This window comes from Ochotona princeps, chromosome 17 (assembly GCF_030435755.1).
Source record: "Ochotona princeps isolate mOchPri1 chromosome 17, mOchPri1.hap1, whole genome shotgun sequence".
Lineage (NCBI taxonomy): Eukaryota > Metazoa > Chordata > Mammalia > Lagomorpha > Ochotonidae > Ochotona > Ochotona princeps.
The window spans coordinates 38,508,314-38,630,209 of NC_080848.1; the positions used below are offsets into that span (position 1 = coordinate 38,508,314).

The window sequence follows — 121,896 nt, forward strand, 5'->3', positions numbered from 1 at the left end:
AGCATCTGGGGAGTAAACCACAGGAAGGAAGATCTCTGCCTCTCTGCCTCTCTGCCTTGCAAATAAGAAATAGTAAGTCAATAATAAAATAAATAAATCAATAAATTTATATAAAAATGACTGGCACCACACCCTGTCTTGCACTTCCAAGTGTCCCAACTCTCACTTACACTCTGTTTCTCAAATGATCTTTTTAAAGATTTTATTTGAAAGACAGATTGGGGCCCGGCGGCGTGGTCTAGCGGCTAAAGTCCTCGCCTTGAAAGCCCCGGGATCCCATATGGGCGCCGGTTCTAATCCCGGCAGCTCCACTTCCCATCCAGCTCCCTGCTTGTGGCCTGGGAAAGCAGTTGAGGACTGCCCAATGCTTTGGGACACTGCACCCGTGTGGGAGACCCGGAAGAGGTTCCAGGTTCCCGGCTTCGGATCGGCGCGCATCGGCCCGTTGCGGCTCACTTGGGGAGTGAATCATCGGACGGAAGATCTTCCTCTCTGTCTCTCCTCCTCTGTGTATATCTGGCTGTAATAAAATGAATAAATCTTAAAAAAAAAAAAAAAAAAAAGAAAGACAGATTGATAGAGAAAGAGAGACAGAGAGATCTTCCACTCACTCCCAAATGGCCTCAATGGCTGTAATTGGGCCAGACCAAAACCAGGAGCCAGGAGCTTCTTCTGGGTCTCCCGCATGGATGTCAGGGGCCCAAGCACTTGGGTCATCATCTGCTGTTTTCCCAGACACATGAGCAGGAGGCTGGATGGCAAGTGGAACAGCTGAGACTTGAACTAATGCCCATATGGGGTGCTGGCTCTGCAAACAAACAAAACTTGTATATCTCTATATCTATTATCTCTCTCTCTCTCTCTCTCTCTCTCTCTCTCTAAGGGGATTTGCAGATGGAGAAGCAAAGGGCTCCCAGGATGAAGCTAGTGATACCGGCAGTGTAAATGTGGTATGTGGGGAAAGAGAAAACCAGAAGGATGTGGGCACCATGGCTTCCAGAAAGATCCTGCCTGCTGCCAAGGAGGGTGTCCACTTTGGTCACCGTGAGGTCACCAGTGACCATGGCAACTGCAGTGTCCGGAGGGAAGCAGGCTCTGAAGCAAGTCTGGGCTTGGGGCATGATGGGTGCCAGCCAGTGTAGACTCAGAGCAAATGGCTTTTCCCAGCATGGCTGTGAGAGACAACTGAGAACTGGGTAATGGCTTTAAGGGACGTGGCATCGAGGAGGAACTTTTTAAAAACATTTTATTTTATTGGAAAGTCAGATATACAGAGAGGAGAAGAGACAGAGAGGAAAGAGCTTCAGTTGGCTGATTCACTCCCCAGGTGGCCGCAACAGCCAGAGCTGAGCCAATCTGAAGCCAAGAGCCAGGAGCTTCTTCCGGGTCTCCCATACGGGTGAACGGTCCCAAGCACTTGGGCCGTTCTCAACTGCTTTTCCAGGCCACAAGCAGGGAGCTGGATGGGAAGTGGAACAGCCGGGACACAAACCAGTGCCCATATGGGATTCCCAGTGCTCAGCTGTGGAAGATTACCCAGTTGAGTCCTGCCATGTGACATCTTAGTTACTATGCCAAGTGTCCACTTTAAGGAGGTGTGATTTAAAGGGAAGAGCGACTGGCTTTTTTTTTTTCTTCTTTGAAAGGCACAGTCACAGAGACGGTACACCAGCCAGGGCTAGGCCCAAGTCAGGAGCTTCATCCTGCGCTCCCCCAAGAATGGCAGAGACTCAAGCACTTCATTTGTTTCCGGGTAGGCATTACCAGGAAGCTGGATCGAAGCAGAGCAGCTAGGACTTGAACCAGCCCTTGGCTTCCTAATAGCAGGTACCTGCCAGGCCGTAAGCATGAGGGTGCACTTCCACTTTGTGATGAAGGGGTTGAACTTGGACTGCTGACCCATTCTTTCTGTTCTAAAGGTGACCCTGACTAGCCCAAGACCCTCAGTCTGCTCTGTGCCTTTTCTCTTGCTTGAGCTAAGCATTCCAGAACACTTTCTTACTCTCTAGTCTCTCTTCCTCTGAATGATCTCTGGGCTCTCTCAGCCAGAACTCAGACCTGCTTAGAACAGCAGATGTTGAGGCAGGTCAGGTCAGGCTGCTGTTTGGGATGTCTGCGTCTCATATAGGAGTGTGCATTCCAGTCCTGCTGTTCTGCTTCTGACTTGGATCCCTGCTCCATGAGTCTGGGAGGCAGCAGGTGGTAGTTCGAGTGCCTGCTCTGCCACCCATCTGGGAGCCCTGGGTGAAGTTGCAGGCTCCAAGCTACTACTTGGTCCAACACTGGTTGTTGCCACCATTTGGGGAGTAAATCAGAGAATGGAAGATCTCACTCACTCACTTGCTCAGGCTTTCAAATAAAAACATTGCAATCTTAGAGTTCACAGAATTTCTGAGCTGAGAAATCATAGATACCCCCAGTTCATCTCTTCATTTTTTAGTTAGAGCCAAGGGTGAGTTATCTTGTCCCCAAACCCAGGGAAGCCCAGAGCCTAGGGCCAGGGAGTGCCCCCTGTGCCAACCTGGGCCGGTGCTGGCTTCCCTCGCTTCCTCCTGTGGGGTCAGCCTGCTTGCTCCCAGGGAGTCCAGCGGGCAGCCAGGACGGCCGGGACTCTGCAGGGAGATCCTGCAGCAGGCAGAGGAGGGTGCGCACACATGTATGTCTCGGGGGGCATGGGGTGACGGCAATGCACAATGATGCAATCTTAGGATGCAAATTGAGTGCAGGTCGCTTTAAGAAAGGAATAGCTGTAATCTGAAGCCTGTTGGACGCTGCATTGGGAGGCGGCAAAAAAAAAAAAAAAAAAAAAAGCTCCTGGGCTTGCTGGAGCCCCTCAGTGTGCAGGCTTGGAGGCAGCTGGCTTGAGTGGAGCTGCAGCGGACCCACAGGTAAAGCAGTGCCCTGGCCAGCCTGCGGGCCAGGCCAACATGGGGGAGGCTCCCCTGGTTGGTGCTGGGTGGGGGGCGCTGTGAGGGAAGCAAAGAGGGGTACACGGGAGGAGGTGGCTCCTGCCACTTGCACATGCAGTCGGGGGACAGGTCAGGACCCCATGAACTCCAAACCCCACTGCATCGTACAAGAGACTGGGAGGATTTGTGAAGGAAGTGAGTGGGACATGAGTGGGACAGTGGTGAGGAAGAAGCAAGTGGGGAGCCAATGGCTGGGTCAGGGCTGAGCAGTAGGGGTGCTGGAGCCCCCAGGGCAGGAGGCTCCTGGAGAGCTGCTGTCCCCAGGGGCGCTGGGGAAGCCTTGTCTCTCCCACCTCCAGCCTTGGTTCGCACTCCCCCCGCCCACCCGTGGGAGCCGTGTCCAGGGGCCGGGACGGGTGACAGCTGGACCCGTCTCTCAGCCCCCACCCAGATAGATGCTTGGCCAACGCAGCTGAGAGGAGAGTGGGGAGGGTCCTTCAAAGCTGTGGCCTGTCACCAACAATGACCACTACTGAGCCCAGCCGGCTGCTGGAGGAGGGGGTGACCCTTTGCTGCCCTTCCTGCCATTCCAGACAAGGAGTGGGTCTGAGCCAAAGAAAAGCTCCGGACTTCTCAGAAACCCCACCACTGTCTGACCCAACCCTGGCCACCTGGAGTTCAACCCCTGGGAGCAGCAGGGGATCTGGGGAGCTCTATTCCCAGCCTGGTCCTCCTTGGGTGTGGGGAGGGGTAACTGAGACGGTCACCATAGGAGATGCCCTTTCCTGCACTGCCCACTGCCATATGGCCCCAGGCTGTGATTGTGGGAGAGGGAGGAAGAAGGGGAGGAGGAAAAGGAGGATGGTGTTTGTCTCACAGCTGGCTTTAATCTGAAACACATGTACTGGCTTGCCATTGCACTCCCAGCCTTGAGGCGACATCATAAAATCCCGGGGCCTGGGCAAAGTGACAGAAAATGAGGCCTGGCCTTGGCAGAGGGGATGTCCACCTCTGCCCCATGCCCTTCCCGACCTGGCAGACTGAGGATCTGGCTTGCACACAGTCCTGTGTCCCTCTGTGCCCTTGGCCAGCCAGAGGGGGCTGGCGCCAGCCTACACCAGGACTGTCCTGGGCAGGTGTTCTGCTCTGGAGGTCCCAGGCTGACCGTGGCCGCGTGCCCTTCCTGGATCCCCATGGCCTGAGGCAGGTGATGCAAAGACGGCCTGTCAGCACTGCTGGTGCCTCATCCAGCTCTCGGCCAGCTTCTCCTGCTGCGTCCCTCACCTCATCTTTTTTTTAAAGATTTATTTTCTTTCTTTCTTTTAAATTATTTTTAAAAAGATTTATTTTTATTGGAAAGGAAAATTTACAGAGAGGAGCGACAGAAAGATCTATCTGCTGATTTACTCCCCAAATGGTTACAAAGGCCAGAGCTGAGTTGATCCAAAGCCAGAAGCCAGGAGTTTCTTCCTGGTCTCCCACTTGGATTCAGGGTTGCAAGGTTTTGGGTTGTCCTCTACCGCTTTCCCAGGCCACAGTAGGGAGCTGGATGGGAAGTGGAGTGGCCACTAGGACATGAGCTTGCATCCTTATGGGATCCTGGCGCTTGAAGGCAGAGGATCAGTCAGGCGAGCCATCATGCTGGGTGCCCTCACCTCATCTTCAGTCCTCAGCTACATCAACCACGTGACCTAAGACTTGGCTTTAGAGTCCCCCTTTGAATGTCTTTGAACTGTGTACTTGCCTTGCTTAAACCCTATGCCATGGTCAGCTTCCACCTGGCTCCTCTCTCAGTTCCACAGGGTCTGGAGCCTCACCCGCTGCGAGTCTCACCGCTTTTACAGTCACTGGGAAACTGCTCTGCTGTACTCAGTTCAGACTTTCCAGCTTGGGTGTGGCTGGGTGTGGCGCAGCTGCAAGGTGGGATAGCACTGAGGCCACTGTCCCGGCACGCCAGAAAGCTTTTTCTGCTGTGTCTCCTGGGCAGCCAGGCAGCCACGTAGAAGAACAGTTAGCTGACTGAGGACAGAGGAGTGGGTGGAACTCTCGCTGGGACACCCAAACTCAGGGCAGGATTTAGCAGGCCTGGCTGGCTCCCGCCGGCTGATCCTGCTTGCCTTAGCTGAACAAACTTGGAGGCTGTCTATTCCTTGTGCTGCTGGTCACACCCATGTTGGCCAATGGATTAGTGGACTTAAAGGCTAAGGACCGTGGTCAACATGACATGCTGGACTCCCAATGTTTCTGATCTGATTTGCTTTGGGAAGTTGGAGGGTGTGTGTGTGTGTGTGTGTGTGTGTGTGTGTGTGTGTTGGGGTGGGGGCTGGCGCTAAGTCCAGGGGGATCCCTGTGGTGATGTGCCCCCTCCCAGATCTGATGCTAGGGTGACCTCAGGGCTGAAGGACATGCAGGAATAGAGATGGGGGTTGTCCAGGATACCCTAGATCTATATTTCAGCATTTTCCTTTGTGTTCGAGAGACCAGACCAGAGCCTGCTTGGAGGGGCTGTTGCTGGGGAGGGTAAAGAGATGTGGTAGTCTAAGGTGGGGGTTGAGGGGCCCAGCATGGTAGCCTAATGGCTAAAGTCCTCACCTTACACAGTTTTGGCTTTTGCGGTCACTTGGGGAGTGAATCAGCAGACTGCAGATCTTGCTCTCTGTCTCTCCTCCTCTGTATATCTGACTTTCTGATAAAAAATAAGTAAATCTTAAAAAAAAAAGAAGAAGAAGGGGGTTTGGGTCTTCAACCTGAGGAGGCTGCGGGCCTAGGAGGCTGTTTGTGAGGGGGAAGAGGACAGGGCTTTGTGGCAGAGAAGTGGCCCTGCCGGGGTCTGACTGAGGGGTGGGCAACATGTGAGCATTTTGGCATCAGGAAGTCAGGAATCTTTGGTGAGTTAGCCATTCTTTGCACAGTTAAGCACTGCTGAGGCATTAGCTGATTAAATCTCCCTAACAATAGGTAGGTACTACCTTATTTAGAAGGCGGGAAAATTGCCATCGGAGAGCTACTGAGATGTGGAATGCAGAACTGGACCCAGGGCTGCCTGACCCTGGAGCTGGAGAGGGCAAGGGCCTCACTGGGTGCTCCCTTCCTGGCATGCTGCAATTCTGCACATGGGCATGGGGTTCTGCCTCCGTTCTCATCACCAATCAAAGCAGAGGAGTTGGCCCGGTGCCGCCAGCTTCAGTGTGCCCATGTGCTGGGCCAGACCCCACACAGAGAAACCCTGGGCTGAGTCTTCCCTGCTCTACAGCTTTAGGGTCAAGAGCAGGGATGGGGGTATTCCCTGACAACGGGCTGAGAGCCCCAGTTACGGTGTTGACTGTGGGTCATAGAAGGGTGGGAAGTCATGACTGGGAGGGGATGGTCCTTCCAGGCTGGGGAGGCAGGTGGGAAGGTGCCCTTCGTCCTGCCCAGCCCCTGCTCCCTGTACATGGTGGGCGGGATAGGGCGGCTGCTGAGAGAAGTGGTCCTGCTGCCCTTCCTTCCTTCCTTCCAGGCCCGGGATGCAGGCCCTGGTGCTACTCCTCTGGACTGGAGCCCTCCTTGGGCATAGCAGCTGCCAGGACACCGCAGGCGGTCAGGAGGAGGTCAGTAGGGGGCAGGCGATCCCAGCCCCTCCTCAGCAGGCAGCCTGGAAGGTGGGAGTGGGTGCTGCATGTTTTATTTCTCTTGGACGTTTCAAAACAGAAAAACTTCTGCCTTTACCTTTCAGGGACTGAATGGGATCATAAGAAAGATCCAAAAATGGAAAAGGGGCGTGAACAAGTCCAGGGCTGTGTGGCCTGTGGGGGCTCAGTGGGCAGATGGAGTTTTTGAGCACTTGTTCACATGCCGAGCAGGAGTGCTGTAGGGGAGGGCGTGGCCAGATCGCACAGTGGGGTTACAGTGGCAGATACAGCCAGATGCTAGAGAAGTGGTGCCCTGATGGTGAGGGGAAGGGTGCCCCGGGGGTGGGGAGGTGGGACAAGGTCAGCTGGGCATCACAGCTGGAGCTCTGGAGCCCTGGGCTTTGTGGAGTTCTGAGCTTGATGCCTGGCTCCATCCCTCACTAGATCTGTGATCTTAGAGAAGTTTCCTGATGTATCAAATGGGATAAAAACCACCCCCTCCTGGGGCAGCTGTTCAGTGGGTTCCAGCCCGGCTCCAGCTAATGCAGACCCTGGGAGCTGGTGATGGTGGTTCAAAGAGCTGTTTTCCTGCCACCCACTTGAGAGGCTGGATTGTGTTTCTGGTTCTGGCTCAGGCTCTGTCCTGAGCGGTTTGGGCGTTTGGGGAGGAGATTGGAGGATGGGATCGCTCTCTCTGCCCTCAAACAAAACGCAAAGCCATTCTTACAGGGCCGTGGGAATCACTCATTCATTTCTCAACTACCGAACTCTTAGCTAAGGAGGCTGGGGATGAGGGGTACATCTGCGACTTGCTTCTTGCCTTTCAGGGTTTTGAGGTTGTAGTCCCTGCGGGCATTTCACCCACCAAACACACCAGCAAGGACGAGATGAAGTAATCCAAATGCAAAGAATTAGCAGAGGGCCCGGGGTGTGGCAGGTAGCTGATACTGAAAAAAAAAAAAAAAAAAAACAGAAAACTTAAAAAGGTCCCCTTGGGTCAGGATGGTTAGGGAACATCTACAATGCAGGAAGCATGGAGGGGGCGGGAGAGGCCGGGAGAGAGCCCCTTGGGGGCGTAGAGAGTTCCTTGCCAATTTTATTTTTCAGACTTTTTTATGTTAAAAATTTGCTATTATTATCATTTTCCATAATAGTTTTGTGGTGTAGTGACTTCCCCCCCTCCCTTCTCATTTCCTCCTCACACAGCTACCCTCCTCTGTTATTACAAATAGTATAGTGCTTTAGTGACAGTTACAAATTTAACTCTTCTTATTTAATTGAAAGAGAGTGTGTCAGTTTTCCTTTAGCCGCCTCACTCTGTCAATGGCCTCAATGGCTAGAGCTGGACCGATCCGAAGTGGGAGCCAGGCGCATCTCTGAGTGTCTGTATGGTATTGCCAGCACTGCAGGTCCACCACACAACATCAAGCTGCCTCCAATTTAAAGAATCTTTTTTTTTTTTTTTTGGTGGGGAGTGTTCCGAGTGTGTGAGCCTGGCCAGCTGCCTCTCCCTAGTGGACAGGCTCTGTGCTATCAGGGGCACAGACAGACTTGGCCAGGCTAAGTGGTAAGGCCAAGCCGAGCTAGGGCAGTGCGGCGGGGCTAGCACCACCTCAGCCCCGCGAAGCTGCGAGGCCCCTGGAACTCAAAGCCCAGGCCTTCTTGTCTCCTGGCAGGACTCCCCAGCCCCTGAAGGCACAGGGGCGCCGCTGGAGGAGGAGGACCCCTTCTTCAAGGTTCCAGTGAACAAGCTGGCAGCGGCAGTTTCCAATTTTGGCTATGACCTGTACCGCCAGAGGTCCAGCGCAAGCCCTGAGGCCAACGTGCTCCTGTCCCCGCTCAGCGTGGCCACGGCGCTCTCCGCCCTCTCACTGGGTGAGTGCAGAGAGCGCCACCGGGGTGGGCATGTGGGCCTGTGTGCACCTGCAGCAGAGCAGCGGGGCATGAAGGAGGACAGGGCCTCAAGTGTGTGAGCCCATGGCTACCACGCTCTAACTCCTGGGAAAGATATTCAGGGTTCTGGGCACTTAGAATGGGCACATTCGTTCGAGCTTCCACTACGGGCCAGTTGGCCCTGGGTTCTGGGAATATGACCATACCTTAAGTACCCCTGAGGTCACAGTTGCCTTCAGAAGGGACATGAATAGGTACTAACTGGGAAATAGTCATGAAATACTATTAGGGGCAAGTACAGGGCCCTGTGCGCCTGAGCTCAGGCACTATTTCTTCCATGACCTTCTAATTCCTTGTGTGTGCCTCGCTGGCTGTTGGCGTTAGCCTGCACAGGCTGTCCGCAGGTATGGAGCAGGTTGTGGTGTCACAGGATGCCACATCCTGTGGTGCCACATCCTTATCTGTGTGGCAGGAGCGGAACAGCGAACTGAATCCCTCATTCGGCGGGCGCTCTATTATGACCTCATCAGCAACCCAGACATCCACAGCACCTACAAGGACCTCCTGGCCGCAGTCACTGCCCCGCAAAAGAACTTCAAGAGTGCCTCGCGGATTGTCTTTGAAAGGAGTGAGTGGCCCTCCTGCTCTGGGGTTCAGTGTGCCCTGCCAGGGGGCCCACTTTCCAAACAGTAGTCCATGTGTGCTTGGGGCCAAGCCTGGCACTGGTGGGCAGGAAGGGGCTGGGGAGAGGAAGTGGGCTGCTGCGTGAGAGGGCAAGGCCATGAAGAGAAGCGGCAGTGAGTGAAATGCGTTGTTCCCTGTCCAAGGCCTGGCGAATCCCGGGAATGAAGCCGACAGGAAGTGGGGGACCTGTGGAGAGAGGCAGACCAGGACCCAAGCTGGGCATGCTCCCAGAGAGTCAGGATGCTGCCATGGCTCTCTTGCACGCTAACCTCTGCTCTGCCCCCCCTTCCAGAGCTGCGGATAAAGTCCAGCTTTGTGGTACCGCTGGAGAAGTCGTATGGGACTAGGCCCAGGGTTCTGACTGGCAACCCTCGGCTGGACCTTCAGGAAATTAACAACTGGGTACAGACCCAGATGAAAGGCAAGATCGCCAGATCCGCCAGGGAGATGCCCAGTGACCTCAGCATTCTCCTCCTCGGAGTGGCTTATTTCAAGGGTGAGAGCTTCTCTGCTGCTCTTTTGGCTCTGGGGGTGGCTGGCCAGGACAGGCAGCAAGTCATGCTGAACTTGAACCTGGAGCACAGCCAGAGGAGGAAGTGAGAACTGCACTTGGCAGTGTGCATCTCTGCGGATGCCCTGAGTGTCTACGCAGCACAGGCCTGAGGGGAGGAAAAAGCAGACTCCTGCGTTTAGTCAGCCCAGGTTTATGTTGTTGCTTTTTTTTTTTTTTTAAGAGATTTATTTGAAAGTTAGAATGACACAGAAAGACATCTTTCATCCACCAGTTTGCTTTCCAAATGTCTGCAATAGCTGGGGCTGGGTCAGGCCAGAGCCAGGAGGCAGGAACTTTACCCACTCCAAGTGGGTGACAGGGGCCCAAGCACTTGGGCTATCCGCTGCTGCTTTCCCTGGCACAATTGCAGGGATCTGGATTGGAGGCAGAGCTGCAAGGACTCAGCTTAACAACACCACTGTGGTCTGCTGGGTGATGGTGGAGCAGCCAGGACTTGAACTAACGTTCTGAAGTGCTGGTGTTACAGGTATAAGCTTAACCTGCTCTACCACAATGCTGGCTCCTAGACAGAATCTAAATGCCTTTGTTTTTTCCTAAACATGATGTTTTTTTCTGGCATGATGGCCTAGTGACTAAATCCCCTTGCCTTGCACGGGCCGGATCCCATATGGGCACTGGTTTGGGTCCCGCCTGCTCCATTTCCTTTCCAGCTCCTCGCTTGTGCCCTGAGAGAGCAATGGAGGGCGGCACAAAGCCTTGGAACCCTGCACCTGTGTGGGAGACCTGGAAGAAGCTCCTGGCTAAAAAAAAAAAAAAAAGAAGAAGAGATTTATATTTCATTTGTTTGAAAGGCAGAGAGACAAGGAATGACAAAGAAGCCTTCCGTTCACTCGTTCAAATGGCTACAACAGCCAGGGCTGGGCCAGGTTGAAGGGCCAAGAGTTTCTTCTGGATCTCCTACATGGGCTCAGGGGTCCAAGAACGTCAACCATACTCTACTATTTTCCCAGGCATGCATATTAGCAGGGTGCTGGATTGGAAGTGAAGCATTTCGATCTTGAACTGGTACCTATTTGGTATGCAGGCAGGATCTGCTGCAGGTGGCAGCTTAACTCACAACACCACAACCCCGGCCTCCCAGATTTCAATTCTGACTCTGTCTTTACCCTTCAAATTTCATAACCTATTTTCTCAGTAATGATGAGGATTGTACGACTGCTTTATAGACACTTTGCACTGTCCCCAGGACACCTGGGACTTGGCAGGTGCTCAGTGCCCTGGTGTTGGTTACCCATGTGCTTTTTGGTCCATGCTGTGCTCATGTGCCCAGAGACCACTCAGAGAAGGCCTGGCAGTGGTGTTAGGGCAACTTCCCCCTTCAAATTTATCAAGTAGCAAGAGGGGATCTCTCCCCTCCAAGGGGAGCGCCCGATGGCATCCCACCCCTAGCACTGCCATGTCTGGTTAGTCCCAGGCCATTACAGGCCACAGTACACTGAGGGATTTTGGATGTGGGCTCTCTCAGGATGTGGTGGGGGGCTTTGGCACCCCACTTCGCAGTCAACAGATGTGGGATGATCTGCTGATCTTGAAGGTGCCTTCCAGCTCTGCCTCTTTCGATTCCGTGCCCGGGAAACGCTGCGGTGATGCACACACCAGGGGACTTTCTCTGTGGGCTGTCGCGGACCTCATGGATTCAGAGTGAACTCAACACAGTCCACTCATTTCCATCTGAACTGGCCAGGGGGAGGCTTTGAGGCTCCTGGAAGCCATGTGGGCATTCTTGGGGCATCAGGCTCGATGACCCCTGATAGCCCTTGCAGGCAGTCTTGTCTTTGCCATGCCTGGGAGACACAGCATGGCCCCACTCACTGGCTCTCTGTTCCTGGGACTCAGAACCCTCCATTCTCTCATTGCAGGGCAGTGGGCGACAAAGTTTGACTCCAGAAAGACTTCCCTGCAGGACTTCCACCTGGATGAGGAGAGGACCGTGACGGTGCCCATGATGTCAGACCCCAAGGCCGTGTTACGCTACGGCCTTGATTCGGATCTCAACTGCAAGGTCTGTGGGGTGCAGGTGGGGAGAGGCAAGGCAGAGGCGACAGCATAGAGGGGCGGCTGGCTGTTGCCGAGATCACACCTTGGCCTCCATGCCACCTGCTGTGTGCCTCCAGTGAGTTAGTGTGACACTGAGCTGTTTCTTTCTTTAAAATGGGGGCATGGAGGTTACCAAACACCTTTCCTCTCCAGGTTTGTAGTGAAGGCCAGGGAAGTGAGTGGAAGTGGGCAAGTGCATGCAAGACTGGTTACTCTGGTGTTGCTGCCTTCAGTGCAAAGCCAGCTTCTGAGAAAATGGTCAGATGCCAAGTCACGGGCGGCCAGGGGGACCTGGCTTCTTTAGCCCCAAGTAGGCCATGGTTCTGGACTTATTCTGGGCTGTGAATCTGAGGATCTGTTGAGAGCCTGGGACATGGGCTAGACATGCCATGTGAGGGTCTGAACCCGCTGGTCTCTGATTTCAGGGCACTCTTGGCACTGGAACACCATTGGTTGCATAGATTGTAGGTTAGTAACTTTTTTTCTAAAAAAAGGTCCAGTTATTCATTTGAATGGCAGAGTGACAGACAGGGAGGGAGAGATCTTTTAGTTGCTGGGTTCACTTCAAATACCCCCCACACCTAAGGTTAAGCCAAGACTGTGCCAGAAGCTGGGAGCTCCAGCCAGCTTTCCTGTGGGCGGCAGGACATTATCTCGTGCCTCCCAGGTGCCCGAGCAGGAAGCTTGGTTAGGAGTGGAGCAGCAGGGCCTTGACCCAACATTCTTTTTTTTTTTTTTTAAGATTTATTTTTTATTACAAAGTCAAATATACAGAGAGGAGGAGAGACAGAGAGGAAGATCTTCCGTCTAATGATTCACTCCCCAAGTTACCTCAATGGCTGGTGCTGTGCTGAACTGAAGCCGGGAACCAGGAACTTCTTCCGGGTCTCCCACGCGGGTGCAGGGTCCCAAGGCTTTGGGCCATCCTCCACTGCTTTCCCAGGCCACAAGCAAGGAGCTGGATGGGAAGTGGAGCCGCCAGGATTAGAACTGGCGCCTATATGGGATCCTGGTGCGTTCAGGGCAAGGACTTCAGCTGCTAGGCCACACCGCCATGCCCCCCTTGACCCCAACATTCTGCTGATATAGGAATGCAAGGGTCCCAAGCAGCAGCTTCGACTGCTACACTGTAACACCTGCCATTGGGTTACTAACCTTGTCACCCCTATTTCTAATCAAGTGCTGCATCAGAGACTGTGATGAATGGCCAGTGAGTTGTGATGGATGGCCAATGAGTGAGCAGATGGACTCATGCATGAGTACAGGCTCTGGTTCCTTCAAAGCACGGGAGGAAGTTCTTTGAACAACAGACTGTTGTGCTTGGGATTAGGCTCAGGGGGCTGCTGGGATGCAGGGAGAAGGTAGCGGCCTCCCTCTTGAAGGAAAGCATTAGGAAGTGACATGCGAGAGGAGCAACAGTTGTAGGATCAGGCTGAGGGTGGCAGGGCCAGGGTTGTACTGTAGCAGCAGGGAAGCAAGTCCCAGTTGTGTGTCCGTCCCGGGCTCCTGGGCCCGAAGACACTAACCTGTGTGCTTCCTCTCTGGTTTCAGATCGCCCAGCTGCCCCTGACTGGAAGCATGACCATCATCTTCTTCCTGCCCCTGAGAGCAACCCAGAACTTGACCTTGATAGAAGAGAGCCTCACCTCTGAGTTCATCCATGACATAGACCGGGAACTGAAGACCATCCAGGCAGTCCTGAGCATGCCCAAGCTGAAGCTGAGCTATGAAGGCGAGGTTACTAAGGCCCTGCAGGAGATGAGTAGGTTGAACACCAAGCCCTCTGCTCTTAGGGGGCGACCCGGGGGTGGGGGATCCAGTGGGGAGGCCACAGGTGGTTCCTCCATTGCAGTACTGCCGGCGACAGAGAGGGGGTGGTGTGTTTGAGGGACCTGAGCAGCCTTGCTCACTGGTGCACTCCTCAGCTCCAGGAGTGCACCTGCCAGGACATGTCTTGGGATCTTGTCAGGCTGGTGACCTGGTTTCTGATCTAAACCTCAGTGAGGTGCTCTTGGGCAAGGCTTGTCTCGCTGTGCCCACCTGGGTGTTAGGGAGGAGGGCAGGTGTTTATGGGACATCTCTCTCCATCTCCGCAGAGCTGCAGCCTTTGCTGGAGTCACCTGACTTCACCAAGATCACAGGCAAACCTATCAAGCTCACGCAAGTGGAACACCGGGCAAGCTTTGAGTGGAATGAGGATGGGGCAGGAACTGGCCCCAGTCCGGAACTGCAGCCCACCCGCCTCACCTTCCCCCTGGACTACCACCTGAACCGGCCTTTCATCTTCGTACTGCGGGACACGGACACAGGGGCCCTGCTCTTCATAGGCAAGATCCTGGACCCCAGGGGCACTTAAAGTTCCAGTACCTAGGAAACCCCAGAAGGATGGCACATTATATATTACATTAGGGCTGCCCTGGTGATGTTTCAATGTATACGTGCCAATAAAAGAGCTTTATCTTTCACTTTTGTTACTTTGTTCCTAAATTTAGCTATGCCAAGCTTAATATGAAGATAACTTGCCCTCTGGGAGTTTGCTTGTCCTAAACTTACAGCCCATCACTGTTGGTTATCTGCACTGTGTGCTGCAAGGGCTGCTTTTCTTTCTCTCCTTTTTTTCAAAGATTTATTTTATCTGAAAGAGACTCTTCCATCCACTGGTTCACTCCCCAGATGAATACAATGAATAGGGTTGGGCCACTTGGGAAGTGAATCATTGGACAGAGGATCTTTCTCTGCAACTCTTTCCAATAAAAATAAATAAATCTTCAAAAAAAAAAAAAAGAGAGAGAGAGCATACCCTTTTCACTAAGTAACAGGGTCCTTCTCAGATGCATGAAACATGCCACATTTTGAGACAGAGTGACTACAAAAATGACTGCAGGATTCAAGTTCCTCTTTCTCTCTTTTTAAAAATATTCATGTTTATTGGAAAGGCACATTACATTTATGGAGAGGAGAGACAGAGCAAACTTTCATTTGCTGGTTCACTCCCCAAATGGTTGGAATGGCTAGAGCTGAGTCAATTCAAAGCCAGGAGCCTCCTCCAGGTCTCCCACATGGGTACAGGGTCCCAAGGCCTTGGGTCGTCCTATACTGCTTTCCCAGGCCACAAGCAGGGAACTGGATGGGAAGTGAGGTAGCCAGAACATGAACCAGTCTCCATACGGCATGCTGGCACTTGCAAAGTGAGGATTTAGCCACTTAGCCATTGTGCTGGGCCCAAAGTTTCTCCTTTCTTGCACAGGCTCTATCAGAAATCTCCCTGGCCACTCCTGTGCCACAGTGAGTTATGAGAAAGGAGACAGGTAATGCTGCCCCTTCTGGTCCCACTAGTGCTGGGACACTAAGTGCATTTCAAACACGTGGTTTCTGGAAATGCCCCTGCCAGCTCTCTTTAGGGCTATCCATTTCCCAATTATGATGCCATAGCAACCACTGGGCACTTCTTGGTCTTGGGCTGAGCAGGCAGGCAAGCTCTCCAAGGCAGTGTGGACCTGGCAATCTTTTCCCATGACTTATCTGAACCTCCTGTTCAGCAGTAGTGGTGACACCGTCACCCCAGGTTGGACCCACAGCACCAAGCGGCCATCGTCACCGCCGCCTGCCTCTGGAGTTGGAAACTGCAGCAGCGACGCCCACACGCTGGCTGTCTGGGAAGAACCTCACTGCCCTTTCCCGTCCTCCTGCAGTCTGGTCTGGATCTCATCTGCCTCGTGAGGGAGGAGGGGGGCGTCTGGTGGAAGTGACAGACTCTTGCTAATCAATAGGATTCAGACAGAGGCGGATGTGTTATAAGATAGTTCCTACGGGTTGGACTGCGTTGGCACTTGGCCGGGCAGCCTGCCAGGCAGACAGAATCAAAGCCAGAGGACCAGTGAAGCGACTGAAAACAACGTTAGGAGTTGCCATCCCCAGAGGACACTGTCCCAACAGTAAGAGCCTCGTTTGTGTTTCTCCGTCCACAACATCTACTCGGGGGGTTTCAACAAAGGGTTGGGAGAAAGCAGAGACTCCGAGTGGAGATGTACATCCCAAGAGGTAAAAAGCCTGGTGGAGTCTCACTTCATTTGTAAATTACCATACAACTGCCGAGGCTTTAGTTCCCACTGGAGGGGTGCGCAATACTTCATGACTGTTAGAAGCTCCTGGAATGTTCCAGAACAGTTATCATTGAGTGAAATGGAGTCTGGCCAAAACCCTAGGCTTGCATCCAGATGCCTGTAGGCAAAATCCTTTTCTAAGCCTTACTTGGGAACTGGGGCTTTTACTGGAGGACTGTTAAATATGTCTATAGTCATTAGAGGCTGGCATTGTGGCATACAGCTTAAACTTTTTTTTTTAAAGATTTATTTATTTTTATTGGAAAGTCAGATGTAAAGAAAGGAAGAGAGACAGAGAGAAAGATGTTCTGTCCAATGATTCACTCCCCAAATGATTGCAACGGCTGGTGCTGCGCTGATCCAAAGGCAGGAGCCAGGAACCTCATCCAGGTCTCCCATGCGGGTGCAGCGTCTACAAGGCTTTGGGCCATCCTGGAATGCTTTCCCAGGCCACAAGCAGGGAGCTGGATGGGAAGTGGAGCTGCGCTGGGATTAGAACCGGTGCCCACATGGGATCCTGGCACGTTCAAAGGGAGGACTTTAGTCACTAGGCCACAGTGCTGGGCCCAGCTTATACTTCTGTTTATAACACTGGCATCCTGTATGAGTGCTCGTTGGACCTGGCTGCTCAGCTTCCAATCCAGCTCCTTGCTAAGGTGCCTGGGGAGGCAGTGTAAGATGGCCCAGTGCAGTGGCCTAATGGCTAAATCCTTACCTTGCAAACGTTGGGATCCCATATGGGTCCCAGTTCATGGTTTGGCTGCTCCACTTCCCATCCAGTTCCCTGCTTGTGGCCTGGGAAAAGCAGAAAAGGATGGCCCAAAGTCTTGGGAGCCTGTACCCACATGGGAGACCCAGAGAAGCTCCTGGCTTCTGGCTTTGGATTGTCTCGGCTCTGGCTGCTGTGGCCACTTGGGGAGTGAACCAGCAGATGGATAATCTTTCTCTATTTCTCCCTCTCTCTGTAAATCTGCCCTTCCAATAAAAATAAATCCTATAAAAAAGGAAAGGAAAGAAAAAGTAAGTGCTTAAGCCCCTGAACGCAGGTGGGAGGCCTGGAAGAAACTCCTGGCTCCAAGCTTCAGCCTGGTGTGACCTGGCCTGTTGCCACCATTTGGGGAGTGAGCCAGTGGATGGAATATCTCATTTTTTCTCCTGTAATTCTTCCTTTCAAATGAATACAAAACACCTTTTTAAAAAATTGATTTAAAAAAAGTCCCTCCCCCAAAATTTCTTTTTCATATATATATATTTATTTTGAAGTTTTGAGTTATGTGGTACAATTTTGTATAGACTGGGATTTCCCCCAAAATACATCTTAAAAAAAAAAAAAGATGCAAAAATAAAATAGGTGAGTGCCTTGCCCTGCAGTACTATGTACTGGATTTGGGGCTGCCAGGTGAGTCCTGTCTTTCCTGGCTGGGCTTGGTGGCCCCAGAACCTCTTTAACTTGCCTTCCTTTGGCTGGGACCCTACACTGAAGGCCCCATGGGGCCGGGCAGCAAGTTCAGTAAGCAGGAGCGCATTTGGCGGAGCTCCAGGACCTCGTCACTGCAGGGGCCGCAGTGCACCAACAGGACCCCCTCTGCCTTCTGGATTGTGCTCAGCGCTTCATGGATTTCCATCCTAAACAAGGGAGACAAGAGGGAGAATTCACTTACTCATCCTGCCTGCTCCATTTCCCACCCAGCTGCCAGCTAATGCATCTGAGAAGAGCAGCAGAAGAGGCTCAGCGCTGTAGTGGCTAAAGTCCTTGCCTTGCATGTGTCAAGATCCCATATGGGTGCCGGTTCTAAGCCTGGCTGCCCCACTTCCCATGCAGTCTAGGGCAGCTCAAAACCTTGGGACCCTGCAACTGTGTGGGAGAACTGGAAGAAGCTCCTGGCTTCAGATTGGTGCGGCTGCAGACCTTGTGGCCACTTGGGGAGTGAATCATTGGTCAGAAGATCTTCCTCTCTGTCTTTCCTCCTCTCTGTATATCTACTTCCCAATTAAGATAAATAAATAAATCTTAAAAAATGTGAAAAAAAAAGACTTCACACTAATCTTTAGAAAATTTATGAGAGATCTTCATCTGCTGGTTCACTCCTTGAATGGCTCTGACGGTGGGGGCCTGCACAGGCTGATACTATGAGCTAATAACTACAGGTGACGTTCCCACACCACTGAGGAACCCCAGTCCTGGTGCTGCTTCTCAGTGAGTTAGCAGGGAGCTGGATCAGAAGCAGAGCAGCTGGGAGGTGAACTGGTGCTCCTGTGCAGGCTGCCAATGCCCCAAGGGGTACCTTACTCCGCACTGCCATGCTGCCCCTCTCCGGCTCCTCCCTGGTAGCCATGCTGCCCCTCTCCGGCTCCTCCCTGGTATACCTGAGGCTTAGGGTTACCAAGTCGAGTTGACCCAGCTCTGCAAGCTTTTTCTCTGTCCCCAACCCAGTGGGGCCATTTTCATCTTGGTATCAGGCACACTTGCCATTCATAACCGTAAACTTAAGCTTCAAGCACCTACTCAAACCAGTGCATACCAGTGACAGTTTTTGCTAAAATGGGGGGGAGAGGGTTTTGAGACTTCCACCCTAGCTCCTCATTCCTGTCATCTCTCTTTTCTCCTTTAAAGCAGCACCTTCCACCTTGGCAAGGTGGACACTTTGTACTTGCCCATTCCTTGCCTGGGGGTGGGAGGTGGCGGGTGGGGCTGCAGCCTGAGCACTGTGGGCTGTTGAGGAGCCTCCCTCTGGCTTCTCCTGCCACATGCATTGCCCTCCTCTGTCTCCTCCCCAAACCCTCTTCCGACAGTGCCAGACGTTGTCTGGCAGCAACAATCACTCCCAGTGGAAAACAACTGCTTAAAAAGGACTAGGATGCTGTCTGGGGAGAGGGCAGGGACCCTGGAGATGACGGTGCTGGGAAGTGAGGGCCCCAGGGGGCAGAATGAGTAAATGGAAAGGAATGAGAAGGCGGGCCATAGGGAGGGCTCCCAGGGAACCCTGCTTCAGATCCCAGAATATGAGCTAAACCAGCAAGGGCTGTGAGGCCTCCCAAAGAGGGAAGGCTCAAGTGTCACCACGTTTAAGGGCTCGCATGTGAAGGGGGTGCTCGGGCTCACCCGTTGAACAGGATCTGGGCTAGTTTGAAGAGTTCGTGGCCCATTTCAATGCTGGATGTGCCGTAGTGGGCCTCAACCACCGCAAGACTCTTCCGAAGGTGGGCGGCTGCTTTCTGCCAGTCCCCTGTGGGAGAGAACCATGGGTAACTGACCGTCAGGGGGTGCAGTGCAGGCGTCAGCCTGAGCGGGAACCAAGAGGAGAAATCAAGCACCCAGGGCGCCCCGGACACAGTGCCTACCTAAGGTTGCGTAGGCCTGGGCTAGGTAGTCTGCGATCTCTCCCAGCAGGCTGTGCTCCACCCACAGGAAGCTCTCCGCGGTGCGCTGGCATCCCTGTAGCTGCTGAATGGCTCCCCCTATGTCAGAGAGAAAGCACAGATCCTGTCCTGGGCAGAAGAGCCCAAAGGCTGGGGCGGCACTGTCAGCACCCCTTTGCTTGGCTGGGTTTCAACAAGACCCTGTGGTACCTAGGCTGGCAAGGCCGCTGGGTGTGGGGAAGGTGTTTAACCTAGGGGTTGACATGCTGGTTAAGTATCCCATGGCAGAGTACCTGGGTTTAATACCTGGCTCTGGCTTTTAAAATTTTTTCATTTAAAAAAAAAAGAGATTTATTTAAAAGGCAGAGATACAGAGAGGGGGAGAGAGAGAGAGGAGAGATTTTTTCCAACTGCTGGTTCGCTCTCCAAATGGCCACAAATGAGCAGGGCTGGGCCAAATTAAAACCAGGAACCAGGAGCTTCTTCTGGGTCTCCCACGTGGTGGCAGGGGCCCAAGGACTTGGGCCATCTTCTGTTGCTTTTCCAGGCATGTACTAGTTAATGTGCCCACATGAGGGGAGTGGTAATGACTCAAATGATCGGGTTTCTTCACTCATGTGGAAGATCTGGATTGAGTCTGTGACTCCCCACTTCAGGCCCAGCTAGTCAGGGCATTTAGCGAAGGAACAGTGAATGAAAGCTCTTTCTCAGCCTCAAAAAAAACACAAAAACAAACAAACAAAAAACCCTGGTATTTTCCCTGTGTTTCCAACATCTGCTTTCCAAACCAACCAACGCTACATTCCATCGAAGGTCATTATTTCTCTTCACTCTGAGAACTAAGCTAAAGGTCAACTTTCATCCAGTGGAACAAATAACTTCCACAATGTGGAGCTCCAAGGCGGGGTTTCCAAGGGCAACAAGGTGTCCCCTTGGTACCAAAGAAACCAGGAGACTTACAAGGGGACTCCAAAAAACCCACAGGAAAATGCACCAGGCACAGATTTCAATTTTTACCCCCTCGGGCACCTGCCCACTGGCCTCTGGAGGAGGCTGGCCCTGAAGGAGAACGGTGCAGTCTTTCCAGGAAGTGACATCACTAGGCCTTCAAACAAAACTCAGTGACCGTGAACTTCTGGAAGTCTCTGGAACTCCAGGGTGTGAGAACTAACCCCTTTGTCCTCAGGGATCATTTAAGTTTGCAATGGGATGCCTAACAAGACAACTACTCCCTAATTCCTCTGGGCTCTTTTCTAGGGACGCCAGGCTGAAGGGGCAGGTCAGCGCCTGTTCTCATTGGCCTGCAGAGCCATCTGGTGGCGAGGAGGGGAATGACCACTACCCAGCCCTCTGCAGTGCAAGGCGGTATGGGAATGGATGGTTCAGAAGGCTGGGAGAGCAATGATGGGAGCTCACTCACTTAGTTTACCACTTCCGAGAAGCTCCAGAGCCGCGGCAATCTGCCGTTTCAGGTCCCGCAGCCGCGAGGCCAGACGATCCCTGCTGACGGCTTCCGGACAGGACCCACTGCCACAGTGCAGCACGGCATCACCCTGCGGAAGGCAGTGTTGGCCTGTTTGGAGCAGGGGACCTCATTCGCCCACCTCAGGCGTGTGCTTCCAAGGCGGATTCTGAGCCCACGGGAGAAGGCCATCCACCCAGGCCTGGGGGCATCTGCCCTGACAACTGGGATCCTCAGGAAATAGGCGGCTTGATTTGTACAAAACAGAACTGGTAGAGCCCACGCTTGCTTGCCTCTTGGGGGGCTGTAAAACTTCAGCTTTGACACAGCCAGCTGTGCACTAGGCTGCGGTTCTGGGAGGGAACCTCCCCTCCCCAGGACCCTCTCTCAGGGTGCCCTGGCCGACATCCCATAGCCCGGGCGTGGTCGCATGGCTCCTCTGCCCTGGCTGCTGTCCTCCTGGGCAGAGAGGATGGGAGCTGCTGGCCGTGGCCTTCCCACCCTGATGGGGGGGCTGTCTTGGGATGAGGCTAACACGGGGAATGGGGAGTGAGGTGAGACGGAGCACATGGGACCTGGTGACATCATCAACTGTACCCCAGGGTAGCCCTACTCTAGGGGACTTTCAACGACTTACTTAACTAACGAATTCTGCCTATATTCTCACCCCTTGACCACTGGGGTGGGATTTCCTGTCAGTTGTAAGAGAAATATGACTAATATTACTAAACCCAATCTCTGCCTGCGATTCTCTGGCAGGAGTGACCGATGTGTGGGGTAATGAGTTAGGGTGGGAGCAGTGTCGCTGCTGTCAGCAGCAGTGAGCCTGCGAGGCGGGAGGACTGGGCACCAGGGGCCTGTAGGTGGAGCAGGGGAAGCGCCGCATACCTGCAGGAGCGCTCTGCAACTGCTGCAGCAGAAGCCTGCCCACCTGGGCCCTGCAGTGGTGGGCTGTGCCTCGGAGCAGCAAGCTGGACAGCTGCAGTCAAAGAAATACTGTGACTTCAACTTCTGTTGCCTCACAGCGACGTCCAAGTGGCTCACATGAGGCCCTGGGGAGAGAGTGTCCCTGGCTAGCACGGAAGGGCGGAGACGGTCAAACAGAACCCTAGCACCTTCAGCCGAGCCGAGCGCCTGCGTGATTCGGGCGACAGGTGGCCCTCACTTCAATACGTGTGGAACTAAACAGTGACCTGAGTTTCCAGGTAGCTGGGACAGGAAGCCGAAGAAACCAATACATTTCAGAAAGGAAGTCTATAGGACTGAAGCTGTGATAGATAGGACAGCTTAGCCACAACAGGGCCTCCTATTAGAGTGAGAAGGTGGTTTCTTTGGCTTACCTCTTACAGGAACTTGCTCAATGTATTGTACCGCCCCCCACCATCCCTCCTTTTAAGATTACTTATTTGGGGGGGCTGAAACTGTAACACAGAGGGTTAAGTTGTTGCCTGTGACACAGTGATCCTCAAGTCTCAGCTGTTTCACTTCTGATCCAGGTCCCTGCCACCCATATGGGAGATCCGCGTGGAGTCCTTGGTCCCTGGCCTCAGCCTGGCTCAGCTCAGGTCACTATGGCCATGGGGGACAGTGAACCAGCAGGTGGAAGAGTTCTCTAACTCTTGCTCTCTTTCTCTCTTACTCTTAAATAAATAAAATTTTAATAAAGATTATTTATTTATTTGAAAGGCAGAATGACAGAGAGGTCAAGACTGAGAGAGATACTGATCTCAGATACACTGGTTCACTCAACCAATACCCACAACAGCCAGGGCTGGGCCAGGCTGAAGACAGGAGTCAGAAACTCCATCCCAGGCTTCCACTTGGGGAGCAGAAGCCCTAGTAACTTGAGCCTCCCAGGAGCATCAGCAGGGAACTAGACCAGAAGTGGAGGATCCACGACTCAAGCAGGTACTCTGATGAGGAGTGTGGACATCCCAAGAGGCATGCCCACCGCTTCCTCTGGTGCTTGGGGAAGGGCAGGCCAGGGGTGCGAGGACACAGCTCACCGTAGCAGTGCAGAATCTCTTGCCCTTGGCTGATATGCTGTGATGCCCGGACAGTGGCAACAGTGCCAACAAAGGACACACTGGTGTTGGGGCTGCAGGAGTGGTTCAGGAGGCTGAGCACGGGGAAGACACCTGTGGCAAGGCGCACTTGCCTGCTGCTGGTGATGAGGGACTCCTTCGAGTCTGAAAGCACAAGAGGCAGAAAGGACACTTGAGTCGGGCTGTGGGCCTGGGCCCCGCCCGCCACCCTTCAAAGGCCGAGACCAAAGCCCGCCTGGATCACGGCGCCACAGCCAGATCCCGGACAGTGAGCGAATGAACGCGTGTGTCCACCGTAATCCTGGGACCCGATGACGGTGTTCCTATATACCACGGCAAGTCCGAGGATTAAAATTCATTAGAAAATAATAAAAAGGGAATTATCAGCAGGAAGCTTTCCAGACCGAGAGCTTTGTAATGCTCGTGAGGGCCCTGAGAGCAGAGCACCTACGCACACGGGCTGGTGTTAAGCCAGGGTTAAGCTGGGCAGATTGTACTGCCTGTGATGTGGCCCCCTGCTGCTCCGACCCAGGTCTTACTAACCAGCGGCCAGCTTAAGCTCTGCAGAGCACTCAGCTCCTCTTCTGCCACCTGCGTGGGAGACCACCCCCAGGTGAAGTTCTGGGTGCCTGGCTTCATCCTGGCCCAGCCCCAGCTGTGGCCACCATTTGGAAAGGGAACCAGTGGATGGAAGATTTTCTGTCTCTCTTTCAAACAAATAAAAAAAGCAAACAAAATTTTAAAGAAAGAAACTTGAGTACCTGTTGGGAGTATTTTCCAAAAGCTTTTCTAAGTCTTAGATGCCTTGGTGTTTTATTTTTGAAGATTTTAGTTATGTGTCTAAAAAGCAGAGATGGAGAGAGAGAGAGAGAGGTGGCCATATGGAATGCTGGTGTCATTACCCTGGGGCACTACGACACCAGCCCCTAAGTGCTTGCGCCTAACTGGGCTTTGACTCAAGAACAGCTGACCAAGTTAAGATCCCAGAGGTCATATGCACAGAGTCAAGGTCACTTAAGCTCGTCTGCCTACTCTATCCTTCATCTGCCTTTACAGGTAAGCACTCCATAGAGGCGGTCACCGAGGAGGTTTCTCTGGAGAATTTGAGAGGCTGGCTTTTCTGACCAGGACAAAAGGAACAGGCAACAGGCGGAATGCTTGTGTAAAAGCCTGAGGGGGCCTAAGAACAGTCAGTAGGGTTCCCGTTCCACTACACCAGAGTCCCGAGATGGATGGTGACCCCGTGGGGTCCGGCTGTCCTTGCCAGACAGATGGCTGGAAGGGCTTCAGTTAACTTCAGTAGCTCCGGTTTGAGCATGGGGAAAACCATGTTTCCCCCAAACAGGCTGAAATACTGGTACTTAAAGGGAGAAACTCCAGCTTTCTAAAACAAAACAAAACAAAACAAAAACAAAACAGCAGATAACTGCAGTATCACCATAGAGCAAGATCTCTTAGCAAACCATTCACCATGGAGATCCACAGTCTAGGTACAGAGGTACCAAAGTGGCGAACCAAGGAGGTACCGCCAACCTGATCACGCTCTACCAAGGAAAACACTGGCTAAGGGAAGAAAGGCCCCTCTGGATAATCCTATTATCTGTTGCCATGGAGGACAAGGGAAAGAGTGCCAGGGTCTAATATGCAGGGAATCTAAATGACTCAGTTCTACAACCTCTCCGGAAATCTTGCATCAGAGCCTCTCTCTTGACTTCCTAGTCCCTCTCCCGGCCGAGGCCCACCTCCTGTTAACTCTAATGAGTGGTGAAAACCCTGACAGGTAGGCAGCAGGAAGGAGCTGTGCTCTGAATAATCACTTCGCATAATTAAAAAGTTGACTTGCGTTAACTGGCAATCTGTGTTAGAACAGTTGCTAAATTTTTCCAGAAAAAAAAAAAAAAGTCACAATCCAATGAGTGATGTTAGCTTGGGGAGTTATTTATAGCTCACCCACCAACAGCAGCAAGCCCAGGAACTGAGTGGGGAGTTTGTGTCAGAGTTGAATCGCTCTCTAATTATTTCTCCAAGATGAACTATGGATTTTTGAAAATTACTCAATATTTTGCATTAGTCATTTGTTAGGAGAGATAGTAGAAGATGAAAATAGGCATGTGCTTTGTTAACCAAATTGAGTATGTGACATTTTTGTGTGTTTTTTTTTTTTTTTTAAAGAGAATGATTCTTTACTTCACCAAAAGGGTACCCGGCTAATACTACTCCTGCAATTACAACAGAATTGGAAGAATGTCGCTGAGGTATGTGTGGGTGTTTGTATCGTGGCTCAGTGGGTGAAGCTGCCACTGGGACTCCTTCGGAGCGTGGGATCGAGTCTCGGCAGCTGTGCTGCCAATCCCTCTTAATACACCTGGGAACACAGCAAAAGCTGGGCCAAGTGCTTGGGCCCTTGCCGCTCCCGTGGGAGGCCCAGATGGGGCTCCTGGTACCTGGCGTCAGCCTGGCTGAGCCTGGGCTGTTGCTGCCAGCTGGGGAGTAAGCCAGAGGATGGAGAGCTCTCCTTGGTACTCTCCCACATAAATAAATCTTGGTCTTTCTTTTTAAAAGAAAAAGATCCACATATGTGCAAAATATACACGCTATGCTACATATTTTGCAAAATGAGAAAATTATGTGTCAATCAAGAACTCAAACTAAAGATGGATTTCTTGGTTGCTGAAGAGTGAAAAGCAGGGACAGCACATTGGTCTGAAACTAGAGAACCCTGTTTGTTCAAAGATTTATTTATTTATTTATTTATTTTTATTTATTTATTTTTATTGGAAAAGTAGATCAGATTTATGGAGAGGAGAAAGAGAAAGGTCTTCTCTCCGCTGATTCACTCTATGAATGACCACAACGGCTGCAGCTGAGCCGATCTGAAGCCAGGAGCCAGGAGCCTGCTCTGGGTCTCCCACATGGGTGCAGGTTCCAAGGCTTTGGGCCGTCTTCGACTGCTTTCCCAGGCCACAAGCAGGGAGCTGGATGGGAAGCAGAGCAGCTGGGACACAAATTGGCACCCATATGGGGTCCTGGTGCTTGCAAGGTGAGGATTTAGCCATTGAACCATCGTGCTGGGCCCAAGAACCTTGTTAAGCTTTGCTGTGACAGATGGAGATCTGGCAGGAGCCATTCCCACCAAGATGGCCCTCACGGCAGGCTCACTGGTGGCCAGTCTGTTCCCTTAAAACAAGCACCAGAGAGGGGTTTCTCAGGAAGTCTGATTAAGTAGGATTTATGCAAAGATAATAACATACATTTTTATAGGGTTTTTGCCAAAGTCTATCCTAGTTAACACTTTAATCCTTCTTTTGTGTTACTAATGAAACAGCTGCTAATGAAATTCAATGAGAACACTAAATTGGGAGCTGTTGGAACCCCAAAGAAATAATAAAAAGGGATATAACAAGATTAGAAACATGAGCAGACTAAAACAAAATAAGACAGAATTTAAAAATGAGAGTGAATGTGGCTGACGGGTGGGAAACGGGCACAACTTACCCCAAGGGCAATGGTGGACTACGTGCTGCCTGCCCTGTCCGTGTCCCCTGGGGGGCTGGCATGTGGCATGGCAGTTAAGAAAATTCAGCACACCAGCATAGAAAGAAGACAGAAAACAAAATACACAAGAGGGTTATACCTGAATGACAGGTGAGGGGAAGCTGCTCTCCAGAATCCCAATGTTCCTTTCATTATCTTTGCTTTTTAGATAGTAAAAATAACTCCAAGGATGATTTTTTAATATTAGCACTTAAAAATGCATAGTCTTGGGCCCGGCGCTGTGGCCAAGTGGCTAAAGTCCTCGCCTTGAAAGCACTGGGATCCCATATGGGCGCCAGTTCTAATCCCAGCTGCTCCACTTCCCATCCAGCTCCCTGCTTGTGGCCTGGGAGGGCAGTCGAGGACGGCCCAATGCATTGGGACCCTGCACCCGCATGGGAAACCCGGAAAAGTTCCTAGCTCCTGGCTTCGGATTGGCGCAGCATCAACCGTTGAGGTAACTTGGGGAGTGAATCATCAGATGGAAGATCTTCCTTTCTGACTCTCCTCCTCTGTATATCTGCCTTTCCATAAATAAATCTTTTTTTTAAATGGCATAATCATTTATTTACCATATTCATTAGAAAGGAATAAAGATTCGGCCCAGTGCGGTAGCCTAGTGCCTAAAATTCTCATCTTACATGAGCCAGGATCCCCTATGGCTTTGGTTCTAATCCCGGAGGCCCCACCTTCCATCCAGCTCCCTGCTTGTGGCCTGGGAAAGCAGTCGAGGACGACCCAAAGCCTTGGGATCCTGCACCCACGTGGGAGACCAAGAAGAAGCTCCTGGTTCCTGGCTCGGCGACTCTGGCCATTGTGGCTGCTTGGGGAGTGAATCAGCGGATGGAAGATTGTTTTTGTCTCTCCTTCTCTCTGCATATACTGCCTTTCCAATAATAATAAATACATCTTAAAAAAAAAAAAGGAAGACAGACAGAAATGAGAGGGACCACCTATGTGCTAATTCATTACTGCTGAGTCAGGTTGAAGCCTTGAGCCTAGAACTTTCTCCAGACCTCGCCCCACAGATGGGAGAAGCTGCTGTGGTGGTCCCTGCAGGCCCAGTCAGCCTCCCATCCTGCCCACGGCTCGGCAGTCCACGTTTCTGCCTCCCACACTGACGCTCTGCTTCCTTCTAGGATCTCTTGGCCCACATCCTTCATGTTTTTATCCAGATGGTGTTTCTGGTATTTGGTAGTTAATGCTAGTTATCTCCCTTCTCTCTCTCTCTCTTTTTTTTAAAGATTTATTTATTTTATTACAAAGTCAGATATACAGAGAGGAAGATCTTCTGTCCAATGATTCACTCTCCAAGTGAGCAGCAACGGGCCGGTGCGCGCCAATCCGATGCCGGGAACCTGGAACCTCTTCCGGGTCTCCCACGCGGGTGCAGGGTCCCAATGTATTGAGCCGTCCTCAGCTGCTTTCCCAGGCCACAAGCAGGGAGCTGGATGGGAAGTGGAGCTGCCGGGATTAGAACCGGCGCCCATATGGGATCCTGGGGCGTTCAAGGCGAGGACTTTAGCCACTAGGCCATGACGCCGGGCCCTGCCTTCTCTTTTTAAAAGATTTATTTTCATTGGAAAGGTACATTTTACAGAGAGCTGGAGTAGAGACAGAGAGGAAGCGGTTCCGTTCGCTGATTCACTCCCCAAGTGGCTGCAACAGCTGGAGCTAAGCCAATCTGAAGCCAGGAGCTCTTCTGGGTCTCCCACACGGGTGCAGGGTCCCAAGGCTTTGGGCCGTCTTCGATTGCTTTCCCAGGCCACAAGCAGAGAGTTGAATGGAAAATGGGGCCACTGGGATTAGAACTGGCACCCACATGGGATCCCAGCCCTTGTAAGGTGAGGACTTCAGTCACTAGGCTACCACGCTGGGCCCAATATTAGTTAACTTTTAATTACCTAAATTTGGTATTATATATTTTAAGGGGTGAGTTTCAGTTTGTAGTTAGACACCAGTTAGAAGGCCCTGTCTTATACACGGAGTATCCGTCTCTGGCTTACATTGAGTCTTAGCCCTGGCTCTTGGCCCCAAATTCCTGCTCATGTGTACCCCGGTTCCTGCCACCATATAGGAGGCTTGGTTGAGTTCTGGATCCTGCCTTCAGCCCTGACCCAGTCCCAACTTCTGCAGGCATTTGGGGAGGGAACCAGTGTATGGAAACTCATTTTGTCAAAAATAAATAAAGATAGCATGAAAAATCTCTCATACCCTAAGACTATAAAAATGCTTGGGACCTGGCATGATAGCATAGTGGCTAAATTCTCATCTTTTATGTGCTGGAGTCCCATATGGGCACCGGTTTGTGTCTCGGCTGCTCTGCTTCCCTCCAGCTCCCTGCTTGTGGCCTGGGAAAGCAGTTGAGGGCGGCCCAAAGCTTTGGGACCCTGTACCCGTGTGGGAGACCTGGAAGAAGCTCCAGGCTCCTGGCTTCAGACAGGCACAGTTCCAGCCCTTGCAGTCACTTGGGGAGTGATTCAATGGACGGAAGATCTTCCCCTGTCTCTCCTTCTCTCTGTAATGCTGATTTTCCAATAAAAAAAATCTTTGAAAAAAAAGTTTGCTTACCTTTTTTCTAGATACTTTATAGCTTGATTTAAACATATTTAACATTCAACACTAACTCTTTGGGAGGCTGTCATGAGTTTCATGCCTGCCATGGTTGTGGCTTTCAGCAGGTATGACACCTGACAGTACCAAGGCCAGTCAGGACTCCAGAAAGGTTATTCTCTCCCACTGACTCACGGTGACCTCGAGGATGCTATCAAATCCCAAGAAAAACCCAACTGTGCCTTTCTTTGAGTCTGTATCAACGTGATTAGAGCATAATGTGGGACGACGCATTCTTCGGGTTCAGTGTTTCCACCTGACCTAGCGTGTCCCTGTGGGACTCCCATGTTGGGTTGTTAAGTTTAAATCTCTCCAATGGAAAGAGCCATGCACCCCCGGGGGAGACCCTGCTTGGCACACATCACTCCCCCTTTAACCCTGCTGCACGGGACTCGGCGGAGTCCGAGCCAAAGTGTCCCCCCTCCACATTCACCCATGAGGCCGGGCTGCTGCTCTATTCTTGGTGTTGCAGAATGAGTAAGAAAGAACCGAGGGTTCTCCTTGCTCTGGGACAGGCTATAAAGCACAGGATCAGTCTGGCCCTTACACACACACACACACACACTTTAAATTAAAAGTAAAGAAAAAGCCTTTAAATTTTGAAAGAACTCACGGAAAAGAGTGGTTCTAGGCCCAGTGTGATGACTTAATCCTCCACTGCAAGTGCTGAGATCCCATATTAACATTTTAAACTTACAAGTAAATTTATATTTGTAATTTTGGTTCTGTCCTCTTAATTCTTCCTAATTTTGTGAGTTTTTTTCTGAGTATACACATTTTAAAAGATTTACTTATTTATATGAAAGGCAGAGAATTACAAAGAGGGAAGGACAGAGACAGAGAACTTCTACCTTCCATCTGCTGGTCTCTCCCTAAACGGCCACAATGGCTGAAGCTGGGCCAAGCCAGGCTGAAGCCAGGAGCCTGGAACTCTGGGTCTCCCACGTGGGTGGCGTCTCCCAGGCACGTAAGCAGGGAGTTGGATTTGAGGAGGAGCAGCTGGGATTTGAAATCATGTCCATAGGCGAGGCCAGTGTCACGGCAGGTGGCAGCTTAACTGGATGCACCACACGCAGGCCCTGAGCTGGGGTATTGTCAGTTGATGGTGGGTTCCCATGATAAGTTGAAGAGCATCAGTGTTTATGGGAAACAGTTTTCTTTCACAATCAAAACCTACAGTAACATGAATTTTAATTTTGTAAAGAGTCTAATTTTGCAAAGAGTCTAAATAAATACCCACTTTGTAAGTTAGGTGGGATGAAACAACCTATTTTATTTGTAAAGAAACTGAGGCTGAGTGGCTCAAATAACCGTATAATACAAGATCTGCTGTGATACAAGATCTAGTGTGTCTTAGTGCTATTACTTTCCTTTATAATTCTTTTTGAAAAAGATTTACTTATTTGAAAGGTAGAGAAACAGAGAAAGCGAGATGGAGGGATGGAGGTCTCCTGCATGTGTGACAGGGACCCAAGACCCTGGGCCACCGCCTGTGTCCACTCAGGGCATGCATTAGCAGAAAACTGGAACTGGCAACGGGGCCAGCCTGCAGCCCACGCACTTGGAGACGGGATGTGGGTACCTGCGTGGCAAGGGCCCTTCCTGGTGGTTCTCTCTGCTGAAGGGCATGTGCCACCTTACCTGTCTGCTGGATGGCAGTTATGGCCTGGGCATTGCATTGCAGCTGGAGCATGTGCCGCAGCATGGCCACGCCCCAAATGTGCCAATCTGGGCATGGCTCCTGAGGGGCTGCTGCCGTTGTCTGTAGGGACATCAGGTCTCCCGGGAACAGGGCCTGCGAGCCAGCTGCCTGGAGCTGCCTGCACAGCGCAGCCACACTGAGCGCACACAGGAACTTGTGTTCGGGGCTGTGGCTGTGCGTGTGGGGCAAGAGGCTGAAGATGGCGTTGTAATTGTTTTCATACTTCCCGTGAACATCGCACCCTGGAATGGGGTTCTCAATTGCGGTGCCCTCTTTTTCACGCTCTCCCGGGCCGCAACTGAACGATTTGATGGGAGGCTTGCTTTCAGACACACTAATCTCGTGGCTAAGTTTCTTTGAGATCTGGCCAGCGTCCTGGAATCTGGCCACCAGTGTCAGTCTCAGGGCGGTGTGGCAGAAGATGCCAAGCGTGTGCAGCAGCGCCCCGAGAGGACACTCGGTGCTGTGGTGTTGCTCCCAGGCTTGCTGCAGGCACCTGGGGCTGCAATACTTGGCATAGCTGCACCTAGGGCAGGGCACTGTGGCCAGAGTGGGCTTCAAGCATTGGTGACAGTACAGGTCCCCATTGGAAATGCCGGCATCCCACCTGCTCCCCAGGCCGCAGCGTAGGGGTGGCTCTTCTCCGGGAATCAAGACACTAACAAAGGCGTCCTCCTTCACCAGGAGCTCTCCTGGCAGGATGTCTCTTGTGGCCACCAAGCAGCGGCCTTTCACAGGGTCTGTGTCTAGGCGGACGGATGACGATGCGCTGGGCACCTGCTTGCTCTTTTCCAGGATCTCTGTGTCTTCCACAGTGTGGGACGGGGCTGCTGGGGAGGTTTCTGGGAAGGTCTCCTGGTTTCGGACCTTCAGTTTCAGACCATCCAGACTGCTCTGCAGAGCCCGAAGGCGGGAAGGCGCCAGGTTTGGCTGGGCAGCGAGGTGACCTTCAAGGGCAGCGACAGTCAGGCTCGCCTCTTGTGGTCTCCCCAGGGCCAGCAGACACTCGGCCTTACGCAGCAGCATCTTGGGCAGCAGTCTCTCTGGGTATCTGTGCAGCTCTGCTCTGCTGATGTCTTCAAGACATGCCTGAGAGCAGAAAGGAGAGAACCAGAATGGCCTCTGGTTTGCAGAGCGAAAGAAGAGCAGATTTTCCAGTCTCTGGTTCACTCTCCAGCTGGGCCTAGGCCTGGCCAAAGTCAGGAGGCAGGAATCTCACCCAGGTCTCCCACGTGGGTAACAGGGGGCCAAGCACTAGGACTAACTTTTACTGCCTTCCAGGTGCACGAACAAGAAGTAGAATAAATAGGACTTGAAGTGATGCTTATACAGGACACAATCATTGCAAGCAGAAGCTCAACCCACTGCACCACAAAGCCAGACTCGTAAGTTAGGGATCATTAAAAACGGGACAACTGAGGCGGGACCTGGCTGTGGTGGCCTTCTGGGGAGTGAGCCAGCAGAGGAGTGATCACACCCTCTCCTCTCTGTCACTCCATATTTAAAACAGGTAAATAATTTTTCTTTTAAAATGTGACAAAACCACAGGTTTATTTTCTTTACATCACTGCCCATTTTCTGACCTTGCAGTTGAGTGATCAGGAATACTTAAGATCTTAGGTTTCGGGCCCGGCGTGATAGCATTGTGGTTAAAGTCCTCGCCTTACATGCCCGGGATCCCATATGGTTGCCAGTTTTAATCCTGGCAGCTCCACTTCCCATCCAGCTCCCTGCTTGTGGCCTGGGAAAGCTGTCGAGGATGGCCCAAAGCCTTGGGACCCTGCACCCGTGTGGGAGACCCGGAGGAGCTCCTGGCTCCTGGCTTCGGATGGGCTCAGCTCTGGCCATTGTGGTCACTTGGGGGGTTAACCATTGGACGGAAGATCTTCTCTGTCTCTCCTTCTCCATGTATATCTGCCTTTCAATAAAAACAAATAAATCTTAAAAAAAAAATCTTAGGTTTCACTGTTCTTACCAAACACCTCTACTTTTAGGGAGAAAGTCTTAGATACAGAAGTACTATGGCATGGCGCCTGAGAGGCCAGCCTTGGAAGCCGAAGGCTGCCTGCCTGTTACACTAGCACGGCCACAAGCAGGCAGTTTGATTTCTCAGTATCTTAGTTTCCTCATTTGAGAAACAAGGATGATAATATTCATGGGGGTGTTTTAAGAACAAAATTTACGTAGAGTGCTGAACATACTAGGCTCTCAATAAATGATAATCATTGTTATAACAAGGAAAACAACTAATATAGGAAAGCTAGACAAGGATAAATATATATTTTTAAGGATTTACTTATTTTTACTGTAAAATCAGATATATAGAGAGAAGGAGAGACAGAGAAGATCTTCGTCTGATGATTCACTCATGAAGTGGCTGCAATATCCAGAATTAAGCTGATTTGAAGCCAGGAGCCAGGAGCCTCTTCCTGGTCTCCCACATGGGTACAGGGTCCCAAGTTTTGGGCTGTCCTCGACTGCTTTCCCAGGACACAGGCAGGGAGCTGGATGGGAAGCGGGGCCGTTTGGATTAGAACTGGCACCAATTGAGGTGGGGTTAAGGGAAATCCCAAGGCTTATGGAACTGTATCATAAAATGATAATAAAAACAATAATAAAAAAAAAAGAACCAGCGCCCATATGGGATCCCACTGTGTACAAGATGAGGATTTTAGCCACAAGGCTATTGCACTGGATCCAACAAGGATAAATATTTTACCGATTCTTTTAATCATTGCCCTTATTAGTCTGGGATTTCCTGGTTATATCGGCCTATGGTTAATTTCCCATAATTCCTTTAAAATATTTATTTATTTGAGAGAAAGAAAGGGAGAGACAGAGACAATTTCCAACTGCTGATTCATTTCCCAAATGCCTGCAGTGGTTGGGGCTGGCTCAGGCCAAAGCCTGGTGTCAGGTTTCAGGAAGTGGGTGGACACAGCACTGACCCAAGTCAGAGACCTGGCATGCCCCAAAGGCAGCCAAGGCCATGTATGGGCCAATGATGGACAGGGCCGATGGCAGCGCCCAAGTGAAGGGGTATAAACGCTTTGTCTCGGCCACCCAGCCTGTCTTTCCCATTTGTGGTCCCCTCCTCTCCTGTCTGTTCCTCTGCTGTGTCGGGAAAGGCCCAGGAATGGACTGCTCTTTGCTTAACAGAGGCCTGTTCGTACTTGGCCGGTGCTTTTCTTTCACAGGTGGTCGATAAATCTAAGTCTCCACGCAGATGGCAAGGATTCAAGTACTTGAGCCATCACCTGTTGTTTTCCAGGGTGCGTATCAGTGGTGATGGGACTTGAACCCATGGATGCTGGCATAGGACCGGTGTCTTCACCAACGTGGGCAGAGTGGCACCTTACAGCTTGTACTCAGGCGTACAAGTCTGATTTTGGTCACTGACACAATGCTTGATGTTTTTCCTGCTGTCACAGCTGGGGGACGAGAAGGAAGCCCATGCCCAGGCGTACACCCCAGCACAGCTTCACTCTCCTGCTGACAGTGTTCGCTGAGGGCCAGCCATGAGGACTACAGGTCTAATTCTCAACAGGCTATATATCGTGAAGATGAGCTACGTGTCAATGTTTTACCAATATAAGGTACCCAAAGGAGCAGCCAGGTGACAGCTGATCTCCAGACGCTGTCCAGGCCCCTGGGGACCGTGCCACAGCCCCGGTTGCTGGCCACCACTGCTGCCATGGTCAGTGAGACACGGGAAACGAATGAGAGGAGCAAGCCCACAGGGGGTGGACCTCAGGGCGCTCTCAGTTCTTCTGGTTGCAGCTCAGCTGCACTGCGGGGCTCTGGGCAAGCAGGGTTAACACCGCCTCTCCTGGCACAGCGGGCATTCGATACTCACTTCAAACTGACCCAGGTGGAAGAGGGCTGCAGAGCGATTGCCATAGCACAGTGACATGTCCTCAGTGTTGGGTCCTGCATGAGACACTCCCTGCAAAACAACAAGAAGAAGGGCTGGGAGCCTGCGATTCCAGAGCACTCCTCCTTCCAGACAACAGCAGCCCCTAGGCCTCCCATCCGCTGCAGCAGCCTCCTCGTGAGCTGTTTAGAGCAAAGCTGTGATAACGAGGTGAGCGCTCTGCAGGCAGCGGTCAAGTGAGAAGAAGCAGACATTGGCCAAAGGGCGGAACACAAAACCAGACGCTCACAAAACAGAAAACACAAGTTATTATCAATAATAAAAGAAACAGTAAATTTATACATGGGGTACACACAGATGTGACAATGAAAGCAAAGTAAGACAATTAAAAAAAAAATTACTTAACCATAAAATCGGCATGTGTGGCCTAGCGACTAAAGGTCTCGCCTTGAATGCACTGGGATCCCATATGGGCGCCAGTTCTAATCCCGGCTGCTCCACTTCCCATCCAGCTCCCTGCTTGTGGCCTGGGAAAGCAGTCGAGGATGGCCCAAGGCCTTGGGACTCTGCGCCCATGTGGGAGACCTGGAAGAAGTTCCTGGCTCCTGGTTTTGGACCGGCACAGCACCGGCCGTTGCGGTCACTTGGGGAGTGAATCATCGGAAGGATGCTCTTACTCTCTGTCTTTCCTCCTCTCTGTATATCTGACATTCCAATAAAAATAAAATTAAATTAAAAAAAAAAAAATCGGCGGGCCCGGAGGCGTGGCCTAGTGGCTAAAGCCCTCTCCTTGAACACCCCGGGATCCCATATGGGCGCCGGTTCTAATCCTGGCAGCTCCACTTCCCATCCAGCTCCCTGCTTGTGGCCTGGGAAAGCAGTCGAGGACAGCCCAATGCCTTGGGACACTGCACCCGTGTGGGAGACCTGGAAGAGGTTCCTGGTTCCCAGCATCGGATTGGCGCGCACCGGTCTGTTGCGGCTCACTTGGGGAGTGAATCATCGGACGGAAGATCTTCCTCTCTGTCTCTCCTCCTCTCTGTGTATCTGACTTTGTAATAAAATAAATAAATCTTTAAAAAAAAAAATCGGCAAGGGTTAGAAATAACCTTAAAGGTGGAATATCAAATCTCTGGAGAAAAGATGGGAAGTATTCAACACACTACTTTGACAAACAGATGGCCATGAGGAAAAAAAAAAAAAAACAACGCAGTTGGCTCTATAAACCTTTCATTGGATAAATTCCAAAAAAATAGTTGAATTCTTTTCTTTTGGAGACATTTAATTTATTTTTATTGGAAAGTCAGATTTAAAGAGAGAAGGAGAGACAGATCTTTCATCCACTGATTCACTCTCTAAGTGGACACTATGGTCAGAGCTGAGTTGAGCTGAAGCCAGGAGCCTCTTCTGGGTCTCTCACGTGGGTGCAGGGTCCTAAGGCTTTGGGCCATCCTCGACTGCTTTCCCAGGCCACTGGCAGGGAGCTGGATGGGAATTGGAGCAGCTGGAACTAGAACCAGAACCCATATGGAATCCTGACATGTGCAAGGTGAGAACTTTAGCCACTAGGCTAAAGTACCCTTTTTGATCCACACTGTACATGCTGCTGTTAGTCACCTGCGAACTACTGTGGCTCTGATGAACTGTACCACTATGAGTGTGTGTGGGTTACTTAACGGTGGCCCCAAAGTGCAAGAGTAGGGATGCCAGGCCCACAAGCTGAACTCTTAACAGTAGGAAATGAAACTGTAGAAAAGAGAGAGAGCAAGAAATGAAACTATAGGACCCGTCTAAAGTAATGTTGCAGGGATCCGTTTCTCAGCATGACACAAAATCTGGAAGCTACAAGAATAAAAAGTAAAAATGATCACATAAAAAAAATATAAAAAAATGATCACATAAAAAAATATTGTGAGCATTTGGCCTAGCGGTTAGGATGCCTGCCTCCCACACTGGAGTGTCTGTGTTCGAGTCCGGGCTGTACTCCTCAGTCCCTTCTGATGGGTACCCTAGGAGGCACCCAGCGGCAGCCCGGGTTCTAGGTGCCTGTTACACGTGAGGGACACTTGGACTGAGCTCCTGCCTGCTGGCTTTGGCCTGGCGCAGCCCCAGCTCTTGTGGGCATCTGGAAATGGAACAAGTGGGTGAAACGTGCTTATCTCTCTTTTTCTTTATCTGCGTTTCAAATAGAATAAATAAAAATGTATTCATAGTTGAAAAAAAAAAAAAAAAAGCAGTAGCAAAGGTAAAGATTGAACCAGAAAAAGATCTTTGCAACCCATATTACAGGCCAAGAGCTGCTTTGTTTACTTTACCAAAAGTTCCTGGAACTGAACAGGACAGCAGCGAATAATTCAACAGGAAAATATGCAAATGATATTGATGGTTTTTAAGGGAATTGCAAATAGTGCTTAAACAGATGAGGAAATGTTCAAACTCAGTTACAATCAGCCAAGAGCGAACTAAAATTGTACTGGGTGGTTGTCATGATGGCACAAGTTAAGCCTCCATCTAAGATGCCAGAATGCCACATGGGTGCTTGTTTGAGGATTGGGCTGCTCCACCTCTGACCCAACTCCCTACCAATGTGCCTGGGAAAACACAGCCTTTCTTTCTCCCTGAACCACATGGGAGACCTGGAAGAAGCTCCTGGTTCCTGGTTTCAGTCTGACCCAGCTCCGGCTGTTGTAGACATTTGGGGAATGAACCAGCAGACAGAAGGTTCCCATTTCTTTTTCTCCTCTCTCTGTAATCTTTATTTAAAGATTTGTCTATTTTTACTGGAAATTCAGACACACAGAGAGGAGGAGACATACAGGAAGATCTTCTGTCCGTTAATTCACTCCTCAAGTGACCGTAATGGCCGGAGGTGAGACAATCCGAAGACGTGAGCCAATTTGGAGCCAGGAGCATCTTCTGGGTCTCTCACACGAGCGCAGGGTACCAAAGCCCTGGGTTGTCTTCGACTGCTTTCCCTGGTCACAAGGAGGGAGCTGGATGGGAAGCTGGGACACGAACTAGAGCCCATATGGGATCCTAGTGCACGCAAGGCAAGGAATCTAGCCACTAAGCCACTGCTCCAGCCCAAATAAATAAATCTTAAAAAGAAAGAAGCAAACAAAACCAACTGTATTAAGATGTTATTTCCTTAACCTGTCAAACTGTCAAACAGAAATTTTTAAAACACTTACTTTTATTTCTTTCAAGTACTTGAAAAGCAGAGCGTAGGAGAGAGGGGGAGAGATTTTTCCTAACAAGTGGTTCACTCCCAAAATGCCCACAACAGCACAACAATCAGGGCTGGGCCAGGCCAAAACTAGGAAACTAGGACTCCAACTCGGTCTCCCAAGTGGATAGCAATGGCCTAAACACGTGATCTTTCACCTGCTCCTTCCTTCGATGCGTTAGCAGGAAGCTGGATGGAAGTGAAATAGCCAGGATTGGAACCAGCACTCTGGTATGGACACAGAATTCCCAAATAGCGACTTAACCTACTGCATTGCAATGGCCATCCTAGAAAAATACAATTCACAGCAAACTGAGTTGGCAAAGGGGTGGGAAAATGGACATTCTCATTATGTTACTAGTAGCAGTGTAATTAAAAAATTTTTTTTTTTATTTTCCAAGTTTGTTCCCACTTGCTGGTTCACTACACAAATGTCTGCAATAGCTAGGACTGGGCTAGGCTGCGGGCAAGAGCCACAACTGGACCCCAGGCACTCGGATGTGGGATATGGATGCTTTCACTACTAAGCTGTTGCCATAGAATTACTTGAAACAGCAAAATTTAGAGAACAACTTAAATGTTGATCTATAGGAGTATGTAGAAGAATGAATACGTGAGGGAATATCCCAGTCAGAAATGAGGAAGTTCTTTGTGTACCTCCATGGGACAACCTTGAAATGACTCTCATTGAGTGAAGAGGGCATGGTGGTGGACCATGTTTGGAATGTGTGGGGAATTATTTATATTCCTTTGCATCAGCCTCAAGTACTCTGGAAAGGCCTAATGAACAGGACAAGCTCATTGGGCTAGGAGTCAGGGTGGCTGGGGGCATGGAAAGTGAATGGCACGGAATCCTCTTATAACTTCTAAAATATGACCATGTGAACACATGTCCAATGAAAAAAGAAGCAGATATACAAATACAAGTCCTGAAACAGGCTGATGCTGTGACAAAGTGGTAAAGCTGCCACTTGCAATGCCAGTTCCACACCTGGCTGCCCTACTTCCAATGCAGCTCCCTGCTAATACGCCTGGAAAAGCAGTAGAGGCTGGCCCAACTGCTTGGGCACCTGTATTCCTGTGGGAGACCTGGATGAAGCTTCTGGTTCCTGGTTTCAGACCAGCCCAGCTTTGGCTGTTGTGGCCGCATGGGGGAGTGAGCCAGTGGATGACAGATCTCTTCCTAGTTCTCCTCTCTCTGTAACTCTGCCTTTCAAATAAATATATAAATCTTAAGAAGAAAAAAGGTCCTAACATAAGTAGTCTGCTTCAGATATGCAGAAACAAACATGCTCACACTTTGCCTCAAGGGAGGTTAGTTAGTTCTTTCCTAGAAAATCCAGCATCAATACCAAAGGCCTTAAGAAGAATTTGTTCCCTTTGACCCAGAAGTTCATGGTAGGAATTCATCCTATGGAAGGAATCAGGTATCCCAATATTTACATGGAGAGATGCTTGTGTTAGCATCATGACACCAAGCGACTTGCCAACAGTAGATGTGAAACCAAAACACAGTGCCTTCGGTAATGGAACACCGAGCCAGTGTTGGAAAATCATGTTCTTGTGGAAAATTTAATAACGTGAGCAAATGGGCACGATAAATTGTTGAGGAGGGAAAAAGTAGGCTACAAAACAGTAAGTGCAGCATTATCCCTATTTTGTAAAACTGAAAACACATTTTCAGAGGCAAAAAAAAAAAAAAGAGCCTGGCTGGTACGTACAAGCAAAAATGTTAACAGTGCCTATCACAGGTTATGAGATTTTTTTTCACTCTTTATGTTTTCTGTATTTTCCCAAGTAACATATGACTTTCCAAATCAGTTAAACATAACAAATTTTTTTTAAAGGAAATGGCAGCTTTGCAGAAAATTACAGAGAATCATAATTATCAAAATACCAGCAGCATGAAATAGGGAGGCTCATCTGCCTCCAAATCCAGAGAAAACTCTCAAAGCGATTTCTTTATTTGAAAGGCAGTGTTGTACAGACAACGACAGTGAAAGATCTCCTAGACCCTGATTCACTCCCCAGAGGCCAGGAGCCAGGAGCCCTGGGTGCCAGCCCTCACTGTGGCCTCCCAGGGTGCCTGGGAGCAGGAGGCTGCTGGAAAAGCAAAACTAGCACTTGAACCCAGGCACTGTGAAATGAGAAGCAGGTGCTACAAGCAGCAGTAACAACCGTTGTCATAGCACCCACCCCAGTAGATATTTTTTTTCCTGCAATTTTATTTCACTTATTTGAAAAGCACAGTTAGAGAGAGAGATCTTCAATCTGTTGACTGACTCTCCAAATGGCCACAATGGACAGGAATGTACCAAGCCTGAACAAGGAGCTCCTTTTGAGTCTCCCACGTGGGTGTAAAGAGCCCAACTACTTGGGCCATCTTCTGCTGCTGTCCCAGGCATATTAACAGGGAAATGGATCAGAAGTGGAGCAGCTGGGATACAAACAGGTGTTTTCAGGGAATATAGGCAGCAGCTAAACTTACTATACTACACACTGGTCCCCAGGACACAAATCTTAATTTCTTCATCTGACTTTACTTTTTATTGCGCTTGTTTTCCTTGAACAACATCTCATGTGATCACATTTATGATGTGCATGCATAAAGTTGAAGAGATTAGCTCTGAGAAAATAACTATTAAGCCATTTATCACTGGATCATTACATTTAATGGATTTTAATCCTTCAGCAATCACTAAAGCTTATACTATTTAGCTAAATACTTGGTTGTAATACCACAAAGCAGGGATTTTATCAGTTGCAAAAGCTGCTGTTGTTAGATCTGTGAGGTTTTGAAAAATTCACTCCAAAAATTTGAGCACAGGCCTGTTTAAGATACTCTTCAAGATCACATCCTTGGCTTGAAGACCACATCCGTTTCTTGAAGGTCTTGGGATGAAGTCTCTTGAAGAGATATTATTCTACTTTCTAATGGCAGTTGGAGAGTCAGAGTCAAAGGCTGTCTTACTTTTCCTTTGGAAAGATATCTTTTTAAAAAAGAAAACGTTATTTGCTTGTTTGAAAGGCAGAGGTTCAGAGACAGACCTTCCATTTTCTAGTTCAAATGCCCTCAACCCAGAGCTGAGCCAAGACAAAGCCAGGGGCTTGGAGCTCCATCCAGGTCTCCTGTATGCGTGGCAGGGTCCAGGACGTGGGCCATGACCTGCTGCCCCACAGTGTGTGTTAGCAGAAAGCGGAATTGGAAGTGGAGTGAAGCACTGCTCCCAGGTACTCTGATGTGGAATGTGTATATCGCAAGTGGTAAATTAAGCTGCTATGCCAAGCATCTGCTCCAACACGTTCTTTAAAGCCATGATTCCTGTCCAAGACCTAGCTCAGAGATTATTAGCACAATTTAAAAACATTTATGGATTGTCTTTCATGGGGCAGGTGCTGTGGTGTAATGGGCAAAGCCACTGCCACGATGCTGGCATCCCATATGCTGTCAGTTTAAGTCTTGGCTATTCCACCTTCAATTCAGCTCCCTGCTGGTGTACCTGGGAAAGCAGTGCAAGATGGTCCAAGTGCTTAGAAGCCTACACCCATATGGGAGACCTGGAAGAAGCTTTTGGCTCTTGGCTCCTGGCTTTAGCCTGGCCCTGCCCCAGCCATTGCGACCATTTGGGGAATAAACCAGGGATGGAAGATCTCTGTCTCTCTGTAATTTTGTCTCCATTGACAATCTTCAAACTGTAGTTTGCCCAAGCAATGGTCAACAAGCTCATTTTCCTTTCTGATTTGATCTGAGACTCACTGAAAGCTATTACTGTGACTAACGAAAATCCAGCTGTACTGTAGATAAGGAACACCAAGCTCACAGCTTCATCAGTGAGTTAGATGAGGAGGCGCATCCTGTCATTAGAGCTGGCAGGCAGGAGCAAGGCAGTGGATAGGGGTCAGAAAAGTATTGTACAGGGTTCTTTTTCAAAATTTTTATTGCTAAGTGAGAAAATATATATATATATATACATATATATATATATATATACATATATATATACAGAGAGAGAGAGAGAGAGAGAGAGAGAGAGAGAGAAGGAGAGAGAGAAGGAGAGACAGAGAGGAAGATCTTTCATCCGATGATTCATTCCCCAAGTGACTGCTATGGCCAGAGCTATTCTGATCTGAAGCCAGGAGCCAGAAGCTCTTCTGGGTCTCCTGCACGGGTGCAGGGTCCCAAGGCTTTGGGTCATCCTTGACTGCTTTCCCAGGCTACAAGCAGGGAGCTGGATGGGAAGCGGGAGAGCTGGGACCAGAACCGGTGCCCATACGGGATCCCAGAGCGTTCAAGGCGAGGACTTTAGCCACTAGGCTACCATGCCGGGCCCCTGTACAGGGTTATGAAGGAACAGAACAGAATAGGGAGAGTTCACATCAAACACCCTGTTTCAAAATCCAACTGGGGCTGCTGCTGCTGTGGCATAGGGAATTAAGCTGTTTTCTGAAATGCTGGCATTGTATATGACACTAGTTCGAATCCTGGCTGCTCCATTTCTGATTCAGCAACCTGTTACTGTGCCTGGGAAGACAGCAAGTGATGGCCCAAGTACTTGGGCCACTGCCACCCATGTGAGACCTGAATGAGGTTTCAGGCTCTGGCTGCAGCCATTTTAGGAATGAACCAGCAGATGGGAGCTCGCTCTCTCTTTCCATCTCTCCATCTTTGCAAGTTTGTCTTTCAAATAAACAAAATACAAGTGTTGCTGAAGTACACCCCAGATCTGTTGGAGGCACTGTAGAATCCCCAAGCCGGGTCCATTTGCTTGACATGTAGAAAGCCAATCACTGAAATTGGGGTGGTGAAAGGCAGGTATTTACTGCAAAATGCAGAGCAAGGAGTGGGGCAGCTACTGCTTGATTCCTGGGCTTCCTGAGGAGTTGGGGATGAAGGCTCTCACAGATTGAAATTGGGACTGAGAGGTAAATTCCTTGAGTCCTCTGACTAGAACCTTAGAAGGTCCGTTGGATTGCTCCCTCTAACTCAGTGAATTCCTTTTGATAAAGAACAGGCAAGGACCCCATGTGCTAAGAGACAGACAGGAGGCTGGGTTCTGCTTTCGCATGTGGGGTTTCTGTTGTATAGACTGGTCATGTGGTATGGCAGAAAAGGTGCTGCCTACAATGCTGGCATCCTATAACGGGTGCTGGCTAGTGTCCCAGCTGCTCCACTTCTAATTCAGCTCCCTGTTAATGCTCCTGAGAAAAGCAGCAGAAGACAGCCCAAGTGTTTGGGTCCACACTGCACATGTGGGAGACTGAAAAACACTCCTGGCTCCTGGCTTCAGCCTGGCCCAGTCCTGGCAGTTGTAGCCATCGGGGGAGTGAACTTGTAGATGGAAGAACTCTCTCTGTAACTCTTTCAAATAAATAATATTTTTTTAAAAGAAAAAAAAATCAGTAAAATAAAAATTTTTAAAAAGCAATACAAACAAGAGAGAAATGTTGCTGTTTTTCTTTTTCAAACCCAATGCACACATTAGAGACAGAGACGATGCCAGCTCTGGAATTAGCTTCTACAGAGATGTGTTTTGTTCAATGGCTGGGCTGGGAGCCTCTTACCTTAGAGTACAGCACTGCAGCTCCGGCAAAATCTTTCTCTTCAAATTTTCTGTTTCCTTCTTCTCTATAGAAAAGAGGAGCTTTGGGATCCTTTCCCACTAAGTAATCTCCAGAAAGGCTTTTTAAAAACAGTTCATCCTCAGGTCTTTGTGGAGAAAGAAGGGGGGAAAAAAAAGCAGAAATTTGTTATCACAAGGAAAGCTTCCCACCAACAACACTGCACTGGAAACAAGAATGTGGGCCTGCAGAGAGCCCTGGGGCCCGGGAAGCTGCACCTGGGGTGCAATGCGGGGTCCCAGAGACTAGCACTTGGAACTGGCATTTAGAGCCCAGCTGCTAATGTTTATTTTTTTTTATATTTTTTAAATGATTTTTTTTTTATTCATTGATTACATTGTATTATGTGATACAGTTTCGTTGGAACTGGGAGTCGCCCCAAAGCTGCTCATGTTTAAATTCTGTCTCTCATATTCACCAGCCTATAAACCAGGCCTTAGATCACATACCATACAGGAACTGGGAGCAGGGAGGGGATCTGGTGCATCAGTTACGTCAGCGGGACATTTGCATTCCATGTCAGAGTGCCTGGTCTCCATCCTGGGTCTTTTTGACCCCCCAAACCTCTTTCTTTTAAGATCAATGTATTTGAACATCAGAGTTGGAGAGAGTGATATCTTCCATCCACTGTTCATCTCACAAATGGCCAAAATGGCCAGACTGAAGCCAGGAGCCAAGAGTTTCATCTGAATCTCCCACATGAGTGCAGGGGCCCAAGAATCTGGGCCATTCTCTGAAACGTTTCCCAGGCCATGAGCATGGAGCTGGGTCAGAGTGGAGCAGTTGACACTTGTGTCCACATGGGATGCTGGCACTGCAGGCAGTAGCTTAACCCACAGCCTCACAGTGCCAGCTCCCTGGGCCTATTTCTGGTTCCAGTTTCTGGCTGATGTGCGTGCTGGGAGGCAGCATGTGATGGTTCAAGCACATAGCTTCTTGCCTTGTGTGTGGGAGATTTGGATGAGCTCTGATTCTTGCCTTCAGCCTAGTTTTTGCATCCATTTTGGGGGTGAACCAGAAAATGAAAGATCTCTTTCTATCTCTTCTCTGATTTTCAAATGGACTAAAAATAAAAATTTCAAAAATATCTTCTACAGTGGAACTTGGTACAGTACTTCTATGTATAGATATTGAGATATTAATAAAAAATTATTTACTTTAAACAATTTAAAAATAATTTACATTAGGAAAACAAAGTTAAGATCAAATGACTTTATTAATACTAAAATATAACAAATGGGAAAAAATAATAAATGACATAATAATAAAAGTTAGGCAGCCCAGTGCGGCAGCCTAGCGGCTGAAGTCCTCACCTTGCATGCACCGGGATCTCATATGGGCGTTTGTATCCTGGCTGCTCCACTTCCCATCCAGCTCTCTGCCCGTGGCCTGGGATGCAGGCAAGGATGGCCCAAAGCCTTGGGACCCTGCACCCGCGTGGGAGACCCAGAAGATGCTCCTAGCTTTGGATTAGCTCAGCTCTGGCCATTGCACTTGGGGAGTGAATCAGAGTGCAGAAGATCTTTCCTTCTGTCTCTCCTTCTCTCTGTAAATCTGACTTTCCAATAAAAATAAATAAAATATATACATTTTTTAAAAAAATTAGGAAAGATTTTACTGGATTCTATTCTACACTCTCTCCAGGACCTGGTGTTGTGGTGTGACACGCTGAGCTGCCATCTGCAACATGGGCAACATGGGCACCCCATATGGGCACTCCTCCTCTCTGTATTGCCTTGCCAATAAAAATAAATAAATCTCTTTTTTTTTAAAAAAAAAAAAGTTTCTTGGGTAAAATAATGTTACTGTGTGATCTACAAGTCAGTGAAGGATTTGAGAAGAGAAAAAAGCTATTTGGAATAAGTAAAAATAAAAACAAAAATATCAAAAGTTATTTTAATCTTAAAAAAATTTTTGAGAGCCAATGAGGGTGCCCACCTAGTGATTCATACCCAAATGCCCACAACGGCTGGAGATGCGGGTGGGGTCCCTAGGCCAGGAGCCATGAACTCAGCATAGATCTTCTCAACACCCCAACTGGTACTTCACCTGCCAGGCCAGCTGTCTATCCCATTTTAGTAATTTTTAAGTGCACAGTTCAGTGGTGTTAAATCCATTCGTCATATTGTAGAACCTGTTTGTGAACCTTTTCATCATCCCCAAATGAAACTCTTCATTTTTCCCGTTGCGTTGCCTGGTTGCCTCTGTCCCCCTGTCTGTGTGAGTCCCTATTCCAGGCATGGTAGAGTGTAATTACACAGGTGCAATGCTCCCTTTGCACTTGGCTTTTCACCTGGTACAAACTGCTGAAGACACGTGCATGCTTGTAGCATGTATAAGAATTTCACTGCTTTTTGTGTTAGATAATTTTTATGTAAATGACATGTACATATCACAGTTTCATCCACTGATGGATTTGGGTTGCCTCTATTTCCAAATACTGAAAATAATGCGGTTATGAATACTGGTGTATAGATATCCACTCAAGTCCAGTTTTCAGTTCTTTTGGAAGCAAACCCAGAAATGAAACTGCTACACCATCTGGTATCCCTAGAGTTAATTTTTGAGTACTTGCTATGCCGTTTTGTATAATGGCTATGACATTTGACATTCCTACCAACAATGCACAAGGGTTCCAACTCATCCACAGCCTGACACTCATCTTTTTTTTTTTTTAAGATTTAAAAATTTTTATTTGAAAGGCAGATTTACAGAGAGGAGAGACAGAGAGCTTCTATCTGCAGGTTCATTGCCCAAATGACTGCAATGGCTAGAGCTGAGTCCACCCAAGGCTAGGAGCTGAGAGCCTGCTCCAGGGCTTTCAGGGGTGCAGGGCCGCCCACACACTCAGGCCACCCTCAGCTGCCTTTCCAGGCTACAAGCAGGGAGCTGGAATGGAAGTGGAGCAGCTGGGACACAAATCAGCACCCATGCGATGCTGGGAAACAGCCTACTACACCAGAGTGGGCCCCCCCTTTTTTGTTTGTTTGTTTTCTACAAGTAAATTTTTGGAAGACACAAGGTTAGGAAAATGTTTTGCCTTCTGGTTTTGTTTCGCAGTTTCCTCATAATTTTTTTTTTAAATAATCTTACTTAGTTGATTAGGGAACAAAGTGTCAAGGGCTACAGGGTGAAAGTGGGTAATACCATTGTTTCCACATCAATATCATTTTACCCTGTATCTGGGGTCAGGGAAAAAAACAAAGCGAAAAGCCCCACCCAACCTCCCACCCATCCCAGATCCCCAACGGGAGGCGCGCTCTGAGGGTCCTGCTCATACAGTTTTGATAGTTCATCAGTTCTGGATTGCTGCCAATCTCTCAGTTCCAATCGCAATGAATCCTACTCAGAATCCACTGGCTGTCAGTCTCTTCATGGTTGGGGTTCTAAGATCAGCAGTTCAATTGGAGGGATCTCCAAAGAAACTTCATCTGAGATGATCCCAGGCCTGATTCTTGCGCGAGTTTGCTAGTACAGAGTCCGACACCGTCCGTCACACCAATCAGCTTATGCTCATGCTGGTCGTTGGGATTGCTGGGTTCGTTCTGTTTCCAGCCCTGTCTTCCTCCTGAACCAACGGGTGTTGTAGTCCAGTTCGAGCCTGCCCACTTCATCCTTGGTCCTCACGCAAACCGGTTGGAGCTGCAGTCTGGTTGGGGCGACTCCCCATAACCCCCACCAGTTCTGCCCCCTACCCTGGTTCCCATGCTTGCCAGTACACACTGCAGGCTTGTCAAGTCTGTCCCACATCCTGTTTAGCTCTTGCACATGTCGATGGGCATTGAAGCCAAGCTCAACCCAACCAACCTACTATCCAGCCCACACACCTACTGGCAGGTGCCCTTCTGTACAGCCACCCCTGCCCCTGTCCTGGTGTTCGTGCTGTCCAATGAGAGGAGGCAGTGCCCACTATTTCCCTTCTAGGCCACACTCACTCTCAGATTATGCACTCTGCAGGTAGTTCTGGCATTTGACTTGATAGAATTAGCTCCAAGTGCCAGCCTCTGCCAGCTAGTACTGCAGTTAGCCCAACCAACCCTCACCCACTCTAGTTTTTGCTTGCACCAGTCGGAACAGTCAGCCCACCGTGGTCCTTCCCTTATCTAGCCCACATGAGGCCCACAGGTGTAACAGCCCTGCCTATTCTGATCTGCCCCCATCCCGACTCACGCTTTCCAATGGAAGTAGTTGTCCAGCAGGGGAGCCCACATTCCCGTCAGCTTTGCCTCCTCCCCCTGATTATCACATGTGCTGTTTGGGCGCTGCAACCACATCCGGTACAGCTCATCTCACCTTGGCATTCCTTATTGTGTACTAGTATGTGTCGCAACCGAACCTGGCTCGACCCACACTCTGTTCTGGTGCTCGGACTCACCAGCGGGTGATGTGAACAGGTTCAGCCTGGTCTGCCCCCAGTCCATGCCATGTGTATACCAGTGGGATAATTTCCATGGCCTGTTCTGGGCTGTTTCCTATTGTGCTTCTTGCACTTACCTGCAGGGACTGTGTCCTGCCAGAGGAGTTGTCCAGGCTCCTCCATCAGAAACTCCCAGTGCCAGGTTTCGCGCATACCAGTGGGTCCATGAGCCAGCCCTGTTCAGTTCACCTCCTGTCCTAGCAGGAACAGTGGTGTTTCCTGACTGTTCTTCAGCCCAATCTGGTTCTTACTGTTGGATGTTTCAACCCAGCCATGGCTCTTCCATACCCCCATACAGCTTACACATGGTTCAGTAAGGGCTGAGACCTAGCCTAGTCTGTCATACATTTCCCCTGGTCCTGCAGAGCACCAGATGGTGTTGGAGTCTGGCCCGGCTTGGTGCTTCCATTCCCAGTCCACACTTGTGCCGAGTGGGATTACACTCGTATCCTGATCGGAATGCAGCCCCATTTACAGCCCATGCGCTCATTGGTGGGAAACTCAACCCAGCTAGAGTATCCCCTTAGCTGCCCAACTGGGCCTATTCCCAGCCTTAGATCTTGTGAAGGCCAGCGGTTGCTCTGATTCAACTTGGTAGAGCCCCTCTCTTGTCCTGTCCTCTTAGATGATGTGGCTTAGCATCCCTGTCTTATGCAGATCAGTAGGTGCAAGGACCTACTTGGCATGACCTGTGCTCCAACCTGATTTCTGTTGTTTCTTGTGAGTTAAGGTTTGTTCAGCCCTGCCCATTCTGTCTCCTTCCAGTGGCAGCACAGCCCACCCCACATCCTGTTAATGGATGCACTTTCAGGTGCTGCTGCCTTTACCTGCGCTGTTTCGGGTTCCTGCACCTGTGTGTGATGGCAGGTGGCATGGTCACATCTAGCTTAGTCCGTCCCAACCCCAGCTTGCGAGCTAACCAGGGGAACTTGTATTTCCACAGGGTTGGGCCCACACAACCCCATAGAGTCTACCCCCAGACCAAGTTCTCTCGCGTGCTGGAAAGAGTCTTGACCCTGCCAGATGTGACCACTCCACCACTCCACCAAATAGTTGGGTAATGGTACCCATCACTGCCAAAGAGACCCCCATCCATAGCATTGGTGTGGGCTAGTGTGTGAAGATCAGTGATGTTCTAGGCAAACGGGCCATTTCTGTATTCCGAATTGGGTTGGTGTATCTAACTAACCGTAATTGTCTTCTGGGTACTTCCCTCCAAACCACCAGGTCTCAGTCCCCACGCCTTCCTAAAACTTCCATGACCCTGTCACCGGGAATCACCAAAGATTCACTACTCACCTACACTAAAATTGGACTTAGTCATGGGTGTCCCCAGGCAGCAAACATATCTTAAAAAACCCCAGAGTTTGCCGCCAGGCGGCCAGCAGGCAAAGCCTGGCACCACATGGTGCACTGGCCACCCTGGGTGAGGCCGAGGACTCGTTCACTGCCTTGCGGCAGTATCTTTGGCGTGAGCCCCCAGCATTGGGCACGACCTGGCAGGGGCACCCCCACAGCCGCCACACTGTGAGGAGCGGCACTTGCCCCCAAACCCAAGGCCCGAACCCCTCCCAAACTCACCCAGCCGCAAGATATTAGTAGCTGGGCGGAGCTAGGAAGTTTAACCCAGTTCCCAAGTTCCTTCATGGTGCACTTACCCTGAGGAAAGAGCTCTCTTGGGTCCTGGGGGAGGCCGAGGACTTGTTCACTGCCTTGCGGCAGTGTCTTTGGTGTGAGCCCCCAGCATTGGGCATAATTTTTTTTTGTCAAGATTATTACTACATAGTTAAATCCGTATATAGTCATTCTGGGTATCTGTGGGGCACTGGTTCTCAAATCTTTGGAGATACCAAACCCCATGACAGTCAAGCCTCTTGCATGCCTATGTGGGTCTTCAATTAGAGTGGGGAGGGTTAAGGTATGGAGGAAGGTGGCTGGGATAAATGATTCGAGTTTTCTTCTCCTGTGTCCATAGGAAGGAAGAAGAAGGGGTCAGTCATTGCTGTCAAACTGCATCAGCACCCGAGGGTAGGGGAGGGTCATTTGATGACACCTTAGAGACCCGATGTGAGGAAGAATGTTCTGGGGGTGTTACTTGAGGCTGACCAGTTCGCCTTAGTGCAGGAACATGCACTAAACATGCAAAGCTTGACCTGTCCCTTGTATGCATCTGAGTATGTTGTCCACTGCACTGGCATAGGCATGTGTGGACTGAGTTTGGGGACAGGCCAAATTGGACCAGGCTCCAGCACCTGCTGGTGTTCTTGAGAGCCAGGTCGGGGAGTGGAGAAGTGCAGGCTGGGCTAGGTCACAGCACCTGTTGGCAAGTGCTAGTACTGGGTGCGAGTTAAGTCAGACTGAAGCACAGTACCCCGGCAGGCACAAGATCCAGGGCTAGGAGCAGGCCTCGTAGAGTGCTGTAACTTGCTCAGCCAGGTCTACCTCTAGTTTGGCTCTCGCACTCTCTAGTGGGAACTTCAGCCTAGCAGGGCAGTCCCCAGGGTTCTCCTACCATGCCCATTTGCAGTCCTGGATCTCGTGTTGCTGGCAGGTGTTTCAACTCAGCCTACCACGGCCCACTTGCTGTCTCAGCTCTCACTGGCAGGTGTTGTAGCCTAGCCCAGCCAGTACCAGCGGGGCTGCAGCCTTACCTGTCCTGACCTGCCCTGAGCCCTAGCTATTGTGCTCCCCAAGGGAAGGTGTAGCCTAGAAGGAGAGAGTTCACCAAGTTCCCCTACCAGGCCCACTCCTAGCCCCAGACCTCACACGTACCAGCAGGTGCCGCAGCCCTGCTTGTCATGGTCTATATTCTGTCCCCTGCTGGTAGGTATTACAGTCTGGCCCAGCTGGCTCACTCTCAGCCCTGGATTCCACAAGTATCAGGTGAGTTCCATGGTCCAGCCTGGCTCAGAAAATCACCACCCCAAGTTTTCCACACAACTTGTGGATGCTGCAGTCCCACAAAGGCAAGCCCACAAGTCCCCTACAGAATCTGTCCCCAGATTCAGTTCTCTTGCATTCTCACAGGTGCTGCTGTCCTGCCTGACCAGGCCTATGCCCTGCCCCGACATGGGTGGGTACAGTGGCCCAGCCCAGCCAGGCTGGCCCCCTAGCCCCAGCTTCTGCATGTACCAGTGGTCAATGCTATTTAGCCCAGCTCAGGTGTCCTATGTGGATGGGTGCCTTGGCCTGACCCACAAATGCCCTCTGGTTTCCCCTCTTTAAACCAATGTGTCTCAACTCCCCCAACTACCTGAAAGTGCAGTGGTCCAGTCTGTGGCAGACCCCAGAAGTCACTCCTTCCCAATCAAGCATGCCCTCAGCCACTCCCATTCCAATACTTCCCTAGACCCTGTTCCCAGGGCAATCTGCAGCCTCCCCGCCTGGCATACCCTGCCCTTCCCAAATAGCATTTAAAAAAGACAACTATGTTGACACATTGGTATAGTTAACACAGATTTGGCATTAACCAGGCCCAGGATGCCTGCTAGCTATTGGCTGATTCTCTCCCAGCAGTGTAACACTTGCGGTACAAGGCAAACCAGGTAATAATTTTGTAAACAGTTCTTTGAGCTTTTTCTTAAAATCATCATTTTCTGGGCCCGGCGGCATGGCCTAGCGGCTAAAGTCCTCGCCTTGAAAGCCCCCCGGGATCCCATATGGGCGCCGGTTCTAATCCCGGCAGCTTCACTTCCCATCCGGCTCCCTGCTTGTGGCCTGGGAGGGCAGTCGAGGACGGCCCAAAGCTTTGGGACACTGCCTCCGCATGGGAGACCCAGAAGAGGTTCCTGGTCCCGGCATCGGATCGGCGCGCACCGGCCCGTTGCGGCTCACTTGGGGAGTGAAGCATCTGATGGAGGATCTTCCTCTCTGTCTCTCCTCCTCTCTGTATATCTGGCTTTCCAATAATAATAAAATCTTTAAAAAAAAAATCATTTTCTGTTGGTTTGAAAGGGAGAAGGAGGGAAGGAGAAGGGAAGAGTTGCCATCTGCTGGCTTGCTATCCAGATGCTCACAATGACTGGGGGACCGAAGCCAGGAACCAGGCACCCAATCGAGATTTCCCCCACGGGTGACATCACTTCCTAAGAGCCAGGAGCTGAACCCAGGTGCTCTGGCTTGGGATGCGGGTCTTAGCTGTGATCACCACTCGCCCTGGGTTAATCTGCTTTTAAATGTCGGTGTCCGGGGCTGAACTGGTCAGAGGCACACACAGCAAAAACAAAGATGCAGGTGATTGTGGACACCAGGGAAAACAACATCTATGTAAGAAAGGTAATATTATTCACAGCAACCTGCTAGGTCCATGTGAGCAATATTTACACAGACATAAGAATGTATGCACTGAATGTTGGTTTAACCCATCTAATATTCTATTGGTTGTACCATGTTATAAATTATAAAACAGAGTGATATGAGAGAGACGGTTTCACAAATAGTATGTATTTATATATAGTATATATGTACATATACATATTTATATATGTGATCTTGGGGGCAAGACAGCCAAATTTACTTCCAAAACTGAAATCTCAAGTAAATAGCTGCAGCAGCATACTTTTTAGAAATATGAGATGACACACAGTGGAAACAGAGAAACTGCTGGAATCATGTAGAATAAGCTGTCTGCACGGAACAGGAATCAGGAACAGTCAGGAGTGGGACACAGGGCTGCTGTCTTCCTGATGCCCTTTGAAGTACTGCCTAATTTGTTACACTTTTTTGCATACAGATTATTGTGGTGCAAAATCAAGTTAAGGAAGCTGCTTCCACAGAATAAAGCACTGCATCCTCATGGTCTCACAGGATTTCTCCACCTGTCTTTCAGAACTATATAGCCTGTCTGTTTCTGTCTCTCTCTCTCCCTTTGAAATAAATAAATATTTTAAAAAACAAAACAAAACCATAAAACAAGCAAGAACAAACTGAACAGGAAATGTGTAAAACTTATACAGCTTTACTTAAGGACACAGAAGCAGCTCTAAATAAATGCTAAGACACACTTTTTACTTACATGAAAAAAAATTAGCATTGTAAATATGTCAGATCTCTCCAAAGAAACCTATAAACCCAACACAATCACAACAACAACAAAAAGCATTCTTTTACAGAAACAACATTCTTTTATTTTGGACAAGACAACTCTGAAGTCTACATTGGGGGAATATACACAAGACAGCAAAACACTCTTCACAAACAACAATGAGAGGGGACAGGCATGTGGCCTAGTGGGGAAGTTGGAGGTTGGGATCCCTGGATTCTGGCTTCCTGCTAACATCTGCCCTAGCAGGCAGTAGGTGATACCTCCAGTGCTTGGTCCCTGTCGCCCACATGGGAGACCTGGCTGGAGTTGCTGGCTCCCAGCTTTAGCCTGGCCCAGTACCAGCTGTCACAGGAATTTTAGAAGTGAACCAGCAGAAGAGAGTGCTTATCTTTTTTTCAAACAAATCAATAAATAAGAAAAGATCTACTTATTTATTTGAAAAACAAACCAACAGAGGAAATAGGGAGTGAGGGGAAAGGGGAGAGATTTGGCTCATTTTCCAAACGGCATCAGTGGCTGGGGCTGGGCTATCATCTGCTGCCTTTTTGGTTACATTAGCAGGAAGCTGGATCAGAAGCAGTACAGCCAACACTCCAACCAGCACTCCAATATGAGATGGCCACATGGCAAGCAGCGGCCTTAAATAAAACACAACAGTGACCCTTAAATAAAGATTAAAAAAAAAAATAGAACAACGTGGGGTTGGTGATGTGGCACTTAAGTTAAGCCATGACCTATGAAGCCAGTATCCTGTATGGGTTAACTCCGGCACGGTTCATGTCCCAGCTGCTCTACTTCCAATCCTGCTCCCTTCCTAAGGAGTGGGAAACAAGCAGAAGATGGTACCGGGGGACTTCACTGCGATGGCTTAGTGGCTAAATCCTCATCTTGCAAGCACCAGGATCCCACATGGAAGCCAGTTCGTGTCCCAGCTTCTCCACTTCCCATCCAGCTCCCTGCTTGTGCCCTGGGAAAGCAGTCGAGCATGGCCCAAAGCCTTGGGACCCTGCACCCGTGTGGGAAACCTGGAGGAGGCTCCTGGTTCCTGGCTTCAGATTGGCTCAGCTCTGTTACTGCCACTTGGGGAGTGAACCAGCAGATGGAAGACCTTTCTTTCTGTCCTTCTCTCTGTAAATCTGACTTTCTAATAAAATAAATATATCTTAAAAGTGGAAAAGATCGTAATTGGGCCCCTGCTGCCCAATGGAAGACCTGAAAGAAACTCCAGGCTTTGGCCCATCTCAGTCCTGGCTGTGGCTACATGGGAAGTGAATTGATGGGTGGAAGAGCTCTCTTTCTGTCTTCCCTTGTTTCTCTGTAACTTTCAAATAAACAGACATCTCTCTGAGAATAACAATGTGAGGGCTAGGCCTAGAAGACAGCAATTCCACGTTTCTACCACTCCCCTCTGCTTTGGGCTGCTTCTGCCCTCCAGTTCTGGTAAATCTCTGTGGGGAAACACTCCTTGGGGTAGAAGCAGGGTTGACATGTTTCTCAAAGGTGCCTCCACGCCTTTGGTGAAAGGTGCATGCTTGCTATCAGATAAACTTGAGTAGATCTGAGCCCATTTCTACCCAGTGAAATTCTCTAGACACTGTCCCTGGGGGATGGAACAGCCAGGGTGTGCCCGTGGCTGCACATGGTCACAGTGCCCACTAGATGGAGACTGTCTGACGGATGAAGCAATGCAAAATCAGGTGACACCCCCCAGCCCCAGGAGATGAGTGGCCTGAAAATAGATCTGCTTTCAGACATTCCAGTTTCAGAGCTATAAATTCCATAATCTGAGCTGGGTTCCTGTTACTTGAAACTGGAAGAATTCTAAAATGATGCTATGAAGTCATAGTAATTAGAACTTTTTAGTTTGGGCCCAGATGTAGTAGCTATAAACAAATTTACGAATAAGTGGGGATTTAATTTTTAAGAAGCAAGGCATTTTTTAAGTGCTGGGGAAAGGATAGGACGTTCAGCAAATGTTTCGGGAAAAAAACTGTATATGGTAAAAAAAAGTCAGAATACATTATCTACAAAATGAATTAATGATTTGTATCATACCATCACATGGCACACCTTACATATGTATGTGTATATATATAAAGATTTATTTATTTTTATTGGAAAGTCAGATATACAGAGAGGAGGAGAAACAGAGAAGGAGATCTTCTGTCCACTGATTGATCCCCAAGCGGCCACAACGGCCAGAGCTGAGCTCAATCCAAAGCCAGGAGCCAGGAGCTTCTTTAGGATCTCCCACACGGGTGCAGGGTCCCAAGGTTTTGGGCCATCCTCGACTGCTTTCCCAGGTCACAGGCAAGGAGCTGGATGGGAAGCGGGGCTGCCAGGATAAGAACCAGTGCCCATATGGGACTCTGGTGCATCCAAGGTGGGGACTTTAGCCGCTAGGCCACTGCATGGGAACCTATTTTTTTTTAATTAATGTATTTGAATGGCAGAGTTACAGAGAGGGGAAGAGAAATCTTCCAACTGCTGGTTTACTCCCTAAATGGCTGCAGGGGCTGGGACTGGGCCAGACCCAACCCAGGAACCTGTAACTCCATTCTGGTCTCCCACATGGCTGCAAGGCCTATGGGTGCAGGGGCCTAGTCGTTGGGCTATCGTCTGCCACTTTCCCAGATGTATTAGCAGGGAGCTGGATCAGAAGCAGAGCACCAGGACTCCAACAGGCATCTACAAGGGATGCCACTTTCACAGGTGGGGGCCAAATCTGCCGCATCACAACGCCAGCACCTAAATAATTATACTTCCTAAAGCTAGAAAAAAAATGCTGCTAGATTAGAGAGTTAAAAGTAAAATAGAAATCTACAAAAAAAAAAAAAAAAAAACCTGTAGAAGGAAATAAAGAGTAGCTTCATCATGTTGAGGTAGAGCAGACCACCCCAAGGGAGACAGAAGCTATAAAAGCACGTGACAGCGGCCTGTGCTGTAACGGACGGTGCCGGCAGCTCGTGTTGGAGTGCTGGCTCCAGTTCTGGCTGCTGTGTTTCTGATCCAGCTGCTTGCCAACGCCCCTGTGCAGGCAGCAGATGCTGGCCCGAGTGCCTGGGTCCCTGCCACCCCTGTGGGAGGCCTGGATGGACTTACTGGCTGTTGGCTTCAGAATGGCCAAACCCCAGTCGTTGCAGCCATATAGGAAGTAAGTCAGAGGATGGAAGACTGCTTTCTGTGTCGTTCCCTCTGTTCCTCTGCCTTTCAAATAAGAGCAAAATGGCAGATGCATGAAAGTACACACACGGCTTACACAGAGTCATATTTTGGGATCAGGGAGGATTGGTTCTGTGATCCTCCATGGATACCCCAAATCCACAGATATTCAAGTCTCTTATACAAAATGGTGAACCATTTGCATAACCCATGCACATTCTCCCATATACTCTTAAGTCATCTCTGGATTACTTATAATACCGAGTACATTGTAAATGCTATGTAAATAGCTCGATGTTCTGCACTGCTTAAGAAATAATGACAAGAAAAAAGCCTGTATATGTTTTGTTCCGATGTGGTCACCACAAGCCTAACTAGATAGTTCATCTGCCAGCCGTGAGGCTCAACCAAGCGCCCCAGACGCTGGAGGTCCGTGGGACAGCAGTCATCTACAGCAGGGCACGCCCACAATGCCAGCTCATTTGCATGGATCCAGCACAGTGCTCGCTCGGCACGTGGCAAATTCAGTTCTCTTTCAACTCTCTCCAACTCTTTTTTAAAAAAGAGATTTACTTATTTATCTGAAAGGTAGAATGATAGAGGGAGAGATGGAAAGACAGAGAGACGATATAGGAAACATTCTGAGTATGTGGTTTAATCTGTGGAAGCACAACCTGTAGACACAAGAGCCTCTGTATGATGGAAGGCATGAGGATAAGATAGAAAAAAAAAATACACAGGGCCCGGCAGCATGGCCTAGCGGCTAAAGTCCTCGCCTTGAACACACCCCAGGATCCCATATAGGCGCCAGTTCTAATCCCGGCAGCCCCACTTCCCATCCAGCTCCCTGCTTTTGGCCTGGGAAAGCAGTCGAGGACGGCCCAATGCTTTGGGACCCTGCACCCGTGTGGGAGACCCAGGAGAGGTTCCTGGTTCCCGGCATCAGATTGGCGCGCACCGGCCCCTTGCGGCTCACTTGGGAAATGAAACATCGGATGGAAGATCTTCCTCTCTGTCTCTCCTCCTTTCTGTATATCTGGCTTTCCAATAAATCTTAAAAAAAAAAAAATACACAGCCAAGTGTGCTCCAGGCTGACTTCTAAAGAGCCCCTGCACATGAACAAGAGGGAGCACACCCCCCAAAATGGGCTTGTGTGTGCAAGCCACAGAAGTCAGGGCCGCAACGTATGAAAAAGAGCATAACTTCACATGTAATCAGAAAAAGTGCAACATGACAGCTGCTTTTGTTTGCTTGGTCTGTAGGCTGACAAAATTAAAGAGTGTTCCTTGCCAACACAGGTGGGGACTCGGTGAAGTGACGTCCACGCACTGTCTGTGGCGACCTGGCCAGGCCCCTCATGAAGGCAGCCTGGCAGCACTGCTCTGCTTTCAAGGCTGCTTATCACAGAGAGGGGGGCGATTCCTCGCTGTGCCTATGAATCCATTTGATTTATCAAAGTTGTGTGCAAACACATAAATATCACTCACTGCAGTATTTTTTCTAACAGTAAACACACACACACACAGCAACAGAAAGTCACTGCTCATTGGTAGGGAAAGGAACACCTAAACTGAATGATGCTATATGATACATAGCAGCATCAGGAGGCTAGATTAAAGTAGGATGTGAAACTCAACTTAATAGACTAATGCGCACAGTATAACCTAAGAGAATAAAGAAAAAGACCCAGTTACCTACAAATACATGAAAATACACACAAGGGATTATAAACTTACTCTAGGGGACTGGCATGGTGGCATGTCTGATAGAGCTGTCACCTGCAACAACAGCATTCTACACGAGTGCCCATCTGAGTCCTGGCTGCTCCACTTTTGATTCGGCTTCCTGCTAATGGCCTGGAAAGAGCAGTGGAAGTTGGTCTAGGCATTTGGGCCTCTGGAGTCCTTATGGGAGATTGAGAAATTCCTGCTTCCTGACTTTGGTCTGGCCCAGCCCTGCTTGTGTGGCTATCTGGAGAGTGAACCAGTAGATGGAGGATCTCTCTGTCACTTTCTTTCTCTGCCTCTGTAACTCTGACTTTAAGAGAAAAAAAAAAAAAATCCACAACAAATAAAGTTATCCTAGCAACCACTGTTGTAGTAACTCTGATTACCTCTATGAAAGAGATGAATCGGGGGAGAAACTCCTGTTTTATTAAATATTATTTCAACCTTTGACAATGCAAATGTGCTTGCATCTCATATGAATAAGAAAAATAATAACTAAAAATATGTATAATCCTACTTGTATTAAGTACCTGAACTAGCCCAATCTCATTGCTTTCATTCAAGTGGCTAGACACAAAGATAAAGGTGCTAACCTTGAGCTTGAACATTGTATTTCTGTGGACTTGCATACATATGAGGTTCTCATTTACATGTGTAGTTTATACCGGGCACCGAAATGTGTCAATTCCTGAACTAAGAATTTCATTTACATTACCAAACTGTCATTCAGTCAGTATTTACCGAGAATTTAGTTTTTGACACTGCACTGTTTTCATTTATAACAAGACAAATACAGACCCTGAATCACGTGGCCCTTGTCCTGAAATTTTCAATCTGGCAATAAAGACAGACATTAATTAAGTGACCACACAAATAAGGAAAGGAAACACACAGTGTTGTAAACATACGGATGGTAAGGATGAACCCAGTGAGGTGCAAGGTTTGCCTGATCCTGAAGGATGAGCAGAAGTTATCATCAGGTTCACATGCTTGGGCTGCAGGGGAGCATTTTTGGCAAAGAATTGTTGTGGGCCCAGTATGGTAGCCTAGCAGCTAAATTCTCGCCTTGTACAATCGGTATTCCATGTGGGCGCCAGTTCATGTCCTGGTGGCCCTGTTTCCCATCCAGTTCCCTGCTTGTGGCCCAAATCCTTGGGACCCTGCACCTGTATGGGAGACCCAGAAGAAGTTCCTGGAAGAAGTTCCTGGTTCCTGGGTTCAGATCGGCTCAGCTCTGGCTGTTGCAGTCGCTTGGGGAGTGAACCATCGCACAGAAGATCTTCTCCATTTGTCCTCCTCTCTGTATATCTGACTTTCCAATAAAAATAAATAAGTTAAAAAAGAAAAAAAATAACTGAAAGTAAGCAGGTTCACTCCCAGAATGCCTGGGTCCCCTACGGGTAGCAGGGGCCCAAACCTTTGGGCCATCTTCTGCTGCTTTCCCAGGCACATTAGCAAGGAACTGGATGGGAAGTGCAGCAGATGGGACTAAAACCAATGCTCCAAAATGGAATGCTGGTGTTATAAGTGGCGGTTTAACCCACTACACCACAACATTCATTTCAGGGATAACTTGTCTCTAGCCACAAGCCCTTCCTTCAGTATCTCCCAGTGCTCTATTTGTAGAAGCTGTGGTTTCCCAAATATCTTGCCTAAACAATCCTTATTTACACTTTTATTTGAGAGTTGTGTGCATGTGTATGCACACATAGAGGCCAAAACAGAACTTCCGTTTGCTACTTCAGTCTAAACGCCTGCACAAGCTGAGGCTGGCCCAGAATCAAAGAATTAGGAGCACAGAACCCAACTGCAATCTCCCCATGAGTAGTGGGGATCCAACTATTTGAATTATCACCTGCTACCTCCCAGAGCGTAGACTAACAGCAAGTGGGATTCAAAAGTGGGCCGGGACTCAAAGCCAGGCACTCTGATAAGTGTGGGAGTTCCAGGGAGTGCTTATTTATTTATTCAAAAATATTTATTTATTTTACTTGAAAGTAACAAAGATACAAAGAGATCTTCTACCCACTGGTAGAATGACCACAGCTGGGCTGATTCAAATCTGGGAGCCAGGAGCTTCTTCTAGTCTCCCACACAGGTGCAGGGCCACAAGGACCTGAACCATCCTCCGCTGCTTTCCCAGGCCACCACCAGGGAGCTGGATGGGAAGTAGAGCAGTGAGGATCTGAACAAGATCCCAGTGGGGATGCTGCACTTGAAGGAGGTGGAGGATTAGCTTGCCATGCTACAACGCTGGCCCCAATGGGTGTTTTTATGGCTAGGCAAAAACCACCTTTTCCTTGTTTTCTTTTTTATTTGAAGAGAGAAAAACAGAGAGCCCTCCCGACTGCTGACTGACTCCCTAAAATCTTACTCTTACTCCTGTAAAGGAAAGCTGTCTTCTTTTTTTCTTAGTTTTCAGAAGCTTGAATTTGACTTCCAAGGTGACATGATTTGATTATTTTTAAAAGATTTTCTTATCTTATTTTAAAGGCAGAGGTACAGAGAGGGAGAGACAGACAGACAGACACACACAGATTAGTCTTGCATTTCTGGTTCATGCCCCAGATGTTTGGAAAGGGTGGGGCTAGGCTAGGCCAAAGCCAGAAGCTTCATCCAGGTCGCCCACATGGGAGGCAGGGCCTCAAGGCTTTGGGCCATCTTCTGCTGCTTTCCCAGACACCTGAGCAGAGAGTTGGACTGGAAAGTGGAACAGCTGGGATTTGCACCAATAACCATACGAGGTGCCCCCCATGACAGGCAGCGGATCAACTTGCTATGCCACAACGCTGGCCCTGAGATATGATTTTATCTTCAGACACTGCTCAGGATTTGCTGAGTTTTTGCAATTGGTAAATTGATGTCTTTGGACAGTTTTACAAAGTCTGTCCATGTTTTTGGGATATTGATTCTGTGTCACTTTGTCCTCTGGGACTCCAATTACAAGTGTACTGGAGTACCTGATGATGCCTCACAATCTCTCACGTGCGGTGCCATGTTCTTCCCTTCTCGTCTCCTCCTCCTGCGCTCCATTTTACTTTACAGACCTGAAAGCCAATCTACTGATCCTATGTGCATTACTGAATTTGCTGTGATGCTTAGATAGAATTGATAATTTCAGTTACAGTAATTTTCAAGCTCTAGAAAATGCATCTGATTTTTTATAGACTCTATGTTGAAACCCATCTTTTATGTCTACTTTGCCCATAAGTTTCTATGTTTTTCTTAAGGTTTATTTGCTGTCATATATTAAAGAGAGAGACAGAGGGCAGACGGGTACACTACAGAGCTTCAAAGGCCAGAACAAGTCATGACGGAGGGATTGTTTGTGTTTGATTCAGGCCCCTCTCCACCCAGGGGAGTTCATTCCTCCCTCAGCATTGTAAGACAGATTTCATTCTGCCTGTTTTGTTGGCATCCTACACATCTTGAGACCTCAGTAAATGTCTGGTGAGGAAAGTCTTGGCTTTTGGGTCTCCTCCAGTTTTTTTTTTAAGATTTATCTATTTTTATTGGAAAGTCAGATTTATAGAGGGAAGCAGAGAGAGAGAAAGATCTTCCATCTTCTGGTTCACTCCCCAAATGGCCCACAATGGCCAAAGCTAAGCTAATCCAAAGTCAGGAGCCAGGAACCTCCTCCAGGTCTTCCACAGGTGCAGGGTCCCAAGGCTTTGGGCCGTCCTCGACTGCTTTCCCAGGCCACAAGCAGAGAGCTGGATGGGAAGTGGAGCAGCTGGGATACAAACCAGTGCCCGTATGGGATCCCAGCATATGCAAGATGAGGACTTTAGCCACTAGGCTATTGTGCCAGCCCTGTCCTCTAGTTTTTTTTTTTTTTTTAAGATGTATTTATTTTTATTGGGAAGGCAGATATACAGAGAGAACGAGAGACAGAGAAAGGTCTTCCATCCATGGTTCACTCCCCAAGCGGCCGCAATGGCTGGAGCAGAGCCAATCCGAAGCCAGGAGCCAGGAGCCCCTCCAGGTCTCCCACACGGGTGCAGGGTCCCAAAGCTTTGGGTCATTCTCGACTGCTTTCCCAGGCCATAAGCACGGAGCTGGATGGGAAGTGGGACTGCCAGGATTAGAACCGGCGCCCTTGTGGGATCCTGGCGCGTTCAAGGTGAGGACCTGTCCTCTAGTTTTCAACCCATCACATCAGAAACATGGCTGCCCAGAGAACTCCTGGCTGGCGTCCACCAGGACCATTCCTTCTGCAGGATTCCAGCCTGGCCCTTGGTGTGCGCTCCCAGGGGAAGAACATGGCTAATGATCACCCAGGAGGCAATCGTCCTTGTCTGGAATATGCATTTATTCATTTGAAAGGCAGAGTGACGGAGAGGGAGGGACAGAGAAGACAAGGACCTTTCATAGAATGACTCACTCATTTCCAACTGGCCTCAACAGCGGGGGCTGAACTGAGCTGGAGTTGAGAGCTGGGAACTCCATCCTGGTCTCTCGCACAGGTAACAGAGGCCCTAAGCGACCAGAACCATTTTCTGCTGCTTCCCAGGCACTTCAGTGGGAAGTTGGCTCAGAAGCAGAGCTGCCAGGATGCCAACCAGCACTCTGATATCCGATGCCAGCATTGCAAGCTGCAGCCGGACTCGCTGGGGCGTATTGACAGCTCCTTTCTTTGGAATTTTAGTTCATCTAGCCCTTTTTGCTATTCGATGTCTTTAAAAAAAACATAGACTGCAAGAGGACTCTGTACAGTGATGCCATGCTACCCAGAAGTGGAGGACCAAAGTGCAGTGTTACAGTGGAGGAGCTCTGGGGATAGATTTCACATGGGTGTGACGGAGAACAAGAACTTGGGCCTGGCTGGCTGGTATCTGGGAAGCAACGGGACAAAGGATTGCACTAAGGAGTTACAGAAAATAACCTGACACAGGCCACGGAAAGAGCACACCGGGGCTTTCAGCACATGGCTGTGAGCGGTCTGGGTTTAGGCAACCGAACGTGACATGGTGCCATTCACCAAGACAGTGACCACAGGAAAGGAATCTGGGTTTGAGGACAAGGTGGCAAGTTTGCCACTGACATGCTGAACTTAAGCATTTCTGAGACTTGCGAACAGTCAGCTGGGTTTACAGCTGTGACTCTCAGAAGACAGGTAGAATTTTAAGGAGAGTCAGCATACTGGAGACAAAGGATGTCCTGGGTGTGAACGATGCTGCTTCAACGGAAGACTCAAAGGGAACAGGAAAGGACCAGATAACGGGGCGGCAGGCTAATCCTCAGCCCTGTGGTGCTAGCTCCCTGATTATGGCTTCGAGGGGAGAGGAGAGGACTGCTCTAGTCCTTGGGACCCTGCACTCTTGTGGGAGACCTGGAAGAAGCTCTGGACTCCCGGCTGTTATATCAGCCCAACTTTGGCCTCAGTGGCCTTGCGGGGAGTGAACCAGTGGATGCAAGACCTTTTCTTTGTCTCTCCTTCTCTGTAAATTTGCTTTTGCAACAAAAATAAATCTTTAAAACAGAGAAAAGAAAACAAAAGAAACATTGAGAATGAGAAAAAGAGCCTAGGTTGGAACCAAGAGGAAATCCAACAGCGAACAGGAAGGCAAAATCCTTTCCTTCGGTTTTCATTCTCTCATTGCACCAAACATCAAGTGATTCTTGTCGATTAAACTCTACACTACTCCAAGTTCTCGTTAGCAGGTCCTCATCATGTCTGCAAATTCTGTGAAGGTAATCCAAAGACCCTGAAGAGCTTCAGGCATTATTTTTCAAATTCCAGGTCATGACTCAATGGGTCATGAAATTAATTTACTGAGCCCTGATTAGCATTTTTAAAATGAGATGAGTAGAAGGGGAAATTTCAAAGTGTACCACACGCAAAAGGGATCTACACTACCGTGCTTGATGAGCTTATCCACCCTGAACCACTCTAAAGGTCATGTGTGAGGACACGTCAAGAAGTTGGTGGAAAAACAGAATTAAAAGACGTTCATTTTTTGGGCCCAGCAGCGTGGCCTAGTGGCTAAAGTCCTTGCCTTGAACGCCCCGGGATCCCATATGGGCGCCGGTTCTAATCCCGGCAGTCCCACTTCCCATCCAGCTCCCTGCTTGTGGCCTGGGAAAGCAGTCGAGGATGGCCCAATGTTTTGGGACCCTGCACCCGTGTGGGAGACCCGGAGGAGGTTCCTGGTTCCTGGCTTCAGATCGGCGCACACCGCACGTTGCGGCTCACTTGGGGAGTGAATCATCGGATGGAAGATCTTCCTCTCTGTCTCTCCTCCTCTCTGTATATCTGACTGTAATAAAAAATAAATCTTTAAAAAAAAAAAGACGTTCATTTTTGTGCTAAAAGATTTGAAATTCATGCATAGTTTTTCATGATATGCATTTTCCATCATTTTTTAAAATTAATTTTTAGAAAAGGTTTGCTTATTTCTCTGATAGGCCCAGTGCCGAGAAAAGGAAAGACAGGGAGAATGACCTTGCTGTAGCTATCTCTAAAGGGCCTGGCTGGATCAGGCTGAACCAAGAACTCCATCCTGGTCTTCCACAGGGCTGGCAGGGACCCAAGAACTCAGGGTCCTCTCACTGCCTTTCCAGACAAATTCGCAGGAAGCTAAATCTGAAGTGAAACAGCTGGGGCTGACACTATCACTCTGATACGGAATGGCAGTATTGCAAGTAGCATTTTAACTCATTGTGCCACAATGCCAGGGTCTCTCACCACCCACCCTAACTCAACTGCTTGTTAAAGACTGGCCCATAGGTGTGGATTTCAAAAATTGTTTTGCAACAAAATAAACTTAAGTTTTAATTCCATGTCCCATGAATCTTCTGAAGTATCTTGGTACAACTGCCAAGTCTGTGTCTTTTTTTTTAAGATTTATTTGTTTTTATTGCAAAGTCAGATACACAGAACAGAGAAGAGACAGAGAAGAAGATCTTCCATCCACTGGTTCACTCTCCAAGTGGTTGCAATGGCTGAAACTGCACTGATCCAAAGGGAGGATCCAAAGCTAAAGCTTCTTCCAGGTCTCCCACAGGGGTGAAGGGTCCCAAGGCTTTGGGCTATCCTCGACTGCTTTCCCACATCACAAGCAGGGAGCTAGAGCAGTCGGAACACAAACCATATGGGATCCCGGTGCATGCCAAGGATTTAGCCACCAGGCCACCATGTCAGGGTCTCCAGACCTCTCTCTTACAGTCCAGAAACATTTAGCTGTCTCCCCTAGGGTGTGTTCGAGTCAGACATGAGCCACTGCCCTTGGTCTCAGACAGTGCCATCTGCCGCCTCCCAGCCAAGGGGCCCAGTAAGGCTTACCTCCACAGAGCCCGACCCCTTCTCACTAGTCCCACCACTTCCACCCTGCTTCATGTGACCACCGGTTCGTCTCCCTCCAGCCTAGGAGGCCTCTCAGGTGCCACCCCAGCTCCTTCGCAGGTCTGTCCTCACTGTCCACAGCCACAATTCTGCGGGAGGATCAGGAAACTTCCCTCTGCAAGGCTAGCGACTAAATGCTCACGTTTTGCAAGCCAAGAGGCCGACCCAAAACTTTCACCCACGCCTGTAAATAACAAAAGCCAAATTCCTCAACAGCTCATATCCACACATTAACAATGTAATAGAGTATAACTTTCTGTAATTCAGGTTTACGAATGAGAAAACTGGAATTTTCACTTTGCCCAACATTCGGTGTTCAAAACCAGTAATCTATATTGTCAAATCAACTGTAAAAACTTTCTCTGTAAAAGTCATTTTTAGGGGCCAGTGTTATGGCTGCCACCTGTGACGCAAGCATCAAATTCTGGCTGCTCCACTTCCATCCCAGCTCCCTGTAAATGTGCCTGGGAAAGCAGAAGATAACTCAACTGCTTGCACCCCTGCACCCATGTAGGGGACCCAGAAGAGGCTCCTGGCTTTGGTCTAGCCTAGTCCCGGCCACTGTGGACAGCTGGGGAGTGAAACAGCACATAGAAGCTCTCTCTTTCTGTCTCTCAGTCTCTCTCTCTGTAAGTTTGCCTTTCAAATACATAAAATAAACCTTAAAAGATTTTTTATTTTTTTACAGCTGTGGGCCATACAAAAGCAGGCAGCAGAACGGACTTGCTGCTCTGTCTATAATATAATCACATCACATCACTCTTCTCTCAAAGCCCTGGGAATGAGTATTCTTGTGCAACAAGGAACCACAACACAATCACTTAGACCACCTGCATATTATCCTCACGGTTCTGTAGGGTGGACTTGGCCGACTATTGACTCAAGCAATGCTAGAGCCCTTGCCCCTGGAGCACCTGGCCAAGGATCCACTCCCAGACTAAGACAGGTTGTTGGAAGAAGCCAGCTCCCTGGGATGGGAGGCCTGAGGTTCCCGTTACCCCACTGGCAGGATTTGTGCCACCCTCTCTCTTCCAGCCCCAAGATGCCCCTTTACCCCCCTGGTGGAATTTCCTGCTATTCTCCCAGTTTGTTTACACTGGGTTGCTTCTTTGGCTGGGCTCTGCCAGATCCCTGGCCCTTGAGTTCTGTGTGACCACTCCTCTCCCATCTACTGGTTAACTCCTTCCCTTCTTCAATACATGGAGCAGCACGAGCTGCACTCCTGCTCCCAGCACTATTCCCCTCCCGGTTTCACCTTTTTCTTCTACTTTTTCATTTTAGCATGTTACTTGGCTTATGTTCCACACCTGTCATTTATCCCTCCCCGCTACACTGCAGCACAAAGGGAAGGCTCCTTTCTGTTCACTGCTGCATTCTAAGCACCTGGCACAATGGCTGCCACAATACTGATCTCAATGTTGATCACCAAAATTCACTGAATGAATAATTTTGGGAAATTCTTATTCCAGTTTTCTACATACATAAGTATATATTGAGACATAAAATATTTTTTTGGTTTGTTTTTGAAGATTTATTTATTTAAAAGGTAGAGTTACAGAGAGAGGGAGAGACATAAAGAGATCACTCCCCTAAAGGACTGCAACAGCTGTCCAAGCTGCAGCCAGGAGCTTTATCTGTATGTCCCACCTCGTTGGCAGGGGCCCAAGCACTTGAACCATCCTCCTTTGCTTTCCCAGACCCATTGGGAGGGAGCTGAATTGGAAGTGGAGCAGCTTGGACTTGAGGTGCTGTCACATGAGATATTGAAGCTGCAAGTGGCAAGTTTACCCTCTATGCCACAAGGCTGGCTCCTAAAATAAATTTCTTAGTGTGAAACAAAATCAAGAGAGTGTAAACATTACTGGAGGGAGATCGGTCCGGTGTGATGGTTCAATGACTAAATCCTCACCTTGCAATGCCAGGATCCCATATGGGTGCTGGGTTCGGGTCCCAGCTGCTCCACTTCCCTTCCAGCTCCCTGCTTGTGGCCTAGGAAAGTAGTAGAGGATGCGCCAAAGCCTTGGAACTCTTCACCCACATGGGAGACCCAGAAGAAGCTCCTGGCTCGCTCCTCACTTTGGATCAGATAAGGTCAGTTCTGGTCATTGTGGCTACTTGGGGAGTGAACCAGGGGATGGAAGATCTGTCTCTCCTTCTCTCTGTAAATCTGATCTAATTTTCCAATAGAAATAAATTCTTTAAATTGAAAGAAATTGCTGGAGGGGACAGCATTGTGACACAGTTAGGTCGTCTGTACAATGTCAGCCAGCATCCCATGTGGTTTACATCTTGGCTGTTCTGCTTTCAACCCAGTTTCCTGTTAACGAACCGGGTAAGGTAGCAAAAGATGACCAAGTGCTTTGGTCTCTGTCACCCACATGGGAGATGAGGATAGAGTTCCTGGCTTCTGGCTTTAGCCAGGCCCAGTCCTGGCTGATGTAGCCATTTGTGGAGTGAACTAACAAAAGGAATGTCTCTGGAACTTTAAAAAAATGACAAAAGAGAACATTTTGTCAGTTCAGAATTCTGCTGGTTGCAGCTTCCATGCACTTACTGAAGATGTGAGTAGGACAGGAGAAAGATGTCACTCAGGGTTTCTGCTGCGGAGATGGCCCCCTGGACGGACGTGGGGAGCAGGGACCACTTCTGAAGGAGGTGCAGCTTCCACGGCTCCACAGGCAGATCCATCCTGCTTCAGAGCTAGGAAATGCAGAAGAAAACAGGAATCCAGGTGTGGACACAAGGCTGGGAAACCAAACTGCCATCTACCCCAGTGTGAAGCAGTGAACTCCCCAGGCCCTCAACTCTCCCACTCCAGTTCACTCACCACGCTCTCACCCAGGGGGAGTTCACTTTATCCCGGGCACCACACCAGGCCACCCACAGTTTTACAAAAGTGAACCTGGGTTACTACAAGAGGTTCTCGGCTGTCCAGGTCAGAGACCTAACACACAAAAGTCCTCTGCTTTCCCTGACCCCAGCAACTCGGATCATGTGTCTCCCAGGCGCAGTCCCCAGCTCATTCCTGCAGTCCAAGCCCCTGTGTGGCAATCTTGTCAGAACTATCAGAGTGGTCTCCCAGCCTTTGATCCTCCCTCCATGCTGGGCCAGGGGACAGTTCTTCTGCCTGCCTTACATCTGTGAATGCTGCTACTGCTAGCAGACAGGAAAGTCCAGCCCAAATCTGTCAACATGCAGTACTTGGCTTTCTTTCTAATTCTCCAGTCCTGCTTCTTTCCCCTTGTATCTCCTCATTGCTATTCTGGAGTGCCAGGCTATTTCACCTGTCCAGCGCCGCGGCAAGGTTCATTCACATTTCTACCCTCGTCTGGAGCCCACCTGGCAAATTCGTATACATCTTTCCAGTCAGTTCAAACGGCACCTGTCCCGGGAAGCTTTCTCCGAGTTTCTTTCCTGTGCACCACACGTACCCGGAGGCTGGGCTATTCACAGCTGCAACTCTCTCGGGACCCACTGCGCTCTCCTCAGATTTGAGGGAACCAAGTGTTCATTAATTACCTTCAGAGGCTCCCTCAGGCCTATGGTCAGGGCTGCAGGAATCAAGTCGCCGCTTTGAGCCTGTTTAACACGTTATCAGGCGGCGGCTCTACTTCTGAGCTGTCAGGCCGACCGCGCGCCTAGTGCGGCAGCCGCTGCCCAGCTCCTGGAACGCCCAGCCGTTCCCGCGAGACACCCGGCGCGCCCCGGAAACGCCGCGCTCAGCCCCTCCCGCCATCCGGCCACTAGGCCTCCAGCCCGGCTACGGGTGCGTCACGTGCAGCCGCCCGCCGCACCTCGGCCAATGCGAGGACGACTTGGGCTCCTGAGCCCGCCCCGGAGGCCGCGCGAACGTCGGGGGCGGGAGTGGCGCGCGCTGCGCTCCGGGCCAATTGCCGAGCAGCCCGCGGGACCCCGGGAGTGAAGGCCGAGTTGCAGCGAGTCTCGAGCGCGGGAGTTGGCGCGGCGGAGCCACCATGGCGTGCCGCCTGAGTGAGGGGGCCATCGCGGTGAGGAGGCGCTGGGAGCGGGCGTGGGGCGCGGGGCCCGTGCGCAGCGGGGAGGGAGCCAGGGCGCGGGGGTGGTGAGGGGTCCCTTTCCCGGTGCTCATCCGCACCCCCTTCTTCCCCCCGCCCCCGACGAAGGAGTCCTCCCGTCTTTAAAGACGTTTTCTACCAAGACAACAAACACAGCCTTTCTTCCTGCTCCCCTCCTCCAGCCCCAGCCAAACTTCCCGGGAGTTGATTGGTTACAGTAAGGCCAAATCGTCGCCTCCCGCCGGCTAGCTCCCCGGGTCCGGGTTGGGAAGAGAAGCCGCGGAGGGAGGAGACCTTCCGGTGATCAGCCTGGGGCCTGGCGATCCCTGCTTTCGCTCCCACTTCTCCCTTAGGCCTAGGTGGCTCTGCTTTTGTGAAGTTTCGTGGTGCGAAGCTCCCCTGCCTCTTCCCTCTGTCCGTTTGTCCCCCCACCTCTCCGTGCGGATTCCAGCTGTCCGTTATTCTCTGAATTCTTTGCGCGAAGCCACCTGTGCGTCAACAAACTAATCTCAATTGGGACATGCTCAGAGCATGCCCAGAGCCCTAACCGCCCTCTTCCTCTCAGCACACCCTCCTCCCATCACTCTCTGTCTTCTCTGGCTTAAAAAAAAAAAGTCTACCTCTGTCACCCTGCCAAGGCTGGGCCTCTGTTAAGTTGTGCCAGCCGGAGGCGGAGGCGGGGGCGTCATTCCTGCCTTACCCGCGCTGCTGGTGCCCGCTGCATCACCCAGTGCAGCGTGTTTTCATCTCTGGGTAGACCTTTTGAGGATTTACTTGAAAGGCACAATTGGAGAAGGAAAAACAGAGAGCTGCTATCTGTGCCTTCACTCCCCTAATGATAATAGCCAGGACCCTGGAACTCTATCTGGGTCTCCCATGTGGGTGGCAGGTTCCCAAGCCATTGGGCCGTTTTTTTTTGCTGCTTTCCCAGGCGCATTAGCAGGGAGCTGAAGTGGAAGAGGAGCAGCTGGGACTGGAACAGGTGTTCTCATGGGATATTAGCTAGGCAGTAGTAGGCACTGTGCTACAGCAGCCACTCCCTCCCTCCCACCCACCCATAGATCTTTTAAATCTGTTAGATTTACTGACCACCCGAGAAAGAAAACACCAGCCAGGTGCAAACAAGCCTTTATCAAACAGGGAAGCCTGTTCCTAGGCCTTTCCTCATGCAGCGGAGGAGCAGGCAGACCAGACAGAGCTAAGGAGCAGACAGGGCAGGCCGAAAGAAACTAGTGGGGGTTTTATACCCCTTCCAACCTGGGTGCTGGTACAGGCTCTCCTTGAGCCCTAATAAGGTGAGAAATGTTGACCCAAGTCCATCACTTGCACGTCCATGACCTTGGCTGCCTTCGGAATGTGCCAGATCTCTGGCTAAGGTCACTGTGGTATCCACCTACTTCCTGTAACCCTAGTAACCATCATTCTGGCCTCTTGGTAATAGAAAAAGGGGTGACGAAGTCAGTCTGTCTACTTCCTGCTGGGGAGGGGAGTTGTTCAGAGGTGGCTCTGTGAGTCCCAGAGTGTGGACGTGCAGTAACACCTGGTTCAAAGTAACCTGTGAGGCTTCGCAAAAAAAAATTTTTTTGGGGGGGCAGCCTTAGGAAGCAAGGGGCAATAGTTAGTAACAGACCTATAATTATCAGTGGAATGAGTATTGGAGTGAGTGGAAATTCCCAAATATCAAGACCAGAGATGTTATCTGAGTCTTGTAGATTCTTGAAATACTAGTTTCCACTATGTCCAAATTGTTGAGGTAGTAGTAACATTTTTCTTGTAGGAATATATCTGTTCCCCCTTTACTTGCAGTTCGAACACCCAGTGCTTGATGCTTTTGAAAGGCTGTTTCTGCTAGTGATGTGAGCTGTTGTATATAAGGTCTGTTTAGTTATCAGGAGGTAGAGCAGGATTGTTAGTAGGATCTGAGGCAGGGGAGGCATCTTGGTGTTTAAAGGTTAAAGTAGGTCCCGGCACGGTAGCATAGTAAAGTCCTCACCTTGCACATGCTGGGATCCCATATGGGCACAGTTCTAATCCCAGTGGCCCCACTTCCCATCCAATTCCCTGCCTGTGGCCTGGGAAAGCAGTAGAGGATGGCCCAAAGCCTTGGGACCCTGCACCCACATGGGAGGCCTGGAAGAAGCTCCATGCTCCTGGCTTTGGATTGGCTTAGCTCCAGCCGTTGTGGCTGCTTGGGGAGTGAACCATTGGACGGAGGATCTTCCTCTCTGTCTCCTCTTTGTATACCTGCCTTTCCAATAAAATAAATCTTAAGAAAAAAAAAAGAAAATGTATCTTTAAAAAAAATTAATGTAGTAGCCCCTGTCTATTGAACCCCCCCACTGAGATGAGGTTGAGGCTGGAAAAGGTTTGAGATGTGAAAGGTGGTATTATGAGGAGTGGCCAAGAAGTTTGGCTGCAGTGGGTGTGATGAGGGTTCCCGTGTGAGGTCCGGTCCTCTGACTGAAGTGAGACCGGGTGAAGAGTCTTGAGCAGAACTGAGTTTCCCGATTGGAGAGGAAGGGTGTCCGGATCCACTGGTGAGTTCGGGTCGGGATGTGGAAGGCATCGGTCCACGTGCTCTCAGGGAAGCTGTGTAGTAGACGGGTCCGTTGTCTGTCTGGATAACAGTCGAGAGGCCGAACTCTGAAAAAGTGTCAACCACCAGGGTGAGCAAGTATCTGGGATTTTAGTGCTGAGTGACGTCAGTAAAGGCTGTGTTCGGGACAGGGTCAGGGAGGCCCCCAGGGTGGATAAGATGTCAGGTCCCAACAAAGGAGTGGGACACGAGCATATGACCAAGAAGGAATCTGTGAAGGGTATTCCCTCGAGGGAGCATGGCAAACAACCCATCTTTAAAGCTTTAGAAGGAGTTCCATCAGTACCCATAACCGAGATCCAGGAAGGACAGGTGCAGCTGGCGTGGGCAACAACACAGAATAGGTAGCCCCAGTGTCCACCAGGAAATTGATGGACTTACCTGCAATCTCAGTGGAGACCCCGGACTCAGCCAGGGTGATGGGGGTATCTGTCCCTGGGCCCTGTCAATCCTCACCTAGTCCCAAGAGTTCAGGTGTTGCGAGGGTCAGTAGGATTGCCTCAGGGGAGGGTGCAGCGCTCTGTAGGGGCGAATCTCCAGACCCGTACATTGGGCAATCTGATTTCCAGTGTCCCATTTGCCTGCAACATGGACATAGCTTAGTAGGCTTGCAAGGATATGGGTTTGGACATTGTGGGGACCAGTGTCCCTCCTGTCTGCATTTAAAGCGGGCTCCTGGCGGTGCCTGGGCTCCATGAGGCGGGGTAGGCTGTCAGGTCGCCACCAGTGCCTGGGATTGGAGGGCTACGTTTTTCTGTAACTTTGCATGTCTTACTCATTCGGCCGTTTCCTCATGAGTGTTGGAAACTTCAAATGACATTTTTAACAGTTCTCGGATAGGGGTTTGAGGACCCTCCTCTGCTCACATATCCGGAGACTGGGAAGTAAAATGGGTTGCCAAAATCGTGGCCCCTGAGGGAGATTCCGGGCCTAACTTAGTGTATTTAATGAGAGCGTCAGTCAGCCTGTCAAGGAATGGTGCCGGATTTTTATCCGAGTCCTATGTGATCTCCCTCAATTGATCAAAGTTGAGCAGTTTATTAGAAACTGTCTGTATGCCCGTCAGGGGGTGTTGGATCGTGTGAGTCCCATTGTGGCAGCCCTGTTGACCGGCTTGATACACCCAGTCCAGCAGCATGCCGGGGAGTCTGGGGGGGGGGGTCTGGTCGGTTAGGCCTTGTTGGTCTGCGTGGTCTCTGGCCGCCTGTAGGGTGCAAGTCAATTCCTCAGAGTTCAGTGAGGGATTGAGCATGACATGGATGTCTGCTGTAAATTTGAGGTAAGAGTACAGGCTTAAAATGAACTTACAATGTCCATTAGAGAAACAGTGAGAAGAACATGAATGACTTGGTTGATAAAGGTAAACAGATTTTAAACAGCTGGAACCATAACGTGTGTAACTGGCAAGGGGCATTTGTGTGTTCCTCTTAGGAAGCACATACAAGATTGTACAAAAGATGTAACTTTTAGATCCTTTTGAATTGAGATAGTAACCGTGACTGACAACGCAAAAGATCATCAGACCTGCGCAACTGGATTACTCCAACATAACAAAATTTTGTGTCACTTTGTACTTTGACAGTATTTTTAATGTAGTCCAAATAGTCTAATTAGTTGTTGTTTCTACAAAATAAGAGATAAATCCTTTGGAATTTGCAAAGAGACCTTTTGACTGCAAATGTCAAAATACCAAAATTTGAAACTTTTGTGCTTTTTGAATGCCTATCAAGGATTATTGACATAAAGTGACTACTCAGATACCTTTAAAACAAGTACGTAACTTTACTGATCTTAAGCAGTGAGAGTCTAATGAACGGCAGAGAATGGCAATATGAATAACTTGTAGATAAGAGGTAGTGCACTTCATTAATTAGTTAAAATCCATTTAAAAGGAGATGTTAAAATAACATGTGTATTTTAAAATGCTGTTGTTTTAACAGGATCAGACTTTAATTTCTGGTATCAGTGATAAATATTTAGAAAATGCTGTAAGAGCATGATTAATTTTTATCACACATAAACCATACTAAATGTACTCCTCTCACCTCACCTCTTTTACAACTTCCCCATTCATTCTGTAACATACTTTAACCGTTAAATATTTTGTGCTTTTTTTACCTTTACAGTCTAATGTGATCATTTTTCTGTAGCACAGAATGTTTTACAAGCGCAAGCCATGTTCTTTTTTTGTTTTTATCAAAAAACTTAAAAAACTTTTTCATTTACAACCTTTTTTTATCAAGAATATATTTGTGGGCCCGGCAACGTGGCCTAGCGGTTGAAGTCCTCGCTTTGAACACTCGGGATCCCATATGGGCGCTGGTTCTAATCCCGGCAGCTCCACTTCCCATCCAGCTCCCTGCTTGTGGCCTGGGAAAGCAGTCGAGGATGACCCAATGCGTTGGGACCCTGCACCCGCGTGGGAGACCTGGAAGAAGTTCCAGGTTCCTGGCTTTGGCGCAGCTCTGGCCATTGCGCTCATTTGGGGAGTGAATCATCAGACAGAAGATCTTCCTCTCTGTCTCTCCTCCTCTCTGTATATCTGACTTTGTAATGAAAATAAATAAATCTTAAAAAAAAGAATACATTTGTATGCTTGCAATTATTTTTTAAATTATTTTAAAGATTTATTTTATTTTTATTGGAAACTCAGGTATAAAGAGAGGAGAGACAGAAAGATCTTTCGTTTGATGATTCACTCTCCAAGTGATTGCTACGGCCAGAGCTATGCGGATCTGAAGCCAGGAGCCAGGAACTTCTTCCGGGTCTCCCACGTGGGCACAGGGTCCCAAAGCATTGGGCCGTCCTCGACTGCTTTCCCAGGCCAAAAGCAGGGAGCTGGATGGGAAGTGGAGCAGCTGGGATTAGAGCCGGCGCCCATTATGGGATCCCGGTGCGTTCAAGGCAAGGACTTAAGCTTCTAGGCCATACTGCTGGGTGCCTGCTTCATTCTATTTTGGAGATTCTCCGCTGTACTTTTCATTTGCTCCGCTGTACTTCATCTTAGCCAAAAGGCCGAGAAGCGATTAATTTGCTCCACTGTATTCTTAATTTCTGATATATCAGCTTTCGTTTGATTCATTTCCTGTGTGACATGTTCCTTAAATTCCTTGAACCCCTGTATTGCATGCTTCTCACTGATGATCAGAAGCTTTATAAGAAATGTTTTGTATCCCCCATTTTCTCCATGTGTTCTTCTGTTAGAACTCTGACGTTGGCAAAGGCTTTAGCTCCTTAGCAGAGGAGTCTTCGGTAATATTCATTGTGCCTTTGTCTCTTCTTTTGCTCTTGATCACTATACTTCTAGTTATCAGATTCTTCTCCTTGGGGCAGGTTTCTAAGCTGTGTCACCCACAGGTGTACAATTGGATTTTACCTATTGTGGTTGGTACACGATTCTTTGTTTGCAAAAACTTGTCAGTTTTAATTTACTTATTGGATAGGTCTGGTGCGATAGCCTAGGGGCTAAATCCTTCCCTTGAATCTGCCGGGATTCCATATGGGTGCAGGTTCATGTCCTGGCTGCTCCACTTCCCTTCCAGCTCCATGCTTGTTGCCTGGGAAAGCAGTGAAGGACAGCCCATAGCCTTGGGACCCTTAATCTGCGTGGGAGACCCAGAAGAAGCTCCTGGCTCCTGGTTTCGGATTGGCTCAGCTCCACTGTGGCCATTTGGGAAGACAACCAGTTAATGGAAGATCTTTCTCTCTGTAAATCTACCTTTCCAATAAAAGTAAATAAATCTTTAAAAAAAACCAACAAAACAAAAATCAAACAAACAAAAACAAGAGCTTATGCATGGAACTACTGTGGTAAATAGAATAAGTTGCATTTGAATGTTAGGTAATTGGGTTACAGAAAGGAGGAAGAAAGGAAGTACTATCTTTGAGCGTTTCCCTATATGACATGCTTCATAGTAGATGAGACTTAAGTACTCGTATGAGGTAGGTTTTTATTAATACCCATTTTGCATATGAAGAAATTAAAGTGCAGAGGAGTTAATTTGCCCCAGCGTGTGTGTGTGTGTGTGTGTGTGTGTGTGTGTGTGAGTGTGAGTGAGAGAAGATTTGGATATATGTGCTCTTAATTAGGCCTTAGTAGTGACATTAATTTGGAAAATTGAAGACATTTGTATCTTTAGTGTATGTATACTGCTCTGTGCCCTAGAAAAATGTAGTGTTGCAGTCCATGTTTATGATGACAAATTTTCAGTGAGAAGTAATAAAGTAATACACATGTGTGGTTTTATTTAGGTTTTCATTGTTTTATGTCACTGGCAGGGATGGGGAGCGGGGAGAGGCTTCGGTTGCTGGTTAACTCCTCAGATGTTTGCATCGTCCTGACCTGGGTCCATCCAGAGCCAGTAGCTCGGTCCGGGTCTTGCATGTGGTTGGCAGCCCCCCAGTCACTGCAGCCATCCCTGCTGTCTCCCACCATCTGCGTTGTTAGGCTGTTAGTGTCGGGAAACTGAGGCAGGCATGAAACCCAGATGCTTTGATACGGCGCATGAGGCACCTTCATTGGTACTCCCAGTGCTGGCTCCATGAGTGGTTTTATTATTAGGATTAATTGATTTATTTGACATGCAGAGAGGAGGAGGGAGAGGCAGATTTGCCATTTGCTGGTTCACTTGCCACCTGGCTGTGATGGGTGGGGCTGGGCCAGGCTAATGCCAGGAATTCCATCTGGGTCTCACCCATGGGTGGCAAGGACCAGCTCCTTAGGCCCTCTTTTACTACCTTCCTGGAAGCATTAACAGAGTTGGATTGGAAGTGGGTTGTTCGGGAGGCAAGCAGTGGCTTAACCTGTGTGGCTTTAAAATGAAGTGGAATGGCCAGCACCGTGGTCAGCAGGTGGTGCCAGCATCCCACGTGGGTGCTGGTTTGTGTCCCAGCTGTTCCACTTTCTGTCTGGCTCCCTGTGTATGGCCTTGGAAAGCGGTAGAGGATGGCCCAAGGGTCCTGCCTTGGGATCAGCTACGCTGTGGCTCTTGCTACCATTTGGGGAGTGGACCAGCAGATGGAAGACCTTTTCTTTTTCTCTTCTCTGTAAATCTACCTTTCAAATAAATAAATCCTTAAAAACAAATAAATAAAGTGAAGTAGAATAGAAAGATGCTTAATGATGTTATTGATTTTGGTGCCCATCGTGGTAGCCTGGTGGCTAAAGTCCTCGCCTTGAATGCACCAGAATCCCATGCGGGCACCAGTTGGTGTCCTGGCTGCTCTACTTCCCATCCAGCTCCCTGCTTGTTGCCTGGGAGCGCAGTCAAGGACAGCCCAAAGCCTTGGGACCTTGCACCCGCGTGGGAGACCCAGAAGAAGCTCCTGGCTTCATATCAGCTCAGCTCCAGCTGTGGCAGGCCGCTTGGGGAGTGAATCAGTGGACGGAAGATCTTTATTTTTTTTGTGAATCTGCCTTTCCAGTAAAAAGTATGTTTTTTAAAAATGATAATAATAAAAACATTCCTGCAATATAAATTCCCCAAATTTGTTTCTTTAAGATTATCTTACCAGTTGTAGGTTTTGCATTTTTATACACATTTTTAGAATCAGTTTGTTTCTTTTTATAAAGATATGTTTTATTTTTATTTGAAAGGCAGAATTACATAGAAGAGATTGAGATCTTCCACCTACTGATTTATTCCTCAAATGGCCACAGTGGCCAGAGCTGAGCCAATCAAGAGGCAGGAACCAGGAGCCGAGCCATCCTCTGCTGCTTTCCCAGGGCGCTGGATGGGAAGTGGAGCTGCCAGGATTAGAACCAGCACCCAGCACGTTCAAGGCGAGGACTTAGCCGCTAGGCCACCGCGTCGGGCCCCTAGTCATGCTTTCGTTTCTCTTGCCACGCCGTGTTCTGTAGGACCTCTTCTACCGTGCTGAATCAAAGTGATGAGAGTTAGATCCCTGTATTTTCCCTGATCCTAAGGAGATACCATTCACTATAGATCCTTTTGTAAATGCGGACTGTTGGTGTAAGCCTTTCTTCTACACCTCGTTTGCAGAGGCTTTTTATGATGAATGAGACTCGGATTTTATCAAGGCCTTTTTCTCTATTGTGATGATCACGGTTTCTCTCCTCTATGCTGTTATTGTGACAAAGCACGCAGCTTTCAGATGTTGACCGACCCTTTGCTTCCTGGAATAAATCCTACTTGGTCTTGATGTGTATACATTTTCTATCCTGCTAGATTTGATTTGCTGTTATTTGAGGTTATTGTGTATCTGTACTCACAAGTGAGCTACATTTTGGTTCTTAGCATGTCTTTATTCTACCAGCATAAACCTCCCATTATGAAATTAATTGGGAAGATAGCTGTTTCTTGAAATAATTTATGCAAAATTTGTGTTTCTTGAGCCTTAAATAGAATTCATCAATGAAGCTGTCTAGAAATGGAGTTTTCTCTCTTGGGGTATTTTATTTTTAATTCAGTTTTGATTATTTGAGAAGCAGATAGAGACAGCACCATCCCCCATTGACTTATTTGCTCTCGCAACACCTGCGGTGGGTGACTCTGGGCCAGACCAAAGCTGGCAGCCAGGGACCTCATCCAGATCTCCCAAGTGAGCGGTGGGAACCCAGCTACTGGAATTGTATTACACTTGCAAGAACTACACAGAGAGAGTGAGTGTGAGAGAGAGAGAGAGAGAGAGAGAGAGAGAGAAATCTTCTATCATTGGTTCAACCCAAATGGCCACACCCACCAGAGCTGAGACAGGTCCAGAGCTGGAGGCCAGGATTTCTTCCAAGTCTCAAGCCAGGACTCGAACCCAGTGCCCATATCAGATGCCACTGCTGCAGGTGGAGAATCAGCTCCTTATGGCCCTGTGCTGGCGTGAAGTTTGTTTTGTTGATCTTTTCAAAAACCAGCTTTTGATTTCTTAGGGTCTTTCTTATGGTTCGTATGCTTTATAGATTTAACTGGTTTTTGCTCTTACCACCTTCTTTCTGTACAGTTGGGTTTGATTTTTATTTTTTTTTCCTGGCTTCTTATTAGAGTTTTAGTCTTTGGCATGGAACCTTCTTTCTTCCCTGGTGTAAGCATCGTAAGCTTTAATTTTCTGTTTAAACATTACTCTAGCTACATTCCCTGACTTTAGATGGACCTGGGCCTAAGCCTAGTGCTTGGTTTGAACCTGGCCAGGCCTTTGTCTAGGATAGCATGTACACACTCCCTTAGCTAAAAGGTGGGCCGTGTGGACGAGTCAGTTGAGATTCCAGCTGCCATTCCTTGGGCTCTCAGGGACCCCCCCCCCGCCCCCCCCCCCACACCTCCTTGGGCTTGACGGAGCTTGATGCCCTAAGACTGTGCTCACAGCCTAGTGTCAGCCTGCCCCTGGACGTGCGCTCACAGCCCAGTGTTGTTAACCTGCCCCTGGAGGTGCGCTCACAGCCCAGTGTCGTCAGCCTGCCCCTGGACGTGTGCTCACAGCCCAGTGTTGTTAACCTGCCCCTGGACATGTTGCTCACACCCCAATGTCGTCAGCCTGCCCCTGGAGGTGCGCTCACAGCCCAGTGTCGTCAGCCTGCCCCTGGAGGTGTGCTCAAAGCCCAGTGTTGTTAACCTGCCCCTGGACATGTTGCTCACACCCCAATGTCGTCAGCCTGCCACTGGACGTGTGCTCAAAGCCCAGTGTCGTCAGCCTGCCCCTGGACGTGTGCTCAAAGCCCAGTGTTGTCAGCCTGCCCCTGGATGTGTGCTCAAAGCCCAGTGTCGTCAGCCTGCCGCTGGACGTGTGCTCACACCCCAGTGTCAGCATGCCCCTGGATGTGTGCTCACACCCCAGTGTTGTCTCCTGCGGCTGGTTCAGGACCTTCTTGTGATTTGTGTCAAGCCATATCCCAAGTAGAGCAGGCGGGCCTCAAACTGGCGCCCACATAGGATTCCAGCGCTGCAGGAGAAGAAATAACCTACAGTGCCATGGTGCCAGTCCCTGTTTGTTTTTATCATGATTTGAGGCATCTCTCACAATATTTTTTTCTCTTTTTCAGGCCATAATGCAGCAGGGGGACACGTCCATCAAGCCCATCCTTCAGGTCATTGTGAGTATCTGTGGATATTTAATGGCAGTTTTTTAAAACTTATATGTGGTTATAAATTATGTTTGATGAAAGACTCACAAAATTGTCCATTTATGAAATTCTTCCCATTGTCACACACAAACACACAAATAGGCTAGGCTACTTTGTAATCCTCAAGAGAAAACTTTTGTAATACTACCTTAGCTGATGTTATCCCTTGATCGAATGGTGGGAGAAGGTGGTGTATAGATTGATCAATCGATTGATTGATTTAGAAAGGCAGAGTTCAGGGGGAGGGGTAAGATAGAGTGAAAAAGATGATCCATCCATTGGAAGATGGCCCCAAATGGCCACAATGGATAGAGCTGCTCAGGCTGAAGCCAGGAGCCTGCAGCTCCATCCAGGTCTCTTGTGGATGGCCAGGACCCAAGCACTTGAACCCATGCTCACAAGGGGATGTTGGTGTCACAGATGGTGCCGCAGTGTTGGTCCTGAGAGTCGAGGTTGAAGCCTTTGCCTCTTTGTCCTTTTCCATGATCCCCAGAGGACATTGGTGCCGTGTCTCATCAGAGTGGCCACCTGGTGTCCTTAGGGCTTATCTTGCGCAAGTGGGCCTTTTGGGTGACCCCCCCCCCGCCCGCCAAGAAATGTCCAGAATGAACTGGTCTGCTTAAAATCCTTGAGTGGACGCAACATTCATTGACTTAGGAAGTTTCATGGGTAGTTAGAAGCTGGACTGTAGGACCTGATGGTGTCCCCGCAGCTCCACACTGGCCCCAGTCCCCTGGGAGCTGCCTGTCCTCTCTCCCACGCTGGGCTCTGTACTGGCTCTGCCCCGTGTGAGCATGCCTGCACGTTACTTGTGTGTCTCTCCCTTTAACTCTGATGGAGTCATAAACTCCTTCAGGCAAGGTTTTTTTTCTGCGCAAACCCTCCCCCCCCCCCCCCCCCCGCCTTTTTAAGCATGTTTCCTACCAGGTGCCTTGTTACTTGTTTCTTTTGGTAATTGATTTTCAGCTACTCTTTTTTTTTTTTTAAAGATTTATTTTATTTTTATTACAAAGTCAGATATACTGAGAGGAGGAGAGATAGAGAGGAAGTGGAGCTGCCGGGATTAGAACCAGCGGCCATATGGGATCAAGGCGAGGACCTTAGCCACTAGGCCATGCTGCCAAGCCCTTTCAGCTACTCTTGAGTTAGGGGAGAGAGAACACGGGTTTTGGCAGATCATTTTACTCTGGTCCATAGTGGAGGGAGGGAGGGCGGGTAGTGGGAGAATCACCAAATCCAATTTGTTCTTGCTTGTACTTAGCTGTCAGGAGAACCGCCAGGCAGTTTGGTTTATATTGGACTAAGGGCAAACCATCTCCCCTGGGGCCACTGAGGTTTACTTATTCCCCGGGGACTGGGCAGGTAGCCTGGGTAATGCATCAAGCTTTCTCTCCTAGAACATCCGCCCTATTATGACGGGGAACAGCCCACCCCGTTATCGACTGCTCATGAGTGATGGATTGAACAGCCTGTCGTGTGAGTATGATCTATGGATGCAGGGACCTTGGAGCATTTGAATAGTAAAAGCGCATACAGCGCCTCAATGGCAGTAACTTGGGCCACTCCTCAAGTCCGCGTCTGCTTGGCTGTGCACCTCTTCAGACAGAACTGCGGTTGGCAGAGAGCACTCCAGCAGTGGACTGGAGGCGTGGAAAGCTGCCACTGGGCTTAAGTAATTTTCTCTAACTGGCACTGTATGTTTTCTTTGATTAATTTCCCTAAGGGCGATATTGACATTGAGTCAATGTGATGGGCTAGCTGTAGTACACTTGCCTTTTGGGGTGTTTTATTTCTGTGTTGAAAGCTTTCCAGAAGAGAAGGGAGAGTTTATAGAATATGTGCTTGCTGTTTCTAGTTGCAACATAAAGGATCTAGAAGAGAGGGTTTTTGTTTAGTCTTCGTCATGAAACCAATGGGAAAAATGTTTTTGTTCCCCTTAAGAAATGCATGCACTCCCCAAAACAAAACAAAACAAAACAAAGAAAAAGAAATGTATACATTTAGGAGTAGCCGCCGGTGTGCTTTTCACTGTACAGTCTAGTTAGCTTTAACTTCTGGAACATACTTAAGGCATCCTGTTTATTTGCTGGCACAGGTGTGGGACCACTTTAAGACAAATGTTTTGAAGGCTAAAGTGATCTTTGCTTTTTCAGCTTTCATGTTGGCCACACAGTTGAACCCTCTTGTTGAGGAAGAACGATTGTCTAGCAACTGTATTTGCCAGATTAACCGATTCCTTGTTAACACGCTGAAAGATGGAAGGTATGTGGCTTGTGTTTCTGTTTTTTTATTATGTTGTGAAATGGAGCCTAAGGTTCAATGAGCGAAATGCACTGGATAGCAGCATTTCCTGAGGAATTGTGAAAGGCAGTGGTCAGTTTTCAACTCTGCATTTATAATTCCTCGGTTTTAAATTGAGAAGCCTAACACGTGACACCCAGGGAAATGTGGGTATTTCTGAGCAGAAGACTGGGGCGGACGGAGGGCCTCTGCTCTGTTCTTGGGAAACCTCACTTTCCCATTACCCTCCTGATAAAGGTCACTTATTACAGCAGGAAGCGTACAGTTGTGTAACCCTGCCCCCCTCATTGGGTGATCTTGAACCTTTCATTGCAAAAACTGTATTCAGACTATGCTGATGAGATGCTGCCAGCTAGAGATACAGTGCTGAACAGACCTAGTAAGCCCATTGCTTTGTTGGCGAGTCAGTTTACATACCCTTTCTCAAGTTCTGATTTTTCCATTACAAGAGACTAGACTCCAGGGCAAATGTGATGAGCATTGCTTTGTTAGGAAAGGGGTTCAAACTGCATTGTTTTAGTATATTAGCAAATGTCTTTAAGAAAATATGTATTTGTTTTAAAGGTGGAAAAACAGGGGAGAGATGGTGCATCTGCTGGTTTACCCCCCAAATGGCCACAGTAATTGGAGTTGGACCAGGCCGAGATAGGAGGCTCCCCTTGAGCGTCTCACGTGGGTGACGGGGACCCCAACACTTGGGCCATCTTCCTGTGCTTTCCCATGTGTGATAGGAGTGCTGGATTGGAAATGGAGGGGCTGAGCTCTGAAACAGGATGCCTAACTTGCTGTGCTACACACTGGCCGCAGCTTTTCAGTTTGGGATGCCAGTGTCAGGAGCAGCACCTGCCACATCCAGCCCCACTGCAACGTAATAGAAAAAAAGAATACAACTACTGAGAAAGAACTCTAATCAATGCTTTGCTGTGTATCTTTCTCAACTTTTTCTGTGAACATAAACATATATATATATATTTAATAAGATTGGCTTTCTAATAAATTGGGCTTCATGTTATTCTCACTTTTAGTGGTCATTTTTACATGTCCCTAGAGTTAACCTCCATCTATCACTTAGTATGTGATTGTATGCCTTCTCATAATTTAATTAACATTTAAATTGTACATGGCATTTCACTGGTTTAAGATTTTTAGCAGTGTTTCGCTGAATATTGTCTATAGCTCTGCCTTTACATGTGTACTTGGTGGCTGTGAAATAACAAAGAAGGCTGAAAATCATCCACATCCTTTCAACTCAAAAGTAACCAGTATTGCCTTTAGTGGACATTGTTCCAGATCTTTCCGTGCATATTTATGAATGATTGGTAGGTAGATAGAAATAATTATTTTAATTTGAGGAATAGAGAAAGAGTTCCCCTTCACTTGTTCACTCCCCCGTGCCCTTTACGACCATTACTGGGCCAGGCCAAAGCAGGAGCCAGGAACTCACTCTTAAGTCTCCCACGTGGCCAGAGCCCCCCTCCCTGACCTGTAGCTTGCTGTGCCCCAGGATCTGCATAGGCACAATCCTGGAATCAGAAGTTGGGGATGGACTTCAAACATCGGAATGCCAGTATGTAATGCAGATGTCCCAGCTTAAACCTAGACCACTAGGCCAACACCTAGAAAGAGTTTTGATATTAGAATGACAGTGCACGTGCTGTTTCTGCTCCCTTCCTTCCTGAATTATCCAGTTCAGAAACAATTTAGTGGAGATTGAGCAAGGTGATGCCCCCCTACAGAAGTGATAGGCAGTGGTGATAACCCTGAACTCATCTCGTATGTCAGAACCCAAGAAAAGGGAGAAGGTTTGTGGGCTGCCCCAGGGGTTGGAGCGTGAGCAGTTGAGAGCATGTTTGAGGGTAGGGTGACTGCAACCATTCAGTTCATTGTCAGAGCCTGGGTAAGGTAAGGCCAGAGTCTTAAATGGCTGTTGGATCCCACAGATGAAGAGGACCTCTGCTGCTGGAGAGCTGAACAGACTGGGAAATGTTGGAGATGGGCGGGTGGGGGAGTGGGGACCCGGAATTGTAAGAGGCTGTGTGCTGGGAATGGTGGTTGCCCAGCAGGAGGTGCTGGAACCCAGGTGGACAATGGCCTGGGGCTCGGTGTGGGAACCCAAGCACCTGAGGAGGCTGTCCACACATGCAGTTGTGAGGGGCAGCAACTGGAGATCAGGTATATACAGTGGAGCTGATGTCATAAATGAATAAATAAATACATTGAGGTAATGGGAGCCAGCCAAAGGAGTGATTTGTGATGTTGGATTGTAAATGAAGGTATTAGAGGAACTCAGCATTTTCAGTATATAGACAGGTAGAAAAATAAGTAGTTATAAATGGTTTGTATGTGAATCCTATAATTTATGGAAAATATGGGGTTGGTGTGGTGGCTTAACATATTAATCCTCTACCTGCTACCACCAGATTCCATATGGGCACTGATTTGTATCCTGGCTGTTCCATTTCCCATCCACTCCCTGCTTGTAGCCTGGGAAAGCAGTGGCAGTGAAGATGGCCCAAGACCTTGGGACCCAGTACCTTCATGGGTGCAGGGAGCTGGATAGAAAATGGAGTAGCCACAGCATGAACCAGTGCCCACATGAGATGCTGGCACCGCAAGCAGATAATTACCTGTTGAGACCTCGTGCCAGCCCCTCCCCTCACCATGTTACATTTTAACTTCCGTGCTAAATGCCTTCCCCTAAACTTTTTTTTTTTTTTTAAGATTTATTCATTTCATTACAAAGTCAGACATACAGAGAGGAGGAGAGACAGGAAGATCTTCCATCCGATGATTCACTCCCCAAGTGAGCGCAACGGCTGGTGCTGTGCCAATCCAAAGCCGGGAACCAGGAACCTCTTCTGGGTCTCCCACACGGGTGCAGGGTCCCAAGACATTGGGCTGTTCTCGACTGCTTTCCCAGGCCACAAGCAGGGAGCTGGATGGATGGGAAATATAGCTGCCGGGACTAGAACCGGCGGCCATATGGGATCCCGGCATGTTCAACATGAGGACCTTAGCCACTAGGCCACGCCGCCGGCCCCTTCCCCTAAACTTTTAGTTCTATTTTCCATGAACTTCTAGATACCCTCATATTTGGGGTATTTCCTAGATCTACCGAAGAACTTTGGGGAAGCAACACCCCTGTAGCTGTGAGCGCACTTAGCTCCCATCCCTTGGTTTCACAATGGCATTCTACATATAAAACCAGAACTCCTTTGAGGCGTAACTTACTGCCAGGCTTGGAAATCACAAGATAAGCCTGGAATATCCTTCTTTTTTCCTCTTTAATTTTTACTATTTATTACTTATTTGGGAAAAGAAAAAGACATAGAACTCCCACCTGTTGGTTCCCTCTTCAGATGTTCACTCAGCTATTGCCAGGGTTGGGCCAGCCTGAAGCAGAGACCCACCACTGCCAGCCTGCACCAGCAGGAAGATGCCATGGGGGACAGTGCCAGGGCCTGTACCATGTACCTCACGCGGGGTAGGCGTGTGCCATGGGGTGTCCTCTGCCATCTCCCTCTTATAGGGTGCTTGTAGTTGCATTTATGCCTGTCCAGGAAGAACCAGGGCCACTTCCCCTGTCAATTCTTAACTTGTTCATACCTACGGTCACCTTTTAGCATAGAAGGCAACAGGTATAGGTTCCAGGAACTAGGATTGGCTGGCTATCTTTGGAGATCTATTATTTGGCCTGCCACAGATACTGAAATAAATGGGTGAAAGTTTGATGAGAAGCAAGTTCTTTATAATGCTAAAGTATCTCTCCAATAACATAGTTGCAACTATAAAAGGAAAGGGTGATTTCATGGGGGCAGAGAGAAAGAACTAGGGCAGACAGCCCTTTATTCTAATGATGAGCGTTAGCATTAGCAGGCATTGAAACAAGCACATTGTATGTGCAAATAAGGAGGACAAGGCATCACTTAGGTTACATTTTTGCCAAAGATCCTCGTTTGTATACAATCATGAGAAAGCCTCAGGCAAACTGAGGAATATTCTACAAAATAATCTGATTCTGGTCCTCAAAAATCTCAAATATGAAAGGAAAGGAAAGACTGAGAAATTATTCCAGATTGAAGGAGTCTAAAACCCTAGGATAACTGAATTTAGCAAGTGGTGCTCAATTGGATCTTTTTGCTTTAAGGCATCATTGAAGAAATTCATGAAATTTACTTGTGTTCCATGGATGAGATGGAGGAACATGGTATTGGACTAAGCTCCCTCACCATGAACATTATTATGTTTAGAGTAGAATTTGGCCTGAGATTACAGGGTGGGATATTGACAATATATACTATAAACGTCAGAGCTTTTTTTTTTTTTTTTTTTTTTTAAGATTTATTTATTTTATTGGGAAGGCAAATACACAGGAGGAGAGAGAGGAAGATCTTCTGTCCAATGATTCACTCCCCAAGTGGCCGCAACGGCTGGGGCTTAGCCAGTACAAAGCCACGAGCATCTCTCAGGTCTCCCACGAGGATGCAGGGTCCCTAGGCTTTGGGCCGTCCTCCACTGTTTTCCCAGGCCACAGGCAGGGAGCTGGATGCTGGGATTAGAACCGGTGCCCATATGGGATCCTGGTGCATGCAAGGTGAGGACCTCAGCTGCTAGGCTACCATGTGGGCCACCCTGCATTATTTTTAAGACTTTGTTTATTTATTTGAAAGGCAGAGCTATGGAGAAATGAAAAGTTTTTTGTTTTTTGTTTTTTTATAAAGATTTATTATTATTGGAAAGCCGGGTATACAGAGAGGAGGAGAGACATCCAATGCTCCACTCCCCAAGTGAGCCGCAACGGACCAGTGCGCACTGATCCGATGCCGGGACCAGGAACCTCCTTCAGGTCTCCTATGTGGGTGCAAGGTCCCAAAGCCTCGGGCCGTCCCCAACCTCTCCCAGGCCACAAGCAGGGAGCCGGATGTGAAGCGGAGCTGCCAGGACTAGAACCGGCGCCCACATTGGATCCCGGCGCGTCCAAGGCGAGGACCTCAGCCGCTAGGCCACGCCGCCGGGCCCTGTTTTTTGTTTTTAAACAATTACGGAGAGAGGTATCTCATTCACTAGTTCATTCCCTGGACAGCTGCAGTAGACAGGGCTCGGCAGGCCAAAGTCAGAGCCAGGAATTTCTTCCAGGTCTCTCACGTGGGGGACAGAGGACCAAGCACTTAGCCATCTGCTGCTTTCCCAGGTGTATTAACAGTGAGCTGGATCAGAAGTGGAGCATCTGGGACTTGAACCAGTGTCCCTATGGGATGCTGGCACTGCATGCCAGAGCACTGGCCCCCCAGAATTTTTTTCGAGAATGAAGTAAGTTCACACGTTCTCCCCTTCTGCCTCTCAAATAAATATAAAATATTCATCTTGTGATTATACAATGTTTAAAATGACAAACTGAAGCAACAAAACAACTGAATTTGACCAGAGAGATTTGCCCTTAATTAAGAGATTTATTTATTTGAAGAGGAGAGAGAGAGAGAGACCTTCCCTCTGCAGGTTCACTTCCTAAATTCCCACAACTGGAACTAGGCCAGGCCAAACCCAGGAGCTCTGTCCACGTCTCCCACATGTGGCCGGGGCCCAGGCACGTTGGCCAGGACCTGCCTCCTCCCGTGGTGTTCATTAGGGAGCTGGATCAGAAAGATGAAAGGGGCCAGGACTCCAAAAGGCATATCTGCCTAATAAAAATAAATAAATCTTTTTTTAAAAAAAAGATTGTGGAAAATGGAAATGAAGATTTAACTCTGGTTCAGTGCAGTTTTTTTTTTGAGATCTACCTGTAGTTCATAGTGCATGTTTTCTATGAACTTTTTAAAGATCCTATATATACAGTCTGAATTAAAATCCAAAGTTCACACCACAAAAAATGCATATTATGCCCAGCGAGGTAGCCTAGTGTCTAAAGTCAAGTTATTGTCCTTTAATCCAAGCCCACAGTTGGTTTTGCTGATTGCATTCCCGTAATATTTTTTGTGTCCTTGTTGTCTATATTCTCTAAATCTATATGGTGTAGTCTTTTAATATGCTATGATATTCATCTTGCTAATATTTTATTTAAGATGTAGATGTATGTTATAACAATTTTGAGTGTGCTTTCTCTTAGATTTTAATATTAAGGTAATACTAAATAATTGATAAGCCTTTCATTTTTCATACTCTCAGGAGTGATTTGGATAATTTTAGAAGTTAAATATCCATAATTAGATACCTGTCAGTTTTTACAGAGATTCTACATCCAGTTTTTAGGAACAGATTACTTTTAAGCTGGATTAAGTACCATGACCCTCAAGTGATAACCTAATCAACTGATTGTGAAAATCCAATATAAAGCCATGAGCCCATTTACACGATGAAATTGAGTTTAATACTGCCTAAGTTTTACTCCCATCCATCCAGGTCTCTTCGCCATCATCACTTCCCTAATTTGTGCTGCCTTCGCTCCTCCGCGTGTTGGCCTCCCTGCCTGCAGAAGGGAATTCCCTTGTCCTCATGCATGTGTCTTTAAAATGCGGGTGTGAGGGCCACATTCTCAAGCACACATTGAGCATCAACTGTGGGCCCCTTGGTGCATTAAACCCTGGAGAAAGGGGCCAGCACCATGGTTAAGCCGTTGACTGCAACACTCGCATCCTGTATGGGTTGCTCGTGTTCTGGCTGCTCCACTTCCATCCAGCTCCCTCCTGGTGTGCTTTGGAAAGCAGCAGAAGATGGTCCAAGAGCTTGGGCTCCTGCTGCCCCCATGGGAGACCTGGAAGAAGCTCCGAAGTCCTGTCTTTGGCCTGGCCCAGCCCGGGCTGTTGCAGCCATTTGGGAAGTGAATCAGTGGATGGAAGGTCTCTATCTCTCCCTCTCTAATTCTACCTTAGTTTGTCTACTTTTATTGAAAGTAAGGTGTTGTAGGAAAAGAAAGAACCCCCCCCCCAAAAAAAAAAAAACCACAAAGGTATATTAGGAGATTTATGTTAAAATAGTTGCTAAAGAATACATAAATAACAACCAAGAGACATGTCCTGAGAATCGATGGCTGCAGAATGAGTAGAACAAAGAACCATAAACCAGAGAGTAAAGAAGTGTCTCTGAATGAGATGTTTGGGTTGAGAACTGAAAAATCAGTATCAGGAACAGCGTGTCATAGCAGTGAAGACACCCCTTGGCATTGCTACATCCTGGATTCAAGTCTCGGCTCCACTTGCAGCCCTTGCTGCTTGTATACCTTGGGAGGCAGCTGGCAGGGGGTCCCTCCCACCCAGCTTGAGTTCCTGGCTTCTGGATTGGGCCTGGCCCAGTCCAGGTGTCATGCCACCAGATGGTAGATTTCTTTCTCTTTGTCCCTATCTGCCTTTCAAATAAATGAAGAATTTTCAAAAGTAAATAGCAAGTACTAGGTGAGGCGGGGCGAGAAAGGAGTGAGGTCTCAGAGGGTGGTGTGGCTGCAGCACCCAGATGAGCTGTGGAGATGCCCGCGTGGCAGGACCCACACAAGCAGGTGAGGCATGCTAGGAGTCTTCGTCTTTGGAAAGTTATTGATGAGTCAGGGAACAGAGTCCTTGAAAATAGGTAATAATTACAGTTTTTAAAATAGCCACTGTCATCTTTTTGTGACACATATTCTTGTGCTTAATGATCTAAATTCTCACCGTGTCAGGAGCTCCTTGCAGATAAGATATGCAGCATGGATGCTATATAATAATTAAGGAACTCAGTGGGAAACGAGCACCCTGTTACAATGGTCTCAATGATGCAGTGAAGGATTAAGGATCGTATTTATGAAGGAATTACTATCATGTATCTCGAGTTCCTGTGTGACAGGAAACTGTTGACAAAAGGGGAAGGGGAACGGTCGTGTCAAGATGATCATGGGCGGGGGAAGCTTTAAGTAGATTGTCCTCTGAATTTGTTTATCCTTACTTGTTTCTATGTGTTTGCCTTTGTAGGAGAGTGGTTATTTTGATGGAACTAGAAGTTCTGAAATCAGCAGATGAGGTTGGAGTAAAGATTGGCAACCCAGTGCCCTATAATGAAGGTAAACGGCTCTTCACCAGCTGCAGCACGCAGAGCTGCGATGCTGCCTTTCGGGTGGGCTGTGATTTGTGACGCACCAGAAAGCAGTGGTAATTTGGGCATCCTGGAGTTCAGTTAACCTGACTATTTTCTTCAATAATAAAGGTATAATTTTAAACATATAAAAGGGGAAAATATAAAAGAGAATGTAATGGACAAAGATCCACTTACAATAGGCTAAAAGATAGTATTGAGGAAATTACAGGATATTTGTAATATTGGTAAGAAATATATTTTTGGGCCCGGCACAGTGGCCTGTGGCTGAAGTTCTCACCTTGCATGTAGCAGGATCCCGTATGGGCACTGGTTTGTATCCCAGCTGCTCCACTTCCCATCCAGCTCGCTGCCTGTGGCCTGGGAAAACGGTAAAGGATCCCCCCACAAAGCCTAGGGACCCTGTACCGTGTGGGAGACCTGTAAGAAGCTCCAGGCTCCTGGCTCCTGGCTTCGGATCAGCTCAGCTCTGACCAATGCCATCATTTGGGGAGTGAACCAGCGGACAAAAGATCTTTCTGTCTCTCCTTTCTATAAATCTGCCTTACCAATTAAATAAATATATATATCTTTTTTTTTTTTAGATTTTTGTTTTTTTTGAAGATTTCTTTATTTGAGAGATTTTCCATTCTCTGTTTCACTCTCCAAACAACCGCAACAGCCAAAGCTGAGCTGATCTGAAGCCAGGGGCCAGGAGCTTCTTCTTAGTCTCCCATGCAGGTACGGGGTCCCAAGGACTCGAGCCATTCTGCACTGTTCACTAAGCCCTAAACGAGGAGCTGGATGGGAAGTGGAGCAACTAGGACGTGAACCAGTGCCAGTGTGGAATGCTAGCAGTTGCAGGCTCAAGATTAGCCTGATATACCACTGTGTCAGCCCTTATTTTCTTAAGATTTATCATACGCACTTTTTTTTTTTGAATTTTTAAGATTATAAAGCATCGGGGCCGGCATTGTGGTGCAGCCTGTTAGGGGGCCATACTCCCCTCATTTTCTACTCAAATAAATTCTAAATTTTTTTTTAAGATTTATTTATTTTTATTACAAAGTTAGATATACAGAGAGGTGAGACAGAGAGGAAGATCTTCCATCCCATGGTTCACTCCCCAAGCGGCCGCAACGGCCAGTGCTGTGCCAAACCGAAGCCGGGAACCTGGAACCTCTTCTGGGTCTCCCACGTGGGTGCAGGGTCCCAAAGCTTTGGGCCGTCCTCGACTGCTTTCCCAGGCCACAAGCAGGGAGCTGGATGGGAAGTGGAGCTGCCGGGATTAGAACCAGCGCTCATATGGGATCCCGGTGCGTTCAAGGTGAGGACTTTAGCCGCTAGGCCACGCTGCCGGGCCCTAAATGTGTTGTTAAAAGAGCATTAAAGCATCAAAATGATAAAGAGGAAGGGGTACATAAATGGATTGCAGTAATTCAGAATCAGCTTGGTAACACTGAGGTGGCCACAGATAGGTCTGACAGCTAATACCTGTAAGATTTGCTCCATTTTTGGACATGACTAGTAAAGAAAATTCTCATGGAGAAAGCGGACATTGGACAAGACCAGACTGTTCTTGGCGGGAGGAAGGAGTGTCTGTCCTAAGCAAGTAGGTGCACCTGTGCCAGTGCCTGAGGAGGAGGACATTCAGACACGACTGCTGGCTGTGATGTTGCTGTCAGCTCTTCCTCCAGTGTCCACAGATGCACCCCCCTTTCCCGGTTTGCTAGGAATGTCTATTAGGAGTAGCTGGTGAATTTTGTCAAATGCCTTTTCTATGTCTATTGGTGATCACACAGCTTTTCCTTTTTAGTTGATTAATGTGGTGAATAACTGATTGATTTTTCAATGCTAAACCAACCAGAGACTTCTGGGGTAAGCCTGTATTGCTGTAATGTGTTATCCTCTTATATATAGTTGGATTAGGTATGCTAAATCGATGTGATTGGATCTGATTGAGATTTTTTTTTTCATCTATATTCATGGGAGATATTAAAGTCAATAATTTTCTTTCCTGCCATGTTCTTGTCTCATTTTGGTATGAGTAATCCTGGCCTCAGAATGAATTGAAAAAGTATTCCTTCTTACATTTTCTAGAAAGAGCTGTGTAGAACTGGTCCTACCTTTTCCTTTAGTGTTCCTTTGCTTTTTTTAAAAATTATTAACTAATTTCCTTAACAGGCTAAATAATAAGAGAGTGAGTGAGCAAAATTTCATGGCATGCACTGGTTGACTCCCCAGATGTGGGGGGCCAAGTGGGAGGTGGGAGCCAGGAGCTCCACCTGGGTCTCCCACCTGAGGCTCACCCACAGGGAGCTGGGTTGGAATGGAGGAGCTGGGACACTGACCAGCAGCCTGGCACGGGACATGGCCATCAGGCAGCAGCTTACCCTGCTGTGTCTCAGTGCCTGCCCAGGCCCGTTTCTTCATGACTGGCCTCTGGAAGATTGCGTATTTCATGGAATTTAACCATCCACTTCTTTAAGTTCTTAAATTGATCGGCCTATATAAATGGAAATATGTTGTAACAATCCCTAGTTGTCTTTTAGGAGCTAGTGGTGTCACCTCTCATTCCCGATGGTGTTCATTTGTGTTCTCATCTTGTTTGTGGTCAGCTTTGACTAGAAGCTTATTAGTTTTATTGCTCTTCCCAAAGAATTGGCTTTTTGGCTTTGCTGAGTTTTTTTTTTTTTCTCCTCTGTTTTCTGTTGATTTATATTTTTCATCTGTACTGCTTGCTTTACTATTTGAAAAGCAAATTACAGAGAGGAAAGACAAAGAAAGAGATTTTCCATCCACTGGTTGGTTTCCCAGATGGACACCACAGTCAGAGCTGGGTCAGCCCAAAGCCAGGAGTTTGGAGTTTTCTGGTCTCCCTAGTAGGTGCAGGGGGCCCAAGGATTTAGAGCAGCCAGGACTTGAGCAGGCACTGTTTGGGGATGACAGCCTGCAGGTGGAGGCTTAATGTACTATGCCACGACACAAGCCGCATGAGTTTTCATTGTTATTCAATCCAATTTTTTTTCTAATTTCTCTTAGTTTCTTTGATGTGTTTTTCAGAAGTATGTTTGGCTTCTAGATGTATAGATTTTCCAGGAATCTTTTTCTTACAAATGTCTAAGTTCCATTGTATGTCAAACACCACACTTTGATTTGAATCCTATTAAATTTATTGAGTCTTATGTCTCAGATTATGGTGTCTCTTGGTAAATTTTGTGTTTGAAAAGAATGTGTGCTCTGTGTTTAATAAATGTCAATTAGCGTTGCTGAAATATTCTGTAGCCTTACTGATTTTCTCTTGACTTGTTTTGCTGGTTATTTAGAGAAGAATATTGAAATTGGTGGCTAAATTGTAGGTTGCTCTGTATCTCCTTGCAGCTGTATTGTTTTTTGTTTTGTTTTTTTAAAGATTTATTTATTTTATTACAAAGTCAGATATACAGAGAGAGGAAGAGAGACAGAGAGGAAGATCTTCTGTCTGATCATTCACTCCCCAAGTGAACGCAACGGCCAGTGCTGTGCCAATCCGAAGCCGGGAACCTGGAACCTCTTCTGGGTCTCCCACACGGGTGCAGGGTCCCAAAGTTTTGGGCCGTCCTCGACTGCTTTCCCAGGCCACAAGCAGGGAGCTGGATGGGAAGTGGAGCTGCCGGGACTAGAACCGGCGCCCATATGGGATCCTGGGACGTTCAAGGTGAAGACTTTAGCCACTAGACCACGCCGCCGGGCCCTGTATTGGTTTTTGCTTCATACTTTGAAGGTCTGCTATGAACTGTGTAAACATTTAGAATTAGCCTGTCTTCGTGATGAAATGGCTCCCTTGTTATTACGGTACAGCACTCTTTATCCTGGTGAAATTCTGTACTCTGAAATCTACTCTGATATCACTGTGGCCACTTGAGCTTTTTCCTTTGCCTCAGCCTGCTTGTGTCTTTAAGTGTACATGTGTTCTTGTAAGTAGTCGATAGACGGGGTCTTGCTCTTTTTGTCCAACTTGACATTTTCTGCTTTTTTTTTTTTAACTGGGAGGCTTTGGACTACTTATTTTTACTATACTTATTGATATGAGGCTTATATTTTTCACCCTGCTGTTTGTCTTTGTTCTGATTTTCATTCTTTCTTTAGGCTTTAAGACTTTAGATTTCTATGGCTTCATGTTTTCTTGTGGTGGCTTACTCACTGCAGTGCCTTGACTTGTTTTGTTCCAGTTTTTGGAGTGTGGGTGTCAGTCTCCATGCTTCCATCCCTAACGTAAGTCCCGCAGTGATTATTACTCTGCTTGTCCACGTGATGAGCTTCTTAGAGAGTTGCGTAAGAACTGTGTGTTTACTCACGTCGTTGACCTGACTCTGTCCCCTGTCCGTCCAGCAGTTCCTGTAGGCAGAGAGCTGCTGGCGATGAGTTCCTGCAGTTTTTGAGTATCTAATAACTGTTTCTGTTTTTGGCTTTTGGAAGACAGTTTTGCTGTGCGTAGAACTCAAGGTAAATGATTTTTATTCTTCCATGCTGGAAAGATGTTGTGTGGCCTGCAGTGTTGCCCTTGGAGAACACCCGTTCCTTCTCGTGCTGATTTTTCTCCACTTAACATGATCGCTCTGGTGTAAGGACAAATGGATTTGAACCCAGTAGTTCACCAAAGGCGCACTGCGCGCTGTCTTGGTTTCTCCTGTCGGAACTCAGTCCTAACCTTTGCCTAACTGGAGCCATGGCCGGGGAGGGAACGTTGGAGAAGCCCAGACCTCAGCCTTACCAGGGTGTTGAGCACCATCACAGTGTCGGGGATGGAAGGCGTTGTTTTAGAGGTCACTTGCTTGAGCCACAGATCAGCTTGCCCAAGACCGCACGAATGAGTTGTTCCAGGAAATGAGATTTCCAGGTGAAGATGCTGTTGCTTCCAGAGTTGTGAACATTAACCTTGGGGCCAAAGATTTTGCCGCCTGATGAGAGCTGTGTTTTAGTACATAGATCGTGGGAGTGAATCCATCACAGGAACGCTGTATACATCATTGGACATTCTCTCTACTTCACACCAGCAGCTTTGTCCCCTACAGCCTGTGTGATTTTATTTTTTTGAAGATTTATTTATTTGAAAGGCAGAGTGACGGAGGGAGAGATAAAAGAGAGAAAAACCTATATTACTTTAAAGCGTCAAAACACAGTTTGGGTAGTATCTGTTTCTTTTGATAATTACTGATTTCATTTTCATCTCTGAATAGTTAACATGATGGTGTGATTTCTCAAGTCAAAACCACAGAATTCTATATCCAGGAAAAGGTGCCCTTAACCCTGTCTCCCTGCCCACTGCCACTGTTCAATGTAACACGTTTCCTTCATCTGTTTATGCAGCTCTAGCCCAGAACAAATACTATGTTCTCATTTTCTACTCCACTTTGCTTACACAAAAGGCAGCTTATTATGTGTACTCTCTTGTTTCTTGTCTTATTCTCCTTTAAAACATTTTTTTTTCAAATTTAGCCCATAGCTGTCTATATATATGTATATTGTATATATGTTAATCGGTCTCCCTATTCCTCCTCCTCTTTTTTTTTTTTTTTTTTTTTTTTGAATCTTATTTAAAAGATAGAAGGAGAGACAGAAAGATAACTTCCATCCACTGGCTCACTCCCCAAGTGACTCACTAGCCAGGACTGGAGCAGGCCAAATCCAGGATCCTGGAGCTTCCTCCAGGTCTTCCTCGTGAATATAAGAGCCCAAAATACTGGGACTGTCCTCCTCTGCTTTCCCAGGCATGTTAGCAGGAAGCTGGATCGGAAGTAGAGCAGTGGGGGTTAAACGCCCTTATGGCTGTGGCATCACAGGGCTGGGCAGTAAACACGTGCTCTTCCGGAAACACCAGTCCTGATGTTTTTATTCTGTGTAGGGGAGAGGCTGGGGGTTGTTTTGTTTCTGTGATCCAGTGTCCCATCGTTGGGCTAGCTCTGGTTAATCAGCAAGAGTACATTGAATAGCACGGAATGGCTGTATAGGTGCACAAGGTGATGTGTAAATGCGTATGCTTTTTTTTTTTAAGGTTTTAAAATTTTTATTGGAAAGTCAGATTTACAGAGTGAAGAAGAGACAGAGAGGAAGATCTTCCATCCACTGGTTCACTCCCCAAGTGGCCACAACACCTAGAGCTGAGCCAGTCCGAAGCCAGGAACCAGGAACTTTCCGGGTCTCCCACGAAGGTGCAGGGTCCCAAGGCTTTGGGCTGTTCTCGACTGCTTGCCCAACCCAGAAGCAGGGAGCTGGATGTTACGTGGAACAGCCAGGACACAAACCGGTACCCATATGGGATCCCAGCGTATGCAAGGCGGGGACTTTAGCCACTAGGCTACTGCACCGGACCCATGCTTATGCTTTTAAATGTCCTTCCTGGGTCAGAGCCAGTGACAGGAAGCTAACAGAAAGCCAAAAAAAGCAAAGATTTGTGATGTTGATCCATTTCATGAGAATAGCTTGATTATGGGTAGTAAGCACAAGATAGAACTTGAACCTTAGCATTGCTGATTAGAGTGCAGTTTTAAGTTTTAGAAAAATTTTGATTTAAGGATCGCCTGATTTATTATTATTATTTGTTGTTGCTGTTGTTATTTTGTGGCCAGCTGCTGAGTTACAGCACGTTAACTGGCAGGTGGTTGTTGCTCCTGACAGCCTCTTGTCTCTTGTATCAGATTGGCAAATGTGACCCAAACCAAGAGTTAAGATGCAAGGAGGGAGCACCAAGCAGTGTGCTCTAGTAACTAAATTAGTAGCTTCTCATAGTTCTCAGATATGAGTTATGCCAGCATAATTAAAGCTGCCAGCATTGGTTGTTTACAGTTGATAAAAGATTATTTTTTTAAGATTTATATATTTATTTATTTGAAAGGCAGTGTTATTATTGAGGGATTAGGAGAGACAGATCTTCGGTCTGTTGGTTCGCTCCCCAAATGGCCACACCTGCTAGGGCTAGGCTGGGCCAAAGCCAGGAGCCTCATCCAAATCTACAAAGTGAATGAAGGGGTCCAAGTGCTTGGGCTGTCTGCTGCTGCTTGCCCAGGCACAATAACTGAGAGCCTGGTCAGAAGTGGAGTGGCCAGGAATTGAACCGCACCATTATGGGATAGCAGCATCCCAGGCAGCATCCTAACTCTGCTATGCCACAATGCCAGCACACACACACGTACTTCTTTGTAGGGAGAGATCTGTAGACTATCTGCGTAGAGAGCAGAGACCTCTTCTCCACTCTGTCTTTACTGCCCAGGTGCCCACAGTGGCTGCAGCCGGGAGCCTGGGATGTGATCCAAGTCTCCTACCTGGATGGCAGGGACTTGGTTACTTGCAACATCTGTCTTCCAGGACCTGGACCTGCAGGAAGCTGTAATTAGACCCTAGAGGGCTGGGTATGGAATTGAAGCCCTGCAGAGTGAGGCATGGGTGTGTTAACTGTTGGGTCAGATGCCCCCTTTTAAAAATAGCTGTTTACTGAGGCCAGCATGAGCCTCTGCCTACAAGTGCCGACAAGCTCAGTTCATGTGCCAGCTGCTCCACTTCCGATCTACACCCTGCTTATGGCCTGGGAAAGCAGCAGAGGATGACCCAGGTCCTTGGGACCCTGCACCCGAACAAAAAACTTGCCAGAAGCTCTTGTTTCCTGGCTTCAGATCGACTCAGTTCCAGCTGTTGCAGCCATTCGGGGAGTGAACCAGCAGATAGAAGATCTTTCTGTCTCTCCTCTCTGTAAATCTGCTTTTCCAATAAAAATAAATAAATCTTTTTTTAAATAGCTGTTTATTATTCAGAAGGCAGAAAGCCCTTCCAATTAAAAACAAAAAAAGATCACTGTAGAATTTCAGGCTGTTCTTTCAGAAGACATATTATCAAAGAAGAGCTGTTGTCCCCTGCAATTTCATGTGACTCTTTGTACATTCAGAGATAATGAGAAAACTAAAAAGTAAACACAAAAATTCATAGTCAATAATCCATGCTGTTTTTCTGTGTAAATAAGATCTCTCAATTTTTCTCTCCATAGGAAGACCTAAAGAATAAAGACTTCTATTTAACCTTTTTAATTTTATGCTAAATCTGTTTGACTTGAATGGCACAGTTACATCTCATTTAGTCTTGCCACTTAAGAGCTGTATATTGGCAGAGGTAAATTAAATCTGTGGATACTATCAGAGTGAGGGCCTTGACCCCAGCAGCAGGAGAAGGCTCCAGCCGGGGTGGCCGTGGGGAGCCCTCCCAGCTGTGCTGTGAACCAGTCTGCGGGACCACTGGCCCCCCGGGGTGAGCAGCCCGAGCGGGGCTGACACAGGCGCCACCTCCAACGGCCATTCCGTGCCTGTTTTCTGTAAACGCTGTGTATCATACCCATAGGTGTACAGGGTGAGGGGCAAAGCCATCCATGCGCAGCATGCGTCTCTTATTTTCTGCTTGAGAGATGTGTTCATCATCCCCTCCGTTCCTTTTAATCTTCCTCTTTCCATGACACGGCAGCCTCTGAGTTCCATTCTCATCTCTCCCTGCTGTGACAGCTAGCTGGCACTTCACGGCACCTCAGACTCTTTCAGCTCCTGTTTTCCGCCAACTATCAGCCGCACAATAAGGTTGCCCTGTTGGGGAGGGAGAGGGTAGAGCCCTCTCCGAACGTCTCCCCAAGCTCTGAAGCTGGAGCCCTCCAGCGACCATTGAGCAGCTTTTAGATTATATTCCTCACCCCATCCCCCCAGCTCTCTCCTCCACACACTTCTGTTGATGGCATCAATTTGTTGCTATGGAAATCGTGGTAATGTCACAGAGTCAGCCCCAGTGACTTGTTGCAGGTGCATGGAGGAAACATGGGCGAGGCTTCAGTGGAGCACCTCATTAAAACTGAAAGCCATTATTTGCAAACAGGTGAAAAGTCAACCCTTTTTGCTTTTGTTTTGTTTTGGTAAGGAAAACTGAAAGTAAGCCCCCCCCCCAGCCAACTCATTCACAGTCTGCAACTGAGTGTCCCAGCCACAGGTTTCAATCCAAGTCTTTGACAAAATTAAAAATTTCCGCTGTGACAGAGAGTTGTTTCTCCTTGAGTTTAAATCTCTTTAACCAAACCGTTAGCACTCACATTGCCTTTCCCATTTGACTTTCAGTACACGGTCAGCAGCAGACAGTTCCGGCTCCGGCTCCGGCTCCGGCTCCGGCAGCCAATCCCCCGGCCAGCAAGCCCCAGCAACAGAACGGGAGCTCAGGAATGGGTAAGATCGCCAAGCAAGCCGACATGAGCTGGCTGCATGCTGTCAGGCTTGTGTCTGATGGTTTGAAATGTAATCTGGAACGAAAGGGAGTTTTCAAAGCCTCCTTTATGGCAGAGTTGCATCTTGCAAAGAATAACTGCACTTTTATTATACAATGAGAAAAATGATAGCCATTTAAAATACTTAACACTGTGCCTTTTTCCCCTTCAGTCAGAATGAATATGCCTTTCTGAATTAATGGGTTAGCCAGATATTTCTCACATCTTTAGCTTTTTTTCATTCCCTCTGACTTCTCTGTGAATTTGCATCCCTTTTAACTATTCGGAATCTACTTACAAGATAAGCTTTGTCAACATGTTTCCCATTTGGGGCTCTTAGATTTTTAAGATTTATTTATTTTCATTGGAAAGACAGGTTTCCAGAGAGAAGGAGAGACAGGAAGATCTTTTGTCCAGTGGTTCACACCCCAAATGGGTGTAGCAGCTGGAGCTGAGCTGAGCTGATCTGAAGCCAGGAGCTCTTCCAGGTCTCCCACGCAGGTGCAGGGTCCAGGCGTTGAGCAGCTGGGGTACAAATATGGGATTTCAGGCATGCAAGGCAGTATTACAAATCAAATTCAGTTGAGAGTCTCTCATTGTAAACTCATACCAAGCAAAGAGTCCAGCATCTAATTGTCCAGATACATTCAACAGTTTCTTGGGGAGATCATCTCTGGTCTGGAGGTAGAGCTGGCAGAATATCATCCTGGTCAATAAAAAGCCCCAACTTAACATCAACAACAGTTTACAACATTACGGTATTAATTGTCATGGTATTGAGTAACCAGTATGTTACAAGATGCAAGCTCTCAACCTCATCCTGTGACTACTTCATTGACATTTTTGTTTTGGTTTATATATAACCAGTTTCTATACAACTTAAAATGGCTATAGGGTACTATTCAGCTGTCTCGTGTCTATCCTCATTTTAGTATTTAGCAGTCCATAGCGTTGAGACATAATTCTGCTGAACCTGGCTGATTTCTGGATAGTCTAAACTAGCTTATAACTCTAGCAAGGCATATGACAACAGTTGAGGTGTAGAACTATATTAGGAGGGGTGTGCAGAGAATTCTTCCATTCTCCAGTAAGGAGTATCTAATCTCTGTGTCCTGCCTAGTAAGGTATATGTGAATCCACACTGATTGTTTCCTGTCTGGTTCTAAGCATTATTGTTCTGTCTATTCTGATTGTGTTTGTTTATTTGTTTTTGGGGAGGGGGCTCTGGAGCGACCCTGATGGTCATTGCCAGAGAGGATGGGGATCCAAAGTTGGAACTAAGGACGGACCAGAGAAAGCTCCTCTCCCGAGTCCCGAAGGAAGTTTGCTGTTCTGTGTCTATGGACCGCGTGAAAGGATTTGGGCTTCTTCCATCCCATGTGGTAGATCCCAATGGGGGTGGGTGACCTCAGAGTCCTCGGCCTCCAAAGGCACTCCAATTCCCAGTGGTCTCTTTGGGAGTTGGAATTTAGTCCTTGGTGCCCGTACTGATAGTCCTTCTTGTAGATCCAGGGGTCTCCAGAGTTGGGATACAAGCCTCCTCCTGTCTACCTGCTCCACTCTGGGGTCCCCCCCACTCTGTGCATATGACCTCCTGTTAAGAGGTTGTCAGGATCGCTTTTGTCTCCCCCTATATGTCTTTGTAGTTTTACTATTGTCTAATGCTGATTCGAGTCTGTTGTCTATGAGTTACCTGTTTTGTTCCTGATAGGTTGTATTTCATGTCATCCTCACGTACTCTAAGGAGGTGAAAGACTTCTCTGCCCTCCCACCCCATTACCGAGTAATATGTTTTACAATTCTTTGATGTAGGTCATAAGCAGTCTGACTCACATTGGCTGTTGGTTCATTGGTTACATCACAAAATCATTGCATTTGATACAGGCTATCTGAGGTTGAAATAATATTACAATTTACAGGTACTATTTTTGGATTAACATCATTTTATATTAAATTAAGGCAAACATGTGGTATTTAACCTTTTGGGATTGGCTCATTTTCCTCAGCATAATGGTTTCTAGTTGGGCCCATTTGGCCACAAAGAACTACATTTCTTTTCTTTTTTTTTTTTTTTTTTTTTTAAAGATTTATTCATTTTATTACAGCCAGATATCCAGAGAGGAGGAGAGACAGAGAGGAAGATCTTCCGTCCGATGATTCACTCCCCAAGTGAGCCGCAACGGGCCGGTGCGCACCGATCCGATGCCGGGAACCTGGAACCTCCTCCGGGTCTCCCACATGGGTGCAGGGTCCCAATGGGTTGGGCCGTCCTCGACTGCTTTCCCAGGCCACAAGCAGGGAGCTGGATGGGAAGTGGAGCTGCTGGGATTAGAACCGGTGCCCATATGGGATCCCGGGGCTTTCAAGGCGAGGACTTTAGCTGCTAGGCCACGCCGCCGGGCCCTTTTTTTTTTTTTTTTTTTTTTTGATAGCTGAGTAGTATTCCATGGAGTAGATAGATGAACCATAGCTTTCTTATCCAGTCTTCTGTTGATGGGCATTTCGGTTGCTTTCAAGTTCTTGCAATTACTGATTGTGCTGCTATGAACATAGGGGTGCATGTTGGTTGAGTTTGTGTTTTTTAAACCTGGTTCTCACCTGAAGGAACATTTTGATGTGGAAGGTAAGAAATTACCAGACTCAGTCATGTTTTCTAAAGACAGAGGTGGAAGCTCTGCAGATCCAGCGGTTGGGGGGTGTGTATGTGTGTGTATGTGTTCCTGTGTTGTGTGTGTGTGTGTTCCTGTGTGTTCTGGAGACTCAAATGTGTCAGTGTGCTTGAGCTGGTGACCAGCTTGAGTTCCTTGTACTTCCCCAGTATAGGATGGAGCCTGGGCAGAAGGTCCCCAGGGTCTACCAACCCACATCTGGACTGAAGGCTGATTCTTGCCATTCACTCCCAACTAAACACAACCCTGTAAGACTTCATTCTAGGCTGCCCAGCCTCAGAGGCCAGTTGAGAACTGAGAGCTGTCCGTGGGTGTTTGGAGGTGCTATGTTGCTGATAGGCATCCTTGCCCCGCATGATTCTCACAAGGTCCCATACCTTGGTGGGTTTTTATCTTACGTGACTGGTCACTTGCCATCAGTGTTACCAATCAAGAAAGTTGAGTTGAAGCATGTGTTGTTACGCAATGGGCTAAACTACCTCTTGAGAATGCCCGTATCCCATGTTGGGGTACCCATGCTTCGAGTCTGGCTTTGCTACTGCATCTGGAAGGTAGCAAGTGTTGGCCCAAGTTATAGGTTCCTACCACCCACGTGGGAGATTCAGATGGAGTTCCTGGTACCTGACTTTGTGACCTAGGCCTGGCTGTTGTGGGTGTTTGGAGTGTGAACCAGCAGAGGGGAGATCTCTTAGTCTCTTTCTTTCTCTCCCTCTGCCTTTCAATAAATAAGTAAATCTTAAAAATGAAAGTTGGGTCCAGCATTGTGATACAGCAAGTTAAGCTCACACTTAACAGTGCCAGCATCCCATATCCAGCTCAAGCCCTGGCTTCTCTGTGTCTTGTCCAGCTCTCTGCTAAAGCAGCTAGGACAGCAGTGGAGTACGGCGCGAGAGCTTATGCCCCTACCAGCCATGTGGCCTGGCACAGCTCAGAGCATTGGGGAATAAACCAGCAGATGGAAGATCTCTATCCTCTCTCCTTCCTCCCATCTCTGACAAATAGAAAGCTTTTTTTTTGGTTGATTTTCTGTGATTTTTGTTTTAAGATTTATTTTTATTGGAAAGACAGATATACAGAGAGGAAGATCTTCCATCCATTGATTCACTCCCCAAGTGACCACAATGGCTGGAGCTGAGCCAGTCCAGAGCAAGGAGCTTCTTCTGAGTCTCCCACGTGGGTGCAAGGCTTTGGGCCATCCTCAACTGCTTTCCCAGGCCACAAGCAGGGAGCTGGATCAGAAATGGGGCGGCCGGGATTAGAACTGGCGCCCATATGGGATCCCGGGGCGTTCAAGGCAAGGACTTTAACTAGTATGCTATCATGCCAGACCCCTGTCTGTGATCTTACCCACTGAGGCAAAAGGAAAGTTTCAGAGGTTAGCCCTCAGGAAAGGCCGTGTCTCAGGGTGGGCTTTGTGCTGCAGCAGGTGAAGCTGCACCTGGACGTCCACATCCCATAGCAGAGCACCAGTACCAGTCCCGGCTGCTGCACTTTTGTCAATACACCTAGAAAGCATGCGTGGTGGTCCAGGCACTAGGGATCCTGGCCCAGCCATGACTGTTCACCACCGGAGGAGTGAGCAAACCAGCAAGTGGAAGATCTCGCTCCTGCTCGCTCGCTCTATCTATGAATTTCTCTCTAGCTCTGTCTTTCTGTCTGGCTCTGCATTTCAAATAAATGAACGCAAAGTAGAGAATGTGCTAACACAGAGGAGAGGGAAGAAAGACCAACGTCTGGGTTTTAGGTCGGCAAGCAGAGCAGTGACAGCCTGTGGGTCTCGCCTTCGCTCTGGGGGCTTTGCTGCCCTGCCTCCAGTTGACCTGCACGTCTCACTTGGTGGAGCCCCTCTCCCTCACTCCCCGCTCCCGTAGCGCCCTGTAGCTGTAGGTGCTGTTCTTGAAATTAAATAGAATAATGGCTGTGCCTTTCCTTGTGTGTGTTTTTCAAGGTCCCCCCATATCTAAGTCTTTTGGTGCCTCCAAGACCTTTGGGAAAGCCGGAGGTGGCAGTCTGATGAGCACTTCCGGAGGAACACAGTCCAGAGTGGTCCCCATCGCCAGCCTTACCCCCTACCAGTCCAAGTGAGTTGTCACTGCGGATGAGTTCAGAATGAATGTACAGAATCGCAGTCATGACGGGTTCTTGAGTTATTTCTGTGTGAGTTTCAGAATCACCACTACATCGAATAGTGCCATTTGGGGCAACCTTTGACACTCATCCGAAAGCGTGACCAAAACAGCAATCCACCAAAACTTATGGATTCCATTCATTAGGAAGGAATTTTAAATGTTTAATGCTTAGAGAATCGGTTGATAGTCTTTTGAGGAAAAAGAAGTATTTGTGCGAATCCCAAGGGCATCTCACCTTCTCATATAAACAGATAACCTTTTGTCCCCGTGATTTGTTTTTTAGTTGTCTGCCTCCACAGAGACTTTCCCAGTATTTTTGTCATTGTTGTTGTTGTTATTTTTATTGGAAAGGCAGATATACAGAGAAGAGAGACAGGAAGATCTTCTATCTGATGGTTCATTCACAAGTGGCCACAATGGCCAGAGCTGAGCCAATCCGAAGACAGGAGCCTCTTCCAGGTTTCCCACGTGGACACAAATAGTGTGTCCAAAGCTTTGGGCCATCCTTGACTGCTTTCCCAGGCCACAAGCAGGGAGCTGGATGAAAAGCGGGAGACCTAGGGTTAGAACTGGCAACCGTAAGAGATCCCAGTGCGTTCAAAGCGAGGACTTTAGCTGCTAGGCTGCCATACCAGGCCCTGCCCCTGTGATATAGTTGGCTGAGATGACCCTGTCTGCATGAACCTTGTTGATTGACCCTGAACATGTATTTCATGTTCCTTGTGTCCCTTCAAGATCAATTTGAGCAGTCCAAAATTTAGGAGTGGCTTTTTCTGAATTCTTTGTGATGTTTTTAATGTACTCTCCAATGCTTTGTCACGGAACGACACTTTAAGCTAAGTAATGTGCCCGGCCCATACCTTCAGCGTAGGCACCAAGCCTGGCTGTCACATCTTGTGCCTGCTTTGTCCGGGTGACCTCTGTGTAAGGTCCTGCTTCCTCAGCCTGTTTCACATAGGTAGTGTTCCCACCCACACCAAGTTCTGTATAAAAGTCGTGTGTTTATAGTCGGCATGCATTGAGAATGAGACATGAATTTGACATCCGTTTTATCAGTTCCCATAATTGAAAATAGTGACAATGTAATTGCTGGTATTGCTGTTGTGTTCTAGCTTAGAACCCTTCATTAGGGGGATATTGTTGCCTTGGTAATGCTTTTTTGGTAAAAGAAGAGCGCTTATAAATTTACTTATCTGACAGCAGAACGAGCTAGTGTTAAATCACCTTACATGTTTTGTTGTTTGCTTCGGCTATAAACTATCAAACCTGCGTGTTATTTTGGGGTTTTAATTAATTGGGTAAAAATACAGCCAACATTGAAAGAATAGAATATGCAAAAGATGTGTAAGGCCATCAGAAGATGATTTCTTTCTTGATCTTTGTTCTAAGTGAGATTCATATCATCTCTCTGGTCTTAGGTGGACGATTTGTGCTCGTGTCACCAACAAAAGCCAGATCAGGACCTGGAGCAATTCCAGAGGGGAAGGGAAGCTGTTCTCCATAGAGCTGGTTGATGAAAGTGTGAGTATGTGTCAAGCGCAGAGCTAGAAGTCGAGGACTCTAGAACAGGAGCTTGGCTCTGTAGGCCTACAGAAACAACATGGGCCAGGAGGAAATGTGACTGTCTACTTGGTGTTCCCTCTGCTACAGTAAGTCCTTTGATGTAGCCTGAGAGTTGAGGGCTAACTGGTCATAAACAAAAATTCCTGTAGCAGAAGAAATCAATCTGCTAAACGCAGGCAGGAAAAGCTGGTGCGGCCGTGTCTGATGCGCTGCAGCCCCGGGTGTGGCACCTGCCGAGGAGCACGTGGGCGCATGGAGCCCCAGAGATGTCAGGCCGCCCCCAAGGTGCAGGGAGCTCGGAGCCCGTTGTGGGGGACTGATGCTGCAGACTCTGCCTACACTTGATGTAAACAGAGGCAGTGAGACTGTTTCCAAGCTATGGCACTCACTGGTCTGCCCTGCTAGTCTGGGTTAACAGTCCTAAAATGTACGCCAAGCTTCCCTTTCCATCTGCTGCATATTTCCTACTCGTTCAAATCTTTAAGGGGTGGGTGGGGGGAAGAAAAAGAGTTTATTTTTTGAGAGCTGGTATCACCCTAGATGTTGAACTGTGATGGCAGTCAGTATCTAAACCCGAGCTCTTCACAGATTGTTCATCGAATCCTGTTCAGCCATTTACATTTCTTACCCCTTTTGTGAATTTTGATTGACATGAAAGTAAAAGTGAAAAATCATCTGCCACTTGAAAAATAGGGCTTGCCACCACATTTTTGGCAGTGACTGCTGAAGAGGAGCGACTCCGTGGCTGGGGCTGCAAGCCCGGGGGAAGCTGGTGAATCATCCGGTTCAGCACACTGCCCGTGGGCTCCAGTCGTGTCTGCACGTTCAGAACTTTCTGGTTCTTATTGTCAAAATATGGAATTACTATTTTTGATTGTTTGTTTTCTAGCTTGAGGTTAAGAAAGCATGATTCTGGGATCAGCTTGTTGGATTTCTCTTGTGTCATAGGAGCCGATGATTGGAATTTGTGCTGTAAAAGGTGGCTTTTTTTTTTTTTTTTTTTTTTTTTTTTCTGGAATAGTTGCCACCCCTTATAGGTTCCTTGTCTGCTTATCTTACTGCCATGAGGAGGCCATCTTGATGCGATGGGTCCATCTCTCGCTGGCCAGCCCTGCTGCTGGCCACCGCCCTCTGACCTGCTCTTGTTCTCCTCTGCAGGGTGAAATCAGAGCTACTGCTTTCAACGAGCAAGTGGACAAATTCTTTCCTCTTATTGAAGTGAACAAGGTATGGTAGTGCTGATTTCAAAACTGACCCCGTTGGGTGCTGGAGTGAGGGGAGCGTTGTCCACCGGGGAGTGGTGTGCAGACCAAAGGTGTTTATGTCCCATGTGATGGGTTATGTACATGGTATGGTCTTTCTTGCAGGTGTATTATTTCTCGAAAGGCACCCTGAAGATCGCTAACAAACAGTTCACTGCTGTTAAGAATGACTACGAGATGACCTTCAATAATGACACAAGTGTGATGCCCTGTGACGATGGGAACCATCTCCCCACAGTCCAGTTTACCTTCACGGGGATCGACGCCCTGGAGAGCAAGTCTAAGGACTCACTCGTGGGTATGTCCGTGTGCCAGGATAAGGCCGTAGCAGCGTGGAGGGGACGCGGGGAGCTGCAGAGCTTCCCGTTGAGCCTTTGGTCTTGTTATGTTGGGAGCCTCGGCCATGTGTCCGCTGACACGTTGTGTTTTTATTGTAGACATAATTGGGATCTGCAAGAGCTACGAGGATGCCACTAAAATCACCGTGAAGTCCAACAACAGAGAAGTTGCCAAGAGAGATATCTATCTGATGGACATGTCAGGGAAAGTGGTGACTGCTACTCTCTGGGGAGAAGATGTGAGTACTTGCATGGGGCAGTCCACACACATGGCAAGAGCTGCCTGGGGGCTGGACTCTGGCCATGGTGGTGAAGGGCCATGCTGTCTAGCACTGAACTTGAAATCCTTTCATGTATGCTGTCTCTAGGAAAGTAACTCGAGACTCACACTGCTGTGTTTCTGAGTAGATCACGTAATGTGAGTGTCTTGTACAGAGTCCACCTGCATTAATTACATTCACTCTGATATTGGCCATTTTCCTCATTGTAAGAACATTCTGTGTGTTCTTCCTGCCAATGACCCTGGCATGTATTTGGCATTTGTTTTGCAGGCTGATAGATTCGATGGCTCGAGACAGCCCGTGCTAGCCATTAAAGGAGCCCGGGTTTCTGATTTTGGTGGCCGGAGCCTGTCCGTCCTGTCTTCAAGCACTGTCATTATGAATCCTGACATCCCAGAGGCCTATAAGCTTCGTGGCTGGTAGGTTGGTAGGAAGCCAAGCAGAGGGGTCTGTTGTGCTCAGACTTTGAGAAGTGCTGAGTCTATGCGCATGTGAGCTCTCCGCCACGCAGGAGCTCCCTGGCCACGTAGAGCAGCCCCCATGTTTCATGTTGACAGTTGCACCTCCTGTAAGGGTGACTTTAGAGCCTTGGACAGACATAGCTGTGACACACCTGTGGGGTTAGCTGTGACACGCCTGTGGGGTCAGAGATGGGAGTAAGAGTGCAAATGTTGATGCTGCCTTGCCCAGCCTTAGCAGCCGCGTGCCAGAGAACTGTGAGCCAAGGCACTTACTCTCCAAGGTTTAAGCCGTGACATCTGTGAGATGGGAGAGGATACGCTTTCTTATCTGTCAAGTCTTTGGTGCCGATCACATCTTTTAGTGTGTATTCACTGGACTCTGATGAAAGTGTGGTGGCAACAATGGGCTTTTGTTGGCATTATATTGTCACTCCCAAAGCTCTCAAAAGATAGTCTGTTTAAAGAAAAAAAAGCTCAGTACATCTAGCTTTTTAGGGCCTCCGAACTGCCTTAAAGGAGCACTTCAGACAGAAACATGGTATGCAAGAATGGATGTGGTCAGGGAGAACACTTTAACTAACCCTGTCTTAAATAAATTGTATAGCTGTAAATAGAGGGACATGTGTGTTGGTTTCCAGATAGGTCTCAGGGTTTAAGTGACCAAAGAGTGACCGCAGGTTACACACTCCTTGCTTTTGTGTCGAGTCCATTGTGAGCCAAGAACGCTAGTGTTTGAACAGTTCCAGGAAGCATCTACTGGGATGTTGATGGCCCTTGATCATATCCTGCTTATCCTGGTGGCTGTGCCTGCATTCCGAGCCGTCGGAGCAGCAGTCCTCTCAGCTGCGTTTTGTTTTTTGTTGCTTGGTTTCCTCTCCTACTTTGGAGCTCCGTCCCGCAGTTGACTGCATGTTCACATAAAGGTTTTCACATTTTCCTTATCAATAACTATGACGCCAGCCAACACACAGAGACATTGTTGTCCCCAGGCATTGATCAAACAAAAGCCCCAGCCAGGCAAGGCCTGGACACATTTAGATTGTGGCTCCGAGCATACAGTGTGTTTCATTTTGTTTTATCCTAAGAAGGGCTGCCTACCTGCTTACTGTGTTGACTTCCAGTGCGCCATCTGTGGTGGCAAATGTCTCCTTGGAGTTTTATGGCCCTTGTTGTGCCTCCAGGATGAAGTCAGCTGCTTACCTGACAGCCCGGGGGCTGTGTACTACATGGGGTGTGCTCAGGGAGCCCCTCCCTGGGACAGCCGGGCTTTCTCATCCCAGGCCTACTCCTCTCTCGTGTATATCTCTGAGCCGCTTTCTCCCAGGCCTAGCACAGGATCAAGAGGCACAATCAATTTTAATAGAAGCTTAATATGAATGAATCTAACTTTAGTATTGACATAAGTAAAATCTCACTAAGAAGGAAAATTCTCCCCTTCCCCCCCCAAAAAAAAACTACACAGGTAATGCCATCTAACAAATTATGTTATATAACCATAACCTTTCATACCGTATTAGGCTTAAGAGAACTTTAAGGAGCAGGTGTGGGCCTCGTGGTTAAGATGCCCACATCCCGACGTAGAGTGCCTGGGTAGGCTATCCAGCTCTAGCTTCCTGCTGCTGCATATCCTGGGAAGCAGTGGGTGCTGGCTCACATTTGGATCCCCGTCACCCACATGACCGACCTAACCTGGACTGGTCCCTTTTTAGGGACATTCTTCGTTAACCCATTCCAGCGTGAGGTTAGAAATGGCAGCAGAGGGAGGGTGAGCAGGAAAAGCCCAGTGTTACTGCTTTGCTGTTGTTTCCCAGTTAGGATTTTCTTAGGGCTCTGGCCTAAACTAGGGAAAGGTCTGTGTGCTTTGGCACTCTTTGACTTGACCACTGGAGGGCATCAAAGCAAATGAGATCAAAAGAAAGGTCAGTAAAGTGTGATGAGGAAGATGCTGGGTGAGGGGAAGGGTGGCATGACCCCTTTTGGACACCTGAGTGGGCAGCCCACCTGGCAGATTAATACGAGTGCCGCACTAAGGGGTGCCCGTCAACCTTCCTGGCCTGTTGCTTTAGGTTCGACTCAGAAGGGCAAGCCTTGAATGGTGTTTCCATCTCTGACCTCAAGAGTGGAGGAACAATGGGGAGCAACACCAACTGGAAGACCTTGTACGAAGTAAAATCGGAGAACCTGGGCCAAGGGGACAAGGTATCCTGACAGCATGGGGTGTGTGTGGGAGGGCGGGGTCAGAAACCTGGGCCATGTTGATTCCAAGCTACCACACTTCCCAGACTCTGAGCAGAGCATGGGGCGTGGTGGCCGAGGCGGGGGCCAAGGATGGCCCCACCTTCCAAAGGTGAGGCTCTCAGGGGCGTGGAGGCTGGGAAATGTGAGCCGCTCTTGGAGGAGTCTCAAAGAACTGGGGAGATGCAAGCCAGATCAGAGCGCCTTCAAGTGCCTCTCTCTCCTGGGATTATTCCTTCCAGTCTATGTGCACATATCAAGCATTAGCCCAGTGTGGTGTCAGACCCTGGGACCATTCGCTCTTAGCCCCTGAGAACTGGGTGCGCCCCACAGCCTCTGGCAAGGACAGGCCCTGGGGCGTGTCCATGTGCCACTTCCCTTTCAATGTTCATGCTCAGTGTCCTTCCTCCTGCCTTAAGCCAATCTGTATTCTGTCAGTAGTTCAACATGTCAATCATTTCTCTCTCCTTCCTGCTAAGAAGAGCAGTCCCTTCCCTTCTCCTTTGCTCATCACACACAGCATAGATTTTACTCCTTCCTGTTTGCTTTCCCTCTGCCACCTTATCCATTGTTGCTTCAGGAACAACTTGCAGCGCCGTTGCACACCCTCTCCAGAGCCCAGCAGTGGGCTGTGCTATTGTCCTATCACAGGAACAGGTCTTCATCTGTCTCCTAGAGCTGAAAGGAGACAGTGTGGAATAAGGAGTCAATCAAACAAAATACACAAGCCATGCCTTGAATCTGGACCACACCTGGCAGTGCAGGCACTTGTTGGTGTCTCCTAGGAGACACTTTTTTTTTTTTGAGCGGGGGAAGGCAGATTTAGGAAGAGAAAGATCTCCCACCTTCTGTTTCACTCCCCAAGTGGCCAAAACAGCTGGAGCTGAGCCATTCCGAAGCCAGGAGCTTTTCTGGGTCTCCCATGCAAGTGCAGGGTCCCAAGGCTTTGGGCCGCTCTCGACTGCTTTCCCAGGCCACAAGCAGGGAGCTGGATGGGAAGTGGGGCAGCTGGGACATGGGCCATCACACCGGGCCCCCAGAGGACACTCTCCAGAGCCTTCTGAACTGGGGCCTAGCCAAGCCCTTCCCACATCCACATAGCTATTTCCCTCTTTGAGCTATCAGGAATCCCCTGAGGTTTTGCTGACCTGACTGAATTCAGAGTACAATTAGATATGCTCCATTGCTGTACTAAACACACCCCTCAGAATGACTCATCTGACATCCCCTCTCTGCAGAGGTTAGAAAGTAAAACTCAAACCTGTGGGGGCCCGGCGGCGTGGTCTAGCGGCTAAGGTCCTCGCCTTGAACGCCCCGGGATCCCATATGGGCGCCGGTTCTAATCCCGGCAGCTCCACTTCCCATCCAGCTCCCTGCTTGTGGCCTGGGAAAGCAGTTGAGGACGGCCCAATGCATTGGGACACTGCACCCACGTGGGAAACCCAGAAGAGGTTCCTGGTTCCCGGCTTCGGATCGGCGCACACCGGCCGTTGCAGCTCACTTGGGGAGTGAATCATCGGATGGAAGATCTTCCTCTCTGTCTCTCCTCCTCTCTCTGTATATCTGACTTTGTAATAAAAATAAATCTTTAAAAAAAAAAAAAAAAACTCAAACCTGTGACTTAGTCGCTGTGCTCAAGACACAGGTGTTCCTCTTGGGTATTTTTACATTTGGCTAGATTTATCAGCTTGGACCAGGGATTGGCAAGCCAAGCCACCTGCAGTTGTAAATAGTTTTGTTGCTGTGTTAGCCATGTGCCTCTGTCCACATGCTGCCATCTGGATGACTCTGCTGAGCAGAGCTGAGTAACTACAGCAGACAGGCTGAAACACTTGGAGAAGACGCCCTCTGACCCCTGGCCCAGACAGACAGAGGTTCTCTTAGGGGCCACGGGGCAAGTCTGACTTTCATGTAGTTGTCAAGTAGAGAGGAAAGCAACTCTAAAACTACAGAATGAATTATTCCTTTCAATCATTCTGTGACTCGAGAATTGCAGTATATGTAAGCTGTCGTCACCGAGGTGTAAGGGCCAGCTTTGAGCTGCCTCGTGGCCCCTCGGGGCAGCACTCTGCGTCTCACGGCATTCTCCTCTCCCAAAGGCCGACTACTTCAGCTCAGTGGCCACCGTGGTGTATTTGCGCAAGGAGAACTGTATGTACCAGGCCTGCCCTAACCAGGACTGCAACAAGAAAGTGATCGATCAGCAGAATGGGCTATACCGCTGCGAGAAGTGCGACAGCGAGTTCCCCAATTTCAAGTACCGCATGATCCTGTCGGTGAGCACGATGGGCCAGTGGGAAGCCGCCACAGTGGCATGAGCTGAGTATGCTGGGGCGTGGGCAGTAGCTGCGGATTGCTGCAGACCAGGAAGCTTTCAGACGAGGCAGCTCTGGAGTGCGCGTAACTGCCCAGTAAATGAGGAGGCAGGGCCTTTCACGCAATTCAGCAGCAACTTGTTTTCTCCTGCTAAAAGCTTTTCTTGGTGCTAGAAAGCTGCCCAGACCAATGGAGTCTTCTGTGCATGCCGTGCAATTACAGCATTGGTGGCACATACCCGCTATCCTTCATGAGGATAAATTAATCTGAAATAGCATTTCTGGAGGGCAATAATTGTGCTTAGACAGCTGAGGCCTGGTGCCCGTTGTTTTCCTCATGGGGTAACTGCCACGCCATCCCCACCAAGCCGACTTCAGAAGACCTCACTGCGTGCTGAGGTGGACCCTTGCGCACACGTGTGTGTGTGTGTGTGTGTTTGTGTTTTGTAAACACTATTGGTTTTTCTTGTAAATCCTTATGAATGTAAAGTATGTTTGTGAGTTATTTTAGTGAAAGCACTGAAAATAAACATGCATGCTCACATTTTTTCTAGAAGGTGATTTGGCAGTAATATATCAGAGCCCTTAAAAAATGCTTCTGTTTTCTCACAAACACCTGGAATGATTTCTTGTAAGCAAATCATCAGTGATGTTAAAGTCTTTGATTGACTATCCATAGAATGGAATACAGTTAGAATTTGTTCCACAGTGTTATTAGTAACGACTACTGCATGATACAAGTACTCAGGATTGATTAATTAATTTAGATGGTCTAAGGTTCCTCTACAGACAGAACTGAAAAACAAAACAGACTTTTGGTTATGGTTATTTTTGGTAGATTTTTATGTTCTTCTAGAAAGTTCAGAATAGAGTGGAATGAAAAGCTGGAGGTCTCAGGATTTGCAGTGTGTGGAGCCTGGGCACTGACTGTCGGACGTGCCCTCCAGGTTTTCAGGGTGAGCCCCAGGGTATCCGTCAGGAGGCAGGTGTGGCAGCCTCGTGTCCTGCATCCTTAGACGCTGTGTCTCAGCTGAATCTGAGGTGGCACCCACAGTGTGGCGGGCTCTGTTTCCAGTCTTGACAGACCTGCCTGTTCCCCCGCATGCGTGGTCTGTCTGAATGAACCCAGCTTAGCTGGAAATGTGCCTAAGTGCAAGGTGTGTTTAATACACACATCCCAGCGTAGCCTCGCCAGTGCTGCTGTAACTGCTGTTTCATCTGATGTGCAGCTGAGAGTTTAGTTTTGCTTTATTTGAAAGGCAGAGAGAGAAAGAGACTGAGGCATAGGCCTTATGACACAGGTGCAGACATCCCAAGTGGAGTCTCCCCCGCTGTGCCCAATGCCCACTTCACCCTTGCTCACCTTAAGCCTGCTCAAAGCACATTTACCTGCAGTTGGGAAAAATCAGCTGGCACAAAAACTTTAAAAAAATAATAATAATAAAGTGTTTAATGATGGAGCTTCCATGTGGCTTCTGCAGTGCTGTATTGAAAATGAAGACAGGACAGTTGAGTGCCTGGGTAGGCTGTTGCCGACAAGGTAAGAAATTGTAAAGTAGAACCACCATGAAGTCCCAGACTGTCTGTGCATGCAGAGGGAATATTTTGTTATGATGAGTGGGAAAATTTAATTTCCCAGCCTCCTTGTGGGTCACCTTTTATCATTTGCTGAAATAACAGAGTTTGTGTTTTTTAGGCAAACATTGCAGACTTTCAAGAGAATCAGTGGGTGACTTGCTTCCAGGAGTCTGCGGAGGCCATCCTAGGACAAAACACCGCTTACCTTGGGGAGCTGAGAGAGAAGGTGAGCTTGGGGCTTGGCTGGGGCCAACCCCTTTCCCGGTCACAGCACTACTGCAGCACTGGGTCCTTCTTTTGCTGTTTAGTAGTTTGGGTTGTTTTTTGCGGGGGGATGGGGAAGGATTTTATATTTTATATGATTATCAATCTGATGATGATTTGAGAGCTTGTGCAGTTTTGATTTTGTCCCTTTAAATCTTTTGTTGTTGTTGTTTGAAAGAGAGCTCTCATCTGCTAGTTCAGTCCCCACATGCTCACAACAGCTAAGAATGGGCCAGGCCGCGGCTGGGAGCTGAACGTTATGCTAAGTGTCCACCGTGAGTGGCAGGAGCCCATCACGGCTGCCCCGCAGGCTGCACGGTGACCAAGACACTAGAGTGGGAAGCCAAGTTGGAATTCAAAGCCAGTTGCTCCAGCTTGGGATGCAGACGTATCAGACGGCATCTTAGCTGCCGAGCCAAACACCCACCCCTAAATCTGGGCTTACAGGCATTGCACATAGGAAGTGCTTGCTATTTTATAACTTGGCATTTTCTACATGAATGTAGAATAGATTACCAATTATTCTAAACTTAGATAAAGCATGTGAAGAAAAACAATAAAGCTATAGTTTCTGGGCTGTGTAAGTAGGCACCCATTTATAAAATGGGATTAGTGATGTTGTTGTTTCCCAAAATTGGTGAGAATACTTATAAAAGCTACAAAGAAAAAAATGTTTGCCATTTCTCCATGAGGTGATTTTCTTACTTGCTGTCCTCACTCCTGCCTGTTGGCTCTGCCCTGGCCCTCCCCCCACCCTTTTTGTTTTTCCAATTTTCTAGGAGATCTCTGAAAATAGTCCCAGCCAGTCCTGTTAGAAAAATATCTGGAACTGACTTGAAACTGTGATTCTATCTTTTGAATGTTTGCCTGCCTGGTCCTCTGTTCCTGTCAGATTTTCAGGCTGCAGACGGCTGTTCAGGCTTTTTTGTGTTTACTGCTGGAGAGCGTGAACATGCGTAAATTCTCCCTCCGGGAGCCGTGGTACTCTCAGAGTGTGGGTCCCGCACTGTCCAGACTTGGGAAGGATGATGATGCCTGGAGGAGGCTCCTGGCTTTGTCCTGCTCCAGCCCCAGAATAAATACATCTTTTTAGAAGAGAAGAAAAACACAATAGTGGGAAAGAGATTGATATTTGGTTGATCTTTACTGGTTGACTTCTCAAGTGGCCACAACAGGTCTGTTGGAGGCCAAGGTCAAGGGCTGAGACCTCCATCCAGGTCTCCCATATGGAGGGATAGAGGCAAGTGCTTGAGTCGTCTCCTGCTGCCCTTCCAGGCACGTTAGTAGGAGCCGGATAGGAGCAGCTGAAAGTGCAGCAGGCACTCCTAGTACGTGAGATTACAGGCTGCACCGCAACACTCACTCTTTTTTTTTTTTTTAATTTTTTTTTTTTTTAAAGATTTTATTCATTTTTATTACAGCCAGATATACACAGAGGAGGAGAGACAGAGAGGAAGATCTTCCGTCCGATGTTTCACTCCCCAAGTGAGCCGCAACGGGCCGATGCGCGCCGATCCGAAGCCGGGAACCTGGAACCTCTTCCGGGTCTCCCACGCGGGTGCAGGGTCCCAATGCATTGGGCCGTCCTCAACTGCTTTCCCAGGCCACAAGCAGGGAGCTGGATGGGAAGTAGAGCTGCCGGGATTAGAACCGGCGCCCATATGGGATCCCGGGGCTTTCAAGGCGAGGACTTTAGCCGCTAGGCCACGCCGCCGGGCCCAACACTCACTCTTAATTTCATTTTTTATTTGAAAGACAGATGTTTCCATCCACAGGTTCACTCCAAAAACCAGTATCCAGGTGTGGAGCTCAGTCTGGGTCTCCCATGAGGACGTCAGGAACCTGAGTTGAGCATTAGCAGGAAGCTGTGTCAAAACGGAGGAGCTGGGAGTGACGCCAGGCCTTCTGGCTGGGGACACACGCAGCACTGTGGTGGCACTGCTGCAGAGCTCACCCCACACTTCCTGTTTTTAAGAAAATCGTCAGAGAAATGTGAACTAGGGACAGAACTAGATCTCTGTCACTCCCTAACTCTGCTTGTACCCATGTGATGGACTTGCTCATCAGGTCAGTAGCTTTGGGTACAGAGGCTGAGGTTGTAGAAGATGTATAAGAGCATCTTAAACCTCTCTGTTTCCCTGACTTCTTAATTCATGAAAAGCTGGTAGGCCTCAAATTTCCATCACTAATGTTGATGTCTCAGGAATGTTTCCTGTGAATGCTCTCTGTAGGTTTTCTGTTTGTTTTTGTTCTTGAGATTTATTTTTTCTTGATTTGAGAGCTCGTATTACAGAGAATAAAAGAGCAGTCATCCATTGATTCACTCCCAAAATGGCCATAGTGACTGGGGCTGAGCCAGGGTGAAGTCACCATGAGTTTTATTTGGGTCTCTCACACGGGTATAGAGGCCCAACTACTTGGGCCATCTTCCACTGTTTTCCCAGGCCATTAGTAGGGAGCTGGATCAGAAGTGGAGCAACAGGGTCTTGAACTGGTGCCCCTATGGGATATCAGTGTCATCAACAGTGGCTTTACCCATTATACCACACCAGCCCCTCCCCCCATGAGCGAGAGAGAGAGTGTGTGTGTGTGTGCAAAGCTAAACATAGCATAACATTCTTAGATGTGCAGCTCAGTGCCAATAAATCCCAACATGCTTGTACTGCAGTCACCACCTTCCCACCTGCTAAGACTGCAACAGGGTCTGCACACATTGAGGACTGCCGCCCGCCTCTCCTGGGCCCGCCGACCAGCCTCTGGCAGGCACCGCCACCTGCCTGTAACTCTGGTCCCTCTAAATGGAGCGTGCATGAGGTTTCAACAACCACCTCCTTAGGCAGGCAGCTTCCTGTACTGAGTTGGTACCTGTGGAGTAGACCTTCCTAAATCATTGCAGGCGATTTTTTTTTCCCTAGTCTTCTCAGGTGCTTTCAAATGACCGAGCCATTTCCCATCTGAACTTTTCTATTTGGTTTGTTGTTTTGTTTTGTTTTTGCAGAATGAGCAGGCTTTTGAAGAAGTTTTCCAGAATGCCAACTTTCGATCTTTCATGTTCCGGATCCGGGTCAAACTAGAGACCTACAACGTACGTGAGGTCATGGGCCGAGAGGGGGGATTGACGGGAGGCTGCCATTTGGTGCCACTGGCATCAGCCCTGTTGGCTGTCAGTGAGTTGCTGCCCACCCCAAGCCCACTGTGTGGCCATTAGTCCTTGAGGCTTCCCAGCGCAAGGAGCGGTTCCTGTCCACGTGTTATTAGGCCTTCCTGAATAGGAAACGGACTTGGAGAGGCTGCCCACCTGGGGTGGAGAATGCCCTGTAGCCTCTTCTGTTAAAACCAGGTTCTTTTGCTCTGTGGAGTGACTCAAAATGTTGAGCGTGGTAGACGCACACTCCCATCTTCCCCACCCCCCCCACCCAACACACATTTAAGAAAGAGACTACGTGTGGAGAAAGCTACTTGTAAAGCTGCAAGTCACGACAGAGCAGCGTTTCCTGAGCCCCGTCTGCCACTTGCATTTGCACCCTTGGCATCACGTGCCTCAGCTCGCTGGGGAGGGTGCTGCCAATGTGTGGGAGCTGTAGTCACCTTTCTCTGAGTGAAGACATGGGGTACATGGGTCACTTACCCAAAGCCATCAGCTAACAAGTGGCAGAAATGGGGACCTGACCCAGGCGGCCCCTCATGAGAGAGCCGTGCTGCTAGGCGTGCTGCTCCTGCAGCCTCCAGTCATCACCCATTGTGCTGCTCAAACACAAATAGTTCCTTTCTGTACATGAAGATAGTGGGCAGTGAGGATGCTGGAAACACCCGCTTGTTCAGACATGACTCATTTTGCTTATTGTCAGACCTTAACCTACTAGTAGATGTGTTTGTGATAGAGACGGGCCCAATGCCAGTCAGTGGGATCGGGTGTCAGGCAGTGGGAGGTTGGGGATACTTGTAAAGTTATTCAACCACCTCTTGATGGGGGTAGTAGGGAAGGTGAAGTGTGGAGATGTCCCCTCCTGCAGAAATGGGACCCAGATTGGAGCCATTGCCTTGCTGTGGCTGCTTGTCTCTTTGCAACAACTCAGCTTTTCCTGAGGCTGGGGAATGTATTTGAAGAACTGGGTGTATGACTCTGGGCAAGCCACTTATCCTCCATGGGCTCCTGCTTTCTCCCGTCAAGAGAACACAGTCAGCTGGAGAAGTCCTCCCAAGTACTGGCTTGGACTGTGGGTCTCCTGTGTGTTTGGGAGCCTAAGGAAAGGATGAGAAGGACCAGGATGGAGGAGTATCCAGCCATGCCCCCTGCCCCCTGGGGTGTTCCTAGTAGTTGTATAAGCTCGGAGCCCAGCATGGCTGCAGGCTTTCCTGCTGGGGCCAGGGGTTTATCACAGCTCCACACTCCAGGCTTTGTCGCTCACCCACCCTCCTCTCCTTCCTAAGGATGAGTCTCGAATTAAGGCCACCGTGATGGACGTGAAGCCCGTGGACTACAGAGAACATGCCAGAAGGCTGATCATGAACATCAGGAAGAATGCGGTGATGTGAAGAGAGAAGTTGCGGGTGGGGCAAGAAGGCAGAAAATCCAGAACTGAGAAGAAGTTGACCGGGTCCCCACCCATACCCCGGCCTCACCGGGATCTCAGCCGCATGAACTTTGAGCAGCTTCCTTCCTAGGTGTGTCCTGGAACCCATAGGAAAATACAGGAAGGGGTCCTCAGATGGCTGCCATGCAACCCATGTCGGCCCCAGAGGGCAGCCTGCAGGTGTATGTGTGCCCGTCACTGCCTGGTCCTCAGGGTTCTATTGATCGTGTTTAAGATTTCAGCAACTCCTAGCAAGAATTAGGTCCAAGTGATTGACCCTCAGTCTGTGGGTGGAGGAATCAACGATGTGGCGAGGGCTTTTCTTCTGCCAAGGCGGCACCTGCCTTGCCCGGCCTCATTCCTCCGGGGACTGGCGTCGGAGCAAGGGCATCTCCATAGGAGTCAATCTCACTCTGTCTCGCGGTGCCACACCACCACTGAGGCTTGAAATGGCAGTAGGGTAGAATTATTAATCAAAGGCATATCTTTTATATCTGAAGAATGCGCTTCCTTCAGGGCTTAATAGATTAATAGACTGAGTCAGATGGGTCTGATATTAATCAAAATTGTCCCTTCTGAGGATGGCTGATAAGATTGCCTTGCTGTCCCCCGGGGGCGCCAGGGCGACTACAAAGCAGGACTGGCGTGCTGGCCTCAGTTCCCGGCGCAGCTTGGTTGGTGAACACACTTTCTCTGCCTGTACATAGTTCCTGCATGTGTGTGTTTTTGTTTCTTGATTAAAGCTTTGTTAAAAAGAAGGGTTTGAAAGGGAGAAACTCTTTGTTTCCCTTGCTCTGTCTTAATAAACAGTATATTTTCTGCTTGTGAATCCTACTTTGAGCGAATGCAGAAGGGTTCTTGTAACTGGAAAGCAATTAATTAGCCTGCATAATAACTTCACTTGGGAGAAATGTTAACTCATTACTAACCTGGAGATTAGTCCAAGGCATGGAGATCATTGTTAATGTCTGCAGCCCTGAAATAAGTCATTCAAAGAGTAAAAACACACACATGAACAAAACAGTCATGGTACCCAGGAACACTGAGATCAAGCACTTTGGGATGTTACTGAGTTGACACAGCAGCCTGACAGCGACCAATCTTTGGCTGGGCTTCGGTCAGTAAGGGCGCACTTAGCCCTCACGGCCCGTCCGAGGGTCCAGGCAGTGTTGGAGTCAGCCTGCAACTGGCTGCCGCTTGGAGTGAGGACACCCTGCCCGCGCCACACTGAGCTGTCCTCTTAGCCGGAGCCAGCCAGCCCAGGACGGCTGACTCCATTCCTGAGAGCAGACATAAGACACTTCCTGTATGGACAGGTGCCTCCATGCCCTTCCCTGGTCTCAGGAGTTGGGCTGCACCTGATCTCTACCAGAGACTCCCCCAGCGATTGTTCTGGAAGATCTTTTCCAACTGGCCCTGCTTAGAAAACCTCGAAGAGGAAAGGACAGTCTTTACCACGATTCTGGGTTGACAGGTGGCAGACTGGAATGATAACCTAATTTTCTGTCCACAAGTCCAGCGCTCCTGTCTCCCCACCCAGGAGCCCTCTGCCCAGCCGGGAGGACTGACTAGCAGGACCAACAGGAGAAAGGAAGAAGACTTTGCCCAGGCCCTGCGCTTGCCCTGTGTCCAGTGCAATGGAGCCAGCCCACTACTTGGGTGGGACTGGAAACCAAGGGCAGCTCCCCCGCCCAAGTGGAGCAGCTTGGAAAATTGGCTCCGGTGTGGGGCTTCTATGAGATGGAGATCGCTGGGGATCGCCTAGCGGGATTCTGGCTCACAGTCTTTAGCCTTCTCTCAGCTCCAGCTTACCTGGAAAGGCTGTTCCCATTGTTGTATTTCTCCTCTCGCACTGAGATCAATGTTTATTTTGCGTGTACCATGACATCACATCAACGGCAAGCAATTAAAAAATCTAATCATTTCGCCTTTATTTTAAGTGGTTCTTGAATTCCCTCCAGTCTCATTATGAAAGAGGCAAACAAAAAAATAAAAGAGCAATAATCTGATTTCTGTCCATATTTCTAGTGTTTTATGCTTCCCATTAAAGCTAAAGCCTTGTTAATCTCTAGTGTGCTGTGGGTTTTTTTTTTTTTTTTTGGAACTGCAAGATCAAAATTATCTCCCCTCTCCTCTCTTTCTGCCCCCCCTCCACTCCTAAGTGGTATATCTTGGAAAAGTATAAATAATATTGATCATAGTCTAATACACTAATGAAACCCACAGTTATTGACTACATAATGAATACACCATCTAAAAGTGAAGCCTGGTACTTCCATACAGGAAGGCTTACATTGACTCATGTGCCTTTGGCAATGTGTCCAGCAAGGCTGTATTTATGGAATGAAGCAGGCTGTGGGGCGTCCTGCCTCACCTGCCAAAAGCCACAGTCCCCCAACAGGTGGATTGTTTTGTCTCAGAGAGGACCCCTTCCCTCTCCCAGCTCTGCCTGCTTTGTGAGTCCACTCTGATGGGAGAGTTAAGGCTTTATAAGCTCCTTTGGAATAATCACCGGATTCAAGGAGAATAAAGATTTGTTTTACTTTTTATTGGAAAGTAGAAATGCAGAGAGGAAGATCTTCTGTCTGATGATTTACTCTTCCCCAAGCAGCCACAACGTCAATCAAAAGCCAAGAGCCAGGAGCCTCTTCCGAGTCTCCCATGCAGGTGCAGGATCCCAAGGATTTGGGCTGTCCTCAACTGCTTTTCCAGGCCACAAGCAGGGAGCTGGATGGGAAGTGGGGCTGCCGGGATTAGAATTGGCGCCCATATGGGTTCCTGGTGTGTGCAAGGCAAGGACTTTAGCCAGTAGGCTACTGCACCAAGCCTGTGATATTTTATTTTCATTTGGAGTGCATTTAGGGATACACAAAAACCTCAGCCTAGTGTATATAGTATATTAAAATTGGTGTTAAATACTGGTAATGCGTATTCAACAAAGACCACTTGGACCACTTGTTTTGAGAAACGGAGCTTCCGCACAGTGG

The 121,896-nt window shown here is 48.5% G+C and overlaps 3 protein-coding genes across 3 annotated transcripts; 2 read left to right on the forward strand and 1 right to left on the reverse strand.

Moving 5' to 3' along the window:
* The first annotated feature begins 2,798 nt into the window (after positions 1-2,798).
* SERPINF1 (serpin family F member 1) lies at positions 2,799-14,180 on the forward strand. Its single transcript, XM_004593962.4, has 8 exons — positions 2,799-2,888; positions 6,409-6,499; positions 8,197-8,395; positions 8,886-9,041; positions 9,390-9,593; positions 11,531-11,673; positions 13,260-13,470; positions 13,805-14,180. The coding sequence occupies exons 2-8, from the start codon at positions 6,416-6,418 to the stop codon at positions 14,062-14,064; spliced, it is 1,257 nt and encodes a 418-aa protein (XP_004594019.2). The 5' UTR covers positions 2,799-2,888; positions 6,409-6,415; the 3' UTR covers positions 14,065-14,180.
* Positions 14,181-17,093: 2,913 nt separating this feature from the next.
* Positions 17,094-68,685, reverse strand: SMYD4 (SET and MYND domain containing 4). The gene is made up of 11 exons (XM_004593963.2): positions 68,462-68,685; positions 67,497-67,642; positions 43,190-43,334; positions 34,384-34,473; positions 30,467-31,616; positions 22,640-22,822; positions 21,522-21,685; positions 20,592-20,724; positions 19,154-19,270; positions 18,915-19,038; positions 17,094-17,437 (listed from the first exon to the last, which is right to left on the reverse strand). The coding sequence occupies exons 2-11, from the start codon at positions 67,628-67,630 to the stop codon at positions 17,284-17,286; spliced, it is 2,394 nt and encodes a 797-aa protein (XP_004594020.2). The 5' UTR covers positions 67,631-67,642; positions 68,462-68,685; the 3' UTR covers positions 17,094-17,283.
* A 107-nt stretch (positions 68,686-68,792) lies between these two features.
* On the forward strand, positions 68,793-119,917 carry RPA1 (replication protein A1). The gene is made up of 17 exons (XM_058675265.1): positions 68,793-68,949; positions 79,563-79,613; positions 81,041-81,119; positions 81,797-81,905; positions 89,879-89,967; positions 99,098-99,202; positions 103,858-103,990; positions 105,457-105,559; positions 106,760-106,828; positions 106,969-107,161; positions 107,301-107,440; positions 107,753-107,901; positions 110,010-110,142; positions 112,278-112,454; positions 114,190-114,297; positions 117,334-117,420; positions 118,767-119,917. The coding sequence occupies exons 1-17, from the start codon at positions 68,917-68,919 to the stop codon at positions 118,869-118,871; spliced, it is 1,863 nt and encodes a 620-aa protein (XP_058531248.1). The 5' UTR covers positions 68,793-68,916; the 3' UTR covers positions 118,872-119,917.
* Positions 119,918-121,896: the final 1,979 nt, after the last annotated feature.

Excerpts from the sequence above, each read along its gene's own strand:
- SMYD4 (XM_004593963.2), bottom strand. The coding sequence starts at position 67,630 with ATGGATCTGCCTGTGGAGCCGTGGAAGCTGCACCTCCTTCAGAAGTGG. Across the intron at positions 43,335-67,496 it reads CTGTCCTACTCACATCTTCA|ACCTGAGGATGAACTGTTTT; the intron begins GTAAGTGCATGG and ends TTCTCCACAAAG. Across the intron at positions 19,271-20,591 it reads TCTCGGAAGTGGTAAACTAA|GGGGAGCCATTCAGCAGCTA; the intron begins GTGAGTGAGCTC and ends TCTCTGACATAG.
- RPA1 (XM_058675265.1), top strand. The coding sequence starts at position 68,917 with ATGGCGTGCCGCCTGAGTGAGGGGGCCATCGCG. Across the intron at positions 81,120-81,796 it reads TGGATTGAACAGCCTGTCGT|CTTTCATGTTGGCCACACAG; the intron begins GTGAGTATGATC and ends TTGCTTTTTCAG. Across the intron at positions 89,968-99,097 it reads CCCAGTGCCCTATAATGAAG|TACACGGTCAGCAGCAGACA; the intron begins GTAAACGGCTCT and ends TTTGACTTTCAG.
- SERPINF1 (XM_004593962.4), top strand. The coding sequence starts at position 6,416 with ATGCAGGCCCTGGTGCTACTCCTCTGGACTGGAGCCCTCCTTGGGCAT. Across the intron at positions 9,594-11,530 it reads CGGAGTGGCTTATTTCAAGG|GGCAGTGGGCGACAAAGTTT; the intron begins GTGAGAGCTTCT and ends CTCTCATTGCAG. Across the intron at positions 13,471-13,804 it reads TAAGGCCCTGCAGGAGATGA|AGCTGCAGCCTTTGCTGGAG; the intron begins GTAGGTTGAACA and ends CCATCTCCGCAG.